Genomic DNA, 144,179 nt, shown 5'->3' with positions numbered 1-144,179 from the left:
ATCACCTCTGCCGTTTTTATTTTTTGCGTTATAAACAAAAGAAGAGCATCAATTTTGAAAAAAACACAATAGGGGGTTATTTACGAAAGGCAAGTCCACTTTCACTACAAGTGCAAAGTGCACTTGAAATTGCACTGAAAGTGTACTTGGAAGTGCAGTCGCTGTAAATCTGAGGGGTAGATCTGAAATGAGGGGAAGCTCTGCTGATTTTATTATCCAATCATGTGCAAGCTAAAATGCTGTTTTTTATTTTCCTTGCATGTCCCCTTTGGCTTTACAGTGACTGCACTTCCAAGTGCACTTTCAGTGCAAATTTCAAGTGCACTTTGCACTTGTAATTTGCACTTGTAGTGCAAAGTGGATTTGCCTTTAGTAAATAACCCCCAATATCTTTTACTTTTGTTATAATCAATACAGGCATACCCCACTTTTAAGTACACAATGGGGTTTATTTAGTAAAGCTGGAAAGTGCAAAAATTAGGCTCACTTCTGTATAGAAACCAATGAGCTTCCAGGTTTTATTACCAACGCTTAATTGAACAAGCTCATTGGTTTATATGCAGAAGGGAACCTGATTTAGCACTTTGCAGCTTTAGTAAATAAACCCCATTGTGTACTTAAAAGTGGGGTATGCCTGTATCCCAAATTTAAAAAAATGAAATACAATTTTTTCCTCAGTTTAGGCTGATATGTATTCTTCTACATATTTTTGGTAAAAAAAAATCGCAATAAGCGTGTATTGATTGGTTTGCGCTAAAGTTATAGCATCTACAAAATAGGGAATAGATTTATGGCATTTTTATTATTATTATTATTTTTTTTACTAGTAATGGCGGTGATCTGCGATTTTTATCAGGACTGTGAAATTGCGGCAGACAAATTGGACACTTTTGACACGTTTTTGGGACCATTGACAATTATACAGCGACCAGTGCTATATAAATGCACTGATTACTGTATAAATGTCACTAGCAGGGAAGGGGTTAACACTAGGGGGCAATCAAGGGGTTAACTGTGTTCCCTAATGTGTGTTCTAACTGTGGGGGGGATGGGAGTGACTAGGGAAGGAGAGAGATCAGTGTTCATACTTGGTATGAACACACGATCTGTCTCCTTTCCCTTGAGAGAACCAGGATCTGTGTGTTTACACACACAGATCCTGGTTCTAGCTCTGTCATGAGCTATTGCAGGTAGCATCGGCTATGACATGATGCCACGGGTGCGTGTGCCCCCTAGTAGTCAAAAGGCGAACCGACGTACAGTTACATCACTTTGCCCAGGGGAGCCAACTTGCCGCAAGTATAACTGTGGCGGCTGGCCGGGAAGGGGTTTCATGTAACAATATTGCTACACTTAGAGGCGCCTCTCTTCTCTTTTATACTCAGTTGTCATATGATGCTACTTGTATATCAAGACATCACTTGTTTATAAAGTCAAAATGTATTTAAACATCTTGCTTGTCTTGTTAAACGCTCTCAAACCAAGGTCTTTCTGTACTGGTATTTGTGATGGTACATAATATTTATTATGGAAGGTACAGTATGTGCATTTCAATTCAAACTGTACTGTAATACCAATGATAGCATTTTCAATGTTATAAAACTGTCAATTAAAGGTGAACCTAACAAGGGAAAGCTGGAGAGATGTATTAGCATCTTCTGTGCTCAGGAAGAAAGTTATGATTTTGCCCCTGGCTATCCTGTGAAGCTGTTAGGAGACCTCTAGGCTAGATTCCCACATGAAATCCCTCCACTAGCCCACTGACTCTGATCAAGCTGTACTGACATTGTAGAGTACTGGTGATGCTGCCTGCAGCAGTTGTGTGCATATAAGATGGAAGCAGAGAGTCTGTACATGCTTGAAACATGCATAGATTAGAAGCAGCCAAAAACCTGAGTTTGCAGAGTTTGCACTGGCTTACCAGTGCCTTGGAGGCTTGCAGCACGCCCCGCATATTCCTAATTTATGTAGTGTTGGGGGATTTCCATGCAATGACACCTATCCAGTCCACCAGTGGGTGCGCAAACTATAAGTCAGAGGTACCCCACTTACCAGAATGAACAATATTGTACAATTGTCTTTCCTAGTTTCATTAATATCCCAAGCATACCGTTGTGTAATTGTCATTGGTATTGCAAAATGGATTCTCAGGTTTATATTCCACTTTTACAATTAATATTAAAATGAATTTAGAACATTTTTAATACAAGGAGTAAAGCAATACATAGAACATGCAGAACCAAAGCAACCAAACTGCAAATGCTTTCCTACCCTGTTTCCCCCGAAAATAAGACCTAGCACGATTGACGGTGATGGCTGCAGTATAAGCCCTACCCCCCAAATAAGCCCTGGTTAAAGTCCTTGTAGGTCTTATTTTCAGGGTATGGCTTATTTTTGGGGATACAGGGTAGGGCTTATTTGGAGGGTAGGGCTTATATTGCAACCATCACCAACAATCACGCTAGGTCTTATTTTTGGGGAAACAGGGTATAGTCTGTCTTCACAATTTTGAAGTACTGCAGTGTGCACCTAGTGGCTTACTGTTTTCACTGTATAGTTATTAGGAAGATCAAGGACATGGTCTTGCCTAAGATTTGTACATGCGCATAGTGCAGCTCGTAGCATGGGATCAAAACTGTGCCTGCATCCATGTGTGTTCATGTGAATTAGCAAGCATGTCCAGCACTGGCTTTAGGTTCCCAGAAGCCTATTAAAAGCATAACAGAACTCAGGAGAATTGTTGATGGTGACATTGGTGAGGGGATGGTTAACAACTGGAAGAAGCCGCTTCGTAGGGCTAGTTTTCTATCCTGAAACTGTTGCGGAAAAAGTAACAAATAGGTGCAGTTTGAAAGCACGTCAAATTTTTTTTTAATAGATCTGGGGACACCAAGAAAGTTTTTTAGAAGGATGCACAGAATAATGGCCACAAGTGAATTATTTAGTCTTTGAACAAAATGTAATACCTGCGTACATTCTAGAACAGCTATTCTCATCCAGGGTTTCATGGAACCCTAGGGTTGCTCCAGTGGTTGCTAGGAGTTCCCTGAGCTGTGGCTGATTGATCTCCCATCTGATGGTGCCTGTACAATTCCTAATCCAATGCCACTTGGAAGAGCTAGTAGCATAACATCAATAATCTTATAAATTGTTTGAAAGGATAGCATTCTGAACACTCACGTAGGGGGGACATTCTTCCCGCTGACCACCAGTTAAGGGACATTCTTCCTTCTGACCTCAATTATACATGTACAGCTGGGATTCCCTGAGACTTGAACATTATTTAAAGTGCAACTTTACCCAAAAGGGGAAGTTCCACTTGTTTGCATCCTCCACCCCCCCCGCTACATTTGCCACTTTTTGGGGGGGAGCAACTACCTGGTTTTGACAGGTACCCTCTCCCACTTCCAGTCAGATCACTGTGGCATTCGTCCCCCTCTCCTTTCCTTGCAGACTTCTGGGACAAATCACAGGTCCTAGAAGACTGTGGGACCATTCCCAAAGTGCAGCATGGCTTGCACATGCGCAATGGGAAGCCGGCAGTGAAGCCTTAAGGCTTCAATGACGGTTTTCTTTAGTTAAGATGCTGGTGCCTGGACCCAATGGAAGAATCGGCTCAGGTGAGGATAGTGCTGGATCCCCTTACAGGTAAGTGTCCTTTTATAAAAAGTCAGCAGCTTCAATATTTGGGGAAAACTGGAGCTCCTCTTTAAAGAGATATTCTGGGATAAAAAGGCTGAGAAAGGCTGCACTAGAGTGCTATGGAAAGCTGTGTAGATGTCACTGAAGTGAACAAGATCTTTCCAGCTCCGGCTACTTTTCCTGTACTTGACCTTTTTACATCAGTTGTTTAGCAAGGATTACATACTTACAGAGAAGTTCACCATCTAGTAGCTACAGATTTGGATATAAAATTCAACTAATGAAACATGAAGTGAGGCGTAGTAAATATATGAAAACCGTGTAACATACTTTTGGATCAATGTTACATTGATTGTGCAAAATAAATAGAATCTGAAAATACATATTTGCTTTTTTCAGATAAAATAAAAATAACTTTCGGCTATAGATTTCACTTCCTTTTTTTCCCCTCCACAGCTCTTTACCAGGCAAAGAACACCAGGACTTTCTTTTAATGCACATGCTTGTTTTCTGTCTTTTCCAATGAACAGTTATCTGGATTATCCATTGAAGATCATCCCCTGCTGTCTCACCAATGAACCTTCAGCATCTCTGTTATTCAACTTCTCGCTACGGCCCCGGCACTGAGTGAACTTTCTGTTGCTTGTGCTCAAAAGCTTATGATACTTTATACAAAGTGAACACGAACATCAAACATACAACACCTCTTTTTTTCTTTCAGTTTCTTCCATCGGTTGGACTGCCAGACTCTTGCTTTGCCTCTTATCGCAGCCTGCCTGTGTCTTGAGCGTCTGAACTGTGTAACTAGTAATTATGTCTTCAGCTAAGAATTTCCTGAAACACAAAGAGGAGTCATCATTTTGCTGTAAGAAGATGTAAATGGTGTTTTTATTATTCAGGGATTGCAATGTAAATTTACAAAACATTAAACTTTTCTGGTATGTTCCCAAACTTTTCTGGTATGTTCCCAAACTTTTCTGGTATGTTCCCAAACTGATCATTTTTCACTTCTCATATTTATTTTATCTAGATAATCCTCAGGCTGGGGCAAGTGAGTAGAGGTGACATTGATTTCCTATGGTCATTAGTTCGATATAGTGAAGCAGTATTTATCCTGAAATACCTGAATTTGGAAAATACTGCATTATGGCCACTAGATGAAACTGATGGTTATAGGAGACCACTGCATTAAACAAAATACGGTCAGAAATTGTGACGACTGGGTGAATGCTTGTGACATTTGCTCAACTAATTTTTTTTTAGATAGATCCCTAGGAGTCTGACAACAATATTTCGAGGTGCTCTCCACAGTAGCTGGGTCACCTGTCAAAGCTTCTGCAGCTTGAATGCTGGTTCTGGTAGTGGAAGGGTGCTCACCTTGCTGCTGATCACTTGCTCAGCTACCTCTGGTATATCGGGTGTGGAATCTCTGAGACACATTCACTTGTAAGATGATTCTAGATTTCCTTGGATGCACTGCCCGTTTCAACATTACCCTAAAAAATTTCAATGGGGATCAAATCAGGACTTTGATTATAGCAGTCCATAACTCTCTATTTCTTCTTTTTGAGCCATTCATTGGTGGATTTGCTAGTGCAAGTCAGATCATTTTGGCATTGAAAGACCAATTTTGGCTTAACTTTTTGTCAGCTGGCTTCATATTTTCATCAAGCGTGCTTTGATATGATAAAGAATGTATAGTTCACTTGATGACTGCATGCTACCCAGATCCTGAAACAGCAAAGCAACCCCAAACCATAACATTTCCACCACTATGTATTACAGTGGGCATGAGGTTCTTCTACCAAAATGATGTCTGCTCTACTGTTACTATGAGCAAAATACTCTATTATTGAATAATCAGTCATCAGCACATTGCTTCAGAAGGCCTGGTCCTTGTCTTTACATTCAATGGCAAACTGTAGTGTTGCTGTAATTCTTTTGGATAGCAGAGTTCTTTTTCTTAACAAACCTCTCATTAAGTTTAACTTGGATTCAGTCTCTTTCTGATAGCAGATGCATGTACTTTGACCCCAACTGTTGTAAGAGTTACATGAACACCCCCCAGTACAATTTTAGGGCTCTTGGAGACTTCTATTAGCATCAATTGATCAGCCTGAATTTGCTAGGTCTGCCAGTCCTGGGTAGGGATGAGCTTCGAGTCGAACTCATGTTCTACTCGAACATTGTCTGTTCGCCTGTTCAGCGAACAGTGAACAATTTGGGCTGTTCGCAGCAAATTCGAAAAGCCGGAACACCCTATACAAGTCTATGGGAGAAATCTAAAGTGCTCATTTTAAAGGGTAATATGCAGGTTACTGTCCTAAAAAGTGTTAGGGGACCTGGGTCCTGCCCCAGGGGACATGGATCAATGCAAAAAAAAGTTTTAAAAACGGCAGTTTTTCAGGAGCAGTGATTTTAATAATGATTAAAGTGAAACAATAAAAGTGTAATATTCCTTTAAATTTCGTAGCTGGGGGTATCTATAGTATGCCTGTGAAGGGGCGCATGTTTCTGGTGCTTAGAACTGTCCCTGCACAAAGTGTCATTTGTGCAGGAAAAAAAGTCTTTTAAAATCACTTGCGGCTAAATTGTCGGGTCTCCGTAATACAGAGAACACTCAATGAGTGTTCTCTGTATTAGCCGACAATTCATTCATTCATTGATTAAAAAAAAAAAAAAAAAAAAAAGCGTGGGGGTTCCCCTAAATTCAATTACCAGGCCCTTCAGGTCTGACATGGATATTAAGGGGAACCCCGTGTCAAATTAAAAAAAAAAATTGACGTGGGGGTCCTCCCCAAATATCCAAACCAGACCCTTCAGGTCTGATATGGATATTAAGGGGAACCCCGCATCAAATTTTTAAAAAAAATTGTTGTGGGGGTCCCCCTAAAAATCCATATCAGACCCTTTATCCGAGCACGCAACCTGGCAGGCCGCAGGAAAAGAGGGGGGACGAGAGAGCGGCCCCCCCTCCCTCCTGAACCGTACCAGGCCACATACCCTCAACATTGGGAGGATGCTTTGGGGGTCTGTGGCCCCTCAAAGCACCTTGTCCCCATGTTGATAAGGACAAGGGCCTCATCCTCACAACCCTGGCCGTTGGTTGTGAGGGTCTGCGGGCGGGGGGCTTATCAGAATCTGGAAGCCCCCTTTAACAAGGGGACCCCCAGATCCCGCCCCCCCCTGTTTGAAATGGTAAGGGGGTACAAAAGTACCCCTACCATTTCACAAAGAAAGTGTCAAAATGGTTAAATAAGACAAACACACTTTTGAAAAATTCCTTTATTAAAAATGAAAAAAATAAAAAAAAGATTCCAGCGGTGCTAATCCACTCTTACTATCCAGCGACGGATCTCCGGGGTCCAGCGATGGATGATCATATCCAGCGACGGGGGATCTCTCAGTCCAGCGCTGTCCATACATCCTTCTTCTGTCTCCACTCCGGAGACACTGCAGAGAGCCCAGCGCTGACATTTCTTATATTAGGAGGGCGGGGCCACCCGTCACCTGACCCCGCCCCTCTGACGCTGGAGAGGGAAGCCAGGGGTTCCCCAGTGACGTGTGGGTGACCCCGCCCCCTCTGATGTAACGGAAACCTGCGTTACATCAGAGGGGGCGGGGTCACCCACACGTCACTGGGGAACCCCTGGCTTCCCTCTCCAGCATCAGAGGGGCGGGGTCAGGTGACGGGTGGCCCCGCCCTCCTAATATAAGAAACGTCAGCGCTGGGCTCTCTGCATTGTCTCCGGAGTGGAGACAGAAGAAGGATGTATGGACAGCGCTGGACTGAGAGATCCCCCGTCGCTGGATATGATCATCCATCGCTGGACCCCGGAGATCCGTCGCTGGATAGCAAGAGTGGATTGGCACCGCTGGAATCTTTTTTTTATTTTTTTCATTTTTAATAAAGGAATTTTTCAAAAGTGTGTTTGTCTTATTTAACCATTTTGACACTTTCTTTGTGAAATGGTAGGGGTACTTTTGTACCCCCTTACCAATTCAAACGGGGGGGGGGCGGGATCTGGGGGTCCCCTTGTTAAAGGGGGCTTCCAGATTCTGATAAGCCCCCCGCCCGCAGACCCTCACAACCAACGGCCAGGGTTGTGAGGATGAGGCCCTTGTCCTTATCAACATGGGGACAAGGTGCTTTGAGGGGTCACAGACCCCCAAAGCATCCTCCCAATGTTGAGGGTATGTGGCCTGGTACGGTTCAGGAGGGGGGGGGGGGCGCTCTCTCGTCCCCCCCTCTTTTCCTGCGGCCTGCCAGGTTGCGTGCTCGGATAAAGGGTTTGATATGGATTTTTAGGGGGACCCCCACGTCAATTTTTTAAAAAATTTGATGCGGGGTTCCCCTTAATATCCATATCAGACCTGAACGGTCTGGTATGGATATTTGGGGGGACCCCCACGTCAATTTTTTTTAAAATTTGACACGGGGTTCCCCTTAATATCCATGTCAGACCTGAAGGGCCTGGTAATTGAATTTAGGGGAACCCCCACGCTTTTTTTTATTATTTTTTTTAATCAATGAATGAATGAATTGTCGGCTAATACAGAGAACACTCATTGAGTGTTCTCTGTATTACGGAGACCCGACAATTTAGCCGCAAGTGATTTTAAAAGACTTTTTTTCCTGCACAAATGACACTTTGTGCAGGGACAGTTCTAAGCACCAGAAACATGCGCCCCTTCACAGGCATACTATAGATACCCCCCAGCTACGAAATTTAAAGGAATATTACACTTTTATTGTTTCACTTTAATCATTATTAAAATCACTGCTCCTGAAAAAACGGCCGTTTTTAAAACTTTTTTTTGCATTGATCCATGTCCCCTGGGGCAGGACCCAGGTCCCCTAACACTTTTTAGGACAGTAACCTGCATATTACCCTTTAAAATGAGCACTTTAGATTGTGAACGTTGGAGTCCCATAGACTTTAATAGGGTTCTAAAGTTCACACGAAGTTTAGGTCTGTTCGCAGGTTCTGGTGCGAACCGAACAGGGGGGTGTTCGGCTCATCCCTAGTCCTGGGTAAATTAGCAGTCCCTTGAAATCAATGCCACTAGTAAGTCATTATAGTAGTGCTACTTATTTCAAATTATTTATTAATGTTTGAAAATTCTTTTCAGACTTACATGCATCTACATATATTATATATACCTGTGCATGTGCACATGCATATATATAAATGTGTCGCACTCCTAATCACAAAATTGCTGTAATCTAGTCAATGAATTCTGTAAATGTAATTATGATTAGTTAAAAGTGTTCGTGCTCCTATAAAAAAAATTCTGTGATGTCAATTCAAATATTCAGAATAAACATAAATATAAATGTAAATCCAATGAATTATAAAATGCAATGCATAAAAAAATGCAATGAATAAAAAATAGAAATAAAAATAAAAAGTGCTCGTGCGTCCATGAATTCTCAAACAATATAAAGTGGTAAAAATATATTGCAGTGAAGTCCATAAAATAAAATTCAATTCAACAAGAGTCCATATTAATAAATAAAATGACAAGTGACTTCATGCATTGTGCTCTCCTCCCCCGTCGGGCGTGCCCTCACTTTAAGGGCTTAGATTATAAGCCTGGAATTTTTGTCAGCTGATGGTCTGGATCTTTTCTGGTATATCCTTTTTTATTGTACTGGCTGCTGTGTGTGGACACTTCACACTGATAACCTCCTGCTCACAGTGGCTGCACAACTGTCTCCTGGTTGTTTCCACCAAGCCTCCTCATATATCCCATATGAAAAGCAATAAGGGCATACAATAGTGTGATACCGTTTATAAAAAAACATTTAATCCTTTTAAAACATGATATACATTCAACTCACATTTATGCAGATAAAAACGCTCATATAGTTCTTGTAGTACTGTAGTAATGAGGGGGGATAGGATCACCTGTATTCATGGTAAAATGGCGGTGATCTGTGTTTTAATAGAAAGACAAGCATGGGCTGCAAGAAAACAGCAGCGGTTAGCCGTGATATAAAGGAGGGAGGAACGTCAGCCAGTCAGAAATCCCAGAGGACGTCACGAGGTTTGTGACTAAACAGGTAGGAGCCTGACTGACTGATGTAGAGAAAGTAGACGGTAGGTTGCAGAGGAGGCATAGGAGAGTCCACACACTGTGTACTACATAAATGAGAGTTGAATGTATATCACGTTTTAAAAGGATTAAAAATGTTTTTATAAACGGTATCACAATATTTAATGCCCTTATTGCTTTTCATATGGGATATATGAGAATACAAAACAAAGCAATAGACTATTCCTTGCCTCATGTGTCCTGTGAAGAGGCAGTGTGCCTGGCTGTGCAGGGTGGGGGATCCCTTTCTACTTGCGGATATTATAGGGATGTGCTACACTTGCAACATACGCACTCTATTTGCCTTTACTAAATCAAAATCTTCCTAGCAACAGCAGGCAGCTTGTCACCTGACACACAAACCAGAAAGAAGAGGAAGAGACGACTAATACACACGATATTACAGATAAGATTGGTTCCTGCTGGCACCGAGGTCCACATTAGTGTGAGATGTGATTGGCGTGTGTGTGGACACAGAGATTGTATGTCCTGCATCCCATGGATGTGATGTAGGAGGGGAAGTTCTACAATGTGCGTTGAAGTTTAAAGTGGAAGATTTTCCCATCGTTTGAGTACTTGGTTGAAAATTCCCTGGAGAGTCTTTTATGTTGGATAACTCTATAAAAGAGTATTCTGAAGTCTGATTGATCCTTCGAATGTATATTCGCTTGGATCCATTCTATCTGGTAAGCCCACATCCTATTTGGTGATGGATATACCACAGGGTGCCTGCATGTGGTCTTCATAGGGAGAAGTTGGATGGCTCTTTCCCTCTCACGTGTGGATTGGATTTAATTTGAATCAAATAATAGACTTTTTTCATATCATAATTTTTTTGGATTTTTTCATATTATAAATTCTTTGGACTTTCTCACAATATTTGATTTCTTTGGTTTATCATATTTTTTCACTATTTCATGTAAGTGTGGTGCAGTCTGAGAAGCACTACTGAATGTTATTTAATCTTGACACTTATACATTATTGTCACATCACTAAGTGGTTTTAATATATTTTTTTCTTGTTTTATATAGCGCTACACTATAATTTAACATTTGGGCCTTTACTAAATCAACCCGGAGACCTCTACTGAAGGAGCTTAATGGAGTGACCATAAATAAAGACCATGCAATCAAAACCTTGGTATTGGTCACATGACAGGCTCTGAATAAGATGAGTTCCCAGAATTTCCTGGAGAATGGCATTTCCTGTTGTATCTTTTACTATCACTCTGTGTTCAAAAGAGAAATTTCTCTAAAATAAAGCAACTTTTATCAGTAGGCTGACCATTGCAAAAAACATTGACCATGTTGGTTCTTGGAATCATGAGCTGTATCCAAAGCACTTTTTAATGGTAGAAGCAATGTGAATTTCTGCCATTCATAAAAGATGCATCTTCATTTACATAATCATTTTGCAAGTGGGTGTGCAAGAATTCATAAGAACAGAACTACAGACACAGTGCACACTCCTACACATGCACACATGGCAGTGTGTGAGTGGGCATGTCACCCATCACCATGTGTTTTCTTTTCCATGCCAGTTTAACCTAGTTATCCTGTTCTCAGAACAAGATACGTAAATGCATAGAGACCAAATGTAATAAAACACAGATAAGTTATTCTTTTTTTCTTCTTAATTTTGTATAAAAACACACAGTTGTTACTGTAAAATATAGATTACATTAACAACGTTTTGACATGATGATGATGATGATGATATTTGGTAAAAGAGACTTTCATGTTTTAGTTTCCATTTGATACATAAATATCCTGTGCCTTAAAATGACACTAAACGCTGCTTTTTTCAAAATATGCATTCTTAACACACAAAAATACCTTCTATTGCTCTCAGCCTTCTCCAAATCTCCAAATTATTATTCTTTTTCTTTGCTAATCTGACTTCCTGTTAGAGGGTGGCTACTTTCGTTCTCCATTGTCCCACTATATGTAGTAACATCGTCTCTTGCTAACCCCCTGAGATGGACTATGGATTATGGGATTTTGTGGTGTAAGGTAATAGGAAATCATCAAGTGGGAACAAATGTTCTGAAGACAACTTCGTCTAAGATGAAAACTTCCTCTTTGGGGTGATTTCTTACTTCCTGTTGCATCTCCAAGACAGGAATTGAAGAGACCTCTCCCCACAGGCAGCAAAAAATAACTTGTTGATAAGGGCTTTAACCCTTCCCTACTCTATCCACTCCATCAAAAAAACAAAAAAAAAACTGTTATGGGTATACAAGCACTGTAATCTAAATATTAATATTATGAACAAACTTTTTTTTTTTTTTTAATGCAGATGCGGTAACCAATCAGACAATCAAAACAGCCAAAGTTTAGAACCTGGAAGAAGCTCTGAAAGAACATATCAGCAACCGGTGAGGGACCGTTTGAGTGGAGGTGAATATAGTTCCACTTTCAGAACGTATCAACCAATAATATAGCAGCTAATGGGCTTTGTTTTTTTTTTTTTTAATACAAACTAAATAAGAGGTAATGAGAGGGGGTGGGGTGCACTTCTGTTATAAAATTTGGTAAATAAATAATTTTTCTTCATAAGTTTAGGCCAAAATGTATTCTGCTACATTTCTTTGGTGAAAATAACCCAAATCATTGTATATTATTTAGTCTGTAGGAGAGTCCACAAACTATGGTATATACTGTATACATCTCAAAATTCATGAGGCCCTAAAATGCTAGGGTAGTACAAATGAACCCTTTTGGGAGAGTAGACAGTCCAAGGTATTTAGTAAAAGGCATGGCAGGTTTTTTGAAGTTATAATTTTTTTTGACATAACTTTTTGTAAATGAAAAAAAAAGTTAAATTTTTTGTTTTCATCATGTCACCAGTGGAGTAAAGCATCATCATATATATGGTGTGGTGGTGACACTGACTGGTGACAATATGAAAAAAAAAGTAATCATTTTGTTTTCAAAAATGTTTTATTTTTTTGTATTTTGTATACCACAGTAACATTGTACTACTTTAGGGAAGTGATCAGTATTTTTTTACACATTATGATTGCTTATAGCCGTGAATTACATTGCTATAAGCAAGTATTGTACTGAATTAAACTAATTCATTCCGTTTGTTTTGTTGTGATTATCTGTGATTGGTCAAAGAAACACAATTATAGACAATGGATGGCATGAAAGGAAGCCATCTATTGTTTACAATTGTCATGTAATCTGCTGTGATTGATCACAGTGGTCACATGGTCCTGGCAGTGAGCCGGTACACTGATCAGTCATTGGCTGTATCCACTGGACACAGCTGATGACAAATCTCACTGCTGCGCAATCCTGCAGCCGGGTGAGCGGCACTCTCTGAGAGGACGGCATATGATGTCTGCTTTGAACGATAAAGCCACTGCCCGGCCTATAGCAGAATGATGGCCAGGCCGTGGTGTGATCTGTCAGTGGACACAGCCAATGACTGATCAGTGTACCGGCTCCCTGCCAGTACGATTTGACCGATGTGACCAGGTGTTAAATATAAACTTTTTATATTTACCTGCTCTGTGCAATGGTTTTGCACAGAGTAGCCCCAGTCCTCCTCTTCTTGGGTCCTCCACTCCACGCTCTTCCCTTTTGCCTAGTTCCCCCATAGAAAGCAACTTGCTATGGGGCACCCGAGTAGGCTCCCTCCTTGAGCTTCTGCTCATGTATCCATTCATAGACGGAGCATGGCTTGGCCCCACCCCACCCCCCTCTCTTTATTGGCTCACTGGCTGTGACTGATAGTAGTGGGAGCTAATGGCTAACGCTGCTGTCTCAGCAAATGAGAAGGGAGAGACCTGGGAGGGCTGCTGCTTTCATGCACATCACTGGATAAAAATAGGGCTCAGGTAAGTTTAAGAGGGGGATGGGGGAGCTGCTGCACACAGAAGGTCTTTTACCGTTATGGAATCAGCCTTTCTCGACCTTTTAACCCTGGAGAAAAAAATTAAATAATTTTCAGGTCTCGAGGAGACCCAAACCAATTTATCAGGGGTCAATAGGATCAATGCCCCATTATACTGGTGGCCAACAGGAAGAATGTTCCCCTTAAAGTGGTGCTCAGAGGAAAGCCACACTTAAAGACAGCTAAAAAGATATTTGATGTCATGCTGCTGGCTTTGCTAAGTGATGCTGAACCTTGAACTCTGTAGGCGCCATCAAAAAAGGTGATTCATCAGCCACTGCTCAAGGAACCCCTAGCAACCTCTGGAGGAACTCCAGGGTTCCACGGAAACCCTGGTTGAGAATGACTGCATAGAATGTATGAAGGTAAAAAAATGTGAGCCTTTGCAACCACTTTAACTCTTGACCTATTTTCCACTTCAGCCCTTGAAGATTTTACCCCCTTCATGACCAGAGCACTTTTTGCGATTCGGCACTGCGTCACTTTAACTGACAATTGCACGGTCGTACGACGTTACAACCAAACAAAATTGATGCCCTTTTTTTCTCCACAAATAGAGCTTTCTTTTGGTGGTATTTTATCACCACTGTGGTTTTTATTTTTTGCGCTATAAACAAAAAAAAGTGACAATTTTGAAAAAAAAACAATATTTTTTTACTTTTTGCTATAATAAACATCCCCCAAAAATATATAAAAAAACAATTTTTTCCCCCTCAGTTTAGGCTTATATATATTCTGCTACATATTTTTGGTAAAAAAAAATCACAATAAGCATATATTGATTGGTTTACGCAAAACTTATAGCGTCTAATAAATAGGGAATAGTTTTATGGCATTTTTATTATTATTATTTTTTTTTACTAGTAATGGCGGCAAGCTGCAATTTTTATGGGGACTGCGACATTATGGCGGACACGACAATTTTGACAAATTTTTGGGACCTTTGGCATCTATACATTGATCAGTGCTATAAAAATGTATTGATTACTATAAAATGTCACTGGCAGGGAAGGGGTTAACACTAGGGGCGATCAATGGGTTAATTGTGTTCCCTAGTGTGTGTTCTAACTGAAAGGGGGAGGGGACTGTGTAGGAGAGATGACAGATTGCTGTTCATACTTTGCATAAACAAACAATCTGTCTCTTCTCCCCTCAGAGAACACACAGATCCCGGTTCTTGGTGTGCCCTGAGCGATTGCAGGAGCCCGGTGGTGATCGAGACTGCTGGGCACTTGCATCGGCTCTGTGGGCGAGTAGGGGGCGCGCACACGCACCCCTAGTGGCCACAAGGCGAAGCGACGTTACATAACGTTGTTTCGCCCAGCCGTGCCATTGCGCCAAAGTACAACTGCGGCAGCTGTTCAGTAAGTGGTTAATTAACCTAATCTTGTAAAGTCAACAAATTTAATCATATATTATCACATCAACGGTAATAAACATATCACAGTGAAATGTTCTTGTACCAATGACATAACTTTATTAAAAAAACGAATGAACAGCAGTAGTGATATGATCCCCTACTGTGTTGCTGCGGAATTATTGCAGAGTCAAAAGTTTATGTGTTCAACTTTCTTAATATTTGAGTTGGAGGTGTTCCACATAAAAGGAACCAGACTCTAATAAATGTTCCAAACTAGTAGGATCTATCAAGAAACCTAAATTATTTTCGCATTCCTAATATGAACACTTCATGCTGAGTGAGCAGTAGCCTTCTATTGAGCTTCTCTCCGTCTGATAATATGCTGGCAATAACATTCCCCAGTATGACCATGTACTGCAAACTTTTAAAGAAGAAAAAACATTTGCTTAAGAGCCTCTGTAACTGTAGCGGCTCACAGAAAACTGTTGTGTAATAAATCTTATCTGCAGCATTGCTTTTTGTCAGTGTCAGAATATAACTGTTGGGTACCAGTTTGCTGCCAACTGAAAAAATATAAACTCGGAAGAGTATATGTGTTAGTACTTAAAGCTACCATTTCTATTTAAAAAGACACTGGGGTTACTTTACTAAAGGCAAATAGGCTGTTCACTTTGCAAGGGAAATTTCCACAGAGCAAAGTGAATTTGGTGAAGCGTCATTTTATAAAGAATATCCAATCACATGTAAGAAAAAAAAGGCATTTCTGCTTACACATGATGGGATAATGAAAGTAGACGCAGCTTCACCTAATTCTCTAAGCTCTAGGGAGAATTCCTTTCAAAGTGTAATTTTCCTTGCATTTAGTAAATCAATCCCACTGTCCTCCAAATAGCATTCGCTGATCCCCTAATGCCGCATACACACGATCCGAATTTCGGCCAGCAATAGACTGATGAGAGCTTTTCATCGGAAAATGCGACCCTGTGTATGCTCCATCGGAATTTAGCTGGCCGAATTCCCGCCAGCAAAAATTTGAGAGCATGTTCTCAATTTTCCCGATGGAAAAACTTTCTATCAGAAATTCTGATCATGTGCATGCAATTCTGACATGCAAAAACTCACGACTGCTCAGAATCAACTACGAGACGGAAGCTATTAGCTGCTGGGTATGGAACTTCCTTTTTCTAGTCCTGTCGTACAGGTTGTACGTCACCGCGTTCTTGAAGGTCGGAAATTTGGTGTGACCGTGTGTATGCAAGACAGCTTGAGCAGAATTCTGTCGCAATTCCGTCGGGAAAACCATCAGAGCTTTTTCCGACCAAAATTCCGATCATGTGTAAGTGGCATTATACTCACAGACAGTTTCTTTTACGCAGCCAGAGAGAATGGTCAGCGCTTGCAGGCATGGGCATACCACAAAACATCCTTAGGCTGGATGAGGGACAATTTAGGTGCCAAAACACATGCCACTCAAGTTGTTGTAATATATATATATATATATTGCATATACACATTTGTTTTTAACCACTTGACCTTTGAAAGGTTATACGCCCTCTATGACCAGGATATTTTTTGCTATTCAGCACTGCGCTACTTTAACTGGCAATTGCATAGCCATGCAACCCCGTTCGCAATTTTTTTTCACACAAATAGAGCTTTTTTTGGGTGGTATTTGATCACCACTGGATTTTTAATTTTTTGCTATTTAAACGAAAAAAGATCAACATTTTTGTTTAAGAAAACAATATTTTCTACTTTCTATACCGGGTTCTGAAATCTGCAATCCTCAATGTCTGGTGGACACAGCGGTTTCAGGAGCGGCATACTGTGCGTCCCTAACCTGGAGCAGGCTGAATGACGTACATGTACGTCCCATGCCGGCTGCCTGCAGTAAATGGCCAAGATTAGTAGATGACCTAGAATGGTATTGGAAGGTCTGACATTGGTTTTATATCAGACATTTATGGATTTTTACTGCTGATTAATAAAGCCTTTTGGCCTGTTGAAAGTCATCTTGGAATGTCAGTAAAACAAGACGATACAACAGGGTGCGTATAACAGAAGAGTACATACTAGAAACTTCACCTGGGAGAGGTTTCACACATACCCCCTGGTGGTGTGATATGGGAATAAGAGAGGGACTTCCAACATCCTATATTGTAATATAGAGAACATAGAGAACATGCAACTAGTGCATTAGGAGCCGCCCTCTTGGACTTTTAAGGCAGAAAGTATGAAAATATAAAGTTATATAAAAGGCAACTTTGTGCCACTTTTATTAAGGTACAAAGATTATAGATGTTGCCAAGAGACAACAATCATTAAAAAGTTTTGTATTTTACAAAGTACACCAATAGTATTCATAATACATGAATATACATATATATCAAACCCAAGGCTAGTAATCAAGGCACTGCCAAAGTAAAACTGAGTCAGTCCATGGAGATTTGTAGCATGCATCCCGACATGTTTACGAAATTTTTATTGGTACATATTTTCCTTCATCAGGGAAATTTACTTGGGGTGACTTTTATATTTGTCTGCAAAATAAATATAATATATAATATGTATGCAGTGGCATGTGAAAACAATTAGTATCATAAAGTAAGTTTATACAATGTTTTAAAGTCAAAGGTACTCACAGATGGATTTTATAGAAGCAACATAAAAAGAACATAAAAACAATGGCATATAACCCCAGTTGGCTGGAAGAGCTCAAACAAGGACCTGCAGATGTATGGCTGCGCACTTGGGGGCGGCCAAATGCTTCACACATACAAGAGACTCCCTGGTATATACCCAGCAGAAAGCACCACATCACTTTTCAATGGTTCCTGCTCAACCATTGGAGATTCGAGCTGTGTATGGCCGTCAGTGATGTAAGTAACTAAGTTAAAATAAAAAGAGTTACTTAATGAAGTTACTTTAGAGGGTAACGAGTAATCTAACTGATTACTCTTCCCCTCATGGTAACGACATTACTTGGGCAGCGTTGTCGCAATTACATCCTGTCTGGACCGCCCCATCCCGCACCGCCTGTCCAGAGAGAGAGAATGTAGGGAGGCGGGGTGGACACTGAAAAATGAAGCCAGTTTACCAGCTGACACCAATCGAGGGAAGGGGAGGGTCTCTCTCTCATCAATCCATCCCAAGTCCTCCAGAACCTCTGCTTCTAATGCCGCGTACACACGATTGGACTATCCGGCGGACCAGAGTGTGGGCTCTGGTGGACTTTTTGTTCCCAAAAGTCTGGCGGACTTAGAAAGAAGTCTTGACTCAAAATTGTCGAGTTCGAGTCTGGCGGACAATCCACCCGTCTGTGTGCTAGTCCACCGGACTTTTGAAATGAACGGACTTGTCCACACATGGAGTAAAGTCTGTTAATTTTGAACGTAACTCCAGGTAGACGGGACTAGCGAAGGAAGTGAATGTCGCCGCCTCCACCAGCGAGATTGACACATTGCAAGACCCGTTGCCTGGTATGGCTTTAAAGGGGAACCCCTACACTGAAAAAACAGTGTGGGGGTCCCCACAAAGTCCATAGCAGACCCTTATCTGAGCATGCAACCTAGCCGGTCAGGAAAGGGGGTGGGGATGAGCGAGCAGCCCCCCTCCTGAACCGTACCAGGCCATGTGCCCTGAGCTGCTCTTTTACCGCTAGCTCTTTTACTAGCGGAGGAGCCCCGGCTTTCTCCTTCCTTGCCACCGCCATTCTGGGGGTCTTCCTCCGACTTTGGGGGTCTTGTCCCACTCTTTGCTTCTTCTGCCGGGCCTCCGCTATCTTCTTACAGCTCTTTTACTAGCGTTGGCGCAGTCTTGTCGCTTGTTGCTGTTGCCGCCGCCGCCTTCTTCGTCTTCTTCTTCCTTTCGATGTTGACACGGCGCTCTCTCCAGCCGTGTGGCGACTTATATAGGCATAAGGGGCGGGGTCACCTGGTGATGTCACATGGTGAACCCGTCCCTTATGATGTCACGGTCCTGGGGGATGCTGGGACTGTGACATCATAGGGGGCGGGGTCACCATGTGACATCAGCCGGTGACCCCGCCCTTTATGCCTATATAAGTCCCCGCACAAAGCGTCCCTGCCATTACTGCCAGAGAGAGCATTGTGTCCACATCGGAAGAAGAAGGCGACAGCAACAAACGACAGCGACAAGACCAAACCAACTCTAGTGATAGAGCTGTAAGGAGATAGCGGAGGCCCGGCAGAAGAAGCGAAGAGCAGGACAAGACTCCCCAAGTCGGAAGAAGACCCCCGGACGGCGGTGACGAAGGAGAAAGCCGGGCTCCTCTGCTAGTAAAAGAACTAGCGGTAAAAGAGCAGAAAATATCGGAGCAGCCCGGCGAGAAGACCCCCGAAGTCGGAAGAAGACCCCCGGAGCTGCCTAATAAAGTACTTTAAAAACCTGTGTTGTGTTTTTTTTATTAACACTTTTTTCCCCATGTGAATGGGTAGGGGTACATTGTACCCCATACTCATTCACATGGGGTAGGGGGCTGGAATCTGGGGGCCCCCTTATTAAAGGGGTCTCCCGGATTCTCATAACCCCCCGCCCGCAGACCCCGACAACCAACGGTCAGGGTTGTCGGGAAGAGGCCCTTGTCCTCATCAACATGGGGACAAGGAGATTAGCGGTGGAGGGGCCGCAGGGCCCTCCTTTCTCAAAGCATCAGCTCATGTTGAGGGCACGTGGTCTGGTACGGTTCAGGAGGGGGGCTGCTCACTCGTCCCCACCCCCTTTCCTGACCGGCTGGGCTGCATGCTCGGATAAGGGTCTGCTATGGACTTTGGGGGGGACCCCCACGCCGTTTTTTCGGCGTAGGGGTTCCCCTTTAAATCCATACCAGGCGATGGGGCTCGCGAGGTGTCAGTCTTGCTGATGGAGGCGGCAACATTCACTTCCTTCACTAGTCTATAGAGTATAAAAAAAAAAAGTCACAGTTACTTTGCTTTACTTGAGTAACTAATTACTTTTCCAATGTAGTAAACGAGTTACTAACGCAATTACTTTTTGGGAGAAGTAATTTGTAACTTAACTAATTACATTTTTAATGTAAGATGACCAACACTCGTGGCTGGCCTTAGATTCTTACAAATGCGCACTGGTTCTTATTACAGTCAGGGCAGTTCCTTACTGTAAAAGCAGAACCAAGTCAATGCACTAACAGATATATCCTACACTTTTTTAGCCTTATCCTAATAATTATTTGTGTCACAGCAAAAGCCAACAAAACTTATTTTCAAATGCTTGATTCTTAGTTATTTATATTTGCAATTTAATTTGATAATTCTATAAAAGGCCCTCAATTTAGCTGATTACACAGCAATTATACCCCCTACTACTTTCAGTACACTGGAGTTTAAACTAAATTACAATCTAATTAAACACTGGGGAACTTTTCGAGTTACTCTTTCTTTTATTTTTTATTTTTTGGTAAATTTGGGACACATATTTCATGTATATTCTATTTTAGAAGAAAGTGCCTGTTTCCATGTGATAAACTGAAAATTGGAGGGTTAATTGAATGACGAGGGTCTAATGACTGTACTCAGTTTATGTTAGCTACCCCTTCATACCCTGAAACATGACAATTCCTTTGGATATAATTGCAGCTTCACTGGATAAAACATACAATATACATTTTCTAATGATTAAACATAAAAAATAAAAAAATGCTGAAAATGTAAAGATAAAACAAACAACACAACTAGAATGGCAACGCATTACCCAAAACTTGTAAACCCACAGCCATGAAGGTATAGAATGCTTAAAGTATTACTAAACCCATCATATAGTGAATGCAGATTCTGGGTTTAGTAACACTTTAAAGTAGATAAACTGATAACTACCTCCTCCTGATGCCTAATGAAGCAGTGCCCAGCTGTCATTCTGGCACAGGGTGCCCACTACCACTCTATTGCCTTGGTAACAGGGAGGGGGCACCAAAGTTGTCCCCACCAAAGTCCCCACAAGGCTACCCCCCCACATAAAAACAATGTGTCCTGGACAGCTGTCCCACCTTCCCACCATTGTCCAAGATCTGCCTTACTCCATTCTACTACACTAAGACACCATCTTTAAGAAACTCATTCCCCATGGCTGAAGGCCAGCAAATCTGGAAAGTAACAAAAAAATGTGGATGTGCTCCACCCACACGCCAAACCTACTCAGGTCTAAAACATTACCTTTATTTTTTTCCGTAATATACAGTGGGTAAAATAAATATTGAACATGTCACAATTTTTCTAGGTAAATATATTTCTAAAGGTGCCATTGACATGAAGTTTTCACCATTGGTTAACATTTTCAACTACAATGGTAAATGTTTTGTTAATTGTTAAAGTAAATGTCAAGGCAAAATGAAAATAAATAAAAACTAATTTAGTACTGACATGGAATTTTATAGATAGGCAACTCCTATCCTCATATTGATTAGTATTTCCAAAATAATAATAACTACTGCAGTAGGGAACAGACACAAAAGATATACTCCACATCTTCCCAAATAACCGTTCTGCTTTGTTATGATGCAATTGAAGGTTTTTATACACCATTACGTAGGTATCACATTAATATTACAATTGTACTTAATATATAAGGGGCGTAATATAGGCACGCTAATTCTAATCAGGACTCGAAAGAATGCAAACATGTACTGAAAACATTATTAGTGCCATGTACACAGTGAGGGCAGTGTGCAATATATACAAAATAGAATACAATTATATACAGAACTTACAAATTTCTTCTACAATCTGATTCAAAAACAATTGTGATCACATTGGTTATCATTAGATTAATGAACCCGGCACATTTTGTTATTATTGTTTTGTCTAAAAACAGAAATTGGCATGGTGTCCTTCCAGCTTATCACTGATCTCTCATCCCAGCTATATTCTTTCATGAGAGCGCAAAGGAGGGGGTAACATCTGCCTACATGAGAGTAGAACACAAGAGTTAGAACTAAAGGTTCCAGCATTCACACACATACACCAATATCTCTCTAAAATTACTTACATTTTTCCCATTTGTACACAACACATGCATATCATTCTATCACTTCCTTTTAACTCTTTAATATTTCCTTGCATAAATTCTACTTTCTTTATTTTGTTCTGACATCAGGAAAATATTGTCAGATGGAAACGAAGGACTTGTGTTATCTAGCTAAAACTAGCAACAGAGCAATCAATGAAAAATTATAATATTGCCAGGAAAAAAATGTCTTTTTGAAACACAAAACTGAAGTTCTTACACAAACAGCATGACAGAAAACAAGCCACTGTAATATATTTATGCAAGTTGGACCCAGTAATGAAGGGTTCACCCCAATATATCAGTATCATACCATATATCATATTTCATACCAATATATGTAGCTTTATGCAAAGGTACTATTATGCCGCGTACACTCAAGCTGAATGTCCGACAGAAAAAAGTCAGACGGAAGCTTTTCATCGTATATTTCGATCATGTGTATGCCTCATCTGACTTTTTTTTTCAAAAAATTCTGATGGACCTAGAAATAGAACATGTTTTAAATATTTCTGACGGAACCAATTCCTATCGGGAAGACCGCTCGTCTGTATGCTGTTCCGACGGACCAAAAACGATGTATGCTCTGAAACAAGTATGAGACGGAAGCCATGGCTACTGCCTTATTGCCTCTATTGAAGGAGGCTGGACACAAAGAAAAACCACGTGTTAAATTGATGACATAGGAATCAGCTGCTTTGAGCCCAGTGCAGGACACACTCCTTGATGACCCAGATATAAAAATGTTTGTAGAGTTGATCCTAGTTTTATACTGAGGATGGCAATTCCCATACTGAGTATGCAGTTTATCACCTAGAAGGATACTGTTTTCAGAGTCATTGGATCCTTTTCCCCCAGCTCAGAAGCAAAGCCCTACGTTTTAGCAAAGCATGTGAGCTCTAAAAAGAGTATATATATATATATATATATATATTTAGATAGACAGTAGAGAATTAAAGAGCTTTTGGTTCCATTTCAAGGGCCAGAAGTTTGTTTTTACTTTGGCAAGTAAACCAATCAAGTATATTAAGTTAATTGATTGGCTGTCTTCAGCCTTCCAGCTTCTTGCTGAGGTAGCCATATTAACTTTAAAACTCACACATGGAAGCAGACCAGGCGACTCTAAGGATGCTGCATTTACAGCCCTGGACACTTACTGGGTCTGTGCAACTTACAGATTCCACCCTAGTTCTGGCCCAGTATAGCTGGGATTAATAATTCAACTTTAAGGACCCCAGAACGAGAAGAACAAGTGGTCCACAGGGGGCAAATTCTTATAAAACAAGACTTTGGAAAAAGGTGATCATTTATGCCTGACAGCCACTCTTTTGACTCCAGCTTGTCATCCGTCACAAGCAGTTATGGCTGCCTTAGTAAATGAGCGTGGGATAGAGCCAGGGTTCACCACAGTTGTTTTTATAACATACCACTTCTTGTTTTACCTGTTACCAAAGGTGTTACCAAAAGCTGAACATCCCTTCCAGAGATCACAAATATATATATCCAGATGCCCAAATCAGGATCTTACAAGTATGCATTTTGTCTGTATGGACAGACAAAATGTTAGTCAGTTATTTTGTTGAATTTTCAGATTTTCTTTCTAATTTTTGGATTTTCACATTTTAGTATTTACGAATTTTCTAATTTACGAAAAAACAAAAAAAGACAAAAAACAATGAAATGAAAATGAACAAATTTTTCGACAGTGCACATGTCTATAAAATACCACCCCCACAGCCTTGTGCCAAGCACTTGGCCCACGGTTGTGGTGTTCTCCTATTGACCTCAATGGGTTAGTCGGCATAAGTGTTAGAAGGGGGAGGGGACATTTTTAAGACTAGATAAAGTGTCACTAAAAGCAGATTATAAAAAAAAAGCTATCAATAAATGGGGTATTACATGCTGTTCCTACTCACTCAGTCACTATGAGATTTGTTTTTTGTATTTTTGCAAAAAACCTGGTTGATGCTGCTCTCTATCTCCACCTTTTGTTCATGTCCCAATTTAAGCTGGGGATTTTGCAGCTGTTGTGGCAGCTCTGCACATGCTCAATTTTATGTGAGGTTCTGTGAGGTTCTGTAGTGAGAATTTCCTCCCTTATAGCCCATATAACACATGTGGGTCTATACACAGTGGTAAATGACAGCCCACTCCCTCCCTACTCATCCATGCCCACTAACCAGCTAAACACAATGGAGTGTGAGATGTTACATGTAGATTTATGGAGGCTTCACCTCCCCCTTATTCAAAGACAAACGCTGTAGGGGCATGACACAGTCTGTGACTGGCAGAAATCCGTCCACACCATGTTATTGCCAAAAAATAATAAAGATTTGATTTCAAATATATATTTGTATAACAATTAAAAATAGTTTATTGATATTAATTATTTATTTTACTCTGTATTCCAAACTTTCTTTTGTTTTGAACATGTGACCAGCAGCAGAGCACTATAAGCTCCTCCTGATTATGTTTCCCTGCAGACAGGCTAGGAGAGAGCTTGGTCATGTGACAACATTACAGTATATCACATAGGAAAAAGGTACTTAGATTTTTTTAATAATAATTTTTTATAATAATTACAGTGCCATCATTCACATACAGAAATAGAAGGTGCAATGTTAATTAAACAGTGTGTGTTATCATTATTGTGTGCAGGGCTGGTGCTACCACTAGGCAAACTAGTCAGCCACCTAGGGCGCACTGCTGCCTAGGGCGCCAGGCCATTAGTGTTCCTACTCTTTTCTTTCTGCAACATGCAACTAAAGCCTCGTACACACGATTGGATTTTACGCAGACAAAACCTCTGACTTTTGTCCAAGGGCGTGTGCCTGGATTTTGTCTTGCATACAAACGGCAAGGAATTGTCGGCCAAAAAACAAGAACGTAGTGATGTACTAAGTGTTTTTTCAGCTCTTTAGCGATACCCTCCTTCTGCTAATTTCATGTTTGTAGAAGTTTGGTGAGTGTTGATTCGAGTTTTTCATTTTGCACTTTTCATTTCGTGCTTTTCAGTTTGTTTCTAAACGGACGTTCGCCAACCAGCTGTGTTGCAGAATCGGAGGAGCTAGCATCTTATTTATTATTGGTCTTTGAGTTATTGCTTTGACCCAAGTCCCAAGAAAGTCCATCAAACCTTTATGCAAAGTATATCTGTCTTCTTATAATTTTGCACATTTGCCAACTGATGGATGGTCTCTCCTTCCTTTCTCTTATCATATTTCAGTAAATTGGGCCCCAAAGGCCCCTGACCTATGACATTTGGCAAACCACACACCACAAGCTAATATATAAAGGGTGGTTAGACCACACCAAAGGCTCAATAACACAAGGAGGGGTTTCCCCAGTATGTAGTAGAATGTTGGAAGAAATAAAAGAAAAAGCTTTTTTTGCCTCTTCTGTGTGTGTTTTTTCTTGAACATATTTATTGAACATATTTCTAAAAACACAGTAAGCAATACATAGTTAAACTTTGGAATGCTGGTTGAGTTCCACATTAAATGTATTAGCAGATTTAGAACCACTAACAAACTCCATCTCACACTTTATAATCTGTTACAGCAAAAGTTTTTTTCCTTAAAACTGGATACACACTATACAATTTTCTGTAGATTTTTTTCCTTTCGATTTACCAAAACCATTTAATATGAGGTCAAACCTAAGGGGTTGATTTACTAAAGGAAAGTCCACTTCAAGCACTACAAGTGAACTGCAAACGCACTTGAAAATGCAATTGGGAGTGCAGTTGCTGTAGATCTGAGAGGAAGATCTGAATTCAGGGGAAGCTCTGCTGATTTTATCATCCAATCATGATTTTGATTTTCCTTGCATGTCCCCCTCAGATCTATAGCGACTTTACTTCCGAGTGCACTTGCAGTGCAAAGGGGATTTGCCTTTAATAAATAAACCTCACAGAGTCCAGCGCGGCAATTTGCCCACAATGTCTGCTCCATAGCAAATGGTTTGCTATAGGGGCAAACAAGGAAGTGAAGAACACCAAAAAACGACATTCAGGGCTGCTTTGTTCAATACAGACCAAAAAAGCTGTTGGTTGTGAGCATCTTCACCAGTGCAATACGATTTCTCCTAACCCCTTAAGTGCCGCTTGAGCTAGACTGCTTGATATCTACAGGAAGTGGAAAACCAATGGAACCCTATGGGACTTTTTACACGTATCCTTAAAGGCTAAGTTCACTTTTTTTTTTTTTCTAAATTCCAGCTCCCCTATGCACCAATATAGCATTCATGTACTTTTTTGCAAAAATATCAAAGCTTTCCATAAAATCTACAGACTTACTGTCCTCCATCCATGATTCCAAACGTATCTATTGCTTCTGTCTTACGTCCTCACAGACTATAGGTTATGACACAGGAAGGAGTTGACCAGCTGATCTCATTAGCACACACCCTGCATCATCCATCCTCCCATTCCCAGTTGCACATTTTTAAAATGAAATGCAATCAATTAGTGATCACACATCTCACTAAATACACACAATGAGATTGCTTAGTGTATGGCCATCTTTATACAAGTACATAGGAGGGAGTGGACAGAAACACTCAGCTGTCAGGCCCCATTCACAACTCTGCATAGCGGGAACTCGTAGATGGCTCTGTTGTCTACTTTTTACATGTTTTCCAGTTTCTCCTTACTTTGCGTTTAAAAAAAAAAAAAGATACACCTGCTGGAAACCAAAAATGCAGTTGGCAGATGTTTTCTTTTAACACAAAAGTTTGGATGTAACACTGTGTATGCCAAATAAACCCTTGGATGTATACGCACCTGCCTTGTCAAGTGCTGGAACTATTGAAGCTGCAAAATGAAGGTATCACTCCAAGGCGGCACTGCGATGACATCTCAGCTGTGGGAGATTCTGATTTGTTGTAGGAACTGCTCTGGGCTCAGATGTATATTTTACAAGTACACTATATTCTAGAAAGAAACAAATACAGTAGTTGCACTGAACAGTAATACAGTTGTGCTTATGAGTTTACATACCCTGGCAGAATTTATGATTTATAGGCCATTTTTCAGAGGATATGAATGATAACACAAAAGCATTTCTTTTACTCATGGTTAGTGTTTGGCCATTTATTATCAATCAACTGTATTTACTTTTTTTAAATCATAATGACAACATAAACTACCCAAATGACCCTGATCAAAAGTTTACATAAGGTGATTTTGGCCAGATAACATGCACACAAGTTGACACAAAGGGGTTTGAATGGCTTTTAAAGGTAACCATCCTCATCTGTGATCTGTTTGATTGTAATTAGTGTGTGGGTATAAAAGATCAATGAGTTTCTGGACTCCTAACAGACCCTTGCATCTTTCATCCAGTGCTGCACTGACGTTTCTGGATTCTGAGTCATGGGGAAAGCAAAAGAATTGTCAAAGGATCTGCAGGAAAAGGTAGTTGAACTGTATAAAACAGGAAAGGGATATAAAAAGATATCCAAGGAATTGATAATGCCAATCAGTAGTGCTCAAACTCTAATCAAGAAGTGAAAAATGAGGGGTTCTGTTGAAACCAAACCACGGTCAGGTAGACCAACTAAAATTTCAGCCACAACTGCCAGGAAAATTGTTCGGGATGCAAAGAAAAACCCATAAATAACTTCAGGTAAAATACAGGACTCTCTGAAAACATTTGGTGTGGCTGTTTTAAGATGAACAATAAGGAGGCACTTGAAGAAAGATGGGCTGCATGGTCGTGTCACCAGACGAAAGCCATTACTACGAAAATTACATGAAGTATCCCGCTTATAATACACCAAACAGCACAGGAACAAGCTTCAAACCTTGTGGCACAAAGTCATTTGGGGTGATGAGACCAAAATTGAGCTTTTTGGTCACAACCATAAATGCTACATTTGGAGAGGAGTCAACAAGGTCTATGGTGAAAGGTATAAAATGTGTGAGCCACAAAGGCACAGGAAATTTGGTCAAAATTCATGACAAGATGAATGCAATATGTTATCAAAAAATACCGGAGGAACATTTGCACTCATCAGCCAGGAAGATGCGCATGGGACAAACTTGGACATTCCAACATAACAATGATCCAAAACACAAGGCCAAGTTGACCTGTCATTGGCTACAGCAGAATAAAGTGAAGGTTCTGGACTGGCCATCTCAGTCTCTTGACCTCAATATCATTGAGCCACTTTGGGGAGATCTCAAACGTGCAGTTCATGCAAGACAGCCCAAGAATTTACAGGAACTGGAGGCTTTTTGCCAAGAGGAATGGGCAGCATTACCATCTGAGAAGATAAAGAGCCTCATCCACAAATACCACAAAAGACTTCAAGTTGTCATTGATGTTAAAGGGGGCAATACATGGTATTAAGAACTGGGGGTATGTAAACTTTTGAGGTCATTTGGGTAGTTTTTGTTGTCATTATGATTTAAAAAGTGTAATCACCATTGATTGGTAATAAATGGCTTCAGCCAAACACTAACCATGAGTGAAAGAAATGTTTTTGTGTTATCATTTATATTCTCTGAAAAATGACCAGGGTATGTAAACTTATGAGCACAGCTGTATATGCCTACAAATTAGCTGATATAAGAAACCATGCAGGAGTTTCCTTTAATAAAAAAAAAGTTTTGGGCCCCTAAGTGTTAATCACACATTTATTTCAGCAGAAATCTAACATAAAAGTGTTTTATTACATTCATTAGTGTGAGGCCTTCTTGAGCTCCCACTTTGCATATAATCCACCAGGGGAGAATGTGGCTTAGATGGATTAGCATTATTGTTCATGCACTTGCATGGCTGGCTCGTTCCCCTCCCTTATAAAATAGGCAACGATTATAATCAGATTAAACCTTGCTTTTTATTAACGCTGCAAAACTAGACATTAAGGAGCAACCCTAGGCAACAAGTTCATTGAAATGCTGTTCAAGTCAGGCTGCAACTGTGTTGAAGTCATAATGTACATTTAATTTACCATAAACTAAGTTTAAAATTAAGTTTATGTATAATATATAGAACTATTTATAAAATATCCTATGTATTGAAGATATCCTCAGCAGGGATTTAAAGAGGATCTGTACTGTTGAAGTTGTACCCCAAAAAAGACTAACAGGGAGAAAGGAACTAATCTCCAGTATTGGCTGTGATCTCCCTGCAGCTGACTTAGTGTGCATTGTTTGCACAGTGTTTCTATGTGGAGGCGGTCATCTTGGTAGAAGCAGGGCTATGCTTCCTCATGTCAGAGCCTCCAGCAAGGAGAACAGTGAATGGGACATCAGTGACATCCCAAAATCTCACTTTTAAGACTAGCAGTTAAAGGCAGCAGTACCTTGGATGATCTCACGCAGCAGATATACTGCATGAGGCTGTAGGTGTGGTGTAGCCTGGCGCAGGGTGAATAATTCACACAGGCAGGTGCAATAGGAGACATGTATTGAAGTAATGCAGTAACAGTTCACAGATGACCCGGTAGGAAGACTGCCAGGATGGGTGCAGTCACAGTTTCCAGCCATGTGAGGGAATCCAGCTGGACTGACAGTGTCTGTTGAGAGGGGACAGAACGTGGTCTGGCTGTCTAGTGCCCAATCAGGAAGGTGTCCAGGAGAGATCAAACCCTATGCTTTCCCTCCTCATCAGCAACCTCTTTCTAACGCAAATACTGTGCCTAACAGACAGGATGCCTTTCCCTACTGCTGCTGGAGTCACATGGGTTGGAAGCATCCAATTGGATCATTTCCGTAGTGGCCCAGGAAACCATAGAGGAGCCATGTTCCTCCTGACTTTCTCTCTGGGGGAATAGCACCATCTGCAGGGGATAAAGTAGACTGCACCTGTCTACAAGGTTACAGAACAGCAATGCCTACGAACACTAACATACCAGGAAGTGCACTGGAATTTTTCTTTGAGGAATTGAAGACAAAAAAAAGGAAGAAGTGGGCTAATTATGATCGATATTACAAGTACCATTCATTTCTTGCAGGGCAAAGTTAAAGGGTCACTTAACCCCCTGTTCAGTAACTGGGTCTGGATAAAGAAAGCTCTGTGTAAGCTGTGAGACCTTTTCAAAAAAGACTGGAGTAGCATAGCATTGTGATATGAATCCTTTAGAGGATTCTGCCTCTCACGTTACTTTCAGTGGCTGAATGGAGCTTCACGGGTGCAAGGAAAGGTGAGATTGGGATTTCGATTGGAACTTTAATCATAATATAAAAATAAAAAATGTGCAAACATGTAGGTTTTTAATGCAGAAGAGGTATCAGATCAATTTTGGCATTGCTGAGATAAATAAACTCCAGCACAAGGATGGAAGTGACATCATATTGGCCAGGCTCCTATGAAAATGGCCAAAGATCAGTACCTGGAAGACGATCTGGCTGAAGATAATAGAGGCTGGCGGAGAGCTCAGGGGTACCACAGCATTGGAGAGAATGAGAGTATAATTTCCCTTTATTGAATTGTTTGTGCTAAAAGAAACATACTATGCAAATAATATGTAGGCTGCCAATTCTGACATCCTTCTAAAACGCTAACTGCCTGGCTGTCCTTGGCTTTAATACTTTATGAACCACAGATCGAGAGAAAACAGAACTGATCTGCATATATGTTCACAAACATGAATGGTATTAAAACCAAAGACAACCATGAAGCTTGTATTTTCAGGAGATCAGCAATGTCTGCTGCTGTTTATTAACACTTTCAGCACTTGCCTCCACCCTGTCACTGGTCAATGAAAGGAGAAGTAGCAGACTAATGGGATCACTTCTCCACCATCCTGCTCTCTCATCCTACTAGCATGGTTCTTGCACTGTGGCACAATTGATTGACCACTTGTCTTGCTTTTCCCTCTTCCCATCAAAGCTCTTCTTTACAAGGGGTCACAAGAAGGTATTTGACATTACATTAAAATACATAAAAAATACATTTAAGAATATATTCATTTGTGTTGTTTTTATCTGCTTGGAGTTCCACTTTAAGCATTGTCATTTGACTTTAATCCGAGTTTGTGGCTCGTTGTCTTTAAGTACATTAAAGCAATGCCAGGGGTGTGCAATCCTGAACAGTGTGCTGCATTCCTTTCTCTATAGGACATTCACATAATGCTGATGTTAATTAGCATTCTTGTGCACCGGGACATTGCAGACTTTCGACAGAGTTCACATCTTTGGTGCAGAAGGATTGAAGCTTGATTTGAATATTTAATGGAAAATGATTCCTGCAGGTTACCCACTGACATATGGGATGAAGCAGAGGCCATGGGGCAACCAAATCAAACACAGGAACCCTAATGAACATCCCCAGTTGGATCGTTTTTCCTTAATTAGTGGCCCATCAATTATTCTTTTCATGACCTGTGCTGCAGCTTTATTGATGTGGCAGAGTTTTACTAAGGTATCACAAATCATTAATGTGTGTATGAAGTGAGGCAGGCCAACAATGTTTTTTATTATCAATAATTAACATTTACCTTTCCATTGTTGATGGGTCATCTAACGGAAAATTGGTGGGTTAAAGTAGCCATTGAAGCCAGATTAACCACTTTGTGACTGCCCACATTAAGTCTGTATCATAATAAAGCACGAATGTCTCTGGCTGGGTGTGTTTTCGTCATTTATTGTTAGGTGTGTACTTCCCAGTGTATGACTCTGGATTACAGCCACTATTTTTGTAAACGTTGGCAAGATCCTGTGGGACAATTTCAGGATTTTGGACACTGTCCTTCAGTGTTTGCATCTGTGAGGCTATCCTACAGCAGTGTTTCTCAACTCCAGTCCTCAAGGCGCAGGTCATGTTTTCAGGATTTCCCTCAGATGAAACAGCTGTGGTAATTACTAAGACTATGCAAAATAATGGAAATCCTGAAAACATGACCCGTAAGGGGGCGCCTTGAGGACTGGAGTTGAGAAACACTGTCCTACAGGATCCAGGACATGGTGCAGAGTGATAGCAAGGTGCCACGTGCTGCAACACTCCTTGTTTCATCACCCTGCACTGCAAATATAGTAGTTATAGTGGATCTCCTGCCCAAAAGTGACAGAATTTGTTCTAGTCTGATAAAGAGGAGAGGAGCAGCATGTAAGTAGGCAATCAAGTACAGTGAGTAGCCACTGAACAGCAATGAAAACATGGGAATTGGTAAGGAAATACCACTGCGCTACCCAAATGCTAAAATAAAAAACAAAACTATAGTGTTCAAAGTAAATCAATACATTCCTGTGCTAGTATGTGAACACGAGCTGCTGCAGACACCCATTGTATTGTGTAAAGGCTGGTGTTGCACAAGCTCTACCATGTATAAATGTATCAACAAATTATAATGTAATTATAATTATAATGTATGATGTTCTGCGATATATACCATTGAAAAAATATAAAAACGTTATATGTTTATTAACATAAACATATAAAGTGCATCACACAGTGCAGTCCTTTGCAGAAGTGTATAAATATATTAAAGTATAAAACAGATAATTTTCCAGCGGTGATGTGACAACTAAAATCACTCATTTTCAAATACGGTGCTTCTTGTGTGTATATATAAAAATAAATCGGTGTGCTTTCACCTTCTTGTGACACCTCTATGCTCCCAGAACTCTCACTTTAAAAGGCAATCAAATAAGCCTTATAGTTGTAATATTTGGGCTGATGCTCCATCAATATGAGCCTGGTTCCAGGTGTTTCAGAAGTATCCAGGTAAGCCTTAGTGGTCCCTTTAAAACTCCATCTCCCAAACTCAATCCACTTATTAGGGTAAAAGAAAGTAATCTCCCATGGGGTAGCATTTAAAAGCAATACGTTTATTAAAAAATAGTACCTCTTACAAAATGCTAAGTTGTGTTTAAGTATACATTGACTTGCCAGTCTCCAACACCACTTCCGGTCCATGATGCCCAAAGTGTATTGGCAGTTTGGAATTAATCATAAATATTTTTTAGCTCTAGTACATTTTCATGCATTCCCCTTCTTTATAGCCAGGCTCCACTGGATGCTGTTCAATACAGTTGCCAACATTATTGTAAAAATTTGGAGGACACATTACTGTGATAGATCAGTTTGTCATTGTACTTCATGTCCTATCCGATGCAACAACTTGCACTGCCCCCTTCATGGTAGAACATTTTGTTAGATTTCAGCTGTGAGGGAGTCTTAGGCTAAATTGTTGAACAGGAGAACTTGCAGAAGGAGGCAGCTATGGTGTTGGTGGATTGGACATCCTGTCATTTTTAAAGTGGAACTTGAGTCAAGGTATAAATTTTTTTAGCAGAATTAACCATGGTTCTCAGAGAACGGAAGGGTTCCCGGACCACACCTAACGATAACCCCTATACGTCCCTTAATTGGCCTGCATTGTGTAGTCATATGTTGCTTTCTCACTTTGCTGTTACTTTCTGTTTGTTTTGTTGTGCAGGGCTCCGTCCCTACTTCATCGTTGATTTACTATTGTACCATTATTGTACCATTATTCTGTATAAAATTCTTGTTTTTACCTTCAATAAAAAATTTGAACAAGAAAAAACATTTTTAGCAGTCGGAGTAATATGGGAGAAAACCCTGTCTCCTCTGCAATTAAAAATTTTTTCCTTCCTGTTAACAATTTTTAATTTATTGAACGCTGACTGCCAGACAAGTGCTGCATACAATCCTGGTATTTGTAAGAATGAGGTGGACAATGTAGCTACCATTCATGACTGTCCAATGGATGAACACAGAAGACTTTAGACCAGGAAGAAGAAAGGAAGAGGATGGTAGTGGTGGCAATGGAGTAACGAGGAAGAGGACAGACCTCACATTTCGCTTCCTCCTATTAAAGCCTCCAGCAAGGAGAGCAGTGAGCAGCACAGTAGCGACATCTCCAGATCTCACTCCACACTCACCAAACTTTCTAAAGCAAGGGCCAGCTTACTTCAGACTTTAGGGGGGCTGGACTGTGCCTAATGGGAGTAAACAATACCCGATCTTTGGTATTAGGGGGTGAAATAGTTGGTGCCAGTGGGAGCAACAGTGCCCCATTTATATTGTCAGTGGAAGGAATTATGCCTCATTGTAGTTGTCAGTGGAAGGAATTGTGTCCCATTGTTAGTGTCAGGTGAAGGAATTATGCCCCTTTGTTAGTGTCAGGGAAGTAATTAGGCCAGATATAGGCAAGCAAAGGGCTGTAGCTTGGAGACCACTGCTGTAGACAAAGGAGTGTCCAGTCACACTCACATTCCAGGAAGAACACTACTAATTTTCAGGAGGAGTTCCAGACAAAGGGTACATTTACAAGGTACTGCTTTGGCACAATTAACTTGTCTAGATGTTCCATATAGCAAACCTTCACGTTCTGAGTTCAGTTCCACTTTAATTACAAAGGTGGCTCCATAAAAAGTTTTAATGGCATTACACAAATAGGAAAAGTTAAGAATACATTGCCATATGGAAAACAGATAGAATGTGGTTCTCTACATATCAAATGTACTTGTGATCCACCATTTTTACATTTAAAAAGGAGATAAAACAAACATAAAAAGAGTAAATATAAAGCGGTATTAGGGCAGTGTTCCGAAAATGTCCAACTTGTTTCCACTTCAAAAGATTTAATTAACAAAAGCACACAGCGAAATTCAAAAGCAGCACAAAAATATTCTGCGGCTACCAAACACATGGAATGAAAGTGCTGAGTCGGAATGCTGTAATAACATTTGAACACAGGAACTCCTGGTAGTAGTGCTAGCCTAGGGTTATCTTCTGTTATTTGATAGCATGAAAAATTGGATGCATTTTGAACCTTGATAGAAGATTTCTAGTCCAATTCTGTAACTTTTTCATTGTGTACGGAAACAGCTGAAAGTTACAGGCGTTGTTGAAAACGTAAGTTGAGCACATTAGTGCAGAAGGAGAACAGCTGACACCTGCTTATTTTATTAAATGAAAAATACTTTCAGCCCTATTAAGTGTAAGCATGCATTTCAGAAGAAATATAACACGGGTTATCCATCAAACATGGAAAAGTAACTGACTCTGGTGAACCTCTTTTTATCACTAATAGAGATGGATGGATATTAGTTATTCAAGTGTGGAAAGAAAATATTCCATTACCACCTAGATAGAACTTCATTATGTGTAATTATAGATATTGTTTTTAAAGACTTTTAAAGAGATATTTTTACAATTACACTATATGGTTATAAGTATGTGGACACCACTCTAAATGATTGAGGTCAGCTCTATCCAGCTAAGGTTACTATTAATGCTACAGCAACAAAGACAATTGCGCATATCCAACCTTGTAGCAACAGTCTTGGGAAGATCCTTTTCTGTTCCAACGTGACTGTGCCCCTGTGCACAAATACATGGCCCTAAAGACATGGATTCATGAGTTTGGTGGAGAGGAACTTAGGTGGCCTGTACAGAGCCCTGACCTCAACCTTATTGAACACCTGGGGGATGAACTGGAACACTGATTGCCAGCCAGGTTTACTCATCCAACATGAGACCTCCAGAATGAATTGACTGAATAAGCAAAATTTCCCACAAGCACGCTCTAAAATTTTATGGAAACCCTTCTGAAGGCTATTATAGCTGCAAAAGAAGGGCACAATTCAATGTTGATGGTTATGGTTTAAAAATATGATGTCCAAGCTCATATAAGATTGATGATCAGGTTTTTTGGTTAGTGTTCAAATAACTAAACATGTATATGAATTTATGCCTAGGTTTGCAACCCCTCCCACCAGGCAACATAGGCTTAGGTGACCACCCGGGACTCTATAGAACTACATACATACATAAGGGACAGCTGGTGGTCAGGTTCACTGCCTAGCAACTAGATATTGTTCTTTGAGAAATCTTGCATGATACATAGATTTTTTTTTAGCAATAATGATACATTAATTATTTTTCTCAGTGGGAGATGCTGAGAACATTAATTACATTTAATTAGGATTTTCAATGAATTTTAAATTACTATGGTGAACTTAAGCCATAATTCAGCATGTTGGTCTGGTGGTTAGCACTACTGTCTTGCAGCACAAGGGTCCTTGATATAAAAAATAAAAAATGTTGCCACACTAAACATAGATATTAAATAAACAAGTGTCCATAAAGTGTGAACAACTGCTTCTGTTCTAAATAGGGAAGATGAATTCCTTGATGAACATCCAGTAACAATGAGTATAATTGATGTGCGTTTTGATCACCCAAGTGCACCTCCACCGATGTTGATATAAAATGCCTCCTTACCAGAGGTCTAGACTCCAAATTATAAGAGTCTAGACAGGTGTGATATGCAAGTATAGAAGATCCAATCAGCTTCCTCTTTTATATTGCAGGTGGTGGTACTGTCATGGCTGATGGTAAAGTTTGCTCCATAGTAGGGCCTATGAAGGAAAGATAAAACAGCTACATAGTTCAAAACTGCTTAACAGTTTATTAAAAGGAATCAGTTCAAAACACTTACAGAAATCGAGCATTATTAGATCCAAGAAATCCTAGAAGTTGATCGCCCAGTATACAGGATTGGCCTGCGTAGTACCTCACGGACATGGACTCCACCTGACATGTAACGTCCTCTGGGGCATGCACAATTTATTTTTTATTTTTTTCATGGATACAAATCCCAGCCAGGGCCCTATTTGCATTGAGTTTGCATGTTCTCCTTGTGCTTGTGTGGGTTTCTTCCTGATACCTCTTCCTCCCACACACAAGATATTTTACTGAGTAAGCTCAAGATGCCATCTCACTATCTACCCCAATAGCAGATAAAGGTCTTCGAGCCCCCAGGGAGAAAAGTGCTACATAGGTTAATAATAAATTGTAGTTCTCGGCTGGAGTAGAAACAGATGTTCATCTGATCTCAGTTTGTCTTCCAGTAGGGAGAATGAATGTTCCATGTAATTGCTGTCACAGATGTGCAGACATGGGAACTCCATTCCAGAGATCTCCTCTGGAGTCCCCAATACAGACTGTTTGCAGTCATTTTCTATCCGTTTTAACCAGTTTTCCATCACAAATATGATTTTTATGATGAGTCTCCGAACAAGATTTGATCTGGCTTGCAACAAAGGTCAGTGGAGTATATTCAGGGCCTACTGTACTGTGCTCTCACACAGGCCACCGGTACTGTGCTCCCACTTCTGGTGTGCTTCTATCCCCCCAGTTTCCAGCGTAGGTTCCCCCTGCTGCATTTTCATCCTCTCCTCATTGGTTGCCAGTGTGCAGAAGCCAATTTTTTACTTTCCCCAGCATTCACAGAAGGACTGAACTCTGATGTTGAATCCGATATTAGGAGGACTTTGAAGTAAATGTAGAATCTGATATAAGGGAGAATCTGATAGGGACCCTGATGTAAGGGGAACACTGATGGGACCCTGATCTATGGGGGGATGCCAATGTGGACTCTAATGTAAGAGGGACTCTGATAGGGACCCTGATTTATAGAGAAAGTCTCATGGGAACTCTGATGTACAGTAAGATCTGTTTCACACAGGCTTCGCTTGTATAAGAGCAGTGTGAACAGCAAGCTTTGACAAAGAATTTGCAGAGCTTTCAGCTAGCTTTTAAAGTACCATTCAGCTCCAGCTTAAAAATGCTGAACACAGATATTAACGGAGGTGCTGATTGTCGCTTTAAACAAGCTGCTAGCAGGCATCAGCACTTCTTAAAGCTTGTCGAAAGCCTGCTTGCAGCTTGCTTGAAATGGCAATTAGCACTCCCACTAGGATTAGAAATGACGGCCACAGCACGGATGTAAATTCCCGGGAGGCCTTCATATGACGGCCTCCCCTGGGCACGCTCCCTGCGCACGCCCTACGTCACTAAGACTCAGTCCCGGACCCTTACCATGTGATCAGCTGTCAGCCAATGACAGATGATCACATGATCAAAACAAAAGCTCAGTGATAGTTTTTTTTCTCCTCACTCTGACAGCGGAGGAAAAAAAAAAGCTGATCACCGGCTCAGCTTAAAGGGACATCAGTCTCAAAAAGGAAGAGGCAATTATGCCTCATAATTGGAACCTGAAAGTGCCCACAAGTGCCACCTATCAATACCCACAAGTGCCACCTATCAATGCCCACCAGTGCCACCTATCTATGCCCACAAGTGCCACCAGTGGTGCCAATCAGTGCCACATAGAAGTGCTGCCTATCAGTGTAACCAATCAGTGCCAATCACTCCCACCCATCAGTGCCCATCACTGCCGCTTCATCAGCGTACATCAATGACAGACAAAAAATTACCAGTTTTAAAATTTTATAACAAAATAAAAACAAAAATGTTTTTTTTTTTTATTTGGCCTTTTTCCATTTTTTTTTAACAAAAAATAAAAACCACAGAGCTGATCAAATACCACCAAAAGAAAGCTCTATTTGGGGGAAAAAAATTATAACAATTTAATTTGGGTACAGTGTTGTATGACCGCACAATTGTCATTCAAAGTGCGTCAGCACTGAAAGCTGAAAATTGGTCTGGATAGGAGGGGGGTTTAAGTGCCCAGTAAGCAAGTGGTTAAAAGCTTCAACAAAGCTTGCTAAAAGCCCTCCGAATGCCTTGTCAAAGCTTTCTGTTCTCAGTGCTCTTATACAAGCTGAAGCCCATGTGAAACAGGCCTAAGAGGGGATTTGAGAATAGTGAAATAGCCCACAATAGCCCACAATCAGCCAACTCTAGGTCACAGGAGGGCAAAAGTAAGCAAACTCCTGTGACCCACCTTCGAAGAATGGCCAACAACTTTGGTCTAACTTTTATTTTGAAGGTTTCATAAAGGAAACAAGCTTAAAAAATTAGTTCTATCCACAGCTCTGTTCCCTAGCAGTGTACTGACTATGCTGACCGCGTTCCTGCTATCTGCCTCCAATATAGACATACTTTATTTTTAAATCAAGGGCATGTATTACCCTAGATGATCCTGCCAGACACCACAAAGAGAGCTTGCTCAGGGGGCCCCATTAATCCACAGAGGCCGAGCACCACCATGGGCTGCTATTATCGTGAGGACTGTGAAGAGGAGGATTTACAGAGCACAGTTCGGTCTTTACAAGGAAAATGTGACGGTAACTTAGAGCGATGCAGTAACATCTAAGCAGCCGTGTAACCTTGTATAAGAGCTTGATTGCTAACTCCTACAGAAAATGTATTTTTAAAACAAGACCGAGGATACTTTTTTTTTTTTTTTTTTTTTTAATTACATGCATGAATGATTGAAGCCTCAACTTAAAATGAAGCTCTTTTTGCTTTCTCTGTGCCATTTGCATGAGCAGACTTTATGTAGGAACAGAGGTTTGCTAAGTTAAAGGAAATACACAAATGCCAAGTGACTGGAGCAAGAAGGATGCATTGTAGAAAATAATGCAAAATTACCTCACCACAGGAAAAAAAAGAGTGTAAGTTTAACGAAAGAAATTACTTTACCTTCATGCTGATAAATTTAAATAAGTTAACAGACTGAAATAATTGAAAATTGTAATTTAATTACAACAGAGCTTAGAAAGGTCTTCTTAAACGGTAGCAATAACTGCGCAGATATGATTCCCATTGATATTGTAACATTACCTTAAATTAAAATGGCCAGTTAGGTGAAACAGCTGTGAGTAATCACATAAATAATAGTATTTTTCACATTTCAGACCCGGGAAAATCTACAACATATGGGGGCAGAAATATCATAATTAGTACGGAAGATATAAACAATACGCCCAGTGGTCTCTTTAGGAGATAATTGGGCTACTCTAAGTGGGTATGACCACGGGAGGTCTTGTTGGCTCGCCTGTAACTGGCTTTGAAGGACGTCTATCAAATTAAGTTGTTTTATGTAGTATTCATTATAGGGTCATATCTTGGAAATTGTTGGAAAATGTCTAAAAAAAAAAAACGAAATGCAGCCTACTTGCTTCATAAAGTGAAATCCACAGCAATGGTGTCATCTTGTCCACATTTAAACTATCTAAATACGTTCCTCTCCTTCTCAACAGTTTACAGAGCAAGCTCTCTTATTGTAAGCCCAATTTTAGCTTTCAGCAGATTAATGTAAAGACAGATTTCAGAAATTATTTAAAGCCCATCTCCATCCTTAACCACTTGTGGACCCCTGCCTGCAATGAACTGCGAGCGGGTGGCCTGTGCAGGCAAAGTGATGTACCCGAACGTTGCTGCCTGCCTCCGGGTTTAGGGCACGCTTATGTGCCCCCCAAGACACCCACTGTGATTGTACATAGTGGGAATCTGAATCAATGCCAATGATTCATGTCGGGGACCTGCTGATCAGCTGTGTCCAATCACAGCCCAGAGCCCTATGTTGACAATCAACACAGGGCTCTGTACAGAGGGAACACTCTCTCTGTTTCTTATCCCCGCAGAGCAGAAATAAGAAACAAAGAGACATTTAGTAAAAATCAGCACATATTACACATTGCTGGGCACACATTTAACCCCTAGATGTTAACCCTTTGCCAGCCAGTGTTAATAGTACAGTGTCAATGTATAGTATTATCACTGATCACTGTATTAGTGTCACTGGTAATGTCAGTGGCAGTTAGTCAGTTCCCCCCCTCAGTGTCAGTTAGTGTCAGATTTTCCGCCACACTATCGCAGTCCCATTATAAGTGGCTGATCACCGCCCTTAGTAGTATAAAAAAAAATTCAATATATAACATTGTTTTTAGACGCTATAACTTTCACGAAAACCAATCAATATACACTTATTGGGAATTTGTTTACTAAAGACATGTAGCAGAATATATTTTGGCCAAAATTTAGGAAGATGTTTCATTTTTTTTATTGGATATGTTTTATAGCAGAAAGTGTTTTTTTTTCTAAATTTTTGGTCTTTTCTTATTTATATCACAAGCAATAAAAAAAAACAGTGGTGATCAAATACCTGCAAAACAATCTCTGTGTCAAAAGAATGAAATCAATTTTGTTTGGGTACACTGTTGTGTGACTGCGCAGTTACCAGTTAAAATAGCGCAATGCTAAATAGAAAAAAATGACCTGGCCAAATTAAAAGTAAAATAACAAAACAATTTTTTTTAGGCAGTATTCACCTTCAATCCAGAGATTTCCCCTGCACTATTTTTTTTTTTCTGCATCTATATGTCCTTAGTCCGATGGCCAATATCATTCAACCCACTTTCTCTGATCCCAGGTTGCCCCAAACAAGCCTTAACCTGTGACTGGACAATGACGGAGAAGCAGCACAGTATTGAACTAGTTTGTCTGTCATGCTACTCTCTTCTGCTGTCAGAATGCTTCTTTCCAGAATAAGAACGGATTGTCTCCTTGTGATGCTTCTGCGTCTCACACTGCTGTTCTGCTGTCAAAAGACTTCAAGAGGCTAATACCAAGTCAAATTCAGGTTGTATTGTATTTTAAAAAAAGATATGTATAGCCTAACTCTGGGAAATGGAACAATTATCCCTTGCAGTGTGTCTGCACGCATACTGCAAGAGTTAATTGCTCATTTAGGTTTAGGGGACATAGAAAAGTAGGTCTACTTAACTGACACTCCTAGAACTCTTAAACCCCATACACACTATCATATTTTCTGCTGATTTTTGTCTTCAGATTTACCAAAACCATATAATATGAGGTCAAACCTTAGGAGTTTCAATTTGTATGCAATCAGGCAGGCCCTTGCACTACATGGTTTTGGTAAATATGAAGTAAAAAATCAGCATAAAATCTGTGTATGGGGCTTTACTCTAATCACCAGTCCCTGTAGTATTGTAGATGCTGCCATTGAGGGGAAGGAGGGGCCGAGCGCTGCCGAAATAGAGCCGGTTCGCCTGTGTACTCGGCTTGGTGTCACGCTCAGTCCCGCCCCTTGGCCCAGATCCTATGATGGACATAATCCAATGCTGGGACGTCCATGCTAGGAGCCGTCCAGGGGGCGGGACTTGGCATGACACCGAGCCGAGTACACAGGAGATTCGGCTCTATTTCGGCAGCGCTCGTCTCCTCCTTCCCCTCGGTGGCTGACTATATCGGCATATAACACGCACACACGATTTTCCCCCTATTTTAAGGTGGAAAAAGTGCGTGTTATACACTGATAAATACAGATTGTACATGATTTCATCAGACAAAGTATGTTCTTTACTCCAGCATGACAGTTTTAACGCTGTGAGGCATATTTTCAGAAAACAGCATCTCTTCTGCTCAGGATTTTCATTTTTTAGAGATGCCAGATTTCAACGACTACATTGGTGTTGGGCAAATCTGGCGCCGAAATTGGGGAATCCGGCTGTGATCTGCTGAACATTGTTGGAAGACATCAGCTTGACAACCCAAACACTTAGCAGTCATAACCGACCTTGAAACTGGGGGGGGGGGGGGTTCTACCAGCCAAGGCAAACAGGTGCACCATGTCTTCACCAATGCGTGATTCCTGCTGGTGCAGGTACTCTCTTCTCTTTGGCAACCACCCTAATATTGGCCAGGTTTGTAGCAATTTCTGCTTTTAAAGAAAGATGATCAAACTGATTGAGCCAACAACCGCCAACAGTTTACATTGTTTTAGAAAACTGGTATTAGTGGGCTGCCTTAATCTATTTAGTTGTTTTTGTGTTCATAGGCTGGTTGAACTTGCTTGAGAAATGCCATATGTAGACCACCCTAAATGGCCGGTCTAACTAAATACATCATCCATGATCACTCAATCTTTTTCTTCTGGGCTTGGGAAGATCTGCTTAACAGCTGCACAACTTGTAACATTAGAGAGAACCTCAACTTGCCCCTGTAGAAATGGGCATTTTGATTGCTTGTAGGCAGGTGCAGTCTGTACTCCCCACTGTAGGTGGTGCTCAACCTAACTGGCAATGCATTAGGGGAAGGAAGTCATGAGGAACTTGGTTCCTCTATGACAGGAGTCTCCAAACTTTCTAGAAGAAAGGGCCTGCTTACTGTCCTTCAGACTGTAGGGGGGTTGGACTGTGCCCAGCGGGAGTAAACAGAGCCCAATCTTTGGTATTAGGGGGAGAAATAGTTGGTGTCAGTGGGAGGAATAGTGCCCAATTTTTGATGTCAGTGGAAGGAATTATGCCTCATCATTGGAGTCAGTGGAAAGACTAGTGCCCCATTGTTGGTGTCAGTGGCCCCAGTTTGCAGACCACTGCTCAATGACTTCCTACAGTCACTTGGGAGATAGTTGTCCAATTGGATGCTGGCACCCCACGTGACCTCAGCATCCAACTTCGGTCAGCACAGAGTCTATTTAAGACTCTGGCTCTCGGGTTTGGCACACTTTTGAGTGAGTGGTTAGTGAAGGTGTTTTGGATCCGAACTAGAACAGCTCGGTACCTTGTTTCTGTCCCCCTGGCCAAATTAATCCTTAATATAAAAGTATGCACACTTGAAGTCAGACACTGACACACACGTAGTTCAGTATTCAGATACTTCTCCTTTTTATTTCCTGAACTCCGGCTGATATACAATAAGCCGGATATCTTACTATCAAATCAAAAATTAGATAAAAGACAGCGTGTACAAACCACAAATTATACATATTCATTATTGTGACGAAGGATAATCTTTTTAGCTGGGTCATGTCTAAAAAAGGGAAAAGCAAACTATTGTAGCTAAAATAGGGTCTTGTTCTCAGCCCCCTTCCTCTTGTCCTCTTGGGTGTAGTCTCACGGTGCCGAGAACAGGCGCAATCTTCTTTTTGATGTTGCTCTTTTTTTAACTCTTGCAGTTTCGTTTCACATGAAGGGAGAAGCTGGCAGACATCTTAATTATGATTAAATGAGTATGATTAAGGTTGATAATGAAAGATAAGCACTTATATCTATAAGAGTACCAGAAATAGGCATTTCACTTATAACACTTATGATCACATCCATTACAAAGGGACAGGTTCTCTGCCTGGCAGGGACAGTGCATAGCGGCAGGGAAAGGTTTCTGAGGAGTAAGGAAAGTGCAGGGACTATGCTATCTCCACTATGCTATCTCCACGTAAGAAGCCTCCCGTTTGAGTGTGGACTAGCCAGACCACATTCCTGCTCCTTGCTGAAGAAGCCATCGGCATAATTTCAAGATCACGATCCTTTGCTACTGATTGTAAGTGGCTCCTGTGGGCTGTGTCCACCCACTGGACCTGATTGTACACTGTTGTAATTCTCTTAAAGTGGAAGTAAACCCTCCTATCATTTTCATACAAGGAAGCTGCCATCTTGGCCTCTGTTTAATCTTCAACTGCCATCATGCTGCACATGTGATCAGTTATGACACCAGCCATTGGATCGTTTGACAGCTTGGTTGAGAGAACAACCAATGTGACAGTTACATTCTCAACACGTGGCAGAAATTTGACTATTTTTTAAAACTGTTAAATAGATGGGTTTACTTCCGCTTTAATATACTGTTCTCATCCATCTTGGCCTCTGAGTGTTACCTTTGCTACCGGTGCACCACATCTGAACCATTCCTTTCCTACATGCTAGCTTTGCATAGCTTATGTTGATGGCCAAATGCACCTTGCCTTCAGGTATATTCTGCTTGCATTTGAGATCAATTTGAGATGCTTCTGAGATCCTTTTTAGGTTCATTGACAGGTGTGTTGGACCCGTGGTTGACCTCCTCTCAACGTACATTTGACTTGCTTCCTGACGCTTTTGCATTCCCATTGACTTGTATTGGCAGATCAATAGTTCTGCTGCAAGCTGAGTACACAGGCCCTTATTGAAACAAACTCATCCTAGCCTGAACAGTACGATGGCAAACACAAATGTGAATTAGTGGTAAATACCATATCACATAGGGATACGAACCCTTTGCACATTACATTATTGTCTCTGTTGCTGTGACGCACAGAACATTTGGCATGCTGTTAGCTTCAGGGCATGTTATGAGCCTTGTATTCAAAAACCTATCTCCTGTCTTTGGTAGATAAAAAAATTAATTCATTGTAACATGCTTTCCAAGCAACAAAAGTGAAAGAATATTAATATATAGGACAGGTACATAGCCACCAAGACATGAACGATGAAAATGAGTAGGATGATAGTGTTTGAGTTATACGGTGGTGATATTGGAACTCAATGCATTTTAAGCCGGCAGACTACAAGTACACCGTGATTTTCTCTCCTCCATAAATGAATTTTTTGTGTTATATATTTCGAAAACATCTCAATTTAGAATCATTTCATCATGTAAATCTGTATTTGAATAGCATTCATTGTGTCAAAGTTGAAACTTCTCTTCATTGAAAGGAAGCTGAATGGGAACTCATCATGTTTACTTGTGTTACATTCAATCCGTGGCCTCTCTGGGGACCTCCCAGCAAATTGAATAACCTTTCCTGTGACATTCACAATGGGAGAGGTGAGAGTGAGAATTTTAGATCATGAACTGTATGTTATGATGAATATTTTAGGATTATATAAGTAAATGGGAACAGCCATTCAGGCTTGATATGTATATAGTCCAAATATTAGGAGCTAAAAAATTACATTAGTTAAACGGGACTTTCAAGGCATCATAGGCAGCAAAGACATAATTAAGAAGATTAAAATCAACAAAATTTATTAGTCACAATTTATAAATTATATCATTAAAACCATAAAAAAAATTGTTTTCATATGCTCCAACTGATAATAATTTCCGATAGTAAATTCAACACTTAGACACTCAGCAAAGTCTATACACAGTCCATAATGTAAACTTATATTGTTGCAATATAGTCTATGCTTCAGTATAAGTAGTGCTGTTTAGTTATTATGTTTTTGACTTATCGTATACAATAACTTGTTTGCATAGCTTACCATTGGTGGTTGTTCTGTGCTGATTTTATGGCCTTATAAAGAGATAGCCATTACTGGAAGTTTTTTTTGAGTCTTCTACAAGAAACATTTGTGTATTATATACAATTAGGAAATTATCAGGAAGCCAAATAATATAATTCTTTTTCCATTCCAACTGATTTTTAAGTAAACTTTACAATAAAATAATATATTTTGGACTTGTTTACACATGCCTTGCCCTTTAAAGCATGATTTGCCTAGGATCATTTTTCAGAAGGCGTTTGAAGCGTGGAAAGGTGGCATTGTGTTGCTTCCTCGCCACCCATTTTAACCACTAAAAATCTACGCTATTGCACTGCAATTGCATGAATTGTACAAGGTTGTGATGTGGCCTCATTTTGTTGAATGAATTATTTATTTATTTATTTATTAAATGAGACCTACACAGTTTTAGCCGAAAGGCCTCGATGAGCTGGGTTGCATTCGACGGATGGCACTGCCCAACGAACACATCACAAGAACACATTTTGCATGTGTACACCCCATCCACTGCTTTTTCAGCTTAAATGGGAGTGGCTAAGGGGTAAGAAAAACATGGCTGAACTGTGTTATTTTACTGCTCTACTTATCCCCCCCCCCCCCCAACATAAAGTATAATATAAGTCTTAAGGCTTCATGTACACGGGACATTTTTACAACCTCTCCTGAACGATTAAACTTGACAGATAGTAACTCACATTTAAAACGCTCATTGTGCCGCGTTTACATGCAGCATTTAGCGGCATTTTGCCATGTTTGCATTTAGAAGCATTTAAAAAATAAATCGTTTATTTAATTTTCTTTTCAGAATAGTCAAAAATTAAAAACACCTGTAAACGAAACACGGCTAAAAAAACGAGTTACCGCATTTAGCCATTTTTAGAAGCATTTGGCGCTTGAAATGCCTCTAATCTCAGCTTCTGAACCCATTTTTTTGCTTTCCAAAAAAAAACCTCTAAACTCAACTGCCTAGAAATGACTATAAACGACCCTGTGTAAATGTACTGATAAAATAACCTAGAGGAGAGTTCAGGAGCAGTAAAAAAAAATGCCCAACTGCTCCTAAATGTCCGTTTACCAGCAGCAGCATACATGAGGCCTAAGGGGGATTATTTATGACAGAAAGCAGATATTTCTGTCGGCTTTCTATTATACACAGCAGAGCTATGGCCACATTATGGCCTGCATTTTACTGCTAATTTATAAAATACAGGCCATGGTTTGGTGCCAACAAAGCAGAGTTACTTTTGCTTGGAGCAACAGGGAGAGCTACTGTATGTGATTAGCAGAGAGCAGATCATATGGCTTGAGCAGGCCACGTGAAGAGACTTTCTTCCTAGATTTTTTATTTTTCTTCCATGAAATTCCATTAATTTTTTTATTGAGTTCTGGTGGCTTTAGCAATGTGCTTTATAAATATCAGTTGCCCTGTTTTTTGTTTGTTTTTTAAGCATAGTAATATGACTGTATTAACATGGGTACCACTAGGCGGAGCACTTTACAGAAAAACCTTAGTGACTGATGTAAAAACAATTATATACATTGTACAGCAAGGGTGGACAGACTAATTTAGGGTTCCATGAGTGCTGGGAGTCTGGACTCCTTCCAACTGTCATATAGATCTGGACACTGTTCAGTTTTAGAGAAGATGAGAAGCAAGTGAAATTCTTCATGATTGGCCATGTTCCTGGTTTTCTGGCCCAAAAATATTTCTTGCACAAAGGCCCATTTGTTACCTTGACCATCACCGTTAAGGTGAAGTTATGTGGCTTTATGAGGGAGTAGAAGATGGAGTAGAATGAGCAGGAACTAATAAAAGATTGTTAAAAAAGAAGAATAAAGTCAGTTTTATAATATATATATTTTCAGAAATGAATGCCCATCTTGCTTTGTAGTTTTGTAGCATAACTTCCATTCATATGTGTTTTTCAATTCTAAATCAAGCCCTATTCTGCAGAAATCATATGTTGCTTTCGGGACCTCCACATACTTCTACTATTGCTTAACAACATCAGCCCCAGAAGATTTTACCCCCTTCCACACTAGAGCACTTTTTACAATTTGGCACTGCGTCGCTTTAACTAACAATTTCACAGTCATTCGATGCTGTACCTGAACAAAATTTGTGTCCTTTTTTCCCACAAATAGAGCTTTCTTTTGGTGGTATTTGATCACCTCTGCGGTTTTTACTTTTTGCTCTATAAACAAAAAAAGCGACATTTTTGAAAAAAAAAACAGTATTTTTGACTTTTTGCTATAATAAATATCCCCCAATTTTTTTTAAACAACTAAGTTCTTCATCAGTTTAGGCCAATATATATTCTTCTACATATTTTTGGTAAAAAAAAATCGCAATAAGCGTATATTGATTGGCTTGCGAAAAAGTTATAGAGTCTGCAAACTATGGGAAAGATTTATGGCATTTTTATTTATTTATTTATATTTTACTAGAAATGGCGGTGATCAGCGGTTTTTAGCGGTACTGCGACGGACAGATCTCACGCCCTCTGATGGCTAAAAAAGGGATTTCGCCCAGGAGAGCCATTGTGCTGCAGTATATCTACGTGACATGGTCGGGAACCGGTTAATGGGATTTATGACACCTTTGAGACTTGGTGGTACTTTAGAGTGATCAGCGCTCCCAAAGCATTACTGACATATGATTTGCACAAGTTATGTGGCTGATAAAATGGAATGTATTTAGGTTTTGCACATATTTTCTTTTCTTTCTTTTTTATTTGTTATCAAGGCCAAGAATAATTTCAAAAAAATTATGTAAAAATATATATTTTGATATTTAAATACATACTGTATATTTTATGTTTTTTTTTCCAGACAACGTGTGGCGTTTAGGACAATTTTAACCATGTTTGTTAAAACATAGTTGCTTGGCTTAAAAATGCTTGTTATTTACAAAGCTTATTAACTCATGTCCAAGGTACATACAGCTGAGTTAGGGTGCCCCCTTTCCCTCGTCTTTGCTTCTTTCTCTGCCATTATCTTCAGATTATTCACAGAGAGCTAGCCTGAAGGAAAACAGCTTCTGAAAAATGTCTCTTTTAAGGGTGCAACTTGTAATAAATAAGCTGGTCATGCAATAATTGAAATAGCTTTATGGGTGGCCCTCTAGGCACCCCTCCCAACATTCTTCTATTAAAAACAGAAGGAGCCAGGTGGAAAATTGTCAGCTAAACAGCGACTGCATATGAGGCTGTTTAGGTATTCGTCTATCCATGCTGTACTGTATAGCATGGGTGGTGGAATATGTTCGATTTTTTTTTCATTCAGCCTGAAATAAATCTATAAGTATATGGCTAGCCATATTTATTTGTCAAACAAAAGTTTTAAATAAAACCCAGAAAAACTGTTGAAAGCATTGGCTTATAAGCATATAAAATATGATTGACTAAAAACCATAGGCTAGTAGAAAAGGCCCCAGCATCAGTGGTTAGTGTGCGTAAACAATGGTCAATGGAAATAACAAAATGTCAGTGCCTGTGCGGCAACACAAAGTGTGTTCAATCACCCATCGCCCTTCTGCCACTCTGCAAAGTACCCACAGAAGCCCAACAAATGGTGGATGCCTCCCAGGATACAGAGGGCCAAAGACAGAAAGCTAGAAAGCCACATGTGGCCCATAGGCCTCTTGTTTGGCCCCAGAGGTTTAGATACATGGGCATAAAAAATCCTGATAGGCCTTGTGAAAATTATGGACTTTGGCCCTGCATCCCTTATGACTTTTGTGTTGAACACTGGCCTGTAAAACTGATCTCAATCAGCTCTTCTAAAAATATAACAACTCTTTCTGGTAATTCAACGATCAGTATGCAAAATTCACTCAGAAAATGTTTTACTAATATTACTCCAGTACACTAAAATTTGATCAGTTGCATTGGATTGCTGCACATTGCACATCATTACTGCTCATTGTACCACTTTAATAAGTAAGTCCTCCTGACTTGCATTCATATTATTACATTAAATTCAAATGAAGTATTGTCACTGCTAATTTTGGCTGTAATGTAAGAATGATTGACCTATTCTGTCTCTCATCTTGCAGATCATGAAACATGAGGATTATTTAGCCCCTGCAGACCAATTGTCTTTGGGAATTATTCTGTACTTGATGGTTAATGAAGGTTTTCATTCCAGACAGTAAACAGACACAACTATGTGGAGTATAAGAGGAATGTCACATTCTCAGGGGCAGATTGGCCTGGGGAGTATGTTGGCCCTGAGTGAAAATACTTTGCTATTCAGACACTGATAATAGTGGGACCTGTAGTCACTGACACATGGCATTAAATAGTTACCTGCTCCATGTTCAGACCTGAGATTACAGCATCTGGCAGAGAGAGGTCTTCTGGCACTGGCTTCCTTTAACATATGCCAATTATATGAGAAGTGTCAAGAGCTATGAATAAAGCTGATGCTGGAAGATGTATAAGTGTGTGTTACAATAAACCACATCTTTTAGGATCACCCAGCTTTCACCATGACCATATCTGCAGCACAATGGCAAGCTTTACGTAACACACTTTTGTTAGCCCGCAGAAATCAATTATGAGAGGGCCACTTGGTTGAAGTTGTCCCAAAGAATTTGTTGGCATACGGAAATCTACTATGAGTGGACCACTTGGTTAAAGTTGTTCCAAAGAATTTGTTGCCCCACAGAAATCTACGATGAAAGGACCACTATGTTGAAGTTATCCCAAATAATTTGTTGTCCCACAGAAATCGATGATGAGAGGGCCACTTGGTTGAAGTTGTCTCAAAGAATTTGTTGTCCCACAGAAATCGATGATGATAGGGCCACTTGGTTGAAGTTTTCCAAAAGAATTTGCTGGCCCAAACATATCTTCTATGAGAGGGTCACTTGGTTGAAATTGTCCCAAAGTTTTCCCCTGCACATTCTCTTACTTTTTTTTATAGTGAGGAGCCTGAATATTATAACTGATGTGGGTTTATAAAATGAGAGGAAATCTGCACAGTATGGAATACTTATAAAACATCTTTCATCCAACACACATTGAGATGGAACATTATACAGGGACTGTTTTTACGGCTCTTTTCTTCAAGTACCTGCTGTGTGCCTCGGAATGATAGGTGACACAAAAAGCTTTGGGTTTTTTTCAGGACCTTGACTGGACAAAGCTAGAGAAAATGTAAATGTGGCATGGCGATCCTGCTAACTCTTGAATGCCTGTTTTTGTGTTTGTTTCTTGTTGAACTAGAATTTACAATGGGACTAATGAGTTGCAAGCATTTGGCTTGCTGTTAAAACATGAATGGCCGAGGTTGACAGGCAGTGCTGACTGTCAACTTGACACACTGCTTTAAATTTACTGCAGCCTGTGAAAAAGCCCATCCAACTGTATTTTGGACTCTAGGTGGGCAGTCAGAGGGAAGGAGTTGGAGCGAAACTGCAGCTTAACCGACTGATAGGAGGAGGGAGCAGAGTGAAAGAGATGAGCTCATTAGTCAACTTCTCTTTTTGCTGTTCAGTCTAATAGTGGGGATGGGGCGGAGACCTGTACGTGTTATTGAACTGCAGCAGAAAAGTGTTGCAGATCTGCATGAAGCTCAAAACTGGATTGACTAAAAGACTCTTACTGTATAGGTATTTCATCTGTGCATTGAGTTGTTTGCATGGTGTTCAGCTTTATGATAAAATACTTGTTTTCCTCCTTTGTTTACTGATGGTGATATCAGAGTGCCATGCCTGTGTAATGTATGTACAAATAGCCCTTTACTCTCCATCAGAAATACATATAACAAAGGCATATACTGTTTATGGACTAAGTGGATGTTTCTATCTACTTGGGGCACTCTTTTACCAAAACTACAAAATGTTTGCTTCAGCATTCGTTATGAAAATGTCATGAAAATGAATTCTAAAGAGAACACATTGGGCCAATTGATTGGGCTTGAACCTATTCACCTTAAAACTCGGAAATGATTTGCGACACAAAAAACATTTTTTTTTTATAATTATAAGGCCACTGTGCGTCGTTAATCCTCAGTCTGTCACCTCGGCTTCAACAAGGGAACAAAGTGACAGCATGCACCTCTGCCGGCCTTTCCACTGCTTTTTTTATGTCCCCACTGTCAAATTACTATTATCAGCAGGTCATACTTTCATTTCTTCGCACGGATGCGAACATCACAGTACATTAATTCATGAAAGGGTACACAACTCTGGTCGTCCTGATCATACATTGTGGTTGAGGACCTGTCATTGCAACAAAGAAATGACATCCTAATGCTTTTGCAATAGAGAAGACGCATTTTGCTCTCGTTAGCCTGGTTTGCAGGTTCGAAAATTTTATGGATCCAAAAACTATTACAATACTAGATGATGTGATTGCTAAATAGATTAGGCTGAAAACTAAAGTTATAATATTAACAGATCTGCAGAAAATTTATTCTGTAGAGGTTAAATTGCTGACTTTAAAGCTCAAATGAAGTCTCATAAATTTTACATTTTTTTTACTGCTCTGTACCCTGATGTTGTAACAGACTATTGCCATGAAATGCCTTAAAATAACCTTTCCTATCAGTAAAAATACAGCTTCCTGCTCCCACACTTCAGTGCCCTGTGCTGGCATAGCTGATTGACATCCACACCCTTTATTACAATTATCCTCTCCAGGGTCATCTTTAATATTGATTGGACCCGGGGGAAAAAAATTATTGGGGCCCTCCATGCAATTTCGCTCTCCACCTTCTCTGAGACATACAATAAATAGCAGCTAGACTTAAAATCAGTTTACTGTATCAGCTTAGGGAGCGATTGCGACTGGTTGCCAGAGGTTACAGCATATCATTACTGCTTACTGGGCTCACTGATTAGTTGCTAGAGGTTATAGCACATGATTTCTGCTTGCTGATTGGTTGCTAGAGATTACTGTACAGTAATATGGCTCACTGGTTGCTATAGGTTACAGCACACCTTCTCCTCACTGCAGGGGGGCATGATATATATGAATGCCACCTCTATTCACATATCAATGCTGCTGGACTCAGCTATTTACACATGAATGTTGCCGCTATTTACATATGAATGACTGTTATTTACATGTAAACACAGGGTTCTGCAGGTGAGTCATCCGTACACCACAATAGGGCAGAGCTGAGCAGCATTAGTAGCAGCACTTCACATGAAGATATCGGAACACAGCACAGGACTAAAACTTCAAGGGACAAGGGAATTTAAACTGGAATGGTTTGCAAGTATGAGGCAGCTGCTTTGGGCCCCACAACAATGACAGGGCCCAGGGCAGCTGCCCCTTTTGCCCTGCCTTAAAGACGGCCCTGATCCTCTCACATAATGCTGAATACTGAAAGCACTACGTCTAACCCTGGTACCTACTGGACTGTATGGTTTTATTTAGACACCCTGTGCAACCGCTTTAACAGGTAAGTGGAGATATGCAAATTAAGGTTACTGCAATACTTCTTTTTTTAACCTCATTTGCATCATACACACAATTCCCAACAATTACATAAAATTTAAAGCAAAAATTTAAAGTGAACTTTTTGGGGATTTTTTTAACTTCTTGGACAGACTCACTGGTAGGCATTAGCTGACAAAATATATTTAATTTATGCTTTGAAGAGCCACCTAAAATCTAACATAATGCTGAAGAAATTCTATAGATATTAATGTATACACCCATTGCATATGCACATCTAATAAATATGGTTAAACAGAGGTGCCCATATAAAACCCTTTAAAAAAATATGGAGCACAGAGGGCCATATCTGGGGGAGATGTGATTGAAAATGAGCACTTTGTAAAACAGCCCATTCAGTTTAAAATAGAAATGAAGGGCAAAACATTTTCATAGAGATATAAAAAACATTATAAATATTTTTTTTCCCTTTTTTTTTATAAGTGATCAAATTCCCTCTGTATTCAGCTGCATAAGAGCTTGGGGGAGGAGAAGCAGCAGCACACCAAGCTTTCCAGTGAATGACTGTGCAGTGGAGATGTGTCAAGACAGGTCTGGTCATTGCAATACAAAGAGACTGGATCTCTATACAGGTATGCAGCGCATATAGGCACAAGAAGGAGAAAATAAACTTTCCTGGAGCCTGAATGTGGAGCTTTGGAGGAAATAAAGAAATAAAATATCCATTCTTAGGTCCACATCTTACCTGTCAGTCAGACTTCATTATTAGTTTTAGCCATCCATAGGACTATATGTGAGCTGAGTGATGCTCAGGGCTGTCTCTTGCTCTCTTTGCTGTGAGAAATTGTTGCTGAGTGAAAAGGAGTGCAGACCGAAAACTAAAAAAGATCTAGACCTGCCTGCTTGTTTTAAGCAACCTGTTAGGTGGCCTGCAGTTTGACCAACAAAATTATATAAGTGTATGGCCAGCTTTGCTACAAAAATAATTGAATTGCCACCAATGGTGAGGTTTTGAAACTTGTGGACTTCATTGCCTTTATCATTGTTATATACAACAAGATCACTGTAATCCCATTATAGGGTAGATTTCATCTCCCAATCCTTTGGGGGGATAAGCAGAGCAAGATAATTTACAAGACAATCCAAGCAGTAGCCTAGGAACCGATGGATTTCTATAGGGATCAGCTACAACCTTCATTCTACAGCAGTAATCCAATGGAGTAATACAATTGGTCAAAGCTTAGTACCTGGCTGTCTGTTCACATGGGAGTATGGATTTACAGGAAGTTGTATGAAGCCATATAAGTAATGCATGCCCATTGCTGCCAATAACCCATTAATGGCCATAATGCATGCTCATTAAAAAGGTGGGGGAGATTCATAATAATCCATACTAAGTGTCTGGCAGTATGAACTTGGTAAATCTCCCCAGTGGGGGCACATTCTACAAGAATTTTTTTTTTAAGTAAAAGAGGAAGGGTTAGAGCAGGTTATTCATAACAACTGGGTCTTCCCATCCCACCGTCAACAGCTTTCCTCATTGTATACTCTTCTGTCAGAAGGACAGAAAATTAGGTGGTGTCTACCCAATGGGGTCATAGACAAAAAGCAAACATATTCTGGCTATTCTGGGCTTCAAAGAAACCCCATGTTGAGGGAAACACATTAGGTCGCATTAGACCTTCTCTTAAAAATGTCCTCTCTCTAGATTCAATATTTTTTTTAAAGCACCCTCCAGGAACAAGCATGCAGCTAACAAACTCAGACCTCTGTATACGCATACTTGTTGTCGATGAATGACTTGAATGAAAATGTAACTTTCTACTAAAACTACTGAATTACCTGGGTTGCCTGGCAGCCAAGAATTAACCATCTCCCATGGGAAAGATTAGCAAAGTCTAGGTATTTCCTTTTGTACAGATTAAAGTGGTTCTAAAGTCATACTGTTTTTTTCCTCATGCATCACCTTATAAAAACCTTTCTGTATTGATCAAGTCTGTGTTTGTCTGCAGGTCTTCTCTCCTCCCTCATAGGCCTGGCTGAGAGCAGCAGGAGCCATTGGCTTCCACCTTTGTCAGTCAAATCCAGTGAGCAGAGAACGGGGGGGCAAACCAAGCTGTCTGTGTCAATGGATGCGCACAGCCTGGCTTGCGATCAAGCCTGCACATGTGCCTCCATAGGGGTCAGCTTCCTTAGGTAGCACGTGCAAAAAAGGAAGAGCGCAAAGCGCCCATAGGTGGGACTAGTTGATTGGTACCTGAGATGGTGTAAAGCAGGGATATGAAATTAGCGGACCTCCAGCTGTTGCAAAATTATAAGTCCTATCATGCCCCTGCCTCTGGGTGTCATGCTTGTGGCTGTCAGAGTCTTGCTATGCCTCATGGGACTTGTAGTTCTGCAACAGCTACATGTCCACTAATTGCATATTCCTTTTGTAAAGGTACACAGAGACCAGGAAAGAAGGAACAATTCAGAAGTAGAAGTAAGAAATTAACATATCGAAGATAGCGACAAAGAGCTCACTTACAGTTCCAAACACTATGGCAACGGAGCCTCAATATTACTGGCAACTCAGGTATATCAGCTCTTAAAAATACTGACGGTAGTTTGAAAGGCACGTTGGTAGGTTACATTACTGGAACAGCATCTGATGAAGGGGGTGGCTGACAGGCAGTACAGTGCAGGTGTCTTAAATATCCAGGTCGGCAGGTCCTCGTCCCAACTCTCTAGGGTTCCCAGATGGACAGGCATAGTGTCCCTGCACTTTCCCTCTTTGTGCTCTGTGCCTAGCCAGCAGGGATCCCGTTCCTACACAATCCCCTTCCTAAATGCATGCCAACTGCAGTGGGACAGTGCTATTTTTTAGCAGAGGTCTCACTAAAGATGGGTGCAGAGACAAGACTCCTCTCTAACCTTCATTCCCCTCTGCACAGCGACCAGCTGAATAGCGCAACCTTCAATGGGGAGGATAAACTGCACCAGCCTACACGCCGGTGGGGGATCTCATTAGAAAAGGTTCCGGCTGCTGCTCTGTGCAATATCATTGCACAGTGCGAGTAAGTATACCATGTTTTTTATTTTAGAAACCAAAATAACTTTAAAACCACTTTAACTATCTTTAATTATGTTGCAATTAAAATTTAGTTGATAAATCACCATTACAGCACCATTTAGTATATCCAGTAACCCGAATCTTTACTGGTTAGCAACATTCAATCATAGTGAAAAATAATACCATTATTTATGGTACCTCTGTTGATGAGATTTAATAACGTAGCTCATTTATGGGCACCAGGCAATTTTACCTCTTAAAACGCTCTTATTCAATTGTTCTAATGTAGGTCTGATTAATGGAGCATGATCATTTCCCTTTCATCATGCTAAACAGCGGAACACATGAAAAGGAAGGTAAAAAAAATAGTAAATCCTATTAAAAATTGCTGTATGGCTCTAATCTTAAAAGGTACAACTTATACTTAAATGGTTAACCTCCTTTATTAATTGTTAATTGTTATTTTTTTTTCATCAACCTTTTTTTAATCAGAGGCCTTTACTTAATTATATCAGCAATGTACTGTATATGAAGAGGTTTATAAAGTGAAATGATATGTTTGCTAACAGTGAACATGCTGACAGTGACAAGAGGAGAGAGTTGACTGAGCAGAAGGATGGAGCTGCTTATTCACTGCGCATTCAGGAGGTTTGGGTGTGTTTTGAGCAGTAATCTTGACCAAGCTGTGCTGGTGCTGCAGTGGATTCCACGCATCTTGCTTGCTTAAAACAGCTCCCAGACATGTATTTCATCTGTATATTTTGCCGATTGCATGAGGTTTATTTTTAAAATGACATTCACTTAAAAATTGCCTTAAAGAGGAGCTCCAAAAGTAGAAGCCTTGCTTATCTGCCTCCTCCGGTGCCACATTTGGCACCTTTTGGGAGAAGGGGGGAGCAGGTACCTGTTTTTGACAAGTACCCGCTCCCACGTCTGGGTGATCTCATCACGGAAAGATCCCCCGCCTCCGGCCCATTCACAAAGCACAGTGCGCTTCAAGCATGCACAGTAGGGAACTGGCTGTAAAGCCACAAGGCTTCACTGCTAGTTTCCCACACAAACAATGGCGGCGGCAGCACCCAAGAGCTGATGGAAAAATCGGCTGGGTTGAAGACACAGCGGGATCCCTAGACAGGTAAGTATCCCAATAAAAGTCATCAGCTACAGTATTTGTAGCTACTAAGTTTTATTTTTTTCTGAAGGAGGCTGTACCTCCACTTTATGCTACAGGTAAGCCTATAATAATTCTTATCTGTAGCTACCCTGGATATCTCCTAAACCTGCACGGTTTAGGAGATATCCCCTGTATCTGCATGTGCCAATGTCATTGGCACATGTGCACTGAAAGCAATGGCATGTAGGTACCGCTTGCTTCAGTGAGTGTTATGTTACCTGCGGCTCCCATGTGCATGCGCAGGAGTAATGTCATTGCGGCTGTGGCCAATCACAGCGCCTGGGCCACGATACGCGGAAGTAATTCCGGGGGAGAAATGTCGCTGGCCAGTGCTGTGTACGGGCACCGCAGCAGGGGCTTCGATCTCAGGTGAGTATTACATACAGTATTGATCTAGTATGCAATGCGCAGCGTAAGTCTCGCATGCGCAGTAGGGAACCAGGCTGTGAAGCTGCAAGGCTTCACTTCCTGATTCCCTTACCGAAGATGGCGGTGACAGTACCAGAGAGCCGAGGGAGAGACCGTCTTCGGGTGCCGACATCGCGGGCGCCCTGGACAGGCAAGTGTCCTTATTTTAAAAGTCAGCAGATGCAGTTTTTGTAGCTGCTGACTTTAAAAAAAAAATTGGGTGGACCTCCACTTTAAGTAGTAAATATAAGGCCCCTTTCACACTGAGGCACTTTTCAAGTGTGTTAGCCAATTTCCATTACAATCAATAAATACTTTCACACTGGCAATGGCAGGGGGTGAAAAACTCCAGCAAGCAGCATCTTTGGAGCATGTTTGGAGCGCTAAAAAAAGTGCCTCAAAAGCGCCCCTCTCTATTGAAATTAATGGGAAGCGCCTCAAAATCGCTTTAAAAGCGCCTCAAAGTGGTTCTTTTGAGTCACGTGACCTTCAAAACAGCTCACCGCGAATGCAGCAAAAACGCCTCCAAAGCGCCCGGTTTTTAGGGGCAGTTTTCAAGTGCCTCAGAATCAGAAAAATGCACCATGCATTACTGCAGCAAACATTGCCCAATGTAAATAAACGTGTTGCATTGCAGTGGTATTTATTTTGACTGCATATCAACCCACCTTACTAACACACATTCCATCTGTGTTTTAGCATACCAGAATGCAGAAGTGTGAACAGTCTGTGTGTGTGGGGTACTGCGCTGACAAAGATTCTGAGGGTCCAGGAAGATCTGGTTTATGGTGCATTGGCAGCCCATTTCAGATCAGTTAGTTGGTTGGCTTACCACATTGCACATTAATACATGAAATAGTGCACCTTTAATGCTCTATGTTATATATACGTTTTATCTTTTTATAACAAAATTGCATTTTGCTTTTAAGTAATACTTTGATATAAATGAGTAGAAATTTCAGAAGATTATCCAAACTAAGTCGTTTTATAGTTGACCTCGAATTCAGTGATCTCTGAAAATAAAACCACCAGCTGTCACTTTGTTCATTCCTTTTGTATAGTTGGGCAGATACCAGGGAACAATAGGCTAAACAACACAGCTGCATACATGTTAACTATCTTGCTTATCTACAGGATTAGATATTTTATAGAATTGGAAATGTTACCAGTATCCCTTTTTACAAATTGAGTTTCTTTTGTTTAAAGCCGGCCATAGATGGAGAGATTTTCTTTCCTGCAGCCACGGGTTTCAGGGAAAAAAATCACTCAATTCCCCCAACAACGGTTAGTGCTAGCGGCTGTAATAGCCACTAGCAATACTCGCATGTAAAATCCAACAGGCTTTATTTTTATCTTTTTTTTTGATCGATCAATTTGGGTACATTCCAACCACTGGACCCTCTTCCATCCAGCCTCCACCTGCTATCCCCCAGAGTGCTTCTCCAGACCAAAAGAACAGAAAACTTTAGACTTTAGGGAATAGCCCCCCTGGCCAAAGCCATGCCCGGGACTTTGATGATCACACAGCAGCATCTCAGCAAACTACCCAGAGGGGCAGAGCCCCCCAGACAGGGGACTCCCCTAGTAGGGCTCACTTAGGATTCAAAGACTTATTGCTGTGGTGCTTCAGGATATTTATGGACTCCCCAACCACCTTCTAGACACACTCCTCCAGGAAATTCCTGGGTTTCCATAAACATTAACCACTTTCAGACCGGACCAATTTGCTGGTCAAAGACCAGACCACTTTTTGCGATTCGGCACTGCGTCGCTTTAACTGACAATTGCGCGGTCGTGCAACATGGCTCCCAAACAAAATTGATGTCCTTTTTTTCCCACAAATAGAGCTTTCTTTTGGTGGTATTTGATCACCCCTGCGGTTTTTATTTTTTGCGCTATAAACAAAAATAGAGCGACAATTTTGAAAAAAACGCATTATTTTTTACTTTTTGTTATAATAAATATCCCCCAAAAATATATAAAAAAACATTTTTTTCCCTCAGTTTAGGCCGATACGTGTTCTTCTACATATTTTTGGTAAAAAAAATCGCAATAAGCGATTATTGATTGGTTTGCGCAAAAGTTATAGCGTTTACAAAATAGGGATAGTTTTATAGCATTTTTATTAATAATTTTTTTTTTTTTTTTTACTAGTAATGGCGGCGATCAGCGATTTTTATTGTGACTGCGACATTGTGGGGGACCCATTGGACATTTTTGACACATTTTTGGGACCATTGTCATTTATACAGTAATCACTGCTATATACTGTAAATGCAGTGATTCCTGTGTAAATGACACTGGCAGTGAAAGGGTTAACCAGTGGGTGGCAGTGTAGGGGTTAAGTGTTCCTAGGGGGGTGTTACTAACTGTGGGGGGGTTGGGCTTTCATTTAGTGAACACTGATCTCTGCTCCAATCACATGGAGCAGAGATCAGCGTCACTAGTTGCTAGGCAGAATGGAGAAATGCTGTTTACAACGGCATTTCTTCATTTGGCCGCTCTGTGAGACGATCGCGGGTATGCCCGCGGCGATCGAGTCCGCGGGTCCCGCGACCGGACTCACGGGGTTCCCGACCAGCGCGGGAGCACACCGCCGGCGGCTCGCTCCCGATGGCAGGGCGGCAAATTTAAAGGGACGTACATGTACGCCCATTTGCCTGCCCGTGCCAAGGAAAGTTCAAATCTAATCTTAGGAAAGTGTTATTTTACTAAAAGAGTATTTTAGGTTTGGAATAGATTTCCAGCAGCCAGCTGTAAATAGATTCAAACATGCATTGCTTGGGACAAACATAGATCTATATAAAAAAAAAAAGATGGGGCAGCCTCAATGGACTACTTGGCCTTTCATCTGTCATCATTCTTCTATGTTTCTATATTTCTATATACAGTTTGTCACAAAAGTAAGCTTACATTTTTGTAAATATTTTATTCTATCTTTTCATGTGACAACACTGAAGAAATGACACTTTGCTACAATGTAAAGTAGTGAGTGTACAACTTGTATAACAGTGTAAATTTGATGTCCCCTCGAAATAACTCAACACACAGCCATTAATGTCTAAACTGCTGAAAATGTCCAAATTGGGCCCAAAGTGTCAATATTTTGTATGTTCACCATTATTTGCAGCACTGACTTAACACACTTGGGCATGGAGTTCACAAGAGCTTCACAGGTTGCCACTGGAGTCCTCTTCCACTCCTCCACGATGACATCCCGGGGCTGGTGGATGTTAGAGACCTTGTGCTCCTCCACCTTCCTTTTGAGGATGCCCCACAGATGCTCAATAGGTTTTAGGTCTGGAGACATGCTTGCCCAGTCCATCACCTTTACCCTCAGCTTCTTTAGAAAGGCAGAGGTCATCTTGGAGGTGTGTTTGGGGTCGTTACTATGTTGGAATACTGCCCTGCAGCCCAGTCTCGAAGGGAGGGGATCATGCTCTGCTTCATCATGTCACAGTACATGTTGGCATTCGTGGTTCCCTCAATGAACTGTAGCTCTCCAGTGCCGGCAGCACTCATGCAGCCCCAGACCATGACACTTCCAACACCATGCTTGACTGCAGGCAAGACACACTTGTCTTTGTACTTATCAGACCACAGGACATGGTTCTAGTAATCCATGTCCTTACTCTGCTTGTCTTCAGCAAACTGTTTGCGGGCTTTCTTGCGCATCATCTTTAGAAGAGGCTTCCTTCTGGGACAACAGCCATGCAGACCAATTTGATGCAGTGTGTGGCGTATGATATGAGCACTGACAGGCTGACCCCCCACCCCTTCAACCTCTGCAGCAATGCTGGCAGCACTCATAAATCTATTTCCCAAAGACAACCTCTGGATATGACGCTGAGCGTGTACACTCAACTTCTTTGGTCGACCATGGAGAGGTCTGTTCTGAGTGGAACCTGTCCTGTTAAACCTCTGTATGGTCTTGGCCACTGTGCTGCAGCTCAGTTTTATGGCCTTGGCAATCTTCTTATAGCCTAGGCCATCTTTATGTAGAGCAACAATTCTTTTTTTCCGATCCTCAGAGAGTTCTTTGCCATGAGGTGCCATGTTAAACTTCCAGTGACCAGCATGAGAGATTGAGAGCGATAACACCAAATTTAACACATCTGCTTCCCATTCACACCTGGGACCTTATAACACTAACGAGTCACATGACATCGAGGAGGGAAAATGGCTAATTGGCCCCAATTTGAACATTTTAACTTAGGGTGTACTCACTTTTGTTGCAATGGTTTAGACATTAATGGTTGTGTGTTGAGTTATTTTGAGGGGGCAGCAAATTTACACATTATACAAGCTGTACACTCATTTCTTTACATTGTAGCAAAGTGTCATTTCTTCAATGTTGTCACATGAAAAGATAGAATAAAATATTTACAAAAATTTGAGGGGTGTACTCACTGTGAGATACTGTATATGGGGTGGCAGGGCTGGTGTGTCTTTACACCCAGCCACCACATATACTGTATACATTGATTCCTTGTTCTGAAGGACACTTACCAGTTAATTAATGATGATCGAGAACCATTAGGATGTGCTCCCAAAAACATCCGCACTATGCAGGCAATCACAGTGCCTCATGATGGGGAGTCCCTTCTACCCACCTTGGGCATCACCGCCCATTTAAAGCATTGCCTTATGAATGAATGACTTGTATAGCGCTACCTATGTGAACTGAATCGCCTCAGGGCGCTTTCTTGCCACCGGTGGCCATCTGCAGCTTTTACACGGTCCTTTTAACGTGTAGTGTCCCAACACACTTACAACACATACAACATTGACATACACATATTATGGCCAATTTCTTTTTTTTGGGACAGGGTCTAATTAACCTACCAGCATGTATTTGGAGTGTGGGAGGAAACCGGAGGAAACCCACACAGGCACAGGGAGAACATGCAAACTCCAGGCAGATAGTGTCATGGTCAGGATTTTAACCAGCAACCCTATTGCTGCTAGGTGAAAGTGCTAACCACTACACCACTTTGCTGCCCTTATGCAAGCGTAAAGGGGCTAAATAAAAATGTAAGCACCGCTTAATAATAATATATTAAATTTTTGTTTTTGGGTTTAAATATGCTTTAACCACTTAGCGACCGCCCTACGTACATTTACTGCGGCTGGCGACAGATTGTGTACTTAGTATGTAATCTGACACTTCTGGGTCTGGGGCACGCGCACGTGCTGACGACAGCCAATCAGTTGGTCCAGTGGACTCGATGTCCACCGGGACACGGCAATCGTTTGGGACACAAGCAGAATGGCAGTCTGCCTATGCAAACAAGGCAGATTGTCGTTCTGTCAGCGGTGAAGGCTTTGATCCTGTGTTTCTGCAAAGCAGGAACAGGGATCTTTGTCTTCCCCTACTCAAAGCACCTCCCCCATAGTGAGTAAGCACAGTCTAGGCACACATTTAACCCTTTGATTGCCCCAATGTTAACCTCTTCCGTGCCAGTGTCATTAGTACAGTGAAAGTGCATTTTTTTTAGCACTGATCACTGTAATAATGTCATTGGTCCCCAAAAAGTGTCAAAAGTGTCAGTTATGCCCCGTACACACGAGAGGACTTAATTCCGAAGGAGTTCCCAACGGAGTTCCGCCGGAGTTCCGCCGGAGTTCCGACAGAGTTCCGACGCAACGGACTTGCCTACACACGATCACACTAAAGTCCGCCCGTCTGGTCCGCGGTGACGTACACCAGGTCCGACGAGACTATAAAACGGAAGTTCAATACCAAGTGCGCCACCCTTTGGGCTCCTTCTGCTAATTTCGTGTTTATCTCGTGTTAGTAGAAGTTTGGTGAGAGACGATTCGCGTTTTTCAGACTCGTATTTTTCAGAACGTTTTTCACTGCTTTTCAGTTTGTGCTTGTGAGGTTTGTATCTGTTTTTTAGTGCGTGTAGTCAGTTCGTGTCTGTATTTTGCAGTGCGATCTAACTGCGCTCGCTGACTTTCAGGTCGCTCTTCACAGGCCTTGCTGTTCTTCAGTACGTCTGTTAAGTTCGCTCTGACAATCCGACCGTTTTGAAGCCATGTTGCGTGTACGTACTCGTCGTCGAGTTCGTGCTTTGCTTGCGCTTGGTGTTGTAGTTCATTCTGCAACCCAAGAACAGTCCTTGGACGGGGTGTTGAGGAGTTCATGGACGAAGAATTGGTTGCTCCAGCGTGACCAGTTCTCGCACATGCCTTTGCTTCGTGAGATCCGGGAGAATAATCCTGATGATTTCAGGAATTATCTCCGGATGACGGACCCCGTTTTTCACCGTCTGCTGGCTTTGCTGACCCCTTATATCAGCAGGCAGGATACCTGCATGCGGCAAGCCATCACTCCGGAGCAGAGGCTCGTCGCCACGTTGCGCTACTTGGCGACAGGGAGAAGCCTTCAGGACTTGAAGTTCTCGACAGGCATCTCCCCCCAGGCTCTGGGGATCATTATCCCAGAGACCTGTTCTGCCATTATACAGGTCCTGCAGGAGGACTATATTAAGGTAAGATTTAGCATTTAACATCACATTTTATTGTCTTTAATGTTTGCTAATGCCTTGTATTTCTTTCCTCAATCTCTAATTACCATGATTGCAATATGCTGTGAATGTCCCCTTTGTCCTCATGCATGCTGCAATCTTTTAATGCTCCTTTTTTCTTTTTCATGCATATTTGCCTTCATTAAACCTCACCAACATGCTATGGTAGGCCCATATCCACCTAGTCTAGTCACTTAAAATGTCTTTTGTCAGCTCCATTCTATTGCTTTATCCTAAAACCAAACATTTTAAAGCTTATTCCAAATGGTCTGTGTCCCCTTAACTGAATCCCCCCCCCCCCCCCCCCCCCTTAATAGTATCCCAAATGGTCTGTGTGTCCTTTAACTGGATCCCCCCCACACACACTTAATATAATTCCAACGAGTCTGTGTGTCCTTAAATTAATGTTGAATTATATCTTGTATTTTTAACACACTTCAACCCTGGAATGATTTTCCCCCCCTTCCTGACCTTCATCACTTTTTTGGGTGATTTGGCAGTGCGTTGTTTGAATTGACAATTGTGCGTCCTTGTAACATGGCTCCTCCTAGTAAATTATCTTCATTTTATTAGCACAAAGCGATTTTGTATTTGGTTGTCTTTGATCACCTCTGCTTTTTTAGTTTTGGTGATTAACCACCAACAAACCCAAAATGCATTTTTCTAAATCTGCTTTTTTTTCTCTCTTTTCGCTCTAAAGAAAGATAGTCACAAAAATATATCACCATGATTTTTTGGGACCTCATTTGATGCTGATACGTAGTCTTTTAGTAAACAAAAATGTGTTAAAATGAATCACAATTTAAGCGTTTCTTGATTGTTTTTTTTTAAAGTTCTATCGTTTAGTAAATATGGTCTATTTTGCTGGCATTTTTAAAATCTTGCCATTTTTGAAAATAGTAATGGCGTTGCTAACCGTTTTTTTTTATTTTTTTTTATTTTTTTTTCTGGTGACTGCCACATTATGGCGGACACATTGGCCAATTTCCATACATTTTTGTGACCATTGTCATTAATACAGTGATCAATGCTGTCCAAAATTGTCTTGATTACTGTAAAAATGTCACATGCAGTGAAGGTGTTTTATTAAGCACAAGGGGGCCAAGGAATGGTTTAAAGTGTGTTCTGGGTGAGTGTTTTTCTTAACTGTCTGGGGGATGGGCTAGCAGTGACATGACCCTGATCACTGCTCCCAATGACAGGGAACAGACGATCGGTGTCATGTGACTAGGCAGAAGCGTGAAATAAAGTTTGTGTTGTAATGTACAATGTTTAATGTGCCAAAGTACTTATTTTGTTTTTTTTCTGCTTTTTGCCTCCCCAGTTTCCTTCATCGCCACAGGAATGGCAGACTGTGGCATCCCATTTTGCCACCCGGTGGGACTTTCCTAACTGCGGTGGTGCCATAGATGGGAAGCACGTCCACATTGTGCCACCACCCCATTCGGGGTCATACTTTTTTAATTACAAGGGGTTTCACAGTATTGTGTTAATGGCGGTGGTGTCGGCACAGTATGAATTTCTCTATGTGGACGTGGGGAAGAATGGCCGCATGTCGGATGGAGGAGTCTTCGCCGAGACGGAGTTCTACCGCCGTCTACAGACAGGTGGCCTGGGCTTGCCACCTGATTCGGAGAATGTGGAGGAACTACCCTTTGTATTCATTGCGGATGAGGCTTTTGCTCTGGACAACCACATAATGCGGCCATTCCCCCAAAGAGCCCTCACCCCGGAGAGGAGGGTTTACAACTACCGGCTGGCCAGAGCGAGAAGAGTGGTGGAAAATGCTTTTGGCATAATGGCCAGCCGGTTCCGTGTATTTCTGACGGATCTCAACCTAGCGGAATACAAACTGAACCATGTCATCCTTACGTGCTGCATTTTGCACAACTTTTTGCACAAATATTCCACTACATATTTCTCAGGAATAATGCCGGAGGCTGGAGTTGGGCCAGAATCCATGACAGGCCTGGATACTGGCCGTACTGGCTTGGCCCCCCAAAGTGCACGGGAAGTGCGTGAGAGATATGTCACTTATTTTAATGGTAGGGGGGCCATTGCAATGCCACCCAATATTTAATTTAAAAAAAGAGGAAAATAATAAAATAACCTCAAATCTGAAATGTGTTTTCTTGCTTGCTTTTGGTTTGTGCTGTCTCCTATGTTATCCTAGTGTACTTGTAGTGCCAAGTGTATTTTCATTAAATTCAATAAGGCCCATTGTCACTGGATACACAAAATCCCTTTTCCCAAACTGGTATTAAGCATTGAAAGAATACGCCACACATTCTTGATTCTTCAAAATTTTAATTTGGCCACATTCACATGTGCCATTGAATATTTAGTGATCTAAAATTTTTGGGGGGTTTATTTAACTTTCTTTGCCAAACATTTTTTTGTTTCCTTTTTTTTCAATTTTTTATAAACTTTTTTTTTTTTTTTTTTTTTTTTGTGGTTTTTATTTTTCTAGAAAAAATATGAAAAATGTATAAAACAACAATCAGCCACAATCGTAAAAATTGGTGAAGTAAAACAATCTTTGAACTAAAACAAGGGAAATGAAGAACATGATCGATATTATGGAGAAACGGATTATATTCTCCCCAAAATATCGATCATGTTCTTCATTTCCAGCTGCATATTGTCAATCTGAGTCTTCATGAGATCCAGGCTAGTTCGCATGTCATCTAGTTCCCCATTCCAGCCCATTATCTGGCCAATCAGCCTTTGTGCGCTGTCACTGGAAAATGGGGCCCTTTCCACAAACAGAACATCACCTACAATAGATGGGAAAAATTGGGTCAAAAATTAGGCAGTCATACATGGATTTCAACAAGCTGGGGTGTCAGACACTCACCTGGTGGGGTGCCCAGCTCCCCTACTTCCTCCACCTCTCCTTCCTCAACCTCTCCTTCCTCGACATCCTCGGGGGGGGCACTGGTGCTTGGAAATGTGTCGCTTTCCACAACCACAACATCACCTAAAATAGATGTAAAAACATGTGTTTGGAAATATGCAGGTATACATCGATTACCTGAAGCTGTGGTGTCAGACACTCACCTGGTGGGGTGCCCATCTCCTCTCCTTCTTCCACCTCTCCTTCCTCCACATGCACATCCACGGGGGGGATGGGGCTAACCTCACATTCCTGCTGGCAAGGATGGCGGTCCCTGGGATCCTGCTTTGTGAGGCTTTTCTCCCCTATGAGAAATTAACAAACCAAAAGGTATACTTTAGCACACAGATATTTAAGGCCAGAACTAGGAAGATGAAACCTTGATTAGAAGTGTTGTACAATTGTCGGTTTATGAAGAGATGCAAAATGTGAAGACATGAGAAATCAATTCACTTTGCCAAAAAAGCTAATAAGTAGGTTTTTGTGCCAAGGTTCACACATGCCCAACCCCCCCCCCCCAAGTATACCAGGGAACCCCGTGTGGCGTGTGGTTTACCCTAATAAATGTTCTCTGGTGTCCCACACCTTTGCTCATGAGTGCAGATGTGTTTTTACCCAGCTGCCAAGTGTCCTCTCCTTCAATTACACTGAATGTTCTTTTCTAGTCATTGTATTTTGAAACACATCTAAACCACAATGTCATAATCATTTGTTGTGTCCTAAAAATTACACACCCAAAAAATGCTGTTCAAACCCTGTATCATAAACGAGGTTTGCCACGAACAATTTACGAGGGTTTGTTAAAACGATACGATTCTTTTACTGTATACAACATGAAAGCAGCAATTTTTTACATTGTACAAAGGTAAAGCATATGGATCTGTATGCAATAATCATAAAATAGGAACACACGACAAGTACTTACTTTTTTTCAGAACTTTCTTGATCCTTCTGTATTGATCCGGCTCCCTCAATTTCAGGTCGGACCACCGTTTCCTCAATTGGTCTTTTGACCGTCGTACCCCAAAACGATTATGCAGGGTCTTAACTACTTTGGCCATGATTCTGGCCTTGCGCAAGTTCGGATGGGTGTATGGTCCATGCTTGCCATCATAATCCCTACTTCGCAAGATTCCCACCATCTCCACCATCTCTTGAAATGCCATATTTGAGGCCTTAAATCTCCTCTTTCCGGATCGGGACGTTTGTGGCTCCGGGGATTCCTGACTACTGGAGTCGTTCATATCAAGCACCTGTTGTGTTTCCGCCATGTTTCTCCTACTGCGCACCGTAGAGAAAAGGGGGCGGGAAATATTCTTGTAAAAGAACGTCATGGGCGGGCAAAGCAGGCGTAGTTCTACGCGTACGCACTGGGTCTTACGCCAAAATCACACGTCGTACGTACGTTAAGTGCGCAGAAAGGGCGGGAAACCATGAACTTGACTAAAAGAACGTCATGGGCGGGCAAAGCAGGCGTAGTTCTACGCGTACGCACTGGGTCTTACGCCAAAATCACACGTCGTACGTACGTTAAGTGCGCAGAAAGGGCGGGAAACCATGAACTTGACTAAAAGAACGTCATGGGCGGGCAAAGCAGGCGTAGTTCTACGCGTACGCACTGGGTCTTACGCCAAAATCACACGTCGTACGTACGTTAAGTGCGCAGAAAGGGCGGGAAACCATGAACTTGACTAAAAGAACGTCAGGGGCGGCCAACGCAGGCGTAGTTCTACGCGTACGCACTGGGTCTTACGACAAAATGCACATGTCGTACGGACGTTAAGTGCGCAGAAAGGGGCGGGAAACCATGAACTTGACTAAAAGAACGTCAGGGGCGGGCAACGCAGGCGTAGTTCTACGCGTACGCACTGGGTCTTACGACAAAATGCACATGTCGTACGGACGTTAAGTGCGCAGAAAGGGGCGGGAAACCATGAACTTGACTAAAAGAACGTCAGGGGCGGGCAACGCAGGCGTAGTTCTACGCGTACGCACTGTATATAACGACAAAAATCACATGTCGTATGTTCGTTTGCGAAAATAGGAACAGAAGTTGGGAGCAAGAAAAACGAAGGTAAGTTTAAACCATTTCCCCAAATAAGTGGCAGATCCTGGAGTCTATCTTGGGCTAAGATTAGGAGAGTCTGAGCTAACATTATGTTTTTTGGCTTGTGTATTGTCTTGCAGAAAAATGAATAAAAAATTCAGGGATCCAGAATTTTTAAGTCTGTTTATCGACAAGTATAAAGAAATGTCTAATCTGTGGCATACCAAGAACAAGGATTATTTTAATAAACAAGTAAGGAGGGCAACACTGGAGAGATTTGTGACATTTGTGCAGACTTGGATCCCAGAGGCAGACGTGGACTTTGTGGATAAGAAAATTCAAATATTGCAAAATATGTTCCGAAAGGAAAAGAGGAAAATCGCTAAATCCCAAACATCAGGAGCAGCACCAGGTGATGTGTATGTACCCAGGCTGTGGTACTTTGAAAAGCTACGGTTCCTGGACGACCGGTGTAGACCCAGGGAGTCGCTTTCTACTCTTCCCTCCACCCTTCCCTCCACCCTTCCCTGCAGCATTCCCTCCACCTCAGCAGAGGCTGATGAGCCTTCCATCCTGGAGGAAGCGGATGCACCCAGCTGGAGCCAGGTATTTTTTTCCCAAAAATAGTGATATTCAGAATATTAATGATGTTAACTAGATGTTATTCGAATTTGTACGCTATTATTGATGTTAAAAAATAGTGAAAATTTGGACATATCAATTTACAGTAGTGGCCACAAATGTTTGTCACCAGCAGAAACAAGAAATAGTGGTGTCATAATGATACTCTTTTATATGTATTAACCGAATTTTGAAGTCAGGAGCTGAAAAATGTTTAGGATTGATGAACAAAAAACTAAAACAATGTCCCTTTTTTATACACAGGAGGAGCTCAGCCAGGAGGAAGGTGGTGAAAGTGGCAGGCAGGAGGAGGCTATGCCCACTCTCAGCCAGGAGGAGTCCATGCCCTCTGTCAGGCAGGAGGTGGCCGGGCCTAGTAGAAGCATGACGACTTCTCAAGTGCCTCCCCTCCGTCTTCCATCCAAAAGGGCCAAAAAAAATACACAGGCACAGGAGGAATCCCTGCGACTAATTAGAGAGGCGACTAATGTTTTAAACAGCCCCCCTGACGCAGAAGAGGCCTACGGCTGCTACATTGCCAGCCGCCTCCAGCAACTAGAGATGGGCCAACGTCTCCACTGCGAAAGGCTCATTTTCCTGTCCTTACAGAAGGGGCTCAGTGGAGATTTATCGGCCAACAGTACTATTGTGGAGCAAGTTCCTCCTGTTCCTCCTCCTCCTCCTCCTCCTGCCACGAGTCCACCACCGGAGACACAGCCTCCCAGGAAGGCTACAGGGAAGTCTGCAGGGAAGGGTGCAGTGAAGGGTGGAGCGAAGAGAAGAAGGTGATGACCTGGCTTCACTCTGGTCCGACCAACCACAGCCTGGGGACATATATACCATCTGATGCTGCTCTTGATGTCTGGGATTCTGGGACCATATTTGATTTTGTAATATTTGAATTTTCTTGTCCACATAGTTTCACGTTTGCCCTGGGGCCAAAAGGCTACAGAAATGTCACAATTTTCTCCAGTGTTGCCTTCATTTTTTTGTTTGTAGAACCAGAATAAATGGATATTTTTGTTTGAAAATATAATTGCCTATGTGTTTTTTGGTCAAATACCTTTCTATAAAAGACAATGTGAAATTAACAAGGGACACTAACCTCCTTGAGGTTATAAACAAAATAAAAATGTTATTGTGGTAACTTGTCACCAGAATAAAAATAAAAAGGTTATTGTGGTAATGAAAAAAAAATAAAATAAAATAAAGTTTTTGGTTTTAACTTGACGGAACAATTAAATATGGAGATCACAATAAAAAATAAATGGTCAAGAATTGTACCAAAAATATGTAGGCCAAAAATTAGTCACCAACATTTTTTCTTGTTTTTTTTTATTTTTTTGGAGTAATTTTTTCATCAATATTTTTGGGTGAAATCATGAACATTTTTATTCTTGTGATCTCCATATTTAATTATTCGGTCAAGTTAACAACTTTTTTTTTTTTTTTGGGTTTTAATTGACAGAATAATTAAATATGGAGATCACAAGAAAAAATAAATGGTCAAGAATTGTACCAAAAATATGTAGGCCAAAAATTAGTCACCAACATTTTTTCTTGTTTTTTTTTATTTTTTTGGAGTAATTTTTTCATCAATATTTTTGGGTGAAATCATGAACATTTTTATTCTTGTGATCTCCATATTTAATTATTCGGTCAAGTTAACAACTTTTTTTTTTTTTTTGGGTTTTAATTGACAGAATAATTAAATATGGAGATCACAAGAAAAACATGGTAAAGAATTGTACCAAAAATATGGAGTAAAAAAAATTATTAAAAAAAACATAAAAAAAAAAAATATTGAGATGGGGCTTTAAAATAAAAACAAGATCATTCATGAGATGAGGAGAAATAAAACAGAAATGTGTTTGGTGAGAACTCTGTGAGTGAATATGAGCAGCAAAGCAACTTCGTTCTTCTAGCATTATAAATAAAAAGGCTTCGTTCTTCTAGCATTATAAAGAAGATGCGCTATACATTTAAACGAGCACAGAATTTGCAGCATGACGAATGTGCTACTTCCAATACGAACTGGAGTTTTACAAGACCGAGCACTTCCGTCTCGTACTTGCTTCAGAGCATGCGTCGTTTTAGGACTGTCGGAACAGCATACAGACGAGCGGACTTCTACATCGGACCTGGGTCCGGCGGAGTTCCGTCGGGAAAATTTGAAGCATGCTTCATTTCTAAAGTCCGTCAGACTTTTGCGAAGCTAAAGTCCGTTGCAGCCCACACACGAGCGGATAGTCCGCCGGACTCAGTCCGTCGGAGTTTGGATGTCGAAAAGTCCGCTCGTGTGTACGGGGCTTTAGTGTCTGATTTGTCCTGCTATAAGTCGCTGATTGCCATCATTACTACTAAAATAAATAAATAAATAAATAAAAATATCCCATAGTTTGTAAACGCTATAACTTTTTCGCAAACCAATCAATATATGCTTTATTGGGATTTTTTTAACCAAAAATATGTAGCAGAAAACATATTGGCCTAAATTGATGAAACATTTTTATTACATTTTATATTTTTATTGGATATGTTTTATAACAGAAAGTAAAAAATATTGTTTTTTTTGTTTATAGCACAAAACATAAAAACCCGCAGAGATGATCAAATACCAGCAAAAGAAAGCTCTATTTGTGGGAAAAAAAGGACAACAATTTTATTTGGTTACAGTGTCACACGACCGCGCAATTGTCCGTTAAAGTAACGCAGTGTCGAATCACAAAAAATGGTCTTGTCAGGAAGGGAGTAAAACATTCCGGAGTTCAAGTGTTTCAAATGAGATAACAATCACATAAAAACATACTGAAATACATAAAAAATAAAAATATAACGTAATTCTGAGTTTTATTTTATTCTTTGTGGAGAAAACGGCAAAGGCACATAAAAAAAAAAAAAAAGGATGACATAAAGATGAACTCAACAATAGTGTTCTTTTAATGAGATGAAAAATAATTGATGATTTTAATGGAGACCCTAATTAATATGAACAAAGAGCCAGAAAGAAGAATGTAGAGAAGAAGCATTGTCGTTTCTATTCTGTTCAGAAACTGTTTTACCTATTTCAAAATAGGTGAAATAATGCTTTGCAATGTGAATATTACCAGTGTTAAATCATGATTTATAAACTATAACTGCAATTCGTGATAGCATTCTGCAGATAAGCAATCATCAATTTCAGGGGAATTGTAGTTAAACGCCGATGTCTGAGGAAAGAATGGATTAATCTGTCTGGTCCGCAAGTCCAGGGCATTTCGTGTAATTCAGCCTCTGGTGTTAAAACAGGATTTGTGGGCAGAGAGGATTCTGGGAATTGTCTGTAAGAGATCAATTTCTGTTTGACATTATAGCAATAATGCATTGCGTTTTTCAGTCTGCGCATTCACAGCTACAAAATATCACCCGAAATGTCAGGGACAGCACCATATTATACTTAATGGGCAAATGCCGAAGCAAAAATGGACTTTAACATGGTTAAAATGAGACCTGCACCTGACCGCAACCCATTAGTTTTAAGTGTCAGCTGCAAGTATACACATTTCCAAGTGAAAGGGTCATAAGAAAAAAATCATATTCATTATGAATTAAAGCAAAAAGGTCAACCAAAGGCTACACAGGATTATTGGACATTGGAGCAGGGCTGAGCAAGGAGTAAATCTTTAGAGTTTTTGTCACTGAATTCTTTAGGTTGCATTTGAGTTAATACCGTGATAAATACGAAATTACATTTTATTTCTATATGCAAAATAAAAAAACGTTGGGCTCAATGTTGAGGGATGTTTTTTTTACCATAGATTACATTGCGAATAGCTCGATTGGATGGATGGATGGGTAGATAGATAGAGAAAGAAAGATATATATATATATATATATATATATATATATATATATATATATATATATATAGAATAGATAGATAGAATAGATACACTATACTATCAAAAGTATGGAGACGTCTGCCTTCACACACACATGAAATTTAATGGCATTCCAGTCTTAGCCCCTGTACACACGGTCGGAGATTTTGCCAACCAAATCCGTCGGATTTTGTCCGTTGGATTTAGTCCGACGGATTGTGTCCGAAACTGTTGCATACACACGGCCGGGCCAAGTTGGCGAAAAATCCGATCTTTCAGAGCGTGATGACGTAATTTCGTTACGATGGGACTACATTCAGGCTAGTAGCCAATAGCTTTGATGTAAGAATTTGATCTGAGCATGCGTGGCACTTGGTCCGATCAAAATGCTATACACATGATCGGATTAGGTCCGACCAGCCCAGTTGGTCTAGAAATATTTCCAACATGTTGGAAAATTGGGTCGGACGGAGATTCGGACAGAATCAGTCCGATGCATACCACACACAGTCGGATTATCTGACGACACGGTCCGATAAGACGCATTCCGACAGATTCTCCGACCGTGTGTACAGGGGCTTAGTCTGTAGGGTTCAATACTGAGTTGGCCCACCCTTTGCAGCTATAACATCTTCAACTCTCCTGGGAAGGCTGCCCACAAGGTTTAGAACAGCCTATGTCTATGAGAATTAGAGTCGCTGCAAAAATTCACCCCACAGTTGTTTTATCAGGTTGAGGTCAGGACTCTGTGAAGGCCAGTCAAGTTCCTCCACCCCAAAACTTGCTCATTCATGTCTTTATGGACCTTGCTTTGTGTGCTGGTCCAAATCATTTGGTGGAGAGGGGGATTATGGGATGGGGTTGTTTTTCATGGGTTGGGCTTGGCCCCTTAATTCCAGTGAAGGGAACTCTTATGCCACGTACACACGACCGGACTTTCCGGCAGACTAGGTCCAACGGTCTTACCAAAGGACTTTCGGCAGAGTTCCGACGGACTTTACGAACGAACAGACTTGACCACACACAAACGGACTAAGTCCGTTCGAAAGTCTGTTCGTTTTGAACGTGATGATGTAAGACGGGACAAAAAAGGAAGTTCAATAGGCAGTAGCCAATAGCTTCCCTTTCGTCTAATTTGCTCCGTCAGACCAGCATACAGACAAAGTTTTTCCCGATAGGAATTGAGTCTGTCGGACAGATATGAAACATGTTCTATTTCTAGGTCCGTCTGATTTTTTAAAATTAAATACGATTGGATTAGCCCACATACGATAGGTTTGTCCGACGGACTGATTCTGTGGGACCTCGTCTGCTGGAAAGTCCAGCTGTGTGTACGTGGCATTAAGGTGTCAGCATACCAAGACATTTTGGACAATTTCATGCTCCCAACTTTGTGGGAACAGTTTGGGGATGGCCCTCTCCTGTTCCAACATAACTGCGCACCAGTGCACAAAGCAAGGTCCATAAAGACATGGATGAGCAAGTTTGGGTTGGAGGAACTTGACTGGCCTGTACCCGACAAAACACCTTTGGGATGAATTAGAGTGGAGACTGCGAACCAGATCTTCTCATTCAACATCAGTGCCTGACCTCACAAATTCTCTTCTGGAAGAATGGTCAAACATTCCCATAGACACACTCCTAAACCTTGTGGGCAGCCTTCCTAGAAGAGTTGAAGCTGTTATAGCTGAAAAGGGTGGGCCAACTCAATATTGAACCCTACGGACTAAGACTGGGATGCCATTAAAGTTCATGTGCGTGTAAAGGCAGGTGTCCCAATACTTTTGGTAATATAGTGCAGATAGATAGATAGTTGTGCCAGAAGAGGGCACTGCATCTTGAGGTGGTCATAAACATAACAATTTATGATTGGGGGGGCGTGGCTTGGTGCCTGAGGAAGATGGACGCTCGATTCTAAGCTCTCTCTCCCAGAGGTCCAGCTATTTGTCTATCGGGTATCTATCTCACCGAAAAACATGGGGAGCACACCGCAAAACCCTTCTGGTTTACCCTCCCGTTCATCCAGAAGCCAAGACGCCGTTACAAACCAACATATACCGGAGATATTCCGCGCGCGGCCTAGAGGAATGGCGTCTGACTCGCTCGCTACATCGCGCGACGATTCACCTCATGGCAAAGGGCCTAACAGATCCAGAAGCCGGAGCCCACAATCTCAACCCACGGATCCACCGTCGTCTCCGTCGCTCAGCCTTGCGGATTTGAAAGCTATGACGGCGGATATCAAAGGAGCACTCGCGGCTGCGGTCTCCGAATTACGTGCGGACTTTCAGTCAATGATGTTGAGGGTGGAAGACATAGAAGACACACAGGCCCGCCATGACACTACCCTATGCCGATTGCAGCAAGTCTCGGAATCACACGCGGTTCACTTCAGAGACATTAACCGTCACTTGGAAGACCTCGACAACCGCGGAAGACGACACAACGTCCGACTACGAGGTCTTCCAGAGTCCGTGGAACCTTCACAACTAACCCGCGTGGTAACGGCCATTTTTAATGGTCTCTTAGAGAGGCCCCCTGATACGCCTATTGTTCTGGAACGCATCCATCGAGCCCTTCGACCCAGAGGAAGGGATGCTGACCCCCCCAGGGATGTCATATGCTGCATAGCAGATTATATCCTTAAGGAAGAAATTATGCGGAGGGCGAGAAATGGAGGACGGACACTTCACCATGGCGCTGAAATTAAACTTTTCCAAGATCTGTCGGCCATTACTCTTCAGAGAAGAAGAGAGCTAAAACCGATCCTGGATCTCTTGAGAGCCCGCGCTATTCCGTACAGATGGAAATTCCCGCTTTGCCTCTCAGTCAACCATAATGGTCATTCGACTAATCTCAGAGTACCAGAAGATCTTGAGCATTTTTGTAATACTCTCAATTTGCCCCACGTCGAAGTGCCTGACTGGTACAGTGACTTTCGTCTCCCCGTGCTACAGAGAGCGGACTCTATGGAAGGCATTGCAGAAGCAGGCAACTTCAACATTGGCAGACGCAGGAGGAGCCATCCTCCTGCTCCATCACCGAGAGTTCATGGTAACGCGCGCAATCTCAGCCCTACAGCATCGCCGGATCACCGAAAACCTAGGAGATCGTAAAGTCTCTTTTCCCTGAATTTCAGTCTTGTTGACATGTTACGCCGCAAATCTTGTTCTTTGTTTTTCCCGGTTACCTAAGTTAAGTGCGGTTCTACAAGATAACTGGAACTTAATCTGTCATGCAGAGTTATACCTCTTTTTTCCTTCGCCAACCGCTATAGACGTATGGGAAGTTTCGCGGTTTACCGCCCTGTATTATGCCTCGGATTCGCTCACATGCAGTCGTTTACCACGTCTGGTATCCTGCATCCTCACCGCCTCACCCACAGAACCTAATACACTGTATTGGACTTCGTACGTAGCACCTGCTGGTAAGCTGTCTGTCTGGACACTAGATATGCCCACGATGCGATCCTTCAGAATTGGAGAATTTGCATTTGGACTTGGACATCATCTCCTGACTTACTCTACTTTTTTTCCTTTTTTCTTTCTCCCTTTTTACTCTTATTTTTCTTTTTTATATATATATGATGATCCAATGCTAACTTACTTTTTCTTTCCTAGTGTCTGGTGTACTGTTTCTTTTTTTTCTCTTTCTTTTTTCATTAGCTTTCTTTCAGATTTTATTGATTCTCTAGATACCTGATAAATCAGATGCAGGCTGAGTGTATCCGTTCAGTTTGCAATAAGATATAACTTTTCGATTAATGCTGTTTGTTTAATAACCTTGTCGTTCGATTTATACTGCCATACTGCATAACACTATATGTTCAATGAATGTCTGGCTTCGCCACTTATTCTCTTTGAAAAAGCCTTACTAGAAGAATCGATCCCACTCCATTCCTTGAATATATAGTTAACTTGCACTTCAATGTGTATACTCCTAGATCCTGAATACCCGCTTCGAGCGTAGTTACGAAGAATGCCTTTGCTTTTCATGGTTCTGTTCTAGGTTGAATTGTTAGAGTACGTTATTAGGAATTTACGTCCGATCCCTTCTAGGTGTATTGTACAGCTTCCTGATCAGCAGTGCCTTTTCTTGTGATCTATCTGTAGACTATACCCAATCCCTGTATCTTTACATGACAATTTCTCCATTTCCTCCCATGTCTGTTTATCTCCTCTCCTGTTATTGTTGTCGCCACAAACGAACCAATACCCCTCCCTATCCCTTCTCGACCTCAAGGGACTAGGAGCATACCCCGTCTTACTTGGGTTACCGAACACTCTCCACCTCAGGAATCTCTATGAGATTCACCTGACCCTTACTGGTATTTGTTGTCGGGAAGTTTCTGATAAATACTTCCGGACCCCAGTTGTATTTACACCCCTCCCTCTCTCTCTCTCCTCTCTTTCTCTTCTTTCTTTCTTTTCTTTTCTTATTTTTTTTTCTTTTCTTTCTTTCTTCTTCTTTCTTTTCCTCTCTTCGTAGCTTAGTACCCTGCCCTTCGCACTCCCTTTTACACTTCATTAGGTTTTCTGCTACTCGCCGTCGTTTTTATACTAGTCGCTTACGAATTTGCTCATCATGTCCTCTCAAAATTCGATACGCACGCCACAATTCCGTTCTCTCAAGATTGTTTCTCTAAATGCGAAAGGTCTGAACACACCCGAAAAGAGATCTCAACTTTTAGCACATATGAAATATATGAAAGCTGATATCATTTTTATTCAGGAAACCCATTTCAGCTCTCAGGCCACACCTAAATTCTCAAACTTACACTACCCTCAGGGTTATCACTCCACTACTCCGAATTCTAAAACGAAGGGTGTATCCATTCTCATATCCAAGCGGACTCCCTTACAAATAATTGATACAAAGATCGATGATCATGGGAGATACATTTTTCTTAAGGGCTCAGTACATGGCAAACCGATTACATTGGCGAATATATACAGCCCTAACTCGGCGCAAGTCCCCTTCTTTAGATTGATCTCGAATCAATTGGCCATTTTTCAATCGGGTATGCTGATTCTAGGTGGCGACTTTAACGTTCCCCTAGATCCTCTGATCGACACATCGACTGGTTCCTCTACTCTCCCCTACAGAGCCCTAAAACAAATTAGACTGTCACTACAAGATTTACTTCTCCACGATACTTGGAGAACCCTTCATCCGACCGACAAAGACTTCACCTTTTACTCTAACCCTCACGACAAATACTCAAGACTTGACTACCTTTTCTTAACACAGACGGATCTACCCTATCTTACACGAGCGACTATAGAACCAATGGTTCTGTCGGACCATCACCCGATTTCCATTACTCTGCAATTTCCTGAGCATCATGACTACACATATATATGGAGACTGGATCCAAGTATCCTGACGGATACTATTCACACCTCTCAAATCCAACAATGTCTCACTGATTATTTCTCTGAAAACACCACCCCAGATACCTCTTCCATCACTCAATGGGCAGCTCACAAAGCTGTTATCAGAGGGAAACTCATTTCCATTTCTGCTGCGATCAATAGGGAACGAAAACTTTGTCTATCCGATCTTTTCACACGCCTTAAAAAGCTAGAGACAGCACACAAATGTACACTGGCTGAGCAAACCCTCCACGATTTACAAGCAGTTCGTTCCTCCATTCGTGAAGAATTGGGGAAGTCTATCCGGAAAAAATATATGCTCTCTCAGAAACTCTTTTACCAGTTCGGCAATAAAAGTGGTCACCTTTTGGCCCAAGCCTTGAAAGCCAAACGGTCGAAGACGAATGTACATTCCATACATGCTTCCACAGGTCAGAAACTTACCTCGAACAGGGAGATAGCCAAAGAATTCGAATGCTTCTACTCTAATTTATACAACCTTAAAAACTCCGATGTACCCCCCTTAACTGAATGTAATAGACAACGAACGATGGAGGGATTTTTACACCAATTCTGTCCCAAAATCCTGAACCCAGACGTTTTATCCTCTCTTGAGGCTCCGATTACTCCTTTAGAATGGAAGACCGCCCTCAAACAGACCAAAACTGGAAAGAGCCCAGGCCCAGACGGACTGCCTGCGGTTTATTACAAAACCTTCTCAGACGTTCTCTTAGATCCCTTCTGTAGAGCCTTCAATTCCATTTCAGACACTACTCCCCTCCACCAGGATATGCTAGAAGCACATATAGTGGTGATTCCGAAGGGTGACAAAGACCCAACTAAAGTTGAAAATTACAGACCTATATCGTTACTTAATGTTGATTTGAAACTTTTCTCTAAAATTCTTGCTAATAGAATTCTTCCTCTCATTCCTACACTGATCTCTGGTGATCAAGTCGGATTCGTCCCTGGCCGTGAGGCTCGGGACAATACGATTAAAGCCATTAACTTGCACCATTTTATCAAAATCTCTGGACAAAAGAGCTTTTTTCTTTCCCTTGACGCGGAGAAGGCATTCGATAGGGTTGCATGGGACTACATGCAATGTGTTTTGAAAACCATCGGATTGGGGCCTCGCTTTCTCCGCTTTATTGATGCTTTATATCTTAATCCGAGGGCGAAAATCAGAGTGAATAATACCTTGTCGAATGCCTTCTCCATACGGAATGGGACACGACAGGGATGCCCCCTGTCCCCCATTTTGTATATTCTCACCTTGGAACCCTTCTTGAATAGTTTAAGATGTAACCCGGATATCACCGGAATTAAATCAAAAACAAAAGAATATAAAATCGCAGCATACGCTGACGACATTTTACTATTCCTCACCAATCCCCTTATCACGATTCCGTCCCTTTTAAAAGCATTTGATTCATTTAATAATTTGTCTAATCTAAAAATTAACTTTAGTAAATCCCATGCCCTCAATATCTCTTTACCCCATGAATTAGTCGAACAATGTAAACTTAACTTCCCGTTTCATTGGACGAATGAGACTATTACCTATCTGGGCATACAACTCCCAAAAAATCTAGACGACCTATACGCCAAAAACTATCTACCACTACTACATAAAATATTGTTAGACCTAAAACTATGGAACAAACCAATTTTTTCGTGGTTCGGTAGAGCTGCTATTCTCAAGATGAACATTCTCCCCCGCATTCTGTATCTTTTACAAGCCGTCCCGATTAAACTCCCCGTAGCCTTTTTTAAATCGTATAAACGAACCTGTACAAATTACCTGTGGAATGCGCGCAGACCCAGAATTAGCTATCACCAACTTTCCCTACCCAAAGACAAAGGTGGCATAGGTCTCCCTGACATCGCTAACTACTACAAAGCCATTCATATGACGAGAATTATTGACTGGAACATACATTCACCTTACAAAGATTGGGTTGCTCTTGAAGCTTCGTTCGTAGACTCTCCGCTTAGACATCTTCCTTGGGTACAGCGCTCACACATGCTCGCCTCGACCAAATCCCACCCATTAATTGCTCCAACTTTACATTGCTTCTCTACTATATGCGCTCGAAAGGAAATATCATCTAATCCTGGACCAATGACTCCACTGAAATTGAACCCACTCTTTCCGCCAGGCATGCACGAATCCTTCCTGATTCAACATTGGAATAATGACCCGATTCTCATCCACTCCTTTTACAACAAGGGCAGAATGCTCACGGCACGACAAATAGCAGAAAACTTACAAATGCCTCCAATCTCCATGTGGACTTACCAACAAATCAGACATTACCTGCAATTCACGACTAAACAAACTGACTGCTCTAGACCCTTGACTTCCTTCGAGAAACTCTGCACCTCACGGACTCCCCTGACACACCTCGTCTCCTTGACTCATTCACTTCTATTCCAAAATTATAATCCTGGCGCTTCGTTGGCTTGCAAGGCTTGGGAGAAAGACCTGAATTCTTCCTTTTCACAGGAGGAATGGGAACGTATCTTTCTACATATTCACAAAGGTTCACTGAACGTATCAACGCAAGAAAATGGATATAAATTACAATGTCGCTGGTACCGTTCTCCTGCTTTACTCCATTCCTGGGATGCAGAAACTCCGGATACATGCTGGAGATGTCACAATTCGGGTGGCACCCTCCTACATCTGTGGTGGCTTTGCTCAGCCATACGTCCTTTCTGGCAGCTAGTACATAGGAACATTGAAAAACTTACGAGCTCGACAATCCCCTTCTCTCCAGCACTCTTCTTGCTACATCATGATACCCACTCTAGCACGTCTTACCGAAAATCTCTTACAATTCACTTAATCAGTGCAGCGAAGCAATGTATCCCAATACATTGGAAATCCTCTGTTATCCCTTCCATTACAGAATGGCTCCGTAGAGTTGACAAGATAGCACACATAGAAGAACTGATTCACATCCATGCTGACACTCCGACGAAATTCAGCTCCAAATGGGCACCTTGGATCCACTTTCGAACTACTACTGACTTTCATGACCTGCTTCACAATCCCCCCTGAATAACCTTCGCATATTTACATACCCGCACTCAGCACAGAGTACCCCCTGGGTTTTCTACCACACGACATTTCATCCGGCCACTTTGAAAAAGTGTTGATTCGTAGACGGCGAGTAGCAGACCTCCTACACCCCCTTTCTGATTCCTTTACCTGAAGACACATCCTCCCTTCTCTTTACCCTTTTTCATTCATTCTTTATCTTATCTCTCTTTAACCTAGGTCCCCTCTCCCCACTCTCCTCTCGATGAGGGGATACATCTCCAGAATAAAAGATATAAACATATCACATATCCCCTCATCTCCGTATCCATCTTTACTTATCTTGACACGTTCTTTGTTGTCACGATCGGGCTATCCACCTCTAGACCTGTTGATCATAGTACAACTTTATATTTACACGATTAAATGAGCTAATTTTATTTGCATGGGGAATTTTTCCCACGAATTTTAGCATTTTATTGAAACTGTTTACTGAGACCTAAGATTCCATTCTACATTTACTGTACAACTATATCCAATTTGTTTGGTTGTATTATTACTGCTCAACATGGATTGCCTACCTTTTATATATATCTAGATATATACATTTCTATGTGTTATTATTTCACTGTTTGATGTATTTTGAAAACCAATAAAACCTTTGGGAAAAAAAAAAAAAAAAAAAAAAATTTATGATTAATTTATGACTGAGCAATTGCAAACCAAGAGATCTGTCATCAATTAAAATATCGAACGACTGTTGTTTCACATTTTGAAATCGACTGAACAGTGATAGAGGAATGAGTTCTATGCAAATGATAGATTACAACTGATCATTTAATTGATCTGAAATACGATTGGTTCTCAGACAGAAATTTGATTGATTGGAAGCAATCAACAAGTCTCTGCCACTGTCGATTGACCAGGAAGAGTCCAAATTGATCAAGAGCTCACTTAATCGTATTGATATCTGTGTTGCCATTATTATTTTCCGGCTGTATACAGGAGTTCACCTCTGCAATTTATGATTAACCCCTTTGTGACCAGAGCTCATTGATGCCTAAATTCCCAGGGAAAATTTTGGTGATGTGGTTAACGTGACAATAACCCTGTGACTAATTAGCATACCCACATAGGTTTTGTATATTTTTCTTTAAGGACCTACTGTATAATACTTTTCCTTGGCACTCCATATTTAACCCTACTTTGTTTTTCTTAATTATAGGTTGATAAATACTCCAAAAAATGGTAATTTTGTATTGAAAGTCTTATGTTTTGTAATAATATTATTATATCTGACCATTATCTTATTACAGTAAATAGATCTCACTGCAGCCTGAAGGAGGCAGTGATCACCTGAAGGCTGAAGTCTTTTCTTTTTGTCAATAAAGTCTGTATGTGATTACTATGTCATAGTTGGCATAACACATAATTCAGAAAGCTTTAACACATGAATAAGGATCCTTTTTTTTATTTTTATTTTTTTTGCCAGGAATCTGTCATTTTTAAAATCTTGGATTTTTCTGAAATTATTGATCACTATGTTATCTTTGTGAATTTTGCCTATAGAAGTCACATGATTTGGAACCCTTGTTTTTCCATGATCAGTGGGGACCTGAACTGGTAGTGACAGCCGGGATTGAGAGTCAGCAGCTGTGCAAAGTGTTATCTGCTGGTTCTGAAAGGGGAACATTTTTTAACATATCCCCAGCATGATGTCCCATTTACAAACAAATTTGGTGGGGGGGGGGGGGTAGAGGTTAAAGTGGAGTTCTGGTGAAAACTAACCCTAAACCTAATCTCTGGCACATTCTCAGCCTAATCTATCTAACCCTGTAAAGCAATAATCACTATATTTACTTATTCTGCAGCCGATCCGGTCTCCAGCGAGGATTCTGTGTGCAGGAGAGAACTGACAATGGCTGTGAAATGACTGGGAAGTGACATCACCCAAAGAGTTACTAGGGGGATTCCATAGTCGGCTGCCTCTCCTGCACACGCCTACACACTTATGCCCTGTACACATGGTCGGACTTTCTGACGGAAAATGTGCGATCAGAGTGTGTTATCGGAAATTCCGACCGTGTGTGCGCTCCATCTGACTTTTTCCGTCAGAATTCCCAACGCACAAATTTTGAGATCTGAATATAAAATTTTCCGACAACAAAATCAGATCGTTTAAATTCCAATTGTGTGTAGACAATTACGACGCACATAGTGCTACGCATGCTCCGAATAAATTACGAGATGAAAGCTATTGGCTACTGGCTATTGAACTTCCGCTTTATAGTCTCGTCGTACGTGTTGTACGTCCTCGTTCTTGACGATCAGATTTTCCGACAACTTTGTGTGACCATGTGTATGCAAGACAAGTTTGAGCCAACATCCGTCGGAAATAAATACGACGGATTTTGTTGTCGGAATATGACGGATCGTGTGTACATAGAGATCAAGGGAGGGTAAGGTGTGATGTTCTATCGTCTTGTCCAAGGTTGACAAACCAGTTCTTCCATCATAGGTGTGAGCGGCCTATTGCATTAGAGTGTACACCCCAAAGCTAAAACACACATGAATGCCACCATCTGTCACAGGGAGAAGGGTCTGGTGGTGAGAGATTGGAAGCCTATTAGGGCTACACCAGGGTTTTTCAACCAGATTTCCATGAAACCCTTGGGTTCCTCCAGAGGTTTGTTCTGGAAATTTTGGCCCTACACAGAGCACACAGCCAAATCTCCTGTTTCTAATAATAAAATTTCCGCCTTAATGATATAATACTTCTTACCTTCAAACCATCCAAGTATTCAGACAACACCCACATTCCTACATCCTCATCTCTGCCTGGCTGCTTCACAGAAGTCCCCTCTGGTTCCCCATTAAAGAGACATCACCAGAATTCTTACATTCTCAATCGGTCAGCTTGTGTGTACTCTGACCTGAGCAATCTGCTTTAATTTACATATCAACAGGAAACCACGCCTGGAAGGTTTGCCTCCAACCAGCTAAACACCGCCTACAAAGCTTGTGATCTCACAGCAGCAACACAGGATGTGAATGCCCATATAAGGACAATACAATGCATTACAATACAGAAGAAAGTGATGTCTTCACAGACAGCCAGACATTTGTTTTCCTTCAAAAGAACCAATCACAGACATGTATACATTCAAATAGTCAGTGACACAAACTGATTAAATGCTTTCAATGATGGAAACCATACAAAACCAATGAACGATGACTACAATTCCGTTGATAGAAATCCTTAATATACCTTGTTCCAGAGAACAATGTATACCTGGATTATTCTACACCCCCTTGTGAATGGAAGGTTATCCACAGATGTGCGCCACCCATCTTCTTCATGTGGTGATCAGACACAGCAGAGACAATGAGCGCACATCTGCACACAACCAATCCTTGCAGAGCAAGCATATGCCCCCAGACAATCGTCTGTACAGGGTACAGGGGCCCTTTCGCTGGCGGACATGCCCCCACTCTGCAAACACCTCTTTCCAATCCCAGGAAGTTATCCACTACCTAACAGATCTTAACCAGCATTAGTCTGCCCCAGTCAGCTGTTTTAGAGCGGGCTAGGGGAGAATGAACACAGGGGGACTCTTATGACAATACATATAAAAATACATCTAAAATTTTCCACAACAGGTTGCTAGGGGTTCCTTGAGCAATGAGCAATTTATGCCTCTCAGATAAGTTCCCACTGACACCATTGATCTTTTTAGCTATCTGTAAGGGCGTAATTCTTTCTAATGACCACAAGTATAAGGAGCATTTTCCCCACTGACCATCACACTAAGGTATAATGAGTTATAGATATAGTCGTTTTTAGCAGGAGTTCCCTGAAACCAGAAAGTTATTTCAAGGGTTCCTCTTTGTTAAAAAGGTTGAAAAACCCTGCGCTACACCCTAAATACGCGTGTTATGTGTTCCTATGGTTGAACATAGCCTTTAATATAATGGAGGCATTTACACTAGCCACTGGCACCCCCAACCATCCACTTGGTGCTGCTCCTGGATAATGCTAATGCACATGGGGTGGTTAGGGTGTGCCCATGTGCGTGCGCCTATGTCCTCCATAGATTTAGAACATTGCATGAGCATTGTCACCGTAGGGAAGGTAATGTGTTACTGGGAGGATCCCGAAGTGAAAGTAGAGAAAAAAAATGTAAAAAAATTCAGACAGCACATCTAAGGAATGCAAATTTGTTATTTATTACATGTTGGTTCTTGGGTTTAGATACACGTCCAGTGGTTAAAGTGGATCTGAAATCAAAATGTGATTTGCAATGTTTTACGGAACATTTAGAATTGTTTATTGTGTCTAAGCAATACCATGTGCACTTTCTGGTAAGGGAGAGTGCATAGGCACCCTTTTGCCTACAGCCTTTATATCTACCGTGTGAGATCTAAGACCTTGCTGTCTTTCATTGCTACAGTAGTCTTATGAGATCTGGAGTAAGATTTGGTGATATCACTATAGTGTCATTAAATATTCTCCCTGCTGGAGGCCCTAACATGAGAAAGCAAAGCCTTGCCCCCGCTAAGATGGCCACCTCTACACAGAGCAGAACAAAGCATGGTAAGTCATTAATGGGGAAAAGATCAGTTACAGGGAGACCACACAATACTGGTGTGGTGTCTAGTTATTTGCCTTCTGTCTGCCTATTTATGGCTTCCTCCTGAATTCAGTACCTCCTTTACATAAGTGTAGACAGGTTGACAGAAGTTCTCATTTTATATTTCTATTAAATACTGTCATTCTTTAACCACTTCAATACAGGGCACTTAAACACCTTCCTGCCCAGACCAATTTTGAGCTTTCAGCGCTGTCGCACTTTAAGTGACAATTGCCCGGTCATGCTACACTGTACCCAAATGACATTTTTATCATTTTTTTCCCCCACAAATAGAGCTTTCTTTTGTTGATATTTGATCACCTGTGCGGTTTTTATGTTTTGCTAAACAAATAAAAAAATGCCGAAAACTTTGAAAAAATATTGTTTTTTTTTGTTTCAGTTTCAAAACTTTGTAAATAAGTAAGTTTTCTCCTTCACTGATGGGGTTACACTGATGGGCAATGATAAGGCGGCACTGATGGGCACCGATGAGGTGGCACCAATGAAGTGGCACTGATGAGGTGTCATTGATGGACACTGATAGGCGGCACTGATGGGCACTGATAGGCGGCACTGATGGGTGGCACTGATGGGTGACACGGATGGGCACTGATAGGTGGCACAAATTGGCACTGATAGCTGGCACGGATTGGCATGGATGGGTGGCATGGATGGGCATAGATAGGCGGCACAGGTGGGCATGGGTAGGCAGCACAGATGGGCATGGGTAGGCGGCACAGATGGGCATGGATGGGCACTGATAGGTGGCACGGATGGGCACTGATAGGCGGCACAGATGGGAACTGATAAGCGGCATTGTATTATAATATACTGTACTAATGGATGCCAATCAGTGCCAAACAATAATGCATGCCAATCAGTAATGCCCATTGTGGGCACTGATTGGCATCCCTTATGGACACTGATTGGCATCCATTGTGGCACTGACTGGAATCCCTGGTGGTTTAGGGTGGCATACCTTGTCCTGGGCATCCCTGGTGGTCTGGTGGCGTCCCTGGTGGTCCAGTGTGGGCATCCTCTGGGGGGCTGCGCTGATAATCGATCAGCACAGACCCCCCCTGTCAGAGGAGCAGCCGATCGGCTCTCCTCTACTCGCGTCTGACAGACGCGAGTGAGGGACAGCTGATCACCGAGTCTTCCTATTTACACTGTGATCAGCCGGAGACTCTTTACCGAGATCGTAGTTGCAGGGTGTCAGTCTGACACCCCGCAACAACGATTGCCGTGATGCGCGCCCCCGGGGGCGCGCAGCGGCTCAAAATCCTGATCACGTCATATGACGTCCGGTCAGAATTATGAAACCACTTTGCCACCGTCATTTTGTTATAGGGCGGGCGGCAAGTGGTTAATATAATTAGTTAAGTATATTTTATTACTTCGCAAAATGGAACTGTGAGGCCCAAGGTTGGTTCTTTTTGTCTAGAGTGGCTATGAGAGGTCATATAAAACACATAAACCTCTTTACAGGTTTTTAGAATTGACGCAGTTCATCCTGAGAAGCCAACAATTAAAAAATGTTCCTCTCGAGATGAGAACATTCGTTGCTTTACTAACAAATGCACACATTAATTAGATAACAATTGATCAGCTTTCAAGGTCCTTCCATTCATAAGTACTTATTTTATGCATAAAAGCCTGTGTTCTGTACCTTATGTGCACTGATTACATTTTTACTTAATGATAATAACAATAATAAAAAAAGAATAAAAAAAAAAAAAAAAAAATATATATACACAGTAGTACTGAATCTGTCATAGCTGCAAACATGGGAAGGTGGTTGCGTGCAGCATTTAACACTCGCTTTAGGTAACAGTGCAGCTTATTTACATATGTAGCACTAACCCCCGAAGGAGCTGCTGGTTATTTTTGGGCTTACCGTTACCGTCCATTCTCCTTGTGACACATCTAGGGGATGTCCCGTGGTAGATGACCCAGTAGCTCGAGACTGACAACAGATCTACTTGAATGGATTTTATTTGCAAAACTCAAACCATTGAACAGTCTTTCAACTTGGTATCATAGGGTTGGAAAAGGAAGTTCAGGTACTCTTAATATCAAAGTCCAAGAACTTGCTTACTTTGACCGCTTCCAGAGAATAGCCATTCGCAGCTGGATGATTACTCGGACGGTCCCTCTTTCACAAGGCCTAGCAGCCAACAAGGTGCTTACTCAGGAACAAAGTCTTTGTTACAGACGTTGTTGCAGAACATGTAGGGAACATGTAGGGAAACTAAGCTTTAGAACACTTGTAGGATACCTGAATCTTTCAGCCTGCTTGGCGATATCCACAAGACCGGATTCTTTCGGTAACTTCAGCCCTTCCAGGCTCTTGTTAAGAAAACCAACCCGTACGTGGTGTTCTTCTAAAGAGTTCTCCCCTGGAATGCTCGAAGTACAATGGGTCTCTCCCAAACCGGAGACGGCACCCAACCACCTCAGAATCCTCCTTTAGTTTCCTTGCCCTGGGCTAGCCAGCCCCGAGGCATTACAGTCGGGTGGATACACACCCCAGGCCATGGCCTTCCTGGGGGCTGGTCAGGAGGACCAGGACCATGTAATCAGCACATCATACTGGACCGGAACCCCTGAACCACGTGACGTCCTCATCTTAAATACCCTCTCCCAGAGGGCACAGCGAGAGGGCCACTCCCACTGACCTGAAGGGAGAGAGTAATTTAGACACCTGACCAGGCCCTAGTTCCATGTCTGCCAGAAGAGACAGTGCCCCCTGTGGCCAGACTGAACATTTCACAGTCCAGTCAGACTGATACAGAAGTCAAATTTAGACAAATATTATCCAAACCTAACTGCAGCTTAGGTAGAGTTTAATTTTGAAAAACACATAGTGCATGCTCTTCAGGAGCCCGCCGCTACACATATGATACCACGTTGGCATTAGAAATAATGCTACAGGGGATCCGTATAGGGATCATACTGTGAATAGTATCACAGATAGCAAGCAATTGTGCTGCAAGTTTGAAAATGACTTGGTAAGCTATTGCTAGACTTGCCATGCTTTACAAGTTTGTTGCATAATTGCAGCAAGTCCGCATTACATGACTCCAAATCAACTTTCTTTGCAAACATTCTGCAAGTCTGCTGCAAGTTCTGGTTCAGCTATGTTGTGCAATATTCATCCCACCACAGGGGGCTCTGTGGTTGAATTTTCATCCTGTAGACTTGCAGAGTTCTTGCTGTAGACCAGTGGTGGCGAACCTTGGCACTTCAGATGTTTTGGAACTACATTTCCCATGATGCTCCACTACACTGAAGAGTGCACGAGCATCATGAGAAATGTAGTTCCAAAACATCTGGGGTGCCAAGGTTCACCATCACTGCTGTAAACTTACCAATGAAATATTGCTCTTGTTAGAGACTTACCATGCAAATTTGCTACAAATTGGAAAAGTGTCAACTAAAACTTGTGCTTCAAGTGCTCTGCAAGTGTATAACTTGCCAGTAAAAATATGTAGCACATTAACAGACTTACAATTCAACACTGCCACAAATTTGTGGCAAGGTTTCCTTGCTATCTGGGAAAATAATCAATAGTTGACAACCCATTCGATTGATATGCCCAATTATGAGCTTTATTACATTTTCCTGGTGGAAGTACCTTTTCCTAAACCTTTTTACATACTTTTTACTATGGCATCTCCCTTTAGGCCTATATTTGGAATAAAAGTGCTTGTTGTATGATTGCTCTTGTGGAACTTAGAGTGGTATTACACTCAAAAACAAAAAATGTAGTACAGTATATTGCAGCTTACCAATCATAAGATATAGTGGCTGAATTTGTTTTCTTCTTTTAAGTGTTTTCCTTTGTTTTCAGTTGGTGATCTGGTCAGTAACACACCTCCTGTATAATACAGACACCACTCTGGATGAAGGAGGACTGGGGGAGATTTGGACAGCAGCATTGTTAGTCTTGGGGGAGGGGAGTGTTAGAAGCACTAGCAGATTTGATACAGTAACACAATAAAGTTGAACTCCAGATAATACTTTATAATTGTCAGGTCACCTTGAGGCAAGGTGACAGATGCAGACCGTAGGGATCAGGAGTGCACCGCAAGGTTGTGGACCCTACGGCTGACTGCTGCGGACGAGAGACAGGTCCCACCGGGGTTAGAGCGTAGGATTCCCTGGGGGGCGGAGTCTAAGAGCCAGCAGGTGTTCACCAGAGCCTCGAGTGGTGAGGATGGACTTGGCTACAACTGGCTCCAGGTCACGCCCCCAAGGGTCCCTCAGCTCACACCCACAGTAGGCAACAGGAGGATAGGGATGGTGAGGGACAAAGCCAAGGTCGGGGCCACAAGCAGACAGGAATAGTCAGGGACACGCCAAAAGGTCAGGATCACAGGCAAACAGGGATAGTCAAAGACAGCAGCAAACAGGTATAGTCAAAGACATGCCAAAGTCGGTAACGGAACAACAGAAGAGCACACGGCAGGTAACAGGAAGCTAAATACACAAAGGAATACACAATGGTTGATCAGCACTGTTGGCTTGCAGTGCACAGGTTAATATAAGGTTCCCTGATAGGGCCTGGGGTGGAGCCATGCTTAGAGGAGAGGTTATAAAAACCACCAGGTGGAAGTGGCTGGCCTCTTAGTCTGAACACATGAGAAGAGGTAAGCAAACAGGAAGATCACTGCGTAACCATGACGATAATCAGTTACATCTAGAGATGTAAAATTTTAGGAAATTTTGAAGCCATGGGAAAAAAACTTTTCTCCGGAAAAAATTGAAGTTTTTGAAAAATTTAAAACAAAATCAGTGTGGAGAAGTTTTACAAATTGAAAGTCATTATGTTACACTTGGATTATGAAATGCGGCGTATATATAAGAGTTATGCTTGAAATAAAATTACAGCTTATTCAGTAAATAAACTAAACTTGCTTTTTAAAGTTTTATTTTTTATTACAAATGGAATAACAAGGACTGTATATGTAAAGAACATTTCAACTATACATGAGAATAGGTAACCCTCCCTCAAAATAATGTATAAGCTTCCTGCCAATATGAGTCGTCATTTATTGACAATGTGCATCCAGAAGTATATATTGCTCTTGGAAGAGCTTGAGCAATGTTCTCCTGATTTTTATATACAATTTTATCTATAAATGAAGAGATTGTGTAGTTTTGTCAGGTAGTGGTTTGTAACACCTCCTTACTTGAAGATGCTGCTGGTGAAGAAACACTTTATGATGATCCAAAAGCAGCAAGAAAGTGTTTCTGTAATGAGAACTCTGGAGGGAGTTTCATCATTTCATTCCATAAAGTATTTTTTGCTGTCTTTATGGCACTTCTGGTATGTTGGGATGTGTTTTGTCATCCTTGTAGCATTTGGAAAATAATATTTCTTCTCAAAAATATTTGCAAATTGCAGCCTTGCTCTCAGCAGAAATTGCACTGTGGGAATGTTTCCAAACTTCAGATGTTGGTCTCACCATATTACTGAGAGGAGAAAAACAAAAAATAATTTGCTGACCAGACTATAGGTAAACGTTATGCTGTGATGCTGGAGAACATTAATAAGAATCATTAAAAGTTTGAATAAGATTAACTAATTTGCCAGACAAGTTTACCCTCTTATCTGTCAATTAAGGCCCGATAGGTCAGAAACTTTCATCTACTGTATTCCAACAATCACCAAACTGTAGGAAGTGCAAGATGGAGACCACAAGCAAACTAAACTGGAGCCCTTCCCCCGCAGTACCTCCTTGTCCTAGTGGAAGATATGCATATTGCTCTTGTTTGAAAGCTGCATTGTAAAGTACAGTGTTACTTGAACTGTATTCCAGGATATGCTTGTCTTCATCTGAGAGAACTTCTTTATAAAAAGTCTCAGAAATCTTTCATTTAGGTCTCCATGTTAAATAGTTTGAAGACCATGTCATAGATAATGGTTTTACATGAAAAAAAAGCTGTCATTGTAGGCACCCCTGTCACCCCTGTCACCCCTGTCAGTAGTTGAAGATATGCATATTGCTCTTGTTGGAGAGCTGCATTGGGAAGTACAGTGTTACTTGAACTGTATTCCAGGATTTGCTTGTCTTCATCTGAGAGAACTTCTTTATAGAAAGTCTCAGAAATCTTTCATTTAGGTCTTCATGTTAAATAGTTTGAATACCATGACATAGATAAGTGTTTTGCATGAAAAAATTAAAGCTGTCATTGTAGGCACCCCATCAGTAAAAGCACCCCACACAGTACACCAAAACACTGGTCAGGCACACATTTAACTCTTTGATAGCCCTAGATGTTTAACCCCTTCCCAGCCAGTGACAGTGCATATTTTTTTTAGCACTGATCACTGTATTAGTCTCACTAGTTTCCAAAAAGTTTTAAAAGTGTCACTTAGTGTGCGATTTTCCGTCACAATATCGCAGTCCCTCTATAAGTTGCAGATCACTGCCATTACTAGAAAAAAAAAACGATTCCAGTATATATACCATTTTTTGTAGATGCTATAACTTTTACGCAAACTAACAAATGCTTATTGGGATTTTTTTTTTTTTTTTACAATAAATATGTAGCACAATACATATTGGCATAAATTCATTTTTTTTAAATAATTTGATATGTTTTTTAGCAGCAAGTAATAACGGTCAGTTGTTTATAGTCTTTTATAGTGCAAAAATAAACAACGCAGTGGTGATCAAATACCACCAAAAGAAAGCTCAATTTGTGGGGCAATAAGGACATGCATTTCATTTATGTAAAGAGCTGCATGATCACGCAATTGAGTAATGCAGTGTCCTATCTCAAAAAATGGCCTGGTCATGAAGGGGTTAAATCTTCCAGAGGTTAAGTGGTTAAAGCAATATTACCTACCTGAATAGGGCAAGCTAAAGCCTCATACACACGATCGGACTTCCATCTGACTTTTCTGTAGATTTTTGTCCTAGCGGGTGTGGCCTTGAACTTGTTCTGCATACACACGGCTGAACATTTTCAGCCAACTTTCACCAAATGACGTGGTTTTTCAGCTCTTTACCGCCACCCTTTGGGCAACTTCTGCTATTGTTGGCTGATGTTTAGCATTGGTTCTGAGCATGCGTTTTTGTACTTTGGACTTTATTCCGATGGACTTGTGTACACACGATTGGATTATCCTCCATTGGACATTTGTTATCGAAAAGTTTGAGCGCATACACAGCGAACATTTGTCTGTTGAAAAAGCAAAAACAATTGTCCAATAGAGCATACAGACGGTCGGATTGTCCGATAAAACAGGTTTGTCGTTGTCGAAAAGGTCCGATCGTGTGTATGGGCCTTAACAAATAACCCCCAATCCCCCAAGTGAGTGACATGTTCATTGTGGCTGTATTAAAATGAACCTATAAACTACTGCAAAAACATGTCATCAAAGCCATCAATTGAAGACAGAAGCAAGTAGGTGATTCAGTTCAGTGAAATATTTGTCCATTTTGATAGAATTTGCATTTAATTGGAATGTGACCCTGGTAACAAATTCTTGGCATTTCTTTAATTGTGAATCCAAATGACTGCATTACTATCACCTATTCTATGCATACATTTAGTCTAGAATGCGCATAATTATTAGCAGGAACCAAGTTAGACTAGCAAAGGAAAATTGTAATGGGCTGAGAATTGGAATTGTTTGTTAATTATACTGCTGTTAATGAGTGTAGAGGAGGCAGAAGCAAATGAAGGAATTGGCAGGTGCGTGATTTTATGGAAGAAGGCAGCGTTGATGATTTGGAAATGAGACAAGACGGGGCTGTCTAATTTAACTCTTTATAACAAACAACAGCTGAGATATAACAATGGCAGTGAAGTGATTTAGAATATTTTGAACCCTATAACTGATCGTGAAATGATCTCTTGTACTGGGTTGCAGACACAGACAGCATTAATGGTCTGCTCTGTGCCAATCTAAAGCCCCGTACACACGGTACGATTGTTGACCAACCGAGCGTCTGATTTTTGTCAAAAGGGCGTGTGCGAGGATCTTGTCTTGCATACTAACGGTACACAATTGCCGTGCAACAAACACGAACATAGTGATGTACTGCGTGGAATTTCAGCTCTTGAGCACCACCCTTTGGGCCCCTTCTGCTAATTTCCTGTTTTGTGAGCACTGATTCCGAGCATGCGTGTTTGTACTTTAAAGTTTTGTGTGACGGATTTGTGTACTGACTTTACGAAAATCTGACGTTAAACCGTTGTCCTCTGAAAATTTACTAGCCTGCCATCCAACATTTGTTGGCCGAAAGTTGGACAACAATTGTCATAAGGTAAGATTTTAGGACAACAGTCTGTCAACAGACAATCCTCTGCCAACAATCATACCGTGTGTACGAGGCTTTATCCTGGATATAACTTACGATGATAAACGATCACCAAATTGATCATAAATTCAAGCATTTCAAATAATCATGTTTCAACTTTAAAAAACACAACAAAATGAAAGCAGTTTATGAAGTACTGTATATTGAACTACCTGATAGTTGTTTTTAAAAGAGAAGTATAGGTTTCCAAAAAATTTTTTTCACTCAGGTGGATGCAGCATTAATCCGATCATCTGTCCCCTGTTGCCTCTGCACTGAGAACTGAGCGATCAAAGGCCGCAGATTGCTCAGTTCTACGCTCAACGTCCGTGACAACGGCTTTCTCTTCTGTCCCTCCAGGCTCATGGAGCGCTGGGCTGTACAGGGGGTGGGAGCGGCTGGCTCAGTCTCTGACAGGTTATTCCAGCTTTTGGTCCAGGTTGCTGGGTGGATCCTGACTGTAAACTCGGCCTTGATCCAATGTCTAGACTGGCTGAGTGACGTCAGCTGGCAATGGACTTTAACCTGCTGTAAACCAAAAATGGGTCACAGGAGTGAAGAACTAACTATATTCCTGTGATCCATAGAAGTAGGGCAAAAAAGATTTGGCCCTACTTCTCCTTTAAATTCAGTAAGACTGGATTCACACCTATGCATTTTTAGTGCTTTTTGCATTTTACAGATTTGGGCTACAGTCTATTTATCATTGTTTCCTATGGAACACGTTCTGTAGTGCAAATCTGCACTATGCAAAAAGCATTAAAACTGCATAGGTGTGAATCCAGCCTTAGATTGGGTCATTTTACTTTGCCAAAACCTTTGTGAGATTCATAACAATTCAAAGAATTTCAGTGATGTTGGTGGGAAAATTAACTTTTTTTTGGTTTTGGTTTTTAATGGTTCAGTAGGCTTTAAAGCGAGTTTCACCCAAAAGTGTCCTCCTCACCTCCGGTGCCACATTTGGCACCTTTCGGGGGGAGGGGGAACAGGTATGTGTTTTTGACAGGTACCCGCCCCCACCTCTGGTAGATCGCGCCACGGCACGATCACTCAGAAGTCCGGCCCTCCTACTCCTTCCCCTGCCGCTGGTCCATTCAGAAAGCACAGTGCCCTTTGTGCATGTGCAGTAGGGAACCGGCTGTGAAGCCGAAAGGCTTCACTATTGGATTCCCTTACTACGAATGGCGGTGGCAGCACCCGAGAACCGATGAAAACAACGGCTGGGGTGCCGACATTGCTGGGTTCCAGGACAGGTAAGTATCCTAATATTAAAAGTCAGCAGCTACAGTATTTGTAGCTGTTGACTTTTCAATTTTTTGTCAGGGGTGGAACTCCTCTTAAAAAGGTTTCTGAGGGATAAAGAAATTACTTTTAACTAATCTATAACCATAATCTGCCACTATATGTGATGATTACACACCTGTGTAAAGATTTTTTGGTTCACGTGATTAGAATCTAAGTGCCAACAAACTGAAAGTGATTGTTACTGTGGCAGGTTAACTAAGCAGTTAACCTTTTACAAACGCTTAGGGGTGCCGCCACCATCTATTTTAACAGAAAAATGCATCACTCGCAGAATCCACTGTTGCATTTCTGACCTTTTCAAAAAATGTTTGTGCTAGCCTAGGTTCACACCGACTGCGGGAATGAAATCGTGTGAGTTCAGCTGAACTTGGATGATTTCATTCCTGCATGTCAGTCCTGACTTCAGGGCTGGGTTTCTGCACAGATGTCAATGGAAATCGCACCCCAAAATCACCAAAAGTAGTACAGTAATCAGACGGTGCCATTGCCGGCAATTGCTGCCGATTTGGCATGCGATTTGACATGCCAAATTGCATCAACACAGTTTACAATGCTATAGCTACTTACAGTAGGCCACAACTGTCGCAACCTTGACGCGATTTGCCGGCGCTTCGGCAGCACTGCTCATTCATTTCAGTGGGCAGGGGCAGTGCGGTAGCTTGGAATACACCGCTCCTACACCACCCCAAAGATGCTGCTTGCAGGACTTTTTTTCCCATCCTGCAAGTGCACCAAAAAAGAAAGCCTGAGTGCTTTCACACTGGGGTGGCTTGAGAGGCGCTTTTAAGGTGCTTTACAGGCGCTATTTTTACTTCAAAAATGCCTGTGAGTGTGAAAGGGATCTTAAGTTGATGTATATGAAAGTTACGTTTTAGGGCAAACAAAACCAGACCCATAGATGTGTATTGCTCAAAGTGCTCTGTAGACTATTTATGACAGGGCCATTTATGACAGGCTTCATTAGAAGTCATTTTGCAGATCCTGTGAGTGGAGGGTTATGATGCATTATTATAAATACATCACAGCAGGGCTGTCATTTGTCAAATGTGTTACCTTCCATGGACGCCTAGAACAGACGTAAGATTTAAATCTGACCAATTGTGAATTCTGGAGAAAGTTATGGTTATAGTACTATTTTCACATTTTCTCCATACAGTTTGACGTTCATCAGATCTCACTATTATCACACTTGTTTATCAACAAAGTTATTTAATCACCATGATAACGCTGACATGGCATTAACATGGTTTTGTTGATAAACAAACTCACGTGATCACCATGCCAGCACACATGGTAATCACATCCGCAAAGCATGTCACCACACGGTAATATGGTGTTTATTAACAAAACCATCTCATACAGTATCAGGGTCTGATTATATCCCAAGTCTGATATATGAATAGAGGGCCAAAAAAACCTGCAGAGAAAAGTGATTTTTGAATTTAATTAATAGGAACAGTAAAACAAAAGATTAAATAACATCTGAATAGCCAAAATATATGTAAATGTTGGGTGACATATAAAAGGTAAAAAATAGTTTAAATAGGAAATACAAGGTAAAGGGTAACTCCACTTTCATGGGAAAAATAACAAATAAAAAATAGCATATATAATTGCTACACATGCCATATTGTAATTTAACCACGTCATCTTACTATACCAGCGGGATGCATTCTCGTTCAGGGACAACGTCATATGATGGTGCCCCAGAACCGCTGCTTATAGGACATGGCGTGACCCCGATTTCAGTAAAGAGCTGATGACGTGGCTCTTTACCCAGTTGATCGGCTGTGTCCAATCACAGCCGGTCACATGTAAACAAGGAAGTGCCATTTGTCGGTTCTCCTCAACTCACACTAACAGAGTGTGTGGCAAGGAGATCTGATCAGCGGCATCTTCTCACAGGGCAGACTGTACAGGTAATCTGGGCACTGATCATCAGTGCCCTGATTACAGTACAGCCCCAGCAGTGCCCATCAGTGACACCAATCAATGCTGCCCATCAGTGCCGCCTAATCGTGCCGCCTATCAATGCCCACCAGTGCCTCCTATCCATGCCCATCAGTGCCACCTATCAGTGCTTATCAGTGCCGCATATCAGTGCCGCATATCAGTGTGGCATATTAATGTCTCCTCACCAGTGCCACCAAATCAGTCCTTCAGTGCTGCCTCATCAGTGCCCATCAGTGTCACCTCATCAGCATACATCAGTGAAGGAGAAAAATGACTTTTTTATAAAATTTACTGACAGAAAAAAAAATTGCTTTCACAATTTTCGGGATTTTTTCCTTTTTTAAGCAAAATATAAAAAACCCAGTGGTGATTAAATACCACCAAAAGAAAGCTCTATTTATGTGAAAAAAATGATAAAAATGTCATTTGGGTACAGCGTTGCATGACTGCGCAATTGTCATTCAAAGTATGAGAGCGCTGAAAGCTGAAAATTGGCCTGGGCAGGAAGGGAGTGAAAGTGCCCAGTAGGCAAGTGGTTAATGGTATTAAAAATTATAAAAATTCATGGTATTGTAGCAATCTGTAGGTGTTCTATGCAGCATTGGTTTACAGAACACCAGCAGAGATGTAATTTCCTGCTTTTGTGATTGGATCACTGATTTTCCCAGAAATCGTCAAAGATAGATTTTAGGCATCCTCTACAACAACAAAAAAATAATTTCAAGAAACAGATAGGACTCTGAAATAAAGTTTGGTAAAATCCTTGCAATGTACATTGATCATCCAGTGGGGATTGTTTTTTTTCTCAACAAAAGTGGAGTTACTCTTTCAGTTTAATAGTCTAGTGGGGAAGACATGTGGAGGAAGTTTAGGGTATAGCCGTCTTTGCATGTATAAAATGGATTCAGTAGAGTCTACCACAAAAACTATTTTGCGACTGTAATTTTGTAGCTGCTGATCTAATCATTGTCTCCCCTTGGGATTGCAGCGGTCACTTCCACTTTGTCTCCCTGCAAAGATAAAGCATAATGGACTACTACGCCCATTATGTGTCCCTAACCTGACACAGGAGCCAGTAATGTCACCATTGTCCCCTGTAGCACGAAGCGTCCATCTTCTTCTGGGTATCTCTGCTCCAGCACTGTGAGTGGCCAGAGCAGCGATGACGTCACTCTGGCGCATGCACACAGGAGCTGTAAGTGACGGCATGTTTGCCTTCACTTGAGGTGTGCACAGTGCGCCTGCGCCGTTGTCTACAGCGCGCCTGCGCCGTAGACAGCTGTGTCATGTTTTTGTAAAATATCTCCTTAACCATGTAGGTTAAGGAGATATTTCTTGGACCCACAGGTAAGCCTTAATCTAGCCTTACCTGTAGGTCAAAGTGGTTTGTAAGGGTTTACAACCACTTTAAAGCCCAAGCCCAAAGCTTTGTGCTCCCACTTTAACAACCCCAATCATAGCCCCCGCTGGCTATATTTTAGGCTATGTTTTTTTTTACTATCTTTTGTAAGTCTTCAAGAAGCTGGCAATGTGATGCCATGAGGTCAGTACACCGGTAGACGTGGGTGGCAGATGACTGTAAGCATATGCAGTTAAGTGCAGCAGCGACTGGAGGAGCAGGGAGACAGTTAGAAAGTAATATATTTTTTTTAGATTGAAAAAAAGCAGAATTATCCTTTAAATAAAAGGTTTAGACTTGGTCCTCACACTTTTTGGCCGATGTACAAATGTTTTTTGAGTGTTATCTCCTAGTAAAGTGTTGGCTGTGTTCACACAACATTTACAACTTGCAACTTGTTTGTCATATCAGTGATCAATGTTAAGTTAAAAATATACATGTTAATTAAACTGTTTGAGTGTTAAATCTTTTGAAAACATGTCCTAAATTGTCAGCCAACAAAAAGAATCTCCTCCAGATATTTTTTTCAGTTTTGTCATATGTATATGCTGTAGGTCACCTTTCCTCGGATGTTATCCTGAAGTGGTTTTCACATCCTGTCTACCACTACATCGTCATTGTTTAACTCAGATGTGTCATATGAGCTACAGTATATCGAAAATATCAGAAGCTTTGGCATCAAGTGATATTTGCCCAGCTTCAACTGTCCCATTTAAAGATTTGAAAGTGTTATACCTGCCAAGTTCTGCTTTGTCAACTACAAATCACCTGCAAACTATGTAATGGAGAGGAGGAGAGAGAGTTTTGGGATCCTAATACTTTCTGTCCTTGGGTGACATGTCCTCACTGATAGATATCATACAACAAGTGAGCATGTCTCCCCAAGAACAGGAAGGATTATCAACAGAGGCATAACTAGAACTTTTAGGGCCCCAGTGCAAGAAACCATGAAGGCCCCCCCTGACCACCGGGGCCCGATCCATCAGTCCAGGGGCCCTTTCCTTTGGTCCAGGAGATCTTCGTTCTGAATCCAAGGCCCTTCCCCCAAAACTCAAGGCACTTTCCACTGATCCCAGGGCCTGTTAGTCCAGGCATGGGATCCTTTACTTTTTCTTGCAATTTTGGTGCAACTTGAGTTCCACAAACTGCAATGTTAAATCACAAAAGTCATAAGCAATTTGCAAGGAAATAGTAAGGAAGTCACAATCAAGTGGCAGGACTTTGAGGTCGAAGCAATGTGAACCAAGCCCACGTTCTGCAGCAGACCCCCCTCCCCGCTGTCTTGGGGCCCTTTTATGGTGGCAGAATGCCAGGGCCCGGTTGCAAGTGTGACCTTTGCCCCCCTGGTAGTTCTACCACTGGTTACCAGGTGAAAATGAAAAAAAAAATAACCTGGAAAAAGAAAGATTTAGTGCATTTACCACATCTAAGAACTGGAAAGCTGGAGCATATTAAATTTTTATCCTTGGATATAGATGTAATTTCAAGTGTATGTAGACCTAAAATTCATATTTCAGTATGTTTGCCTTATTATATACAGTTTTGTTAATGCTGAACAACTTCTTTAGGTCTAGGGCACTTGATAAAGCAGTTTTACTTATCCAGTACTCCACTCCTGTAGTCACCCTCTGTGCTCCTAGACCAGAATCTGAGGGACCATTCCTCTGCAAGAGCCTAGGGACAAAAAAGAGAGTGCCGGCTGCTGGGGGAGCAAAAAATAAGGTAAAATAGCTTTTTTCTGGTATGTGCATTTGACCCTTGGGTTGCAGGGATAACTCATTTTACAGCAAGAATGTTTCCTTTCTCTGGAGCTAGGTTTTTAAAAAAAAAATTTTACCTGAAGATCCTGCCAGTAACAGCACATCGTGTTGCAGGCTGACAACAGTAATCCACTGTCTTGCAATTAGTGGCAGTGTTGACAGTCATGCTCCTAAAGTGAACTGTTGGGCTGCCTATCAGAATTATCAGTTAGGCAGCCCAATGGCCGACTAAAGGAACTTATACCTCAGGCTGACAACGCTGCTGCTAATTGCATAACAGTGGCTTAGCGAAACAGGATGTGCTGATATTGGCAGCATCTAAAGGTAAGAAAATTTGCAATAGATTCACAAATAGATTTTCCTTAAAGCCCAACTCTAGGAATATCTGAAAATTCCCTATTGGAGTTTGGACTGCAAGGGTTGAATGCTTGTTCAGGCCTAGGGCAGAGTAAAAGTACTTTTACTTACTTGATCCTCTGCTCCCCCAGCAGCTGGCACTCCCCCATGCTCCAGCACTGGACTGTCCCTAAGCCCTTGTACACACGGTCGGAAATTCTGACGGAAATGGTCTGATCGGATTATATTGTTGGAAAATCTGATTGTGTGTGGGCTCTATCTGACTTTTTCTGTCCGTAATTCCGCCAGAAAAAAATTTGAGAGCAGGATCTCAAATTTTCCGACAACAAAATCCGATCTGACTTTTTCCGATCGTTTGTAGAGAATTCCGATTGAACAAAGTGCCACGCATTCTCAGATCAAAGTACAAGAGCAAAGCTATTGGCTACTAGGCTGAACGTAGTCCCGTTGGAACGAACGAACGTCATCATGTTCCGAATGATTGGATTTTCCTACAACTTTGTCCAACCACGTGTATGCAACACCAGTTTCGGACAAAGTCCGTTGTGGTCGGAATTTCTGACCGTGTGTACAAGGGCTAAGAGTCCTCATGTCCAGTGCAGGGTTATGCATAGGGGAGATGATGATGTGGGGATTGATCTGCCATCGTGGAGGAGAGGAGGATCGGGTAATTACATCTACTTTTCCATGGTCCTAAGACCTAAACTATATACAGTGAGGGATAATGTCAACAATGCTTAAAAATCTATTTTTGGTTCACATACACCTTAAGCTTTCTTTGATGTTAACTTTGGTACTTGCTAACTTTTCTCCCTGGTTCTTGACCCTCAGCTTTCAACATTAAAACGTCTTTGCTGGTTTCAATATCCACTATTCTTTGGAATCTCTTCCTTCATTTTTATATTGTTCTGGAAATGGGGTGTTGGAGTGCTACACTTGTAATGCTATGGCTATTTTAGTGACTTTTATAGCATAGATATGAAATATTTTAAGACCATATATTGTTTAGAAGCTAAGATTTCCCTATTGATAAGCTAAAAAACCAGTTGGACTGGTTCATGAAGCTTGAGACAGGAAATGATTATACAGGTAGTAGGATAAAGGGTAGGAGGAATTACACAAGCCAGGTGCTGAGGAACAAAGGAACTAGCTGGTTCTGGATGACTTTAGAGAAGGAACAGTCAGGATGAATTAAGATAAGTAACTGTTTAGTGTATGCCTATCACATACATTGTACATACTTATTTGCTAGGAAGGATAGATAGCTTGTGCATGCTGTAGGCATACTTTGTAATGCTTTGTATGCCATGAAATGTTTTTCTACAAGTGAGTAGAGCATTTTTGTTTAGTAAAGCAAATAAATATACACTACAAAGGTTTTTATGCTTCCTTTATTGCAAAGTAACCTTAAAATACAAGGAAAAACAACACTCTAAGCTTGTTGAAAGTCCTGACTAAATAAAATGACTGTTATAGTGTTACAGCTCTCCACTGCTTGGTGAAACCCCAATGGGGTTCCTGGGAGAATCAAAGTTGCCTGGCAGCCTGAGAACTTTGCTGAACAAGCTCTATACTAAAGTCTTTGAAGAATTAAACTCTAAAGTTAACCAACGGTACAGATTGCTTTAATACAATATACCAGGGATATGCAATTAGTGGACCTCCAGCTGTTGCAAAAACTACAAGTCCCATGAGGCATAGCAAGACTGAGAGCCACAAGCATGACACCCAGAGGCAGTGGCAGGATGAGACTTGTAGTTTTGCAACAGCTGGAGGTCCGCTAATTGCATATCCCTGCAATATACCATAGCCCCGATCAGTGAGGATTTGTGTAGCACCCTTGAAATGCATTGGAGGTCAACTCTTGATAGACTATGTATAGAGTATATAGGCATGAACATTGTGTGGACATATATATAAAAGAAACATGATCATCCTAAAAACAACTTTATTATATACCAAATTAAAATCTATTACAAAACAATAAAAATGACTGCACATAGAGGTTCACAACATGCAAATATTCTGATTACAGTTTACATGTGGACTTGAAGTGTTTCGAGAATCCTTCTTCAGGATCACATGTGACAGAATCAGTACAATATAACTCACTCACTCCTAATCTTTAATAGAGTAATATGAGGAAGTAGGGTAGACTGGAATTCATAGCATGTGTATGTTGACCATAGAGGTGCAAATAAGTAAGCCTCTAAGGTGGGGAATTCAGGTAGATTCAATAAACAGCCAATGGTCTTGTACACATAATCTTAAAATAGAAGGACCGACTTCCCAATGTGGAACCATCCAGACCCAATGTGAGTAGGTCACCATATAGACAGCATGGAAATCATAGACAGCATGGAAATCAAAGTATTCAAGGCACATATTGTATATTCCAAGGAGAGGGCTCTTGATAAGTGTCTTAGAAACAAATTCAGTTCACATCAATCCAGCCTTTTCTATATGTCCACACAAAGTCCATGACTGCAATTAGGGTTGATTTACTCTAGGCATATAGACTGTGCACTCTGCAGAGTGCAGTTGTTCCAGAGCTTGGTAAATGAGCAGAAGCTCTGCTGACTTCCATTGTCAAATCATGTGCAAGCAAAAATGCTGTTTTTTGTTGTTTTGTTTTTCCTTGCATGTGATTGGGTACGCTTTGCAGAGCCAAGCCTTACCTCATTTACTAAGCTCTGGAACAACTGCACTTGCAGAGGGCTACTGCACTTTGCAAAGTGCACAGTCTATTTGACTTTAGTAAATCAATCCTATTATCTGTTCATAGTTTACACTATTTGCTGGGATGCGGACATATAGCACACACAGCCTGGGTTTTTCTCCTACTATAGACAACTCTTGATAGACTATTTTATTATAGCAGATAAAAATAATAATTATACCAATCCCTTTTGTTTGCTTTTTCATTCCACCCTTCCGCATAAGCTCCTTTTATACCATTCTGAAAATATTTAACCAAAAATAACATGCAACGCAATATTTGCTATGCAACAGCGACAGTAAAAGTTTGAGATATATCACAAATCAAGGTTTTATAAGCAGTCACTCATTCATTTTGCACATTTTTTACTGTGATGTTCTAACTACTTTCTTTCTGTAATAAAAGTTACTTTTATATGACTTAAAAAGTTACCCCAATCAGCTGTGGGCAGTTTAAAACTGAAATTAGCTCATCTCCTTAAAGTTTCATCACATAAAAATTAGTGTTTTATTCTGGGGGATTTTATTCCACAGATTGATTTAGTGAAGTATTCCCTTAAGTGTCTGTAATACAACAATTAATTAGTTACCTGTAGTCATGGTATTAACGTCCTCCAGCAATTCGAAATATGAAACACTTAAATGTTACATATTATGTGGAGATGATCAGCATACATATTAAGATGAAGGATCTCACTGCCGTCTATGGTGTTTCTTCATTTTGGCTGTAAACTCCCAGGCTTAATATGTGAGGCTCCTGAAGTAATTACTTAACATACTAAAGGGATTTACTGTGAACCTGAAATATGCGATATAATTACAAAATACTTTATAAGACTGTGTTTATTAATTCTTTCTTTTGCTGATGGAAATGTTGTTTTCACTCTAAAACTCATACAACTCTTCCCTGAAGGCAAAACAGTGTACATATCTTATTTAAAAGTAAGGATTAGTTGAAAGCAAACGGTTTGTGCTCGTGACCTGCAAACCAAACTTTCAGAAGCTTGCAAACAGACCTGGGTTGCATTTTTAATTAACTTGAACCTCTGTAAATGGAGAAAACGATGTATGGGAAAAAAGAGAGTAGGGAGGATGGGAATTACAGTTATGAATTGTTTTTGTGTATCCGGTAAGGATGGAGCTAAGTTCTTCTTCCTTTTAAAGTGTAAGCACATTTAAAACCCTTTGGATAGAGTTAGAAAAAGGCTGTGGGACTTTAAATGAGGTCTATGACGTGTAAGTCAAGAGTACCTCCATCCCTAATTATGGACACAAGAAAAGGTGTGGGACTTTAAATAAGGCATGCATTTGGGAATGAGTAACAAGCAATAAGTTGGTAAAGTTTATTGCATATATTAATAAATGTGGTCAAAACCAGCACACACATACATGTAAGTATGATGTTGATTTGATATATATATATATATATATATATATACACAATATACATTCATATATACAAACATAATTGCAAGGGCATAATACTTCATGGTGGTTCATACATCAATTTCTAAAATCATGAAATGTTGATGACATAGTAAAAGATAGGTAACTGGTAAAACAATCAGTCAGACATATTGTTGCACATATCTTGATGTTTTCTCTAAGTAAAAAATACATTGCTGTGGCATCAGTAGCTCAATGTGTTGCATGGTTAATTACCACTCATCTGGAGCGGATGCGGTCAAGGTGTCTAAAAAGTATAAACAATGAGTCAGACTAGGTGTAAGGATGCAAAATTATTGAGGGGAAGTAGTGTAACATCCACCCATACTTACAGGCTGACCATGATTCTCGAGCATGGCAACAATTACTGAAGGTGGGTTCTGGTTATCATCTAGCATGGGAGCTGAGGTGGCACACAAAGGCACAGCACCAGGGAACAGAAAAAGGGAAGAGTGCTGGAGAGTGTGACTGTGAAAGTGGTTACCGTCAGACAATCCACGATGATGTGGGGTTGTTCGTCCCAAACATCTAAAAATAAATATAAAAGTAAATGCAGAATACGTAAATTAGTATTGAGAAGTTAATTTAGATGTCTGATGGGGGAAAGATACTATGCAAACCTATAAAATAGTGAGTGTAATACAAAAAGTGATATGGTAATAAATGAATCAAAAACCATGTGATGAGCAAAACCAGTGGTTTTGCTAAAGTGACATGTTGTTTATAATGTCCGAGTATGAGGGGGTTTAAGAGTAGTGAAAGGGTATTGCATAGGTGGTCAATAACACATCTTTTTTTGGATAGAGTAAGGAAGGGTTAAAACCCCTATTGGGTAATTTTTTTGTGTCCTTTTGGAAGGATTTCCTGTTACTTCCATATACAGAGGCACAACGGGAAGTAATAGAAAATCTCACTAAGTGAGAGGACTTCTCACCTTAGACAGTTGCCCCCAGAAAATTAGACATGTGCATACTGAAATATTTTGTTTTGGAATTTCGGTTTCATCCAAAAAATACATTTATTTTGTTACTCCCGAAATTAGTTGTTATATATATTTTGTTTTGGTAAAAAATGCATTCGTACGAAAATCTGAATTAATTAAGGTTGAATCTGTCAATTGATGGCTTATGGTGTCCTGTCGGATGTTCTAAGAAGATTCGACGAAATAGCTAAACTGTATGATGTCATGATCGTACATTTCCAGTCCAATGCTCTGCACACAAGCTATAATAGAATTCGAATGCTTTTGACTAGTAATAATTATAATGATTAATTATTTTTATTAGTCAAACAACATTAGAATTCTTCTAGAGCCTATGGGCAGAGCATTTGACCGTAAATGTCCGCTTGTGGCAATCGTATGTTTTTAGCTGCAAGTGAAAGTAAGTTGGCTGTACTTAGTTCTAGCTATTTTACTGCTCCTCCTCTTTGGTTACAATCAGCCAATAACGTTCATCATCATCATCATTTTGCTTCCCCCACCCATTCCAGCAGCGATCATTAACAGCTCTTTTACTATTGTCTCTATAATGCTGAATCTTTTCTCTCTATGTTGAATAATCTTGGACTAATAGAGTTGGGCTAGGCACATTCGACCGCAGGTTCAATAGACGCAGATCGCTTTTGTCACTGTCATGTTGAATCTTCTATCTATCTATATTGAACTGTTGTCGTATCGATACAAAAATATAATAGATACGAAAATAAAGCATTTTTTTATTTTGGATCTTTCGGATTTCGGATTCTGCCCGTTTGTTATCGTTTTGTTAAAATGAACACGAAAATCCCCGAAATTCGGACTAAAATGCATTTGGATGATAACGAATGCACATGTCTGAAAATTAGTCTCCATTGGAAGATTTCTCCTTAACCACTTAAGGATCGGAAGGTTTTTACCCCCTTAATGACCAGACCATTTTTTGCGATACAGCACTGCGTTACTTTAACCAACAGTTGCGCGGTCGTGCGTCACTTTACCCAAATAAAATTGATGTCCCTTTTTTCCCACAAATAGAGCTTTCTTTTTTGGTATTTGATCACCTCTTCAGTTTTTTATTTTTTGTGCTTTATACAAAATAAGATCTACAATTTTGAAAAAAAAACTATATACTGATTGGCTTGCACAAAAGTTATAGCATCTACAAAATAGGGGATAGATTTAGGGACTTTTATTTGTTGTTATTGTTTTTACTGGCAATAGCAGTGATCAGTGATTTTTAGCCGGACTGCGACATTGTGGCAGACGAATCTGACCCTAAGTGACACTTTTTGGAGACCAGTGATACCAATACAGTGATCAGTGCTAAAAAAATGCACTGATCACTGTCTAAATGACACTGGCAGGGAAGGGGTTAACATCAGGGGTGAGCAAAGAGTTAAGTGTGTCCTAGGGAGGTGCTTTCTAACTGTGTGAACGATGGACTGCCAGAGGGAAGTACACAGAGATCGCTGTTCCTGATTACTAGGAACAAACAATCTCTCTGTACTCCCCTGTCAGAACAGGGATCTGCTTTGTTTACATGAGCAGATTCCTATTCTGCCTCTCTGTGGAACGATCAAGGGTGGCCGTTGGACATTGTGGCCGCTGGACCCATGCATCAGATCACGTTCTGTGCCGCAGGCATGCATGTGTGCACACAGTATCTTTTACACGTAACGACCTACTGTTACATTGTTTCACTCAATAGAGCTGCCATGCCACAGTATGTCTGCAGCGGGCGGTCTTTAAGTGGTTGTAAACCTCAGACATGAAATATGAACAAAGCATATCCTTCTCTAGTGTGTACTTGTCTCAATCCAGAGCAAGAGGTAAAAAGGCAACGGGGAGGGAGTTCCCGCACACAGCCTGTGATCTACCACCTCAGCTCTATTCCTGTGTGTTGTGTGCTCCCCACCCTCTGTTTTCTGACAGCTGAGACATGCTTTATAAATTCTGGACTTTGAACGAATGTAGATAAGAGAGGGCTGTAGATAAACAGGTACAACTTAAATAGATGGATTTGTTTCATCTACATGTATCATTTACCCTGTAGGATTTACCCTCACTTTATCTGCCTGTGGCAAATTATTTGACTGACTCTTTACTGTTTCAAATGCTACTTTTTGCATTGACACTCCATAAACCCAGCCTACCCGGGAAAATATCGTCACCTGCTGACATGGTCAGCTTAACAACAGTCAGCATACTTCAGTAAGACAAATAAGCTGAATCCAATGCAATTTTACTTCAAATGAGTGCAGTACAAAGGATGTTTTACCATTCTTTTGAAGTGGACAATGACTTTCCTAAGCCCTGTCTCTACAAAGAACTAACACTGACTGATGGAACCCAGAAGAAACAGGGAGGATCTAGCTAGAACCAAACTACTTAGCAATAAACAGGAATGGTGGACAGAACACAATCACAAAAACAAGTTGTAGCCATAAACCACCACTCAATATCTGCCTCCCTAAAAACAATGTCAACCCGATACAGTTCAATACAGCAACAGAAAAAATACAAATAGGTGTGACAGAACACTCCTTCCCTGTGTTCTTTAGATTTCACTATAACACAAGGTCAGTCCAAGAACATGTATGTTTAGTCCTCTGGCTTGTGTCTTGTCCTTTCTTTAACCACTTGCCGCCCGCCCTATAACAAATAGACAGTGGCAAAGTGGTTTCATAATCCTGATCGGACGTCATATGACGTGATCAGGATTATGAGCCGCTGCGGGCCCCCGGGGGCGCACATCGCGGCGATCGTTGTTGCGGGGTGTCAGTCTGACACCCGGCAACTACGATCTCGGTAAAGAGTCTCCAGCGGAGACTCTTTACCACGTGATCAGCCGTGTCCAATCACGGCTGATCACAGTGTAAATAGGAAGAGCCGGTGATCGGCTTTTCCTCACTCGCGTCTGTCAGACGCGAGTAGAGGAGAGCCGATCGGCTGCTCCTCTGACAGGGGGGGTCTGTGCTGATCGATTATCAGCACAGCCCCCCCGAGGATGCCCACACTGGACCACCAGGGACGCCACCAGACCACCAGGGATGCTAAGCAAAAGGTAATCCTCCCTAGACCACCAGGGATGCCAGTCAGCACAATGGATGCCAATCAGTGCCCATAATGGATGCCAATCAGTGCCCACAATGGGCATCACTGATTGGCATGCATTATTGTTTGGCACTGATTGGCATCCATTAGTACAGTATAACACCAATGCTGCCTATGAGTGCCCACCTGTGCCCCCTATCAGTGCCCACCTGTGCCGCCTATCAGTGCCCACCTGTGCCGCCTATCAGTGCCCACCCATGCCCATCTGTGCCGCCTATCCATGCCCATCTGTGCCGCCTATCCATGCCCATCTGTGCCACCCATCCATGCCAATCCGTGCCAGCTATCAGTGCCAATTTGTGCCACCTATCAGCGCCTATCAGTGTCCATCAATGCCACCTCATCAGTGCCACTTCATTGGTGCCACATCATTGGTGCCCATAAGTGCCGCCTTATCAGTGCCCATCAGTGTAGCCCCATCAGTGCCCATCAGTGAAGGAGAAAACGTACTTATTTACAAAGTTTTGAAACTGAAACAAAAAAAAAACATTTTTTTTTTCAAAATTTTCGGTATTTTTTTATTTGTAGCGCAAAAAATAAAAACCGTAGAGGTGATTAAATACCACCAAAAGAAAGCTCTATTTGTGGGAAAAAAATGATAAAAATTTCATTTGGGTACAGTGTAGCATGACCGGGCAATTGTCATTCAAAGTGCGACAGTGCTGAAAGCTCAAAATTGGTCTGGGCAGGAAGGTGTTTAAGTGCCTGGTATTGAAGTGGTTAAAAAAACTGAGAAAAGGAATGCAAACATATGTGCAAATGTCCATAAGAAAGATACAGTCACTGATGATTCTATGAAGAACCCATCTTTAGGTCAGAGAGGTCACAGGATGTAAAACCTCACCTGACTTAAGCTGTAGCAGTCCTTGAAAGCATCATTCATTAAGCAGCTTGTCCATGGGTGGCAAAGCATGCGTAATCTGGAAGATTAGAAAGCTGGAAGTGGTGAAAAATTCTCTGTTGTTGACCAAAGGAATTCTGGATGAGTATGTTCTCAAGAGGCTGATTTCAAGATGAGAAGTGGAGAACATTCTTCTTTAAAGACTGGGGTAGAAGACTTCAATTCTTAGGCCGCTGACTACTAGCAAGATTCCTGGGGTATTCTCTGAGCTGTCAGCCATTTAGCGTCTATCTTAGTGGATTGATCTGCAGCTGAATTGCAGCTTAGACCAGCTTAGACCAAGTCTCATTTGCAATTATAAGAAAACAATATTTTTCAGACTTTTCTGGGACTCCGTGTAAAGTGGTATTTTGCACTGTAGTGTGTAGTGCAGTGTAACGGTTTTGCAGTTGCCAGGACTAGCTTGAGGTTGCAGCTGGCTCACTGTGAGCAACTCTGTAGTACTAAAATAAATGTCAATTTAGAGTTGCTAGTTACACAGTCCATTCATTGATGAACATCAGTATAGTTGTTCAGGATCTTGACATTAGCAGTTTCAAGGGCACTTATCAGTCTTGTTACCATCAGTAGTGGTTTGAGAAGTTGTTTCACTAATGCTGCTAAAGGATGAGTCTCTGATGTGGTCTTGATTGCTCCCAGGAAGTTTCATCATTGTATCTGTTTTGAGTTTAAAATTTTGAGAGATGAAGGGATGTCTTGAGTTCTTTCAACAATAGTTTTACAAGTGTGCACAGTGATTAAACTGAGAAGCACTGATAATAACCTAGTTTGGTCTTTTGAGCAGACAAATCAAAGATCATCTGTGTGCTCTTCATGCACCTTGTGAACTCTGGAGATGTCTCTTCTCATTAGCATTGTGATTTGGGCATAATCTTCCAGTAGTGGTGTGTAGACTTGTCTTGAATCTTTAAAGTCGTAACACGTGTCTTCCAATATAGGGATTTCCTCTCTGTCATTAGGTATTTGATTGCACTCGATAACTGTAGTCAGTTGAATTCTTCCAGTCCCTGAAAACATGTCAAAGAATCCTGAAGTGACAAACAAAAGACTAAAACATCAAAAACAGTGTACATGTTGAAAATATTCTTTGGTTGTTCCTGAGAAAAATCTTTTGCCAGATATTTTAGCACTGGTTTTCTCTCAAAGATCTTCATGGCATTACTTATTATATTTAAATATGATCATTGGAGGTGACTATTCTTGCCTCTCTTCACCATAATCTGTTGTGGGTGTAACATATTCAATTAATATTAATGTAGAGTCCGATTTAAAGGGGCCTAGATGTAGGACTGATATTTGCATTCTGGGAACTTAACTGTAGTCTTGCAATCTCTGAAGAAGTTCTTTGTGGATGTGGAACATCTGGCACATGTCATGGTTCCTTAGAAACTCCCTGTGCTCTTGAAATGGCCTCCCCTTGAATGCACAACACTTTATGAGAGGATATACTTTGTCATGAAGACAGTAAGTGTTTGGGTCTTTTTGCCTTTCTTTGCTCTTGCTGCTGGTAATAACTCCTGTCTTTCTAATGCAGAGTGATGAGGTTTTCTCTTCTTTTAGTTGGAGGGTTAGAAATGCTCAAGTCAATAATAATGAAGCTTGGATTGTTCTTAACTTTGGCTGTCTTTGATGGACTGGATAGCAGATTTGATGTTCCTCGTTATACCTGAAAACCATTGTTGCCCAATTTTCTTAGCCATTTTTCTAAAAGGCAATTTTGCTAAGACTGACTTTACACCAGATGCAGTGTTTAGATGGCTAAGACCAGGTAGTTGCTGGTCTTCCTTGGCAATTTCGAAATCAAGATTAAGATCACTCAGTTCCTAAAACTACTGGTTGTCTCTGTTGGTGTAATCTTCTGAATAAGTTAGTTAATCACTAACTTTGTCTCAAAATACCAACCAAATTGTTCTTTCCGTTACTTTTTTTAAGACCTCCTGCTCTCTAGTTACCTCCTCCCATGCTCGCCTCCAGGACTTTTCTCGAGCCTCTTCTATCCTATGGAATTTCCTACCCCTATCTGTCTCACTATCTCCTACTCTGTTTGCTTTTAGATGATCCCTGAAAACCGTTCTCTTCAAAGAAGCCTATTCTGCCCCTACCTAGCAACTGTACTTTTATTGTCTCCATCAAATCATCCCCCACAGTTATTACCTTTTCTATCACTTGACCCTCTTTTCTAGATTGTAAGCTCTAAGGAGCAGGCCTTCTGATTTCTCCTGTTTTGAATTATATTGTAACTGTAATGTCTGCTCTCACGTTGTAAAGTAAACTGTTAGCGCTATATAAATCCTGTATAATAATACAAATAAGGCAAGTTCCATAACTTCAGTCCTTTTTCAGATGTGTTTTAAGTCTTCTAACATAGTCTGATGGCTAGTAGTTAGAGGAAGGGTACTGGTGCAGTGGTGTAATGGGGGGGGGGGGGAGTGCAGGTGCAGAGGCCATGAGCAGAGGTTGGTGAGAGAAGAGGGGGGCAGGTGCAGAGAATGATGAGAAGTGGGAAACAGGTGCAAGGTGGGGAGGGGGGGGGGGCGACTTGGACCACAAAAGGGTGTGTTGTGGTGGTGGAGGGGGCACCAGGGGGGTGAACTTATGCCACAAGGTATCCAAATTAGGGGAGCAAACTGTAAAAATCCAGCCCTGCTACTAGTGGCTATTTTCTGTGCATTTATAAAGTGTTCCCTTTGACTTGGATTATCAGCGTAGATGCATGGACACATGTGAAGCTTACATTATAAATATCAACATAAGCATTTTTAAGCTTTGCCATGAAATGCTGTCTAAATGTATAAGCACTTACAGCATTAAATGCTCCATTTTTTTAAATTAAAACTCTTACATGATATACAGTATGATGCATCAGTCATGAAATGAAGCATTTATAATGGCTACTATGTATCTCCAGGAGAGAAGCCTGTACAACTGTGCATGACTGAACCAAAGGCTGGAGTTCAGCCTTAATAATGTATTTTTGTGCATGTAAATGAAGTTAAATGCCAAGTATTATGAAATGTACAGTGTAAGGATGCATAGATCATTGCTGCTTACAATATGTTTCTGTCCTCTTACCATCAGTTATTAATAAAGCGATTTTTGTTTACTCGCACATGCCCAGCACTTCAAATTAAATGAAACACAACTTGAATGTAAAGCAAATCTCCAATGGACAAATGAGTTCTGCTTTATGAACTAATCTGCAGAATACTGTGAACAAAAAAGAAATTTGCATCAGTCTTTCACTGTTGTATTTTTTTTTTAATAGTCTTTCTTTATAATATTTTATAGCAGTTATAAGCAACTGATAGAATCTTGTGATTGCTCAGAATTCTGCACATGGCAGTTTTTGCTGTTGTTTGTGTCTCTTGAAATGAAGCTGCCAGTTTGCATTTAGTGAGCATACCTGCTCATAATTAGTTTATTCTCCAATTTAAAGATAAAAAAAGGTCCCCAAATAGACCTGTAAAATAAAATTGTGAATACTTGCCTTTCCTGCTGCTTGTGCTGCCAGAACATTCATCTGTTCAGTAGAAATTTACCTCTGAAGTCTAAAGGGTAATTGACTTTGGGGGGCATTTACTAAAACTGGTGCAATCGGAATCTGGTGCCTCTGTGCATTGTAGCCAAACAGCTTCTAACTTCAGCTTGTTCAATTAAACTTTGACAATGAAACCTGGAAGCTGATTGGCTTCTATGTAGAGCTGCTCCAGATTTTGCACGCTCCAGTTTTAGTAAATCAACCCCTTTGTGTGTTCCCTGCAGTGCTCAATGGTTCCTTCTGCTGACCTCCAAGTCACTGTTTTATCCTGTAAGAACATGCCCTGCTGTACACAGCATGTATCTATAGGCCTCATTCCCTTGGAAGCTGATGCCCTTAGTGTGTTAATGGACTGCATATTTACTAGTGGGGAGCATACTCTCTCTGATACTTCTTATAAATGACTCTCAGAGAGCTGAAAACTACCATATGACTTCCTAAAGGTCAACAGGACATGCTTTAGTATTTCCATCTAGATTGGAGTCGCAGTGGGATTCACGGTCCATATTATCCTCTAGGGCCCTACTGATAAGTCAACACTTGGTTCATGAAACCCCATTTTTCTTGGTCCCCATTTTTTACATATTGAGGCTCCATGCACACTAGAGCTCATAAACTGCAGTTTATTGGAGTTTGGGCATTTTTTTTAAAAGCCCATAAAATCCACTCTATGTTAGCCTATGTGTCCATGCACACATGGAAGTTTTTTTTAGCTTTAATGAGCAGTGGAGTTTATGGGCTTTTTTTCTGAACACCAGAAAGTGCTGTTTTGCACCGCCAAAAAACGACAGACGCCGATAAACGCTTATAAACGCTCATAAACACACGTTCATTAGTGTTCGGCATTCTATTTTTTCAATGCATTGTGGGAGTTTGGAATGCACTGTGGGATTTTTGGAGTGTCCTCTGTGTATTTTTATTGAAAACGCCCATAAACGCTAACGCTAATAAACGCTCATAAACGCTAGTACAAAACGCTGTTAAAAGCACGTTTTTCAACCAGCGTTTTCTGCCAGAAATCTGGCGTCCAGAAAAAGCTTTTTTGAGCTTCAGTGTGCATGGAGCCTAATACTGTCTATTAAGATCAAATTAATAAACGTTTCTGACTTTTCTGACTATCGGGATTGTTACTTAAAATGTTTATGCATCCAATGGGTTTGGGCTGGAGGTATTATGGAATACTGTATCTGAACAAGTATAGCTTTTTACTGGTTTTAAAGGGCAACTCCACTTTCATGGGGAAAAAAAATTAGCAAAGAAAGAAAAAATAATATAGGGTATACAATTGGGACACAAGTCATATTGTAATTGAATGTTAATAAAAATTACCGTTCCTTTTCAATCTGCAGCTCTGTATTTTTCTGAAAATGCAATGCAATATGGCTCTATCTGGAGGTGTTCTGCACACAGAATGTATACAGAACACCCCAACCACCCTTCCGCCCCCAGAACATCATTTCCTGCTTGTGTGATTGGCTCACTGATTTTCTCAGAAGTCTGCACTAAGATACAAGTCAGATTTCTGGCAACAAAAATTACATTTCTGGTAAGATACTTTCAATTGGAAATCGTGACAAAAGGGATGCAGGCAGCTTTTCTCATTAGAGCCCTGTAGGCACAGCAGCTGATTGATAAATATGAAACCACTCCCATTGGACTCACTTTCCCACATGGATACAGACAAACACACTTCATGATTTCTTCAGAATAACAAAAGGTAGGAATCTAAAACAACGTTTGTTAAAATACTTGTAATATACAGAGATCACCCAGAGGGGAATGTTTTTTTTTCTCAGCAAAAGTGGGCTTACTCTTTAAGTGATTCAATAAAAAAAACACATATTACAGGAATAGTTTGACTAGATATTGCTTTATACCTATAAAGCCCCATTTACTATATTTGTTTTTCCATGTTCTTTTATTTTTGATTTTTAATAAGACTTCCTATCCTTGTGAGTGTTCAGGTTTGGCAAATCTTTGCTGATGCTAAACAAAAAAAAAATCTCCCAAATGGTTACCATACATAAATAATGAGAAAAAAAACATAAATATAAAGAAAACTACCCGTATATTAAATAAAATAAACTACTTTGAATACATGCCACAAAAAAACACAAAAAACACTACAAGTTGTTATCGTCTACAGCCATCTATTTATTCAGAGGTGCCTCTGCAACAAGTACGATGTCCAAGCTTTTTTCTTACTAGTCACTAGGGGCTCTCAATGATTTTAAAATCCTAAAGACCCCAGTGTAGACACAGCACGCTGCATGAGCTTTTGCCTACAAACTGCCTTGAGGAAGTCATGGAACCAATAGAATTGCTGAATTTGACAAAAGAAAAACTGAATTGGCTAGTTCAGCCCGCTGCCCCAATCAACCCCCACTAGGGGCAACAAATGAAAAATAAGCTATGTTGTTTTGCAGCTGCATGCTAGCACAGTCAGAAAGGGTTAATCCTCCCTTTTATTGGCTACGGATATGCACTGATCTCTTATTTTGTTGGTTTTATTACTTATTTTATCATCCCACTTTCTTTCTAGACAGAATAATCAATCACTCCCATAGTGGTAATATAGGAAATTTAATGGGATATAGATATGCCGGGCTCTCAGCCTAGGTGTCTGTTTCTCCTCGCATTTAAATATTCCTCATATTATTTAATAAAAATTGATGATTGCTCAGACTTGTCCAGATTTGGATGAGAACAGCGACAATCCAGGGAAGAAAATTCACAGCACATTAGGATACAAGGTCTTATTTACTTCCAGCTAGACTGGTTTTATAGGGGTAATGCCTGTTTATAAGATTAGTCTATTTTACTTTTATTTTCTGCTTGTACTGCTCTGGTATGCAGTAGTTAATAATTAATAGTAATCGGCAGCTAAATAAAGAACAGCAAACCACCAAAACTGGATATTTTCTGCAGCCCGAAAAAAGTCTGACCCACTATCCCAACCATTACAAAGGCAAATAACGGTGCTTAATTTCCCTAGTAGATTCTTTATAATGTATAATAAGCTTATAATTGGCCTATTCAGCTGTGAGAGAGTGACACTCCTTGTAGGAAACTGTAGAAAGGAACAAAGTTTTACTATTTGGGAGATATAGAATTTTATCAACTGATTCAGGTAACCGATGATCAAACATGACAAATATGATATAATCTGTTACTACATTAAAAGAAAAGTGTGACCTTTTTTGGACATGTTTCTTCTCTAGTTCACAGAAGTGCACTTATTTTTGCTGTCCTGTCACCATTTAGCCAGCTAAGGCCCCATGTTAGCTGATGTCACAGAGGTCCGGTCACCAGCAGCGGAAGCTGTATGCAGGAGACAGCCAACAATGGCTGGGAAATACCTAGGAAGTGACATCACCCATAGAGTTACTATGGGGTTTTCATTGTTGGCTGCCTCCTATGCACCCGCTTCCACAGAGAAGCCACCGCTGACAGCTCAGCGTGGGACCGGACCAGAGCAGCTTCAGAAAGGGTATTATAGCGATTTCTTCTTTACGGGGCTAGATAAGTTAGTCTTAGATTACGAATGTCTGTAGATTTCGAGATTTTAGATTTAGGGTGAAATTCTACATTAAAGAGGGATTCCACCAAAAAAAAAAATATTAAAAGCCAGCAGCTATAAATACTACAGCTGCTGACTTTTAATAAATGGACACTCACCTGTCACGGGTTCCAGCGATGCCGGCAGCTGAGGCCGATCGATCGCTCGGCCCTCGGCTGCTGCCCCCACCATTCTAGGTGAGGGAATCAGGAAGTGAAGCGAATCGGCTTCACTTCCCTGTTCCCTACTGCGCATGCGCGAGTCGCACAGCGCAATAGGAATTCTCCGCGCTGTCTCTGAGACCCGTGTGTGTCCCAGCAGACAGCGCGGCAGGACAGGAAATGGCGTAGACTCCCACGGGAGTCTATGCCCGGAAGTGGGTGTAAATACCTGTCTTTGACAGGTATCTCCACCCCCCTCCCCCTGAAAGGTGCCAATTGTGACACCGGAGGGGGGGAGGGATCCGATCAGCGGAGGTTCCACTTTAGGGTGGAACCCCGCTTTAAGTTCCGCTTTAAGAGAGATATATAAGAAACTGTGATGTAGAGACTTTAGGGAAAATATCCTGTATCTACGGACTAGATCACTACAAAAGTAAAAGAGATGGGACCCAGATCTTCAAAGTCAAACTTTTTAACAGGATTCAAAAGTCAAGAGAAATGGAATGTGCCACTTGACCCCAAATGTTGGGTATGTTGGGTATGTCTATTGGGTATTTTGGGAGAAGTGGAACCCAGAGAGTTAATTTGGTAGGCAATATCCAGGGCTCTTTTCCAGATTTGTAAATTAATCCTATATCACTCGAAATCTACTGATCCACCCTCTGAAAAAGAAGGGATCAGCAATGTTGGGAACACCCTTCACCTTGAACAGTATATTTACCACCATAGGGGATGTCTGGGTAAATCTGAGAACTTGAGGATGCCCTGGCTTGCCCTCTACTCCTCTATTATTTGGTACCACTTAATCAGGGAGTATCTGGAAAATATAAGAGAAAACCAAACTTCATCAATTACATCAAATGCAATCTCTGACCTATAGAATTGTACCCCCCCCCCCCCCCCCCACATAAAAATGAGTGTGCAGGTTACACTGAGTATGTGAAGTTAAAAGGGGTTTAAACTGAGCTGAAATATTATTGCTGAATGGACTGGCCCTATGTTGTGTACGTTTTTGAGCCTCTCAAAACCAATGTGTTTCACAGTGGTTATCAGATAATCAGATTTATTGCAACCAGACTCCTGTGCCATCCCTTGCACCCCTTATGTTATGTATATGTGTCACAAGATCTGATGGTGACATTGGCACATCTCTTTGAAGTGACAACACTTTTGTGATCTAACATTTTGTCACCACACTCCGTTCACTCGCTAATGTAAAAGACTGCATGGGATGCGACAGTAAGTGAAATGAAGGACTATGCTGTATCTGTCTTTCTATCTCCTCTCATCCTCTCTCTCTTTAAAGCCTTCTCATCACAAACACTGAGGAGTCTCAGACATTCAAAGGAGAATTTATGCTAAAAGTTGAGATCAAAGAGAACTTGCAATTCAAGAGCTGTGTAATGTGTGTTTCAGTTTTCAGCATTCTCATCAAGTTCCTAGTTAGATGCAAATGTCTTTTTTCTTTGATTGTCTATTTTGATTAATAGCTCCCATTTAAGTATCTGCCACATTTTTCCATTTCCAATGGAATAAAGCACTGTTAACCAGTTGAGGTACTCCAAGACCGTATGCATCCTGAGGTTATAATGGGCCACAGCCTTGAGCAGTAGGGTAGGATGTGGCATTTTTGAGGAATTAATATTTGTTGTCTTTTATTTTGAATTCAATTTATTTTTATCTCAGTGTCTGAAATTATAGTAAAAAAAAAAGAGGCTATTGGGCATATCCAGGCTCATTGTAATACATAAGTACAAAAACAAGCTAAGTACCTTATCCAATAACAACTATAAAATATACTCAACTACTCAACTACTGAATGTAATCATTATTTACCGTAATGTTATGAACTACTTTTAATTGTATAGAAAACAAGCTCCTCTCCGACCCATAACTACTTATATCTCTAATACTTGGCCCCATGTATAAGAGCAGAATACATGATAGGCGTGGAGTCGGACACTGTTTCGTCTGCAGGAAAAGCCCCCCCCCCCCCCCCCCCCCGGGCTGCTTTAAACAATATTTTAGTTGCAATTATTCTGTTATTCAAGAATGTACCCACTGTTCAATATATAATATTTATATCCTAAGAGGGACCAAGATGCAAAGTAAGAATAATAAATATAACCTGTGGGTCTGCAAAGCTCTAAACTTTCAAAAATTAATTTCACCATCGATATATATCATTTGTGGGGAGGCATTGCAGAGCCCCTCCGATTTAAGATTTTTTCTTTCCTTTTCCTTCCTCCTCCAAACCAAAACTACCTCCCATCCCAAAAAATAAAAAAATCTTTCCTTTCTTTCTTTCCCTCCTCTTTTCCTTTTTCTCTTCCCAAAATTCATTTACTAGAGTAACATATTCCACAGTGCTGCTACCTACAAAAACATTAGTCAGCAGTCAATAAGTATCTGGTATCTTGTTGATAAAGTAACATTAATAAATTGTGACCATGTTTTACAGAAGCAGCCTTCCTGCCTGTTCAAAAATGCAGTGAGTTTCTCCATTCACATGATTTCATTTACTGCTCTAATCCAATGGCCTATGGTAGGAGAGGGTGGGGATTTCAATTGTGATGGCATACAAGCCTGTCTTTTCTGTCTTTTACTCTTATTTCGACCTGTAAGACGGACTCAGGATACATACCGGAAAAGCCAGAAGCAACAAAGAAGTGGTGGCAGTCGATGTGGGGAGGAGTTACAATACTCCATTTAGCTTAATGTGCACATACAGTATGTTGAAACTACAGAAATGAAAGTAGTTATATATTATTAAAAATCTGTAAAATAGATTGTATGCAGGTATGCTGACCTTTGTAGCTGCATGTACTGTGAAGTGAGTCATCCTCAAATATTACAACTTAGACTCTAAGTCAAGTTTTAGTTTGTTTCTAACAGCTTATAGGCCAGGTTTGAAAGATAACTGAAATACATTACAGGTGATATCATTTGCTGCTCAGTGATTGCAGTATTCTAGTCTGCATCTCCCCAAGGTAATACTGCCCCGTAATAATGGCCTGTTAGTGGACCCCGGGGACCAGGATGATGACCACTGCTCCACGGAAATCATGTGTGAGTGTCGCAATACGTAGGGGCGGAGACAGAGATACCATCACGTTTCCAACCAGGAAGTAAAAAAAATTTTCAGAGCACGGCCACCAAACCTAATGTCTTAAGGGGAAGTGTTTGTGATTTTATCTGTAGTGTACCAGCGTTGTGCACACTGAATTGTGAGTGATATTTTAATGTTTTATTAAAAATGAAATTTTAGCTGAAAACATGATTGTTTAGTTTTTTATAGTATCTATTGTGGGAAGTACAAAGGACATTTATATAGAAAAGGGTTCACTGCTCCTGGGAAAATTCTAAGTATTACAGAGAAAATGGATAAAGGGGAGGAGAGGTGGGTGCAGGGGTTTTTGAGCTACTTGTCCGTCTGTCCCCTGGGAGCTGCGATTCGATATTGGCGCCCCTCTCTCTCCCCCGTTCCCTTTCTCCTCGTTTGCGGTGGATGGAGGTGGTGGTTTGGAAGGGTTTGCTCCTCATCGTGTTGGCGCCACGTTACCGCTTGGTGTGAGCGACATCTTTTGATGTTGCACCACATGAGCAGGTATTTCTTTCTATCCAGGCTGACATTTGCAAGGTATCTGTATGGGTGGATTCTTTTGCTCTGGCAAAAACGCCATCCCTTTTGGCCACACCAGCGGGACGCTGGGCGGGACACATTGTATCAGCTGGGAGCATTTAACTTGCTTCATTGGAGTCTGTTGGTCTTTCTGACAGCACCTTACATGCAAGCATTCGCTTGTGATTTTGGTTCCCAGTTCCATGTGAACCAACAAGGTAAATCACCATAGGTTTTACCTATACTTTTAGCACTATGTCTTTCTTTCCCTTTTGATTTCCATATCACCTCACCCAGGATGTCTTTCTTTCTTTCTCATAATTGGTTGTTTTTTGAGCAACTGTTCTTTCATTCATGCTTAGTTTTTCCCTTCACTTGACCTGGTGTATGAGTTTTTCACACTTCTCATAAATATATTATACATTCAACATATACTACTGGGGCGGTGTCACATGGCTTTATGTCACATGGGTTGGTGTCACATGGTGACCCCGCCCCCTTACGATGTCACAGTCCCCATGTGACATCAACCCATGTGACCAACCCATGTGACATAAAGCCATGTGACACCGCCCCTTGTCCCTATATAAGTGCCCGCGCAGTGCGTCCCTGGCATGTGTGGCCGGAGAGAGCGTCGAGTCAACATCTCCAGGAGAAGAAGGAGAAGAAGAAGAAGAAGAAGAAGAAGGAGAACGGAAGGCGGCGGCGGCGGCGGCTACAGAAGACCGGGCCACCGCCTGTAAAAGAGCTACAAGAAGGCGCGGTGGCCCGGCAGAAGAACCGAAGAGGGGGACAAGACCCCCGAAGTTGGGAGAAGAGGCCGGCGGCGAGGAAGAAAGCCGGACTCCTCCTCTAGCAAAAGAGCTACAAGAAGATAGCGGGGGAGTCCGGCGAGAAGATCCCCGAAGACGGAAGACCCCTGGAGCTGTGCAATAAAGTATTTTATCTCGTGTGTTGTGTTTTTTTTGTACTTTTATTTTACAGGTGAATGGGTAGGGGTACATTGTACCCCATACTCATTCACATAGGGTGGGGGGCCGGTATCCGGGGGCACCCTTATTAAAGGGGGCTCCCGGATTCCGATAAGCCCCCCGCCTGCAGACCCCGACAACCAACGGCCAGGGTTGTCGGGAAGAGGCCCTTGTCCTCATCAACATGGGAACAAGGTGCTTTGGGGTGGGGGGGCCGCGCGGCCCGCCCTTCCCCAAGGCACCCCCCATGTTGAGGGCACGCGGCCTGGTACGGCTAAGGAGGGGGCGCTCGCTCGCCCCCCTTTCCTGGCCGGCCGGATAGCGTGCTCGGACAAGGGTCTGTTGTGGACTTGGGGGGACCCCCACGCCGATTTTTTTCGGCGTTGGGGTTCCCCTTTAAGTCCATACCAGGCGGCGGGGCCAGCGACGTCTCCTTCGTGGGCCCCGCCTACCTGGAGACTCGCTCGAAATGAGCGGACTTTTCTCCGGGCGGGAAAAGTCCGCTCATTTCAAAAGTACGGCGGACTTGCATACACACGGCCGGATTGTCCGCCGAAATGCGAGTACGACGGACAGAATTTCGAAAAAACCGAAATTCTTAGTACGCCGGACTGCACGCTGAAAAAGTCCGCTGAAGCCCACACACGAGCGGATTGTCCGCTGAAATGTGTTTCAACGGACTAAGTACGCCATACAGTCCGCCCGTGTGTACGCGGCATTAGACTCTATTCCTCTCATAAAAACTCGTTTCCAGTGTCATGTAATTACAAACACAGCAGACATAGTGCTCTCTGTTTCTCAAATGTATTAAAAACCCCACTTAAAAAGAAGACACTTAAAAGATATAAAACAAGCACTCGCATGGGTATATAATGAGATGTAATAGGCTTGGTCCCTCCCCTCTGCATGCGTATCGACCTCCGATTGGTCTTCCTCAGCCTCAGCCTTCATGTTATTACACTATATGCACACGGTGGTATCGAATAAGAAAGTTGTATATTTTTTTCAGATTAGTCACTTGGATGTATTCTTAGGAAAAAGGGAGGTCGTTTAATTTTGATACCTGTTAAGTAGTATTGCAATTGAGATCTTTTATTTATTGGGACTGCACAAGAGTTTATTTTATTGGCTATTTTATTAGCATCTGCTGCTTTAAGAAAGGGGTCTGGTGTGCCTGAAATGGTATGTTGGATGATTGCTGTTTCTATACAGTTAAGACGATCAAAAATTGAATGAAAAATTTATGAAAAATACAGTTTCGAAAGCGATCGTACCATAATGTGATTGTTAGTAAAAGCTTTCGAGAGCCGATCACGACAGTTCGCCTGAAATTATCCGAAGAGACAAACACTAAACGCTTTCCTCTCCTGTATGCTGTTCATATGTATGATGCTCGTCTGTACGCTGTTACGGCGGACCAAAAATGACGCATGCTCTGTCGCAAGTATGAGACGGAAGCTATTGGCTACTGGCTATTGAACTTCCTTTTTCTTGTCCCGTCATACGTGTTGTATGTCACCGCGTTCTTGACGGTCGGACTTTGGTGTGATCGTGTGTACGCAAAACCCGTACCCAAGTTGTTTGATTGATCCACTTGGGTACAACAAGCCTGTCTGATATTAAATTCAATTATTGCTAGTGGCTATTTAAGCCACAACCAGTAATCACTGTGTTCTCCTGGCAGGCATGCCCCTTCCCCGCTGAAAGAACATAATGGGGGTTATTTACTAAAGGAAAATCCACTTGAAAGTGTACATGGAAGTAAAGTCACTGTAGATCCGAGGGAGGCATACAAGGAAAATAAAAAACAGCATTTTAGATTGCACATGATTGGATGATAAAATCAGCAGACAGCAGAGCTCATTTTAGATCTACCCCTTAGATTTAGAGTGACTGCACTTCCAAGTGCACTTTCAAGTTGCCTTTCGTAAATAACCCCCAATGACTCTGCGGGAGGGATTCTCTGACTGTGTTGATGAGGAAATCGAGTAATGGTTGCAGGAAAGAAAATCGCTCCATCTATGTCTGGCTTTAAAATGTTCTTAGCCTTAGAAAACAAATACAACCATCACCCATCCACAAGTGCTTGCTTGCCATTTTGGCGGCTGTCTCCTGCGTTGTTTCCAGTCCATAATAACATTCCATAAACTTGAATAGGAAATTGCTCCTGCAGTACAAGTTTTCCCCATCAATGTCTATGGGATAGGCAACCTGGCACTAGATTTTTTACGAGCTCAGCTGCAGACAATGTGGGGCACAGTCCTCGCCCAGAACAAGTAAACAAGTAGGGGGAAAGGTGGCAAAGGTCTGTATGTTTAGGGGGATGGCAGGTTTTTTTCAGAAACCCAAACTTGTCCTATAATACATTTTACAGTCACTGGCTTCTTTATTTGGGTTCTTTCTATAAGTTTAGATATTACCTTCTCCATCTTTGGTCCACATTCATAACAGCTTCCTAATGACAGAGTGCTGCAATATTGCAAGTTGTCACAGCAATTATTTAACAAAATTGATTTACATTCTTGTGAAGTCAACACAAAAAAGTGTTAGAGAGGGAGCTTTTTTCTATTGTTTGAGTCGATTTCTAAAACAGCCTCTCTGCACTTTTAGAGGAGAAAAGTACTATTTTTGACAAAATTGCTGGACATTTATCATGTATCCTCCTGGTACATCTATGTCACCAACCTTTCACCTTCATTCATCAAAGTCTGTTGCTTAACTGAGCTATCTATATTTCAGTTTAAAGTTTAAAAAATGTGTTCTTTCCTAAAAAATAAAATCTGTATTTTTACTGTAAGTCAAGTTAAACATTTAAATCATGCCTATTTATATAATAATTAAAACTCAAATGTGGTCTACTGCCTTATTTGTCATTCACCTGTAAAAATTTAAGACCAAAGACTTAGCCCACCCTGGAATATTGTCTAACTTATGGGTGGATTTTTAATTCTATCACCTACTGGCTTTTGCACCCTCTCCTAGACTCCACCGAGAGGAGATCTCACAGCTTTGCTGTTATACTTACCTAATGGTTTGCACAGAGCAGCCCTGATCCTCCTCTTCTTGGGTCCCCAGCTGGCGCTCCTAGCCCCTCCCTCCTAGCCCCTCCCTCCTGCACAAGTTCAGTCCCACTGCTCTATTCTCTATTAACTAAAACCTAAAATTTCTTAAACGAAAACTAAAGCTAAAGTGAAATCCCCTCATTAGAATGGTGGTAAGTTGGTGGAGCTGTGAAGTTGGTCATTTACTTGCCAGTATCTAACCTGGGCTGAAATGCAATTTTCTAGTAGACGAACCCACTAACCGCCAGTAAATATACTGTGAGCGGGCGGCAGGTACAGACAAGATGATGTACACGTACATGATCGCCCATATTCCGGGTTTGGGGCACATATAAGTGCGCCCCCCTACTTCCCCCTGTGCTGTGATTGGACACAGCAGGAGTTTGGTAACTGATTTCAGCCAATCATTTCTGCAGAAATCAGCTGATCAGCTGTGTCCAATCACAATCTGTGTTTACAAAGACATAGAACTCTACTTACTGTGAACAGTGATCTGGCTGGTTCTTCTCCCTGAAAAGCAGAGAGAAAACCCAGCCGGATAGTAAAGTAAAGGCATCACACATTACATATTGTTAGGCCCATAGTAAACCCTTTGATTGCCCCTATATGTTAACCCTTTCCCAGCCTGTGCCTTTGCTACAGTGTACAGTACATGGTGTCTCTGATCACTGTATTAGTGTCACTAATGACTTTGATGTGAGTTAGTCACCTTCCCAGACAGTGTCTGTTAGCGCCGGATTTCCCGCCACCCTATCACAGTCACACTATAAGTCACTGATCACCGCCATTACAGTGTAACGTCTATAGCTGGGTAAATTCCAGTATATAGTGTATATATACCATAGTTTGTAGACACTATAACTTTTGCACAAACCAATTAATATACACTTATTGTGGGTATTTTTTTCACCAAAGACATGTAGCAGAATACAAATATGAAGGCCTTTTTTTTTTACTATTTTCTTATTGGATATGTTTTATAACAGAAAGTAGAAAATATTTATTTTGGTTTTTTTTTTAAAGATTTTTGGGTCTTTTTTCGTACCTCATGTAAAAAAATAAAAATAAATTAATGGTGATAAAATTCCAACAAAAGAAAGCTCTATTTGTGTGAGAAAAAAAACTGACCAATTACCAGTTAAAGTAGCACAGTCCTGAATAGCAAAAAATGCTCTGGTCATGGAGGGGGTAAAACCTTCTGGAGTTCAAGCTCATCTCTAGTGATGAGGTAGCCATGGGTGGGTGCAGTGCTGAAAGTAGTGGGGAGAGGGGTGTGCAGTTGAATTTGTGGTGCATGCAGGTGTGGTAAGATTGAGAGGGAATGCATGCACAATAGGGATGGGGCATGAGACAGGTGAAGAAGTAAGAAAAGGGTGAAGGGATGCAGGATGATTAGTGAGAGGGAGGGAGGCATGGAGACCAGGTGCAGTGGTAAAGGCAGGGGATGTGGGATGCAGTTGTGTGAGTTGGGGTGGGGCAGTAGCTGCATCTGCAAAAACTACATCAGCATTGGCAGCTCCTATACCTATATTCTCTAAGGTCCACTTTAAGACACAGGCAGCAAATTACACTCTGGGGTCCAACTACTTATAACAGATGTCATTCACTAGCTTTGGGTGACAGATGGCAGAGAAAGGGCACTCAGGGAGGACAGTCATGGAGCTTTGCAGCCTGTCTATGTAGATTTGGATAGTTCACAGTTGGCATCAGTATCACAGCATTAAAATTTTCTAAATAGTTACATACTGATCCAATACAACATAAAAACACTACTGTTGATCTGTTATTATTGGAGTTTTCAGGGCTCAATCACAAAAAGAGTAAATGATATTAACCTAAGATAGAAACAGTTCTCTCATCACCTGGGATCTGTCTCTACACTATCCATTTACTATGCTTCTTTTATAAACTATACACTCTCCCTAGTAAGGTGTATTTAGAGACGGGCACACTCATTGACCTATGGGTAAGTGGGCGAGTTTTAGCTTCACACAAAACACTAATATGGGACTTCACAAAATGGCACCTGTGACCAGGGCCGGCGCTACCACTAGGCGAAGTAGGCAGCCGCCTAGGGCGCACTACTACCTAGGGCGCAACCACGGCCTCTGTCCAGTGTGAGCTCAGCTCTCCTCTCCTGTGTGCCGCCGGCGCCACCAATCCCCCATGTTTCCCCTTGAGCGCCCCGCTGTGCTCACATGTGTTTCCGCCGGCGCCACCAATCCCCCATGTTTCCCCTTGAGCGCCCCGCTGTGCTCACATGTGTTTATCTCACAGCGCCGCTCAGGGACTCCTTTGCTCCATCCTGTCCCTGTGGAGCGGCGCTGTGTGTCTCTATGAGTGCAGCGGAGGGGCGGGGCGGGGCTTTCGGCGGAGATGGGAGCATTGAGAGGTCTGTCAGCTGACCTCCCGCCCGGCGGGGACATCATGGAGTGGATGGATGGCGCTGGCCTGGAGGGACATCGTGGAGCGGGTGGACGGCGCTGGCCTGGCCCTGGCGGGACATCGTGGAGGCGGAGCGGGAGGACGGCGCTGGCGTGGACTCCTGAACACTTCTGCACACCCAGTGCTGAGGAGAGGCTCGGATTATGGTCGCTGAAGCATCAAAGAGCAGAGGTAAGGAGGAGGGTGGTTCTTCCCTGATCTACATTGAGCTGTATGGAGGGAGTTTGTGTGTAATGCAGGAACTAGGAGTCAGGTAGGTCAGCGTACGGGTCAGCGTACGGGTCAGCGTGATGGTCAGCGTGATGGTCAGCGTAAGTGTCAGCGTGATGGTCAGCGTACGTGTCAGCGTGATGGTCAGCGTACGTGTCAGCGTGATGGTCAGCGTGATGGTCAGCGTGATGGTCAGCGTGATGGTCAGCGTGATGGTCAGTGTGATGGTCAGTGTGATGGTCAGTGTGATGGTCAGCGTATGTGTCAGCGTATGTGTCAGCGTATGTGTCAGCGTATGTGTCAGCGTGATGGTCAGCGTACGTGTCAATGTGATGGTCAGCGTACGTGTCAGCGTGATGGTCAGCGTACGTGTCAGCGTGATGGTCAGCGTACGTGTCAGCGTACGTGTCAGCGTGATGGTCAGCGTGATGGTCAGCGTGATGGTCAGTGTATGGGTCAGTGTGATGGTCAGTGTGATGGTCAGTGTGATGGTCAGTGTGATGGTCAGCGTATGTGTCAGCGTATGTGTCAGCGTATGTGTCAGCGCATGTGTCAGCGTATGTGTCAGCGTGATGGTCAGCGTGATGGTCAGCGTACGTGTCAGCGTGATGGTCAGTGTCAGCGTATGGGTCAGTGTATGGGTCAGTGTGATGGTCAGTGTCAGTGTATGTGTCAGTGTGATGGTCAGTGTGATGGCCAGTGTCAGTGTGATGGTCAGTGTGATGGCCAGTGTCAGTGTATGTGTCAGCGTATGTGTCAGCGTATGTGTCAGTGTGATGGTCAGTGTATGTGTCAGTGTGATGGTCAGTGTATGTGTCAGTGTGATGGTCAGTGTATGTGTCAGTGTGATGGTCAGTGTATGTGTCAGTGTGATGGTCAGTGTATGTGTCAGTGTGATGGCCAGTGTCAGTGTATGTGTCAGTGTGATGGTCAGTGTCAGTGTATGTGTCAGTGTGATGGCCAGTGTCAGTGTGTGTGTCAGTGTGATGGTCATTGTCAGTGTATGTGTCAGTGTGATGGTCAGTGTGATGGCCAGTGTCAGTGTATGGGTCAGTGTATGGGTCAGTGTATGGGTCAGTGTGATGGTCAGTGTGATGGCCAGTGTCAGTGTATGTGTCAGCGTATGTGTCAGCGTATGTGTCAGCGTATGTGTCAGCTTATGCGTCAGCGTATGTGTCAGCGTATGTGTCAGTGTATGTGTCAGTGTGATGGTCAGTGTATGTGTCAGTGTGATGGTCAGTGTATGTGTCAGTGTGATGGCCAGTGTCAGTGTATGTGTCAGTGTGATGGTCAGTGTCAGTGTATGTGTCAGTGTGATGGCCAGTGTCAGTGTATGTGTCAGTGTGATGGTCATTGTCAGTGTATGTGTCAGTGTGATGGTCAGTGGGATGGCCAGTGTCAGTGTGATGGTCAGTGTGATGGCCAGTGTCAGTGTATGGGTCAGTGTATGGGTCAGTGTATGGGTCAGTGTGATGGTCAGTGTGATGGCCAGTGTCAGCGTATGTGTCAGCGTATGTGTCAGCGTATGTGTCAGCGTATGTGTCAGTGTATGTGTCGGTGTGATGGTCAGCGTATGTGTCAGTGTATGTGTCAGTGTATGTGTACGTGTCAGTGTGATGGTCAGCGTATGTGTCAGCGTATGTGTCAGTGTGATGGTCAGTGTATGTGTCAGTGTGATGGTCAGCGTATGTGTCAGTGTGATGGTCAGTGTGATGGCCAGTGTCAGTGTAATGGTCAGTGTGATGGCCAGTGTCAGTGTATGGGTCAGTGTGATGGCCAGTGTGATGGCCAGTGTCAGTGTATGGGTCAGTGTGATGGCCAGTGTCAGTGTATGTGTCAGTGTATGTGTCAGTGTGATGGTCAGTGTGATGGTCAGTGTAGGTGTCAGTGTCAATGTAGGTGTCAGTGTGATGGTCAGTGTAGGTGTCAGTGTAGGTTTCAGGTGGGTTAGTGTAGGTGCCAGGTGGGTTAGTGTAGGTGCCAGGTGGGTTAGTGTAGTGGGTTAGTGTAGGTGCCAGGTGGGTTAGTGTAGGTGCCAGGTAGGTTGGTGTAATTATCAGGTAGGTCAGTATAGGGGTCAGTGTGATGCGAGTAGTGCAGGAAGTAGGAGTCAGGTGGATTAGTGTATGTGTCAGGAGGTCAGTGTAGGGGTCAGATAGGTCACATGTGTAGCAAGGGCAGGGTAAAGTGGAGTCGGGCGCAGCGGGGGGGGGGGGGGGGGCGGCAAAATTAGGTTTCGCCTAGGGTGTCAAAGATCCTTGCACCAGCCCTGCCTGTGACCTATGAAAACCAGACTCTAGAGCCAGACATTAGGTTGAAATCCAAACTGGTCTGGGGTAATCCTAGTGCTAATCAAGGTAGCTTGAAGTAAAAGTTCTGTAGCAACTTCCTTTTCAACAAATTGAACGTGTTTCTTCCTGTGAATCCTTTCTCTACCATAAACCCATCCTATCACTTTCATTTTTGGCAGAAATTACTAAACAATCTTTCCATGCCGAGCAGCCAAGAAGTCCAATATCCAAATGTATTCTTTATTTCCCTTAGTTTTTAGGTAAATCTTTTTACATGAAATGCCACACAAATATTTATCTCTACCATTCTAAGCTTTTGAATATTCTATATTATTATTTTAAACATGCAATCTCCAAATCAGGCTGAAACTAAAAGGGGGACCAAATATTTATTTTACTTCCTGTATTCTTCTTTTACAATAATATAGGGATAGGATATCAAAACTGAGAGAGCCTGTAGTGTGAAAGCTGTGTCAAAAAAAGGCAGACAAATGGCAAAGGACTAATCAATGGTATTTCTTGCGTAATCTACTAGTGTATACCCAGCTTTACTCTTTTGGCTGGACATACACCTTAGTTGGCAGTGAAGTCCCATACAAGAGTCTTTTGGAGTGGTGATTTTAATTCAATCAGTGTCTATCAAAGACTTGCAGACATTGCAGAACCAACAGCCATGCAAGTTTATAGAGTTCCCTTATGCTGTGTACACATGACCGGACTTTCTGGCAGACTAGGTCCGACAGCCTTCCCAACGGACTTTTGGCGGAGTTCCGACAGACTTTCCGAACGAACGGACTTGGCCACACACAATCACACCAAAGTCCGACAGATTTGAACGTGATGACGTACGACCGGACTAGAATAAGGAAGTTCATAGCCAGTAGCCAATAGCTGCCCTAGCTTCAGTTTTCATCCATTGGACTAGCATACAGACTGGACTCGAGTCTGTCAGAAAGATTTGAAACATGTTCTAAATCTAAAGTCCGTCTTATTTTTCAACAGCAAAGGTCCAATGAAGCCCACACACGACAGAATTGTTCGGCGGATTCGTTCACATCTTTGCTGTCAAAGTCCGGCCGTGTGTACACGGCATTAGGGTTGTCAGATTTATGCTGACAGTCTGATAGAATTCTAAAATCTATGGGCACTTAGGGGGCACCAACCAAACTTTGTTATATGCATTTCAAACAAACATGTATTCTTATGTATATGCTCAGACTAAAGGATTTTGCCAAGTGCTTTCCATGCATGGAAAAAATAATAGGACTAATTTATGTTGTAGTGGAAAAAACTCTAAATAGGCAAAAAAAGTGTTTTAGCGAGATCAAACAAAGACTTTCATCTTTGTACATTAGAAGGCAGATACAGCCCACAACACTCACTTCCTGTCATCGAAATATTATTTAAACTGCAGCGGAATGCTTTCACAATGATTACATGTCTGCAATCAGTTGTATATTGAAGTCATTCTAAATAGGCATTGTATAGAGAACAAACATTTCCTTAAATCCTCCGAGATGATTACAGGGGTATTCCTGGGAGATTACATTATTGTCATTCATGTGAAGCTGAACATATGTGGGTGGGTGTTAAAAGAATATTAAACACACTTCTAAAATGAAGTATTTGTCAAGGTGTGCCAATAAGCCAAATTGTTCTGGAGGTATCTTGATCAATGACTTTCAGGTGTAAAGTATGCACAATTATTTAGAAATGTATTCCAAATTTAAATCATGTGGGAGTTTTCATTGAATACCTGGAGTGATGTTTTAAAGTCAAACCTTTCAGTGTAGATAATATAAAAATCATACATGAATATCACACTAGAGTTGACTTATACATATACTACTATATTTTACATAAACGCCTTGTATTTTTCAGTTTTGTTTTTTAGATTCTGCAGCTGAGGCTTAATTGTTCTACTGTTCTGTTTCCTATAGGACAAATTACATGTAGTACTGTGTCCCAAGTCACTAAGAGCTTTTGTAAAGCAGAGCTCCATCCAAAAGGGGGAGGGGGGGTCCTGCTTTAAGGCTTCCTCCCCCTCATCTTCAATAAATGGGACTTTTTTGCATGGGGTGAGGGGTAGCAGGTACCTGGTTTTGACAGTTCTCCTCTGCCCCTCCCTACCTGCAGTTTTCTGGGACATGTCACAGGCCCCGAAAGACTGCAGGACCATTCACAAAGCGAAGCATGACTTGCGCATGCACAATAGGTGCCCGTCTGTGAAGCGGCAAGCTGTCATAGAAGGGTGACCACAGTTGAAATGCCAGTGCCGGGCACAGAGCAGCGATGGAAGGAGTGGCTTGGGTGAGCACATGGGACAGGTGAGTGGCTGTTTATTAAAAGTCGTCAGCTACAGTTTGACTTGCCTCCCCATTGCCGTGGATAATCTGACAACAGCTAGGGAGGAGATGGCCGATTCATACCAGCAGTTCTGGCCTCTGGGCACTTTCCACACTAAAGCAATGGCAAGAAGAATGCAAAAGATGACCCCCCCCCCCCCCCCCCCTGCATTCCTCTTGCTGTTGCCTGTTTGTGGAAAGTGTTCAGAGTGGAGATAAACTGCTGTTAGGAAGCAGCCATCTTCTTTCCTGCTGTTTTCGGATTGACCATGCCGGGAAGATGGAGGGGGAGTTTGGACCTCATAGATTAGACTAGACTTAAAAAAAAAAAAAGTATTACATGTACATCTACTTTGTCTGAAAGAAGACAGAAGAATAAGAAAAAAGAAAAGAGCTATGGATCTTTTTAATAAGTATTTTCAAACCCAAAGACATTCAGAATGAATGCCTCCCTGGAGGTCTAGTATTGCCACACTTACATGTGTGCTCCCATTGGGTCTACAGCTCTAAGTAAAAAAGCTGTGTGCACTGATAAGCACAGGCAGTACAGATGGCTTCCACAGTAAACAACACCCCTACTCTACGCACCAGCCCTTAGATTGGCAACCGGTTCCCTTCTATAGGAATTTAGTGCGCAATGAACTGTCCATCAGTTCTAATGCAAAATTATACATGGAAACTATGGATGTTAAGCAGTTGCCTTTTGCAAGTGAAGTTGCTCCAGAGCTTAGTAAATGAGGTAAGGAATACAAAGAATACCCAATCACGTGCAAGGAAAAAATTTTAAAAATGTTTTTTTGCTTGCAGATGATTGGATGATGGAAGTCAGCAGAGATTCTGCTCAACTCAATAGCAATCAATACAAAATTAGGTGACATATCCCTGTATAGTCTATCACATTTCTAACATTTTCTAATTTTGTTTTAACAATAGTAATGCTGTGCCTCAAAAGTCCAATGTTTGACATTAATATGTTTTATTAGTGAGATCTTCTGCTCATTTACTAAGCTCTGGTGCAAATGCACTTTGCAGAGGGCAACTGCACTTTGCAAAGTGCACAGTCTTTTTGTCTTTAGTAAATCAACCCCTATAGATAGACTATAGCACTTAAAGCGTTTGTTACCCTAAACAAAAAAAAAAAAGGATCCTGATCCTTTACCTACTCCTGGGTGCCAGCAGGGCAATACACTTTACTCCTGCTTAAAGCGGCACTACAAGACATATGCAGATCACAATTAATTGATTAGTGATCAATTTATAGCTTTTTTTAAATGTGCTTTTCTGGATATTTTTGTTGTTATTCCAGGCTCAGTGTTACTGACCTGCTTGAGGAAGGAATATCCAATATGGATACTCTGGCCTTAGTGCTGCCTCCCATCATGCCTCCATGAGTGACTCTATAGGCCTCATGGGTGACATAGTTTTGACTACAATTTTTATTATTATATAGGATTCATATAGTGCCAAAAGTTTGTGCAGCACTTTACAACATGAGGGCAGACAGTACAGTTACAAAACAATTCAATACAGAGGGCCCTGCTCATTAGAGCTTACAATCTAAGAAGGAGGGCCAAGTTATACAAAAGGTAATAGCTGTGAAGTATGAGCTGATGAAGAATGTAAAATGACAGTAGTTTGGTAGGGGCATAATAGGCTTCTCTGAAGAGGTGGGTTTTTAGGGAGCATCCAAGATCAGTAGGAGTTAGTCGGACAGATTGGGGTAAGGAGTCCCATAGGATGGGAGAGGCTCGAGAAAAGTCCTGGAGGTGACCATGGGATTGGGAAACTAGCCCTTTCTACTCTAAAATGGGTCAGAACCATGGACCAAGGTGGAGTTGCGTTTTCCGATTGCTTTTTAATAAATGGATTGTAAAGCTGACATTGATGTGGGATAGCCGCATTTGTGTACAACCGTTTTTAGACACCTCTTAATGCAATACTGTATTTATCTTGGGGAGCAGCTGTGTACTACATTGCACACTTCCACAGTGATAGAATTGTGTGTTTACAGTAGCCTTTTATTCTGCACACACATGGGCTTCAGCAAAATGTGGATGGGCCAGATGGACACAACATATTAAAGAATCATGAAAAAGGGAAAATGAGGAACACCCTGCAGGTATGGTACAGCTACAGGATTTATTGACATTCTCCATTCTGCTCAGCTGTCAGCAGGAGCCTGGGAAACTGTAATTAGCTATACAGAAATAATATCAACCAAATTATATTTTGGAAGAAAGGCTAAAGCTCTTTCTTTGGTTGAGCCAGGGAAAGACCTAGATTCCACTGGATGCTTCAATCTGCTGAGTCCAGCACTGAGAAAGCCAATACTTACTGACCCAGATCAAGTCAGAAGGTCACGGCAAGTTGCCAGATATGCATTTTAGATCAGTTTACAAGAATGCTGCCTTGGTGATAAGTCTGAGATGCACATAGGAAGCTTAAACTTTAGTTTTCACACCTAACAAGAGTGTGTGCTGAGGAAAACCATTTGACATACATGAGGCTGTCCTTTCTGTTCTACGGTCCTGCATGGAGGCACATGTATGATTCACATTATTATTATTATTATACAGGTTTTATATAGCGCCAACAGTTTACACAGCGCTTTACAACATGAGTGCAGACATTACAGTTACATTAACATTTGGTACAAGAGGAATCAGAGGGCCCTGCACGTTAGAGATTACAATCTAAGAGTCAATTGATACAAAAGGTAATACCTTTGGGGGGATGAGCTGATGGAGGAAGTAAAACAATGTAAGTTAGAAGCAGGATAGGCTTCTTTGAGGAGAAGGGTTTTCTGGGATTGTCTAAAGATGGATAGATTTGGGGACAGTAGGACAAATTGGGGTAGGGAGTTCTAAAGGATGGGAGATGCTCTGGAGAAGTCCTGGAAGCAAGCATGGGAGGAGGTTACAAGGGAGCTAGAGAGCAGGAGGTCTTGGGATGACCGAAGAGAGTGGCTTGGTTGGTATTTTGGGACTAGATTAGTGCTGTAGCTGGGGGCAGAGTTATGGATGGTTTTGTAAATGATTGATTTGGACAGGGATTGTATGTGGGCCTGAAAGGACAGTTCAGAGTCTAAGGTTACCCCTCGCACCCTGGCATGTGGGGACGGACTGATATATGTGCCACTGATCTTGGCAGAGAAGTCAAGGGAGGGGGCACATGCGGGAGGAAATATTAAGAGCTCAGTTTTAGATAGATTCAGTTTGAGGAAGTGGTTTGACATCCAGGCTGATATGTCTGTTAGTAAATCAATGATGCATGAGGAGATTGATGGGGTGAACTAAGGGACAGAGAGATAGATTTGGGTGTCATCAGCATATAAATGGTACTGAAAGCCATGGGAGGCAATCAGCTGACCCAGGGAGGACGTGTAGATCAAGAATAGTAGCGTTTCAAGGACAGAACCTTGAGGGGACCCCAAGGGTAAGAGGAGTTGGAGAAGAGGAAGTGGAGTTGTAAGTGACACTGAAGGTGCGATGAGACAGGCAAGATTCGAACCAACGGAGAGTGCAGCCATGGAGACCAAGCAAATTGAGTTTTTTGAAGAGGAGGGGGTGGTCAACTGTATCAAAGGCAGCGGAAAGGTCCACGAGTAAGGGTGCAGAATAATGATCGTTGGTTTTGGCTGTTAGTAAGTCGTTTGTGAGTTTTAGGAGGGAAGTTTCTGTGGAGTGCTGTGGGCGAAATCCAGACTGAAGTTATTCTCAATGAGTTGGTCGCACAGTGGGGTTAAAGACTAAACGTTCAAGCAGTTTGGAGGCAAAAAGGAGTAAAGCGATGGGTCTTAGGTTGTTAAGATTGGTGGAAAATAGTAAGGCCTTTATTGGTAAGGGAGTGACTAGTGCATGTTTTAGAGGGTTGGAGAAGATGCAAGTAGAGAGTGAGAGGTTGAAAACATGAGTTAAGGAGTCTAGGATTGAGTCAGATGGTGACCGTAGTATTTGAGAAGGACAGGGTCCAGGGGGCAGGAGGTTAGGTGGGCATTAGAAAAAAGTTTAGTGACTTCCTCTCTAGTAGCTGGGTTAAAAGAGGGAAGTATTGATTGTGCAGGAGGGCAAGGAGTGTATAGTGAGGGAGATATCTGTAGAGCGGAGATCTCAAGACAAATTGTCTCAATCTTATTTTTGAAGTGATTAGCAATCTCCTGGGCAGTGAGTAAGTTAGTAGATGGGGGTAATGGAGGACAAAGTAGAGTGGTAAAGGTAGAAAAGAGTTGACAGGGACTGAGTGAGAGGGTGTTAATGAGAGTGATAAAGTGGGTCTGTTTGGCAGTGTGGAGGCAGGAATAGTATTTTTGGAGGGCAGATTTATATTGGTTGAAATCTTGCTGTGAGTTTTACGCCACAGATGCTCAAGAGCGCGGCTATGTTTTTTGAGGATTCTGGTATTGTCTGTCTGCCAGGGTTGTAGCGCTTGGGCCTGATTCTGTGCGTAGTGACGGGGGCGAAGGTATCCAGGGTGGATGACAGTGAACTGTTGTAAACAGAAGTGGCCAATTTGGGGCAGAACAAGGAAGAGCTTTTGTGGTAGAGACAATCTGTAGCAGAAAAAGAAGAGAAGGGTTAAGATGGCGAAGGTTTCTATGGGTAATAGTTTGGTAGTTGGAAGGCAAGGATGAGGCAGACAAGGAGAGAGTGAAACTAATAAGGTGGTGATCAGAGCGAGGAAAAGGAATATTGGAGAGGTTCTGCGGCGTGCATAGGTAGGAGAATATGAGGTCAAGGCAGTTGCCAACAGATTGAGTAGAAGCGTTTGTCCATTGTTTTAGGTCAAAAGAGGAGGTTAGGCTCAGCAGCTTAGAAGTAGTGGGAGTGTTAAGATTAACAGGTATGTTGAAGTCACCAAGAATGATTGTTGGAATTTCAGAAGAGAGAAAGTAGGGTAGCCAGGCAGAGAATTCATCAAGGAAGTTTGATACCGGTCCAGGGGGCCGATAGATCACAGCAATTCTCAATGAAACTGGAGAAAATAGATGATTACAGTGAGCTTCAAATGAGGAGAGGGACAGAGAGGGGGTCGATGAAGAACCTGAAAAGTGCTTTGAGGGGATAGAAGGATTCCAACACCATCTCCTTTTCGTAAACTAGGCCTGGGAGAGTGAATCCACAGGAGACCACCATAGGAGAGAGAAGCAGGAGAAGGAAGGTCAGATTCTTGAATCCAGGTCTTAGTAATTGCAACTAGGTTCAGGAAGTGTGATAAATAGGTCATGGACAGTGGTGAGTTTGTTACATGCAGAGCGGGCATTCCAAAGGGCACAGGAGAAGGGGAGGCTGGTTCTAGGCTGAAGAGGACTAGAAATGAGATTGTGTGGATTGCGGCTGCTATCAGAGGATGCGGGGTGCTGGGTATGTTGGCCGAAGGTAAATGATGGTGGTCCAGGATTTGGGGAAATATCTCCAGAAGATAGGAGAAGCAGAAGGGTGAGAGAGGTGATATGGGAGTGTGACTTATGTGGGGGGACATGTCCCAGTGGCCTGCAGGTTTTATTGGTATATGGGTTCAGAATTAGCAGGAGCTAATACGTAATAGTAATAAGGTAAAGACAGGAGTGAGGGTGATATGTATAAGCTGTGGGGTGGAGAAGATGGTTGAAGGAGTGAGAATTTAAGGAGAGAGGATGCAACTGTGAGAAGGAAAAGTAGGGAGTGCATGATACAGATGAGGTGGAAGATGTGGTTGAGCTGACACATATCTTTAGGAGGAGTAGAGAACAGTTGTGTTAGATAGCACTGAGCTAAAATGTAATACTTAATCCAATATGGATCCTTTTTCAAGATGATAGTTGCCAATGCAATCCCAGCCTGTGCAAACCCCTGCCTGCCTGCAAACCCCTTGACATCCTGACTTTTATTTAGATTACAGCAGTGGCATATTGTAAGCATGTTATAACTTTGCTAGGTTCTAAACTGGCACAGTGCCTGAGAAAAAGGATTTCTGATTTTCCTTTGTGATGACCTGAAGGTATTGATCTGCTGTGATTCTCATTCTGGTTATGACCCTGGCCTATATTCAGCATTCAATCTGCTTGTTAAATGTAACTATGGACATACATATAAATTACAGATATGATGCAGTTTGTCAATGGTGGCTGCATTAGTTTGTTTTTCCAAGCATTTCTCCCCATTCATATGGTGATCCTACCAGTAAAAAAACTGCTAGGATGATAATGTTCAAAGTGGGACTTTTCAGGGCACACTTAAAACACCACATAAATAAATTAGGAATATAAAAACAATTTTATTGATACACAATCAAAAATAATATATTATAAAAGCATATGTATGACATACAATACTGCTGGTACACAAACTGTCCTAAATGTAATGAATGGTATGGTGTGTCTTTACTCGACATGTTTCAGAGAGACCAGCTCTCCTTCATCAGGGGTAAATGGAATGTCACATCTCCATAATGCAAGTTGAGCATAGGTCACAAATTATGATACATATAAAATGTATTCTTGACACATACATTTATGTAAGATGATGACTTACAATTAATTGGATAGTAATGTGCATACTGGATTATAAGCAACATGCAAAAAGACCGAAATTTTGGGGGAAAAAAACTTTTTTATGCAAATAAGTATTATTACTCCTTCACTGATGTGCGATGAGGAGGCTGCACTCATAGGTACTGATAGGCTGCACTGATGGGCACTAATAGGCGGCACTAATGGGCACTGATGACGCAGCACTTTTGGGCACTGATGAGGTGGCATTGGAGAGGCTGCACTGATATGCGGCACTAATAGGCGTCACTGATGGGCACTGATAGGCAGGGCTGCTGTTAAAAATCATGGGGCCCCGTACAGTCTACCTGGCGGGGCCCCCCACATAAGCCTGAACCTGAGCACCCCTCCCTCTAACCCGTGGACTGTGAACAATGGAGAAATGCAGGGTTTAATATACATATACTGTATATTAACGCAATAGAAAGTACAGCAAGGAAAAGACTTTCACTCTGGGCACGGTGAATACCCACAATATTTTAGATATGTGGGAGAGCAGTATGCAGTATGGCCAACTTTATGCTCAGAGCCCGGGCCCAGTCTCTACCTCCACCTAACATCCCCCGACTTCACAAGTACCTGGTCCTGCTGGCTTTTTTTATCTGGGGTCCTCATGCAGTGCTTCTCCTGGGGTGGGGGGCTTGGATCCTCTGGATCTGGGAGCGTGGGGACCAGCCAGAAGCTGAGCTCCTCTAAAACCTCTGCTCCTTTCACCTGGGCACGAAGTTGGACAGCCGGAAGCAGAATGCAAAGTATTTAAACACTTTCGGGAGTAATCTACAGCCGTATGTCCAGACAATTACATTACACAAGTCCCAGCCGGCGTATTGATATAGACGAGACTGGGACTTGTGTAATGTACTGTATGTAATTGTCTGGACATACGGCTGCAGATTACTCCCAAAAGTGTTTAAATAATTTGCTTTCTGCTTCCTCCCATGCATACTACATGGGACCCTAGCTCAGGATTAGTATAGTCCCTATAATGTGGGAGTCCCCCCCCTCTGCCTCTGGGCCCCCCTACAGGGCAGGGCCCAGTACAGGAGGGCTGGTGGTCCCCCCCATCAGCAGCCCTGCTGATAGGCAGCACTGATAGGCAATGACAGGCGACACGACATTGATGAGGAGGTACTGATAGGTGGCACTGATGAGCACTGATAGGCAACATTGATGAGGAGGTACTGAAGGGCAGCACTGATAGCCACTAATAGTCATTGCTGATGGACAGCACTGATGGGCACTGTTGGGGCTGCACTGATAATCAAGACATTGATGATCAGTGCCCTGATTATCAGTGTAGATGTCCTCTGTCACACTTGCCAGTTACTGGCTCTCTTCTCCTTATGTTGTGACAATTCCTGAGGAAAGGAATGAGGATCACAATGTAAACAAGCGTGTTTACATTGTGATCAGCTGTGACTGGATACAGCTGATCATGTGGTAAAGGGCCGTTGTGATTGGCCTTTTCCCCGATCTGTGCCCGATCCAGCACTGTGCCTATGCACAGTGGCGGATCGGGCACAGATCGGGGAAAAGGCCAATCACAACGGCCCTTTACCACATGATCAGCTGTATCCAGTCACAGCTGATCACAATGTAAACACGCTTGTTTACATTGTGATCCTCATTCCTTTCCTCAGGAATTGTCATAACATAAGGAGAAGAGAGCCAGTAACTGGCAAGTGTGACAGAGGACATCTACACTGATAATCAGGGCACTGATCATCAGTGGCTGAGCAGTGGCTCTTTCTTTTCATCTATGTAGTGAATTTTTTTTTGCCACATCTGTCATTTTTATGTATATATAACTGTGTCTGTTATAATTAATTTTTAAATATGTTATTAATAAATTGAAAATTGTTTTATCTCTAATATTATTTCTGTATATTTTTTTTGGATTAATTGCCTTAAAAATCCCACATTTGAGTTTTTTTCCTTCAATTATACATTTCAGGAATGATGGCAATTTACACGTCAATTCCATGAGTCAAACTTTTTTCACATGTATGTTATGCTATAATTCTATTTTTTTTTTTTTATTATATTTTCCAGGTGTCTTCTGGTTGGTCCCATGACACACAGGGTTCTGTTCCACTCTTTTCTAGTGCTTGTCGGTTCTCACTGATGTGGAGAAACATCATTGCATTAGTGTCGCTTTCAACATGATTAGACTGTCAATGCAAGGTGCTGTGGTGATGTCTCCTTACGGGCAGATCCATGATGCCATGCACTCACTATATGCTCATGTTTTTAGTTTGGATAATGGTGGGTGAGAGCTTCAGATATACAGCCTCCTAGTGGTACATCTGCAGTGTGAGATTTAAGGCACTGCTGCTAGTCTCTCCCTTACTGGAAGCTCTGACATGAGGAAGCAAAGCCTGACTGCTCTAAAAAGTTTTGAAATTGAAGCGCCCCACCACTGCTAGGAGGTCCAGATACAACTTTATTTAATTAAAGATCAAGAGTACAATTAAAAAACATATCCAATGCGTTTCGGGGGTCTAAGTGCCCTCTTCATCAGGGCTTGACCGGCAACAAAGAGAACAAACCAAAATTTAACCGAACCTACAATGGTATTTGTTTCAGTGTGAATTCAAAGCACAGGCCTAGTCATCAGCTTGTTTCAAACTGCTGACTAGGCCTATGCTTTGAAATCTCATGCTGCCAGAACAGCGCCACCTACAGAGGGGAGGGTGAACTGCACCTAATGAAAAAAAGGAAAATACATCGCTCCTAACAGAATTAATTAACCACCTCAATACAGTGCAGTTACACCCCCTTCCTGACCAGACCAATTTTCAGCTTTCAGCGCTCTCACAGTTTGAATGACAATTACTCAGTCATCCAACACTGTATCCATATGAAACTTGGGTCCTTTTTTCCACACAAATAGAGCTTTTTTTTTTTGTGGTATTTAATCACTAGTGGGTTTTTTATTTTTTGTGCTATAAATAAAATAAAACGTAAATTTTGTGAAAAAATGCCTTTTTCTTCGTTTCTGTCATAAATTTTTGCTAATTAGTAATTTTTCTTCATAAATTTTGGCCAAAATTTATACTGCTACATATCTTTGGTAAAAATAACCCACATTAGTGTATATTATTTGGTCTTTGTGAAAGTTATAGAGTCTACAAACTATGGTGCCAATCACTGAAAATTGATCACTTCTGATCAGGCCTTCAGTACATCAGGTGTACCTCATTTCTTGAGACACTAACAAGTCAGGAAAGTACAAATACCCCCCAAATGACCCCTTTTTACAAAGTAGACATCCAAAGGTATTAAGTAAGTAGCATGGTGAGTTTTTTTAAGTTGTCATTTTTTTTTTTTTTTTTTTTTTTTTTACTAAATTGTCATATTATCAGGTTATTTCTCACACACAGCATATGCATACAACAAATTACACCCCAAAATACATTCTGCTACTCTTCCCGAGTACGGCGATACCACATGCGTGAGACTTTTACACAGCCTGGCCACATACAGAGCACCAACATTGATGTAGTACCTTCAGACGTTCTACGAGCAAAAATGACGCATCTCATTTCTCAACCACCTATTACACTTTTGAAGTCCCTGGAGTACAAGGACAATGGAATTTCCCATAAAATGAGCCCATTTTGGAAAGCAAACACCCCAACATATAATCTGTGAGGCATAATGAGTCTTTTGAATGGTTAATTTTTTTCCAGAAGTTTTTGGAATATGTGGAAAAAAATTAAAACGCATTTTTTTTTTTACACAAAATTGTCAATTTATAAGATATTTCTAACACATAGCATGTATATAGCAAAAATTACACCCCAAAATACATTTTGCTACTCTTCCCGAGTACGGCGATACCACGTGTGTGAGACTTTTACACAGCCTGGCCACATACAGAGCACTAACATTGATGTAGTACCTTCAGACGTTCTACGAGCAAAAATTACGCATCTCATTTCTCAACCACCTATTACACTTTTGAAGGCCCTGGAGTACCAGGACAATGGAATTTCCCATAAAATTACCCCATTTTGGAAAGCAAACACCCCAACGTATAATCTGTGAGGCATAATGAGTCTTTTGAACGGTTCATTTTTTTCCCAGAAGTTTTTGGAATATGTGGAAAAACATTAAAACGCATTTTTTTTTTACACAAAATTGTCAATTTATAAGATATTTCTAACACATAGCATGTATATAGCAAAAATTACACACCAAAATACATTCTGCTACTCCTCCCGAGTATGGCGATACCACATGTGTAGGACTTTTACACAGCCTGGCCACATAGATGGGCCGAACATTGAAGTAGTACGTTCAGGCGTTCTAGGAGCATAAATGACACATCTCATTTCATTCCTACCCATCACACTTTTGAA

The sequence above is a fragment of the Lithobates pipiens genome, unplaced genomic scaffold (genome assembly GCF_037356315.1).
Source record: "Lithobates pipiens isolate NorthernLeopardFrog02 unplaced genomic scaffold, aLitPip1_a1.2 Scaffold_23, whole genome shotgun sequence".
Classification (NCBI taxonomy): Eukaryota; Metazoa; Chordata; class Amphibia; order Anura; family Ranidae; genus Lithobates; species Lithobates pipiens.
This window is presented reverse-complemented; position numbering follows the sequence as displayed.